The 144,179-nt window shown below is 46.7% G+C and overlaps 1 protein-coding gene across 1 annotated transcript; it reads right to left on the bottom strand.

The window, feature by feature from the left end:
* Nucleotides 1-58,862: 58,862 nt before the first annotated feature.
* RBM43 (RNA binding motif protein 43) lies at nt 58,863-129,663 on the bottom strand. Its single transcript, XM_085636405.1, has 4 exons — nt 129,472-129,663; nt 69,337-69,547; nt 60,359-60,453; nt 58,863-60,269 (listed from the first exon to the last, which is right to left on the bottom strand). The coding sequence occupies exons 1-4, from the start codon at nt 129,472-129,474 to the stop codon at nt 59,484-59,486; spliced, it is 1,095 nt and encodes a 364-aa protein (XP_085492531.1). The 5' UTR covers nt 129,475-129,663; the 3' UTR covers nt 58,863-59,483.
* Between the last annotated feature and the right edge of the window lie 14,516 nt (nt 129,664-144,179).

The following is a 144,179-nucleotide window of genomic DNA, read 5'->3' as shown; positions in this document are numbered from 1 at the left end:
ACCAGCATTGTTTTACCAGCTAATCTTGGTGTGGATTAATTGAAAACAAACACAAGGAGATGATGGACGGAGCGCTGAAACTTTTCAGACACTCACCCCCAGTCACAGATCTAGGCTGAATCCATCATCGTTCTTTAGCTCACTCCAGTTTAGACCCAGCTATATGCAAATCAGTCTTGACCCTGTGCCTCATGGGAACAGTTCAGCCTGAATTGCCAAGCCAGCTCTTCCCTGGACCGGAATCAAGCATCCTGGGACCGGTTTCAGGGTAACACCCCTCATCATCCAGGCTAGCTTGAATCCAGTGGTAAGCGAGCAAGGTTCCCATGTCTGGGTATACCCTGCCAACTTAGGGCGAACAAAACAAACACAAGGAGATGATGGACGGAACGCTGAAACTTTTTATACACTCACCCCCAGTCAAAAGTTTCAGCACTCCGTCCATCATCTCCTTGTGTTTGATTAATTGAAAAACCATCACTAACATTAGGCACATATAATACAGGTTAGAATAAGTTAGTTCTATTGAATTTAGGATTGGGTAGTTAAGGGTCTAGCACAACCCTTTCTCCAATCGTGGAGAGTTTAGTTTACACTAGATAGGTAGGTACAACACCACGTTATACCTAGTATCCATGTCTTTAGTTTGGGATGCTAGTGCACCCCAGTCTTCTAGATACAGTGGTCTTAAGTTCCAGGAACTAAAGACCCTGTGTACTTCTAGGAAGTTAAAGACAGGTAGTACCCAAACAACTAAGCACCTCCATTAGAGTTGCTCATTCTTCATGATCTCCAGCACCCTGACAGGTTAGGGGACCAGGACAAAGTGGGTAGGGATGCTCCAAAGGATGGGACAGGGGGGTAACCCACACTGGCCCTAATTCTGAGCATGAGCAAGAGGAGTCTGAAGACTCTACCTTGATTATCTCTGAACTAGGGAATAGTGCAGATGGTACAGAACGTGTCTCTATAAGTAGGTCCCCCTTTATTTCTCCTGAGAGGGTTCAGAGCAGACAGAGGAGGTCTAGATCTCCCTCTGCTGAGTCCAATGCTTCAGGACAGTCCATAGTGACCTCAATCTCTAGAAAGAGAGAGGACGCCCTAGAAAGGGAATACCAACTGATCAAGTTTGAGAAGTTTAGACTCCAACTCAAGGGAGACCAGTTGGCCATTGAGAGGGAGGCCCTGGAAGTTCAAAAAGCTAGAAAGTCCAATGGTGGCAGCCCTAGTGTCCCTAGAGTCAGGGAAAACTCTTTTGATACTAGGAACTTGATCAGGATAGTCCCTCCTAATCAGGAGGGTGATGACATTCAGAAATGGATCACTGCATTAATGAGGGCCTGTAAAGCTCAGAGGGTCCCTCAAGGGCAGTGGGCAGCTATCCTGTGGCTCTCCTTTGCTAAAAAGGTTAGAGATAAGGTCCTCATTGATAATGAAGAGGATGCTGACAATTACTCAGTTCTGAAGAGTGCACTCAATGATGGGTTTGGCTTAACCACTGAACAGTATAGGGTTAAGTTCAGAGGCACCCAGAAGGCAGACGCCCAGGACTGGGTAGACTTAATTGATAGTGCCATTTAGGATCTGGAAGGCTGGCTTCATGGAATAATGGTACAGAACAATGAAGGATTGTACAATTTGATAAATAGGGAGCAAATCCTTAATAACGGTCAGAATCAACTTTTGCACCTGTACCTGGTGGACTCTGATCTGACCTCTCCACAAGAATTGGGAAAGATATGCATACAAATGGGTCCGTGCCAGGGTTAAGCAGAAAAACCATGGTAATAGAGGTGACCAGAAGAAGCAAGAGTCTTCTAAATTCCAGGATAAGGGTGGGCACGAAAATAAAGATAAGAAAGAGTCTTCACAAGGGCCCAAAAAACCTCCATCTGGGGGTGAGTCCCAAAATTCCAAGAAAGGCAAAAAAAACCCTTGGTGCTATTTATGTAAGGTAAAAACCAATAGGACAAGGGATGCTGATTGTCCAAAGGCCAAGGAAACTTCTACTACCACTGCCCTAAGGCACGTGCTCCCCCTAGCACAAGTACAAGTGGTAGTACAGCATCCAAGGGATTAGTGTGGTTAACCTTGGGTACTGAGATGTGTTCTGGCATAGTCAGAACTCGAGCTCAGGTTGTTTTGGTCTGTGAAGGTGGCATTGACCCTGCCACCTTACTTGTAAGTCCCACTAACTTGGACAAGCACAGACAATAACCTTTGATCAATGGAAAGGAAGCAATAGCTTTCAGGGACACAGAGGCCAGTGTCGTAATGGTGACAGAGAAGCTTGAGTCCCCTGAACAAATCATACTTGGACAACAGTACCAAGTTACCAATGCCAGCAATGTCAGGAATGATCATTCCTTTCTCAGTTGTTAATCTCAGCTGGGGAGGGATAACTGGTCCTAAAAGAGTTGTAGTACCTCCAGACCTACCTGTAGATTGTTTGTTGGGCAATGATTTGGAAACTTCAGCCTGAGCTGAAGTAGAGTTTAGGACCCATGCAGAAATGATGGGAATTTCTGCCAGTGTCTTTGCTGTCACCAGGGCTCAGGCCAAACAGCTCAGCACTGAAGGGGCACTGGATCCTGGAAAAATGGACCAGGTGCCTCCTAAGAGAAAGAGCAGGACGGGTAAGGAATTGCCCTCCTCTCAAACTCCCACTGAAGACCATTCTCCTGAGGTAGATGATCTCAGACCCTGTGAAGGAACTGTCCCAGAGGAACTTGGGCCTGACCAGGCAGAGTTCTTGGGGGCAGGGAGCCCTTCCAGGGCAGACTTGAGTTTGGAGCTGCAGACCTGCCACTCTCTTGAAACCCTCAGACAGCAAACCGCTGATGAGGAAGGAGGAAATATAAGTGGGTCCCATAGGATATATTGGGAAGAAGGACTCCTGTATTCTGAAGGTAGACACTCAAAGCCTGGTGCCACCAGTAAGTTGGTGATACCACAGAAGTTCAGGGGGTTTCTCCTCTCCCTAGTACATGATATTCCTCTTGCAAAATACTTAGGGCAAAGCAAGACTTGGGACAGGCTTGTCCCTCATTTTCACTGGCCCCATATGTCTGAAGACACCAAGGAGTTTTGTCACTCATGTGTTGTAGGAAGCTGGCTCTGTATATACTATACCAAAGTGAGGTATAGTGTGCACAGAGTCCAGTGGAACCCCAAAGGTAGGCAGAGGCAAAATTAGATAGCACCTCACTCTCTGTGGTAGTGTGGTCGAGCAGTAAGGCAGTATCAGAGGACAGTGTTAAGCACTCAGTCAGCAAATTAATTCACACACTCAAAGACTGAACTTCAGACCAATTGTTTTTGTATGAAAATATTCTTTTCGTTATTTTATTTTCTAGAACCAAGCAAGCCTGGTACAGGTAAGCAATAAATACTTCACAGTATAAATGCAGTTTGTAAACAGTTTGAATTGTAATTGTATATGCACTTTGTTTTGATGTACAGTATGGTTGCAGAGAAATGCAATACTTTGTAAATACAGTACATAGACTTGAATGGGCTTTTCAGTAAAATACCAGGCAAGTTACTTTTTAGATTACTTTTCTTACTCAGAGTAGTATACCTGGATACTACTCTGGGACATTTCCTGAAAACAGGTAAGAAAAATCGTTTTGGTTAAATAGTACAATTTTAAATAATTTCTTTAGGTTTTAAAACTCCACACTTAAAACCTTTTCCAAGAAAAACAGTCAATGTTATCCTATGGAGGAAAAATAGTGTTATCGGTTTTGAGGTAAGTATTTAGTAGTGGGAGTTGAGGTTCTGGGGGTAGACTCAGAGGTCCCCCAGGGTCACGGATGCACTCTAGTTACACCCTCAGAGGCACTTGGGCGGCCGGGTGCAGAGTGCTGAGGCCCAATGTTATCTAATGGGAGATAGGGGGCCTCCGGTTGGTGGCTGCTGGTGAGCAGGCCACTTGGTTGTGGTAGCAAAGCTCCTAGACTTTAGCTCAGGGCAAATGGGGAAACAAAGTAGCTCTAAAGGTGCACCCTCAGTGGCACTAGGGTGGTCGGGTGCAGGGTGCTGTTTCGACATCGGGAGCCCTGTTGTTTGCAATAGGGAACCTCTAGTTTGCAAAGGCACTGCAGGCTTGGGGAGCAAGGTCGTCTCGGTGCAACCACCACTTCGAGAGGTAAGTTGGGTTTGGTTAGGCACCGTCGGTTTGGCCACCCAAGGGCGTGGGGCATCGGGTGCAGGGGTGCCTTTTGGGGTCGAATCTTCTTACCAGCTCCTGGTCGCGGTTGGAGGGACCTTACAGATTTAGGCTGCAGGTGTCGGCTGGAGGCTTGAGGCAGGTCAGGGGTCGCCGGATCTTGGGTCAGAATCGCCGGGGGAATCTCTTTGTGATGTTTGCCCACTCGAGCTCGGGCCGTGGATGGTGGTTGCAGAGTGGTGCGGATTCACGGTGTCTGGCCGGAGCCAGAGGTTGCAGATAAACAAATCCATGTTCACGGAAGACAGAGTCTTTGTGGTGGAAGGCAGGCAGGTCCTCCAGGGTTTTCGAGGTTGCTGGCTGCAGGACACACCAGGATTTTGCAGGAGCAAGGTGGAGAAAGGCCGGTAGGGCTGGGGCCAAGTCAGTGGGCCTCTTCCTCTTGTTGGCTTCTGCGCGGCTGTTCGGTCTTTCTTCTTCTCTTGTAGTTTCTTCTTGTCTGAGGAAGCAAGGTTCAGGGGTGCCGTTAAATACTAGATTTAGGGGCGTTACAGGTAGGTAAAAGGTAGGGACCAATGGGTCCCTTCCTTGGGGTGGGTACACCCCCTATTATGCCACCCTCCAGTGTGAGGGGGGCATGATCCTGCCCCTGGTTGGCTGAGTCCCCTATCTGCAAGATGGCAGGGACTGAGACTTGTGCTTCACCTCGACTCCACCACCAGGGGTGGAGTTGGCAGAGGTGGGCACACCTCTCTTCCTCACTTGCTTTTCCCACCAGTTCTCCTGCCCAAAGTGGGGGTCAGAACCAGTAGGGACCAGTTGCTGAAACATCAAGTGGCCTGGGAAAGCTCACAAAGGCGGCAAGCCTTTGAAGCTTCCCCTTCGTGAACCCTGCCCATCCTGGGGGAGGAGGCTTGGCACCCAGTCCCAGGATGTGCATTGTTTCAGGCACCCGGGGAGCAGCAGGCTCTCGACCCAGGGGTCCAGAAACATGTCTGGTGGTGGCAGCTGAAAGCAGCCACTCAGCCTGGACACTAGTAGCGGGTTAGTTTTCAGGGGGCATCTCTAAGATGCCCTCTGTGTGCATTTTTCATTAAATCCCACACTGGCATCAGTGTGGGTTTAATGTGCTGAGAAGTTTGATATCAAACTTCTCAGTTTTCAGTGTAGCCATTATGGGGCTGTGGAGTCCGTAATGACAAACTCCCAGCACCATATACTCTTCATGGCAGTACTGCACTTACAATGTCTAAGAATGCATTTAGACACTGTAGGGGTACACGGCTCATGCACCGGTACCCTCACCACTGGTATAGTGCAACCAGCATTAGGGGTGACTGATCTAGGCCAGGGCAGTTAGTTGTAGGCATGGCACACAGAGATGTGTGCCATGTTGACTCTTAACTTTGTTCTGCACTGAGGGACTTGGCCCTTTTTGGCTAAAGTTCCCTTAACGTTTTGCTTTTCCCCTAGAACTTTTTTCTGACATGTGTTGCCAACTTAGATGCTTTGGACACTTTGCCACTGCTAAACAGTGTCATAGTGCAAGTGCTCCCTGTGTACAGTGTAATGGTAATTGGTTGCCCATGATTGGTATGTTGTATTACTAGTGAAGTCCCTAGTAAAATGCACTATGCGTGCCGGGGATAGTAATGCAAATGCTACTTGTGGGCCTGCAGCACTTATTGTGCCACCCACTCAAGTAGCTTTCTCAAGTAGCCTTGAAAAGGGAACTCAGGCCTGCCATTGCAGGGCTTACGCGCAGTTTCCTAAACTGCCATGTTGTTCTGGTAATTGCATGCACTTACCAGACCCTGCCCTTCCCTTTCCATACACATCAGGCATCCCTATGGTAGGTCTAGGATACCCCCTGGACAGGGTGCAGTGCATGTGAAAGGTGGAACATGTACCAAGGTGTGTACTATGTCCTGGCAGTGAAATAATCTCCATTTCGTTTTCACTGCTGAAAGACCATCTTGCCCATTAGAATAGAATGGGAAGGCTGTGTAATATGGTTTCCAGCCTATCTTTCCAAAGGCATAAGATGGAATAGTGAAGTTTAGTATGCCTGAACTCACCCTGCAATAACACATCTTTTTATGAAGATGGTTTTTGCATTATGTGTTTGTAAGCCACTTTCAGAAGTGACTGGGTTTATATGCTTTAAACATTTCTGTGTCTCTCTGCCTGGTTGTGGATTGACTGGCAGGATTTGAAAGCGATAGGATCTGGGGAATGTCTTGACCCAGGGGAGGAGGTAAGACAGCACAGGCTGACCTGCATCTGGAGTTTAGGGGGAGGAGTAGCTCTAGAGGTGAAGAGGCCTGGGCTGGTGCTATAAAACATTGTCCCATGTCCTGCCGAGTGATTGAGAATCCAGACCCCCACTAATCAAAGGAAGAAGGTGTCACTGGTAGGGAGGCACCTAGAACTGGTTTGAGCAGGGATCAGTGCCTCCAGACCTACCTGTAGACTTCAAAGCCATTGAGGGGTATAACTATGCGAGCTGAAGCCCCTGAACTTTGGATAATGGCTTGATCAAGATTGAACAAGACTGGAGCTACTTCGTGGTTCAAGAGGAACCTTTGCCAAGGAAGAAACAACTGAATAGACTGAAGGGAAGGGCGGTCCCTTGCTGTGTGTCTGGGGGCTGGTCTGCAGTTTGCTTTTTTAACCAAGGAAAGGGTGTAGGGACTTTGCTGTGTGCTGTGTCCCCCTGCTTGAAAGGACTTTGCTGTGCCGTGTCCTGAAGTGACTGATCCCCAAGGGCCCGAGGTGAGCTGGCTCCCCGTTTGAAAACACAGGAACACAAAAGTTTCCAAAGAAGACTCTCAGCGATGCTGTGTGAATGTGCTCTGTCTAGCCTGAGACCTTTGTAAGTTGTGCTCTGTGATCTTGGGCACCTGGAGTTCCAAACAAGACTTAGCGACGCAGTGTGTGTGTGCTTGGTGCAGCCTGAGACTTTCGCATGGATTAGCCCATGATCGTGCACACCAGAAGGGCAAGTGTGTCTCAGCGACGCTGTGTGCGTGTGGTGTTTTAACAGAGTATCTGAAGGGGACTGTACGCATTGCATTACGGGGGAATAACAGTTTACAACGTTGTTTCATTACGCACTGCATTACAGTGACAGCGCAAATCGCCAGATAGCCGTATTACGATCTACATTATTCTTATGTTGTGAATTACCTAATTGATGCATAACAAGCTGCATTTTACGACATTAGGATTACATAGGATTGTTTAGTTTAGCTCAAGAATAATAGGCCAGGGAGAGCATTACCCCGACGCATATGTTGGTTTAATATCGTGTGGTTGCATCGTATATCTTTTTATAAACATATACTTGTTTTTCTATGAAACTTGTGTGGAGTGTATTTGTGGTGTCAGCATTGGGATGCTGTGAGCGTAATTGCAAATACTTTACACATTGACCTTGAAGATAAGCCTGGCTGCTCGTGCCAAGCTACCAAGGGGGTGGAGTGGGGGCTATCTCTAGAGGCAACCTTTCTTTCCCTAACGGTTGTGGCCGTGGTGTGGGATTCTAACACCGGGTCCAACATGCACCAAAACACGCAGCCTGCATAGGCAGTGTGTGAGTGTAATGGTACAGGACCTCTAAGGGTGGCACAAAAAGTGCTGCAGCCCTTAGAGGCCTTCTCTTGTCACAGTGCCCTGGATACCTGTGGTACCATTTACCAGGGGCTGACCAATGGCCAGAGATGCCAACTGGGTTTAGGCTTCAATGCAGTTTTAGGGAAAGAACATAGGCCCAGAGCATAACCAGTCAAAGCACATCAGCAATTCAGCAAAAAGTGGGGGCAACCATGCAGAAAGAGGGCACTTTCTTAAATGTGTCACATGACAAGCCAGTGGTAAATCAGGTGGCACAACAAAGGCCCCCTTAATTCCACTTCCAGTGGTTGAAGTCCCCTTTGGAAGGGTGGGGGATTGACATTGTTGGTCCCCTGAACCCAACTGCATCCGGACACGGTTACATACTAGTGGTGGTGGGCCATTCCACTAGGTACCCAGAGGCCATTCTCCTTAGAATCACTACAGCTCCTGTAGGGGCCAGGGCCCTCCTGGGAATCTTTTCCAGAGTGGACTTCCCTAAGGAGGTCTTAACAGACGTCATGTCTAGTTATATCACTGCCATGTGGAAAGAGTGTGGAGAAAACTACAAGTTTACCACACCTTACCATCCACAATGCAATGGGCTTGTTGAAAGGTTTAACAAGCCCCTGAAGGTATAATCATGGGACTCCCAGAGAAGCTTAGGTGAAAATTGCATGTATTACTACCCTGCCTTCTCTGTGCCTACAGAGAGATTCCTCAGAACGGGGATGGTTACAGCCCATTTAAACTTCTGTTTGGACATCCAGTTAGGGGTCTATTGTGTCTAGGTAAGGAAGACTGGGAGCAACCTCTAAAACCTCCTAAACAGGACATTGTGGGCTATGTTCTTGGCCTGCATCCACGCATGGCTGAGTACATGAAGAAGGGCAGTAAAAACCTGGAGGCCAGCCAAGAACTCCTGCTTGGCATGATCAAAAGGATGTCTTGACTGTTTTTTTTTTTTTACAAACTTTTATTCAATTTTTGCATAGGAAGGAGCATTGAGTTACAGACTGTATTAGTCACGTGAATTATACATAGGTCTAAGGATACAATACAGGCTTCTTGTGTAACCCTAAAAATGGTGTCACATAGTTGTCGATGCATACTGAATATGACATACAAGAGCTTGGAATTACATCAGACAAGCATATTACTATGTATCCGGCCATGGCTATCCGCTTCATTCCCAAACCTCAAGGTTCTATATCTATGGGGGCACTGCCTCCCTAATAACCCTCCAACTCCCCAACCCACCCTAGCCCACCCAGTTAACCCAAAACGTGCCACGAAATTCAGTCCGACGGGCGCAGATCATCTCACTCGGGAGGAAGAAAGGAGGGGATGCAAACCTCACCTCAAGCGTTCAGTAGGGGCAGGACAGAGGTCGAGCAGAGCGGACAGAGGGGGGCCTTGCTGATGGAAGGACAAGTGTAACAGGGGGGGGAAGGCGTGTCTCACCACACACCAGGCAGTGGCTTCAGACATTCGGGAAATTTCAACACTCAGCACCAGTGGACTGGTTCCAGCCATTACCAGACACATCCGTCGGCATGTATCCTATCTCACGCTGGGGGGTGCCAGGGACTATGCCCCGTAGCCTCCTCACTCCCCTCCACCTCACTCTTAAACAGCTCAGTCAGGTGTGCCCATTCTAGGGATATCGGACGTTTCCACAGCCCTCGACTCTCTTCCCGTTGTAGCGCTTCTCGCTCCGCCACCGACCACCTCAACACCTCCTCCCCCCAGACCTCTACACGCAGCGGGGCTCGAGATTTCCACCGCTGGGTTATCAGGCGCTTTGCCAGCATTAATGCCAGATTGACAAAACGTTGCAACAGTTTTGCTTTAAGGGGGAGCGGCAGGAGACCCAATAGGCAAGCCTCTGCTGTGTCCCAGGAGGGGCATTCATTAATGATATTTAAGACATGCGTTATCCTACCCCAGTATCCTCGCAGCGCCGGACAGAGCCACATCATATGCATCAAATCAGCATCCTGCGCCGGACACCGCGGACAGGCCGCAACTGTTGTGGTGTACATCTTGCTTAGTGTATGAGGTGTAAGGTAAGCCCTATGGAGGACAAACATCTGAATAGTTTTCAATCTACAATTGCGGGACACTTTCTTAGGGTATTCCAATATATAGGTCCACTCTTTATCACTTAATGTTCGGGACAAATCTGTTTCCCACTGCAACCGGAGAGGAGCCAAGGATATCCGGGTGTGTTCCGCAAGGCCCCGGTACAGCCAACGGACCAGGTAGCGGCCATGTCCCATTATGTGGAGGGAGCGCAGGAGGTGAAATGTCGAAGGTTCCAGTGGCGTTTCCCGCCATTGTGCCCGTATATACCGGGAGATCGCCGCATGTAGTAGAAACTGGGTATCAGGTACCATATTTCCCCTCACAAAGTCCTCGTGGGACATCAGATCTCCTTCCTGAAAGAAGGCACTTATTGTTTCCACTCCTTGTTGCGACCAAGGCCGCACTTGTCTGGCACTCAGAATTCCCCGCCTCGTGAGGAGGCCACACAGTGGTATATTGGAAGCATATGGATTTTGGATTTTAGCATATTTACATGCCCATCTCCAATAATGAAGCGCTATTTTCAGGAGGGCCGGGGGGTCTAACAGTCTAGGAGCGCCAGGACACAACAACGATTGCAATGTACCACGTGCTAGGTGGGCCGGGGTGTACCCGATTTCAAACAGGTTGTTCCCAGCCAGCCAATAGGCCAACCACTGCATTTGACCAGCAATACAGTAAGCCCTAAAGTCGGGTGCTCCCATACCGCCGGCACCACTCGGTAACCGTAACTTGGCTAACGACACCCTATGCCTCCCCAGGCCACAGACCAGCGAGATCAGCAGCGCATCCAACTCTCAAAAAATCCAAGCGGGGTACACCACTGGAATGTTGACAAAATGGTAGAGTAAGCGAGGCAGCATCACCATTTTAGATATCGTCAGCCGCCCCGCGACGGTAAGAGGCAATGTATTCCAAAATGCAATTTGGAAACGTATGAAGATATTGTACATACCAGATTGCCTGCTATGATATCTGGCACGGATCTATAGATATTAATCCCCAAGTATCTAAACGTGACTGGTGCCACCCTTAAGGACAGGGCAAAAACCAAAGGAAATGATGGATGGAGTGTTGAACATTGCAAGCACTCACCCCCAGTCAACTGATCTGGGTTTAATCCATCACCGTTCTTTAGCCCACTCTGCCACCCCAGTTCAGACATGGCCATATGCAAATCAGTCTGACCCTGTGCCTCATGGGAACAGTCCAGCTCGAACTGCCAAGCCATGTCTTCCCTGGACCGGAAACAAGCTTCCTAGGACCGGTTTCTGGCATTTCAGCCGTCTTCAGCCAGGCTTGCTTGAATCCAGTGGCAAAGTGAGCGAGGGACTCACGTCTGAGCATACCCTGCCAACTTATGGCAAACAAAGCAAAAACCAAAGGAAATGATGGACGGAGTGTTGAACATTGCAAGCACTCACCCCCAGTCAACTGATCTGGGTTTAATCCATCACCGTTCTTTAGCCCACTCTGCCACCCCAGTTCAGACATGGCCATATGCAAATCAGTCCGACCCTGTGCCTCATGGGAACAGTCCAGCCCGAACTGCCAAGCCATGTCTTCCCTGGACCGGAAACAAGCTTCCTAGGACCGGTTTCTGGCATTTCAGCCGTCTTCAGCCAGGCTTGCTTGAATCCAGTGGCAAAGTGAGCAAGGGACTCACGTCTGAGCATACCCTGCCAACTTATGGCGAACAAAGCAAAAACCAAAGGAAATGATGGACAGGGACCCGAAGCGGAGCTCCGGGGCCGCTAGCGCTCCACTGAAGGAGTAGGCTATGGATTTAGAAGCATTGAGGTGCAAACCGGATATCTCCCCGAATCGAAAAAAGAGATATGCCACCTCCCTCATGTCGGCCTGGAGATCCCGAAAGTACAGCAGCATATTGTCTGCATAAAGCGAGACTGAGTGCAGGACCCCTTCCATCTGAATGCCATGGGGGGCCATGGCCCTCCTAAGGTTTTGGGCTAACGGTTCGAGCGCCAGAGCAAACAAAATAGGCGATAATGGACAACCCTGGCGTGTGCCCCGAAAGATGGGGTAGGCAGAAGAAATAATCGAGCCTGTCTTCGCCCGGGCCGTAGGGGCGGTGTAGAGTAACCGAACCCAGGCACATAGTTCCGGGGGGATGCCCATCTTTCCCTACACTTCCAACATGTAAGACCAACTGAGAGTATCAAAGGCCTGCGATATATCTAAGGATAAACATCCGGCACCCGCCGGACGGAGCCCGGACACATGCAAGATGGCATGAAAACGCCGAAGATTCAGCGATGTACTCCGCCGTGGGACCAACCCGCATTGGTCTATGTGGATCATCCGCGACAGGAGTGGGAGAAGACGGTTAGCAAGGAGCTAACTGAGAATTTGATATTCTGTGTTAAGAATCGATAACGGCCGGTAGGATGACATATCTAGGGGATCTTTATCTGGTTTAAAGAGGGATGTGACGATCGCCTCCCGAGTGGTAGGGGGCAGCCTCCCTTCCGCGAGTGATGTCGTATAGAGTTGCAGTAGTTTGGGGATCAATTGAGGTGAAAAGGTAGAGTAAAATTCGATCCGTCAGTCCGTCCGTCAGAGCCCAGGGTCTTTCCATGGGCTAAGGACTTAATAGCTACTCTCATCTCGGCCGAAGTAATCGGGGCTTTTAAATCGTGGATTTCAGCTGCAGTGAGCACTGAGAGGTTTGCCTGTGACAGAAATTCTGCCACATCATCTGCGCCTGGCGTTGGCTGCGCTCCATAAAGTGCCTCGTAATGGGTCCGAAACGCCGAGTTTATCTCCATTTGGGTCTGGACCTGACCGTGTTGCGCGGTATTAATAACCAGGATAGGAGTAGGGCAGGCTGGGAATGCGATCAGCTGTGCCAGGAAGGGGCCCGCCCTATCAGCCTCCAAGTGCGTGCGCTGGATGTATGCTCTGTAGTCCAATAAGCGAAGACGCTCCAGGGCTTCCGCATACCTTATTCTGGACTCCTGCAAGGATTCCTCAGCCTGTTCGTCCATTTGGGCCTCTACTTCTTGTTTCTGTAGTACATCCTCCAACTCCGTTAGGTCCCGGACCACTTCCCTATGGGCCCCCACCAAGGAGCTTAGGGACACCCCCCTCACAGCCACCTTGAAGGCTTCCCACTCTATGGAGCGTGACGAGGCAGTGCCTTCGTTGATAGTAAAATAGGCATTGATAGCCCTCTGTAAGGTATCACGGAAGACCTGGTCCTCTAACTGGAGGGGTTGCATCCTCCAAGTCGGTATCGGTGCTGGGGAACGGCCCCATTGAAGGCACAATTCGATAGTGTTGTGGTCGGATAGGGTTTTGCCCAGGTAAGTGCAATGGGAGATCGCAAAGGACAATGTCGGCCCACCCAGGAAGTAATCCAGACGTGTATGCAGTTGGTGGGGATAAGAATAAAAGGAATATTCTCTATCAGTCGGGTGTTGCGTTCTCCAAAGATCTAGCAAATTCCAACCCCGCGTCCACTGACCCAAGGCCGCAGCTCTAGTCTGAACAGCAGTACCCGCCAGGGGGTGTGGGTGAGATCGATCTAACTCAACATCAAACACAGCATTCAAGTCTCCACCTAGCAACCATGGACAATCACTCCAGTCAGACAAGGCCACGGACACCCGAGAGGGGAATTGAGCGTGATTTACGTTAGGGGCGTACAAAGAACCCAGCACTACAGGTGAACCATCCAATAGGCCCCGTAATAACACGTACCTACCCAAATCATCAATCCGGCTCTCTTGCAAGGAAAAGGGGACTCCCGCTCGGAGCCAGATTGCAGCCCCTCTAGAGAAGGCGGAGTATGAAGTGGCATAGAATTGACCCCTCCAACATTTTTGCAACTTCAAGGATTCTGCATGCATTAGGTAGGTTTCTTGAAAACATACAATTTGAGCCTTACGGCGGTGTAACTGGGACACTATTCGATGGCATTTCTGTATGGATCCCATGCCCCGCACATTCCAGGATATGAAGACATATGACCGTGGAACTGTCATCGTGCCAGGGTAAAATCACCCTCCCACCCCAGCCCCCCACCCCCTCCCACCTCACTCCCCCCACCAACACACCCCCCCTCCCCTGTCCCCCAGACCACGTGGCAATTCTGTAAATAACAACCCCCTTATCGCCCAATACTGGGTCCAACGCCCCAACTGCGTCCGACCAAACTGTAAACGAATCATAACTTCAGATCCCGAACCAGTGCTATCGCCTAATGGGGGAGAAGGTTAACAGCACCGTGAATTAACAGTAGCGTATGCAAATCGTGGAAGCGCCCAATACAGGGCAGGCCGGGAGACTACACATATATGAACAAAGGACACAATCCGGACCATTGGCCCGGTGAATCGAGCACACTACGCAGGAGATCTCACTGTTGAAGCCGTGAGGGGGCGCTCTCTCACAACCTCGCCCACTAAGGATCAGTCTCACAATAAGAAGAGGAAGTCTGAAGGTCAGTCTGGGAGGGTCTCCAGGGGATCCCTGCACAAGTGCGTGGAGTCTGACGGGAACAGCGCCACACTGCCATCCGTGTCCGAGTCTATGGAATTTCCTATGGATGGGCTGGTGCTGATCGGAGGCCGGGCAGAGCGAAAGGAAGAGGCCGAGCACAGTGCCTCCCTCTGACCCTCCCGGATTTGCTGCTGCGGCGGTACGCTGGAGGATGTGCTCTGCGTTAGCATAGTCTTTTTTCGCCGTCGTGGGAGTCGCTGCGACTGTGGCCTTGAAGAATCCATCCTTCTAGCCGGGAGGACTTCCGGGAAGTTTCTATCTAGCAAATCCCAAGCACTGTCCGGGGTGTCAAAAAAGATAGCTCTCTGCTGATGCATCACCTTCAATTTGGCCGGGAAAAGCAGCACAAAGGGCAGGCCTGCGGCTCGGACCCGTGCCTTGACTTCCATAAAGGAGAAGCGTTTTCGCTGGACTGTCTATGTGTAGTCAGGAAAGATGAGGACGGTGGCGTTGTCTACACGGAGTGGACCTCTGTCTCGAGCCGCTTGTAGTAGGTGGTCGCGATCTCTATAATTGAGGATACGTGAAAGCATGGGACGGGGGTTGGCTCCCGGTGGTGGTCTTCTCGCAGGAACGCGATGCGCCCTTTCTACAGTAAACTGGGGGGATAGACCAGTAGGGGCTACCACCATTCTCAGCCAGTTTTCAATGTGGGTCGTGGGGTTCAGGCCTTCCACGCCCTCCGGGTATCTCACTATCCCGAGATTGTTGCGGCGCGCGCGCCCTTCCGCATCGTCCGCCCGCGTTTGTAGGGCCTCGAGCTGCTGACGCATGATGGACAATTGTTCGGTATGGGTCGCCACCTGAGATACCAAAGGCTCCACCGTCTGGTTCGTGTGTCGTACCTTATCTGCCAGCTTCTTGTGGTCATCCTTCAGGAGGTTCAGATCTACGGATATCACTCCCAGTTGGCCTTCCAACGCTGCCCGTGTGTCTCTGATCTCCTTGAGGATCATGTCCAATTTATCCGGGGGCGGGGCAGGAGGTCCCATGCTTGTTGATGGACCCGGGCGCTCCTCCGTGCGGTCCTGGGAGTAAGATCTAGTGTTGTCACCAGACGGCTGTGCCGGCCCCCTGGGTTTAATCCTACCCATTTTGTCGCCTAGGCAAATGATAGGTTACCAGCTGGAAAGGCAAGGCGTCTACTCAGGGATTACCCCCACTGCAGCTATGCCCCCCGATAGACAGTGGGAGGAGCGATACCACAGGCTCCGCTGCCTGGCTCCGCTGCCGCTCCTCGGATCGAGCATCAGACCCCACCAGGCAAGCGGGCTAACCAGCAGGCACGATGCTCCAGTGCATAGGAGAACAGAAGGAAATAGGTGCCCAGCAGAAGATTAGGCCATCTAGGACCCCAAAGTCGTACTGGTGTGAGGGGTTGATTATGGTTCCAAAGGCACTGCGCCTCCCCAGGCAGGGGTCCGGGCACCCACCACAGTTGACCACCCCAGCAATCAACACTTCAATTCAGGTCCGAAGGAAGCTGACCACTCGAGGCTGACCATCACTGGCGCTGCCACCATGTGACTCCCTCCACCGCAGCTCAACACAGGCACTCGGGACCGCTTATTACCCCAAGTGGGTGGCTACCCACGGGCCACAGGTCTGCACCGGCCGCCTCCTTCCCAGCCAGTCGCCACCCGGCAGCTGGCTCACATCGTCAGGAACACCAGGGGGCACACAGCAAACTCACCCACCTGTGGGTGGTCAGAGAAGCCCGGGGGGGGTCCCCCCCGGTGGTTCCCCCGACACAGCTGCACAGTAAAGGCAATCCCGGGACACCCCTGGCTCACTCAGTGTTTCCGCTCCTTCGCCACCGAACTGTGGCGCGAAAAGGCCCCAGGGTCAGTACTTCGCCCGGGTCGCCGCTGCCCAGCAATCAGTCTGGATCGTCAGCCCACTCGTGGGTCCGTCGTTGTAGGTGGACCGGGCGGGCCGTGCGCTGCGTCCCGGCCAGCCGAGGCCCTTTGGCGATCACGGGCAATGCCAATTACCAGGCCGGTCTCCAGGAAGTTTTCCTCTGGAATCCAATCTGTGGGCGCTTCTACGGACCTCCGCCGGGGGGGCCCGGAACCCTCGTCACTTGTTTTTGGGCTCCGTTTGCCAGGCCGCAGCCCGGGGGGGTCGAGTGCAACCCGCTGCCGCACGTCGACGCACGTCAGCGGCGTCTATTGCACCACAGCGCCGCGGCCGCAGCTTCCCTTCGCTGCCTCTAGGCCTGCATAGGTGCGAAGTCGGGGACAGCTCCCCAGCCGGCCGCGGCGTCTCACGCTCTCGCCGCACGCATTCTCAATCAGGTCTCCCGACTCTGGAGGCAGCGCCCGGGCTCTGGACACCGTCTCAGTCCCGCAGGATCTCGTGGCTCTCAGGATTTTAGAGACCCCGGCCCGGAGCTCACCTTTCAGGCGTCCGCCATCTCCGGACGCTAGCCACGCCCCCCATGTCTTGACTGTTTACTAGCCAGGCCAGAAAGTGTGGATGTTGGAGCCTGTGGCCCCAGCAGCTGTTCAAGACAAATGGAGTGGCCCCCACAATATCCTTGAGCAGAAGGGTGAGGTCACCTACTTGCTGGATCTAGGCACTCCAAGAAGTCACCATAGGGGACTTCATGTGAACCGCCTGAAACATTTTGTGGACAAGGCTTACATGAGCTTGCTCATGGCAGCTGATGAGGGACAGAAGAAAGAGAGTGACCCTCTCCCTGATCTCCTCTCTCAAAACCCTGATGATGGGTCAGAAGATGGAGTAGCCTCGACAGGCAGCCTCACTAACCAACAGCCAGCTGATTACAGGCAAGTCCTCAATCAGTACAGACACGTTCTCCCTGACACCCAGTCAGACCACCTGGTATACCCATGAAGTAGACACAGGTGACACCCTCCCTGTTAAGAGTAAAATGTACAGAAAGCCAGACCATGTCAGGGATTGCATCAGGACAAAGGTCCAAAAGATGCTGGAATTGGGGTCATTGAGCTTTCAGATAGCCCCTGGGCTAGTCCAGTAGTCCTTGTGCCAAAACCTCACACCAAGGGTGGAAAAAGAGATGAGGTTTTGTGTGGACTACGGAGGCCTCAATGCAGTCACTAGGACTGATGCCCATCCTATTCCAAGGGCAGATGAATTTATAGATATGTTGGCCTCAGCCAAGTTTCTGAGTACATTTGACCTGACTGCTGGCTACTGGCAAATCAGACTAGCTGAAGATGCCAAGCCAAAAACAGCATTTTCAACCCCTAATGGGCATTATCAATTCACTGTAATGCCCTTTGGTCTGAAAAATGCACCTGCCACATTTCAGTGGTTGGTGAACAAAGTCCTAATGGGTCTGGAAGCCTTGAGTGAAGCATATCTAGATGATATTGCTATCTTTAGCTTCACTTGGGAGGATCACCTAATCCAACTTAGGAATGTTCAGGAGGCCCTGCAGAAAGCAGGCCACACTATCAAGGCCACTAAGTGCCAGATAGGGCAGAGTAAGATTGTGTACCTGGGCCACCTTGTGGGTGGAGGCCAGGTTCAACCATTGCAGAAGAAAATCCAGACCATCATGGACCAGGTTGCTCCAACTACCCAGACTCAGGTCAAAGCTTTCTAGGGCCTGACTGGGTACTACAGGAGGTTTGTGAAGGGATATGGATCCATATTGACCCCCTTGAATGAGCTGACCTCTAAAAGAATGCCTAAGAAAGTTCAGTGGACAGTTAGCTGTCAAAAGACATTTGATGACCTGAAGCAGGCCATGTGCACTGCTCCCATTTTGCAAAGTCCTGACTATTCCAAACAATTCATCTTTCAAACGGATGCATCTGAGTTGGGGGATGGGGGCTGTGTTATCACAACTGAATGATGAGAGTCAGGATCAGCCAGTAGCTTTTATAAACAGAAGGCTGACCTCCAGAGAGAAACGTTGGTCAGCTATTGAGAGGGAAGCCTTTGCTGTGGTTTGGACTCTGAAGAAGTTGAGGCCATACTTGTTTGGCACTCACTTCATTGTTCAGACAGACTTAAGCCCCTCTTATGGCTAAAACAGATGAAGGGTGAAATCCCCAAACTTTTGAGGTGGTCCATTTCGCTACAGTGGAACATAGACCTGGGAGTAACCATGCCAATGCAGATGGACTCTCCAGCTATTTCTACTTAGAAAATGACGACTCACCTGGGCAAGGTTAGTCTCATCTCCTTACGTTTGGGGGGGTTGTGTAGGAAAGTAGGATTTGATTTCATGGCTACCCCCGCTTTCTGCCAGGTGTTATGCTGTTTCTGACTAGTCTGACTGGGATCCTGCTAATCAGGACTCCAGTCTCTGCTTTCTCCCCTAAATTGATTATGGTGGGTACTTAGGTACACCCCCGCTACTGGTGTACCCTTATAAGTCCCAAATATATAGTACTGAGGTACCCAGGGCATAGGTACACAAGGGGTACTGAGGAAATATGAATTTTATGGTCAATTGTGTCCCCTATCTTAGACCCCAACGGCTCCATGTACATACTACAAGTACATGTATGTTCCCTCCACTTCAAGCTATGAAGACGCAAATACATATGCGTCCAACGTTAACATGTCCTCTTTCAGATCTGCCATGAATGGGTCAGATATTCCGTTCCTAAGTATGCCTTGCCACCGTCTTTATATGGTATACTTTTCACGTTTTCCAGCTCTGGCAAGGTAGGCCCTGAATTCTGCCATCGAGCCTTTTCCTGCTTTCTGCCTCTGAAAGCTCCAGCTTGGACCTGTATCTGTTTCCATGAACTTTGTCTTACTTCCTGCGCGGCTAACGGTGCCTAGCCCGGCCTGTTGCCTGCCAAAAACTGTATTCAGCCTTCAAGTTATCTGCTCCGCTCCTCGAGAAATGCATTCCTGTCTAGTAGTTTAGGTAAACATTCTTCCAGCTACAGAGCAAAGGGCCCGGCCTTACTGTCTCCGAGCAAGTAATTCATGACTTTCGTTACCATGGTAGGCCCATGCCCCCTCGCATCACATGTAGACACTTAGACGCTTGTACACGCACTAGCAGTCAGTATAGAATAGCCTCTGCTTGAGAGACCTTTCCTTCCAGATAATATAGTTCCTTAAACACAAGATATTAGATACGATTTGGGATTAGGTTGTCCTGACATCCCAGACTTCTGTCTCCTCATGTAGGGCTAAATGTCAAGTCCCCTTCACCATCTAGTTACACGTCAATCACACGTCATGCGGCTGTGCGCGTATCTCTGCCATATATTTCTGCTGACATTGCAGGATTCTCTTATGGATCCACCCACTTGTGTCATCATCATAATGACGTTTCTAGTACATGCCCTCATGCACGCCTATTGTAACGCCTTTTTCATTACGTATGTGTATTCTTATCTCTCTTCTCAGCTGTAACGCCTTCTGCATATGTCTTTACTGTAATGCATTTTACTATAAATATGATAACCTGTCAATAATGTATTGCCTATCCCTTCCTGAACCTTCGTGGTGACGGAACCCGATTGCCTGGTTCGAACCATAATTCCTTTGTAAGGAATAAATTCCCTTTTATAACCTCAAATACCACGGATTCTGCCTCTTATTTTTACTGAGTTATTCTTATTGAATTTTACCGCATAAATTAAGTCTAGGTAATTTAAATTTACCACATAATTGGCGCCCGAATAGGGACACCTCTCACACCCCACGCGCCGGAGGTGCGATGCAGACCCGGTCTCCTGCCACAGCCGGACGGACAATTACGCGTACCCGCAGGAATTCCTGTATCTCCCTCAGGCCAACGGGGGGCGACTGAGGCTGCGATCAACACCCAGACGAGGCGGTGAGGAGTGCGGAGAATCCCGACCAGAGCCTAGCTGAGAGAGCAAGATCCGAGGTATACAGAGGCCCACCAGATTCCGAAATTCCGAAGTATCTAAGTCACGAGTCGAGTCCAGTCCAGTTTGGTCTAGTCCAGTCCAGTTTCCGAGGCCTTCCGTTCCGTGCTTCCCGGTGAGTACCGTTGCTGGGGACGCATTTAGACGTGCACATTGGTTTGTGCCGGTCAAGACGGGTTTGGGTACACAGACCTGGTCTGCACTGTTTCAGCAGTGTATCTGTACTGTTTAGCAGTGCATCCAGTATATCTAGTATTATGCAGTTGACTAGTTTTATTCTAATTATTATTGTTCGTTCTAAAATGTTTTGATATGTTTTAAATGTCGTGGTATGAGTGATTGTTCGATCTTCATTATTGTGTTTATTGTATTAATTGTGTTCAAGTCCAAGTGTTAAAATTCAAGTAAGAATCAAGTAGCAAGGTTCAAGATGCCGCTATTCTCGAAATTAAGACAGATAAAAACTAGAAAAGGGATTCTCGAGGAAGCCGTTCCCATTCCACCTAGGGACACTCCAGGGTACTTTATGTATCATAAACATGGCCTAGATGCCGTATTATATCTTGATTTATGGGTGGACTATACCAAGGATTTAGCAGAGAGTCAGAGATGGCCCGCTGCTGGAACATGGGATGCAGATTGCATCATGAGAGTAGAAGAAGCATTATGGAAAAAGAAAGCCAGACAGTCACAGAACGATGCCATTGAACTATGGCGTAAAGAATCGCATAGACGCGCAGAGAAAGCGTTCAGAAAGGAAGAGAAAAGTAGAGAGAATTCAGACAAAGCCCGAGAAAACATATTAATTGACGAAGGTATCCGAGTAAAAACAGAACAGGTAGACAGACAACGAAACACTCTTATGAATGGTATGTATCCTCTTCTGGCCGAGGGTTTGCCTAAGGCCACCCAGGAGGTACCAAAAGATCTGCCACCTCCATTACTCCCGATTAAAGTACATCCCAAGACCGCAAAGGACATTTTCCTTTCTTCCTATTTAGATGATGCAGCCCCCGAATATGCTAATGGTGCACAGCCACGCACACCACTTGTTGACGACGCTCAACCCCAAGATCATCTGCCCCCACCTCCGCAGCAACAAACTCCTCCTCACGTTCTAAACGTTCCACCAGTTTCTACAGTCCTTCCTGCATCTACACTCTCTACCTTACATCCAACAAATCCTTTTGGACTTGGCACCTCAGGAGGTGCGACAGGAGGTGCGACAGGAGGTTTTTCCACGCCACCGCCAGCCCTTAGATTGACTTATAGGGATTTAGCACACCAACGTACACCCCAAACAGCTAATGACAAAATATTTAATGAGCCTCTTACAGATTGTAGATATGATCCAGTGCCAGGTAAACACGACAGAATGTTGCTATCATCAGTACGTTTACGACGAGTTTCGACCTATCTAATGACGCTACCAGGAATGATTGGTCATCTAGACAAAATATATCACTTTATTCAAACAGGGCAAGGTCCTGAAAGTATTGGCGAGGCCATGGAATATCAGAAAGTGGACATGCAAAAATTATTGTTACGCTTCTTCATAAACTGCTTGATCAGAAACAGAGATAGGCCTGAGGTAGATCCGGAGGAAATGCAAGTACTTACCAGATGGGGTCAGAATATAGCAGACGGAAAACATGATAAACAGAAGAGTATAGAAGTTATGCACCGAAAGATCAGAAAAGAAGTAGAACGAATACATGAAAGAAGATTAGAGGCAGATAAAACTGAATCAGAGGGAGAGGAGGAGGAACAGTCAGAAATGAACACAGGACAATTAGAATTACCAGCTAGAGAAACGATAGCTTATGTAGGAAAGGGAAGATCCTTCAATAATCCAATACGTCCGATACGTCCAGAATGTAACAGAATTTTTCAAACAGCTATCTCAAATCCAAGGACCCCTGAACACTTATTCCAGGCTACTGATAAATTACTTCGAGAACGAAGAGGGTACCATATGCTCGATTCTATGGATGAGCAAGAATTAGCCAGGTCAGCAGTACAATGGGCTGACAGTTCTAAAAAATACAGTGATGATGCGCTAGCACACACGTTTCTGAATCTCACACCAGACGAACAGCGTTTAGCTGGTACATACATGATACAACACCTCCTTATATTGTATAAAAATGAACACTCCGATCCTGGTCCCCTACCTGATATACTGATAGATTTACTCACGAATAAATGGAGAGGTATGGGTACCGATCTAATTAAAGAAATTCTAGAATACCGACACAGATATAGTGCCTTTTTGTGTCCAGAACATGATCCAGCTCCCTCCATGGAAAGAAAAACGTATTACATAGACAGACAGAATCCCTTACGTGAAGTACACCCAGTTAGGAATGATGATAATACTTTTAGACGCGTGTTCGTGTACACGCCTATAACTAAAATAGAACTATTGGAAATGAAAAAATTAGTGCCCAGCCATGACAAAGATCCAGCAGGTTTTCACGGTGAAATAAAAGACATGTTACTCATGGGCGATTATACCTATCCTGACATTATGAAAATATTGAAAGTATTATTGCCTGCCGGTATTTACGAGAAACTCAAAGAAAAAGAGTGGGAAGTGGGAGACCAAAAGATTGATTGGACAGCATTAGAAAACGAAGAAAATGCCCGAACTGCAGGCGTAGGGCTTGGAGACAAAACTAAAGCATTACCAGGATTATTAGTACAAGTACTGCCACGTTTATTAACTACGAAAAAGGAAGACTGGAGAGCAATCTCAGCTTGCAAACAGAAACCCGATGAAGACACTAGTGATTTTTATTCCCGATTTGAAAAATGTTTTGGTATTAATAGCGGCCTGAAAGCAAGTAGCGATTCATATCCACATCTTTTTGTAACAAAACTAGTCGAGAATTCCCTGCCCCAGGTTAAAAACAGAGTATTGAAAGTTGAGAGCACTTGGCAAGCTAACACTCCTTCACAAATGTTACAAATGTTACAGTATCACCAGAATAGAATTAGAGAAGAACAAGACCACGAACAAAGACGTATGAAAGACACGAAAATGAAAATGCTCGTCGCCCAGTCAGTTCCAGCTGACGGTCATAAAAAGGGTGCGACACAGTCCAGTAATTCAGCGGTTCCCGTTAAAGGGACATGCAACTATTGTAAACAGCCAGGTCATTGTATAAACGATTGTGCAGTTCTGAAACATAATATCTCTACGGGTAAAACCAAGGAGAGACCACGTCCGCCTAGACAGGATCAGATCCAACAACCAGCACCTCAGCATGTACAACCTATGCCGGTTCCACAACAGACCATAACGGTACCACAGTCACAGCCTATTGCCGCAACACAAAACACGACACAACAGATGTACCAGTATGCACAAAATGACTATCCAGATTATCAGCGATACACATGAAATAGCCTAGAGAGGGAAGTTGGCTTACCCCTTATTGAGGTTCCTGTAGATCAGGAGGGTCCTTATGTACAGAGTCAAGTATTAGGGAAAGACAGAAAGTTTCTACTTGATACAGGGGCAAGCAGAACAACTATAAGTCACGACGAGGTTCCAGGGGCACCCCTCTCAGGCTCACAAAATATTTCCCTTGGTTTTTCAGGAAAGCCTACTATTAACGAAGTATCGCAACCGCTTCCTCTTACAGTTGGTCCATTGACACGGACTACAGATTTATTGCTTACAAAATCATGTCCAGAAAACTTGTTAGGTATAAAAACATTGAAAGCTCTAGGAGCTATAATATGTTGTTCTCCGGACGGAGTACGACTGTTTTTGCGTGACTTTAAAGGTCACTACGTGTCAAGAGACATGGATCACCGGTTACAGAATTTACCTGCACATTTATGGGCACAAGGCCCCACTGATGTAGGTTGTATGCACATTACACCATATCGAGTCACACTCAAAGCAAGAGTGGTATTACCACGAATGCGACAATACAAGTTACCTCCAGATGCTGTAGTGGCTTTACTGCAAATCATTGACGAACTCGTTGCACAAGGAGTGGTTGTGGAAACTGACTCCAATGTATGTAATTCTCCGATCATTCCGATTCTTAAACGAACTGATCCAAAAGCACCCCCAGTATATCGATTAGTTATTGATCTGCGCGAATTGAATAAATGCATTGTACCACAATATCCCGTGGTTCCAGATATCTCTTCATTACTGACAGCTATTGATTCAGAAGCAACGTTCTTTACTGTAATTGACCTCAAGAACGCCTTCTTTAGCGTCCCAATCGATCCGGAAAGCCAATATTTGTTCGGATTTAGTTTAAATGGACGAAGCTTTAAATTTGCACGCGCACCTCAAGGATTCACAGAAAGCCCTAGCATCTATAGCCAAGCACTGAAAAGACAACTTGACAGTATCCACATGCCTGTTAACACTGCACTGCTTCAGTATGTCGATGATCTATTGATCACCGCCCGAAGCGAACCCGAATGTGAAAAAGCATCACTGACGGTTTTACATTTTCTGGCCGACAAGGGGCACAAGGTGTCCCCTTCGAAGCTACAATTCTGTGCCCAGCAAGTTGTGTACCTTGGGCACTTGCTGTCCAAGGGGGGGAGACAGCTCACACCTGATCGTATCCAGTTAATTGTAAACATGCCACCGCCCAAGACACAAAAGGAGGTACGGGCCTTCATAGGCCTCACTTCGTACTGTAGGCAGTGGATTCCCCAATATGCATTTCTAGCAAAACCACTCATTCAGTTGACAACCCAGGAGGCAGCGACATCGACTGTCCTCCCTTGGACTCCAGAACATACACAAGCTTTTGAAGACTTAAAGAAAGCCTTATGCCAAGCACCTGTTTTAGCGACACCATGTTACAGTAAGCCTTTTACACTTTTTGTTACAGAACGTGAAGGTACTGCCTTGTCAGTACTCACTCAGGAACAAGCAGGATCACACAAGCCGTGTGCTTACTTTTCTAGCACATTAGATCCAGTAGCTCAGGCTCTTCCTGCGTGCCTGAAATCAGTCGCAGCGACAGCTTTAGCGATCAGACAAAGCGATTCCATAGTATTAGGACATCAATTGACAGTACAAGTACCACACGCAGTAGAGGTTCTCTTGAACCGGACACAAACACAACACTTGACTATAGCACGACTGACGGGTTATGAACTAACATTGTTTCAGCCACACATAGAAATCAGACGTTGTAGTACATTAAATCCTGCCACACTTTTGCCATTAAGTGGAACAGACCCACTGGCACATGATTGCATCGAAGTCATTACTATTACGACAAAACCCAGACAAGACTTGACAGATGTCCCATTACCAGACCCAGACCTGACACTTTATGTGGATGGGTCATGCATGAGAACAAGTACAGGAGAATTAGTGGCCGCTTATGCAGTCACAACAGACACTGAAGTCATTGAAACAAATTGTATTGACCCATTGTCAGCTCAAGCAGCAGAGCTCATCGCTCTGACACAAGCCTGTATTCAAGCCAGAAATAAAAAAGTCAACATATACACAGATTCACGTTATGCATTCGGAGTTGTCCATGACTTCGGAGTCCTTTGGCAAGAGAGAGGTTATTTGACTTCTCACGGTGCCAACATTCAACACGGTCCCCTCATTCAAGCTCTGTTAGATGCAATACATCTGCCTACTGCGATATCTATCATGAAGTGCAAGGCCCATACAAAAGTCACCGATATCATTTCCCAGGGTAACGACCTAGCAGACCGAACAGCTAAACAAACAGCACAGAATAGAACTCATGCAACTGACTTGACAAAGACAATAGTTCCGACATCGACACACTGCATGACAGTTAGGGATCCCGCCCTTGATGTAATTGATATACAGACACATGCTACACCAGAGGAAATCAAGAAATGGACTGAATTAGGAGGGATCCAAACAGATCAGGGATGGATGACGAAGGGAAAATCTATATGGTTTCTCCCCGACTCAATGGTTCAAGTTATCATTAACACAATACATAGTCCAGCACATCTAGCAGAAAAAGCTATGCTAGATAGTATTCAAAACATTTGGTTTAATAAACACTTACGAGCTGCAGCCAAACAGAAAGTCCGAACTTGCATGATTTGTTGTCAGTTCAACCCAGGTAAAAGCATTCCTGTAGAGCAAGGTGGATTTCAACCTCCCGATCACCCTTTTGAGGTCCTCCAGATGGATTATATCCAGATGGAACGATGTCGAGGATTCAAATATGTCCTCGTAGTTGTATGTGCTCTTTCCCGTTGGACAGAGGCATATCCCGTCTCAGATTACACTGCCCCGACTACTGCCAAACAGTTAGTTCGTGAATTCTTCCCACGGTATGGTTTGCCCCGTATCGTGTACTCAGATAACGGCCAACCGTTCTCATCCGAGCTAATGAAACACATTTCACTCTTGTTAGGCTATCAATGGAAATTCCACTGTGTCCGACATCCCGAGGCAGCAGGTCTCGTGGAACGTCATAACCAGACTCTGAAAATTCGACTTTCAAAAATCTGTAGAGAGAAAGGTGTCGACTGGATAGTAGCTTTACCAGTTGCACTATTTTACATGAGAATGGTAGCACATTCTCGCACAGGGCTATCCCCGTACGAGGTGGTCTTCGGTAGGCCACCAAATATGTGGGGGACGCCTATACCTCGTAAAATCACTGATGTTGATTGTAATATGCTGACAGATTACCTTGCTTCCTTGATGTCTGCACTACAATCTTGCCGTTCACAGGTAGCTGCAGCCTTTCCCGACAACACCGAGGTGAAGCCCCATGAAGTGGTTCCTGGAAACTTTGTTTTCATAAGAAATTTCGACAGGAGGAGCCCGCTGGAGCCTCGCTGGCAAACGCCAAAACTGGTACTTCTAACCACGAGGACAGCAGTGAAGGTCGAGGGTCGCAAGGGTTGGTTACACTCGAGCCATATCAAGAAATTTCATGGACTACCGTCTGATTTGAACTCTCAGCCCTGCCCCCTTCCACAGACTGATTTAAAACTCCCCCTGGTTGAAAAAACCGAATCACAAGAATACAAACTGAAACTAAGGTCTAGCAAGTCAGACAATTCGATTGTTTAAGTCCTCTCCTAGGTGAATCGGTTGAATTAGTCTCTGACATGTATCCTCTAGACCGAAATCGAGAGAGAGATAGACAGAAACAGCTCAAGAAACGTGCATATTGTAAATCACTTCGTAGTCGCTGTATAGTGACATTGTTGATTATGTTTTTTCTAAGTTTTTTGATTATTGCTGCAAGTATACTGTTGCATATGTACTATCCTATATTCAAGCGTGCTCATTCTGCTTACAATGATACTGCCGAACATTCTTTTAGCGAATTACCTTCACATGAGTTGCCCTATAGACTTGCGCTGCGCAACAACACATTCATTAGTATGTTACATCATTCCCATCAGGCCAGCAATGCTACAAATTGTTGGATATGTGGCCGACTCCCTCCCTATCAGAAATACAAAGGAGTTCTGCCTCTCTTTCCGTATCCATTCACACACAATGGCTCCTGTGGAGCATGGTTTAGTTTGATTAATTCTTTAGATTCAAACACTGTAGTTTACCAGAGCAACTGGGTATGGGGAAACCTGAACTTAGTTTTGCTTAAAGCCTGTTACCCTAACAAGGAGGGACTTCCCAAAAGGACAGGAACTGACCTAGAAAATGAAGTATATGGATTAGGTAATTTTACACTTAACCTCATGATTCTGAATGTTGAATCTGAAACTGCACTAGTCTTGCCTGCTATGTCCGTATTACCAGTCAAAGGTGAATTATGTGTAAGAAAGAATGGTTCAGTACACCTGGGTCATAGTAAATGTATTACTGTGATCGAATTCAGTGATAAAGGCAAGTCTACATTTAGAGCTTCCCGTCATTCCTACTTCATATGTGGTCATACTGCATATATACGCTTACCTCTACATTGGGATGGTACCTGTTACATTGCATTCCTTCTGCCACCTGTTTTCCTAGCCCCTCCTGATTATCATAGAAATACCCATCTAGTACACAATAGACCCCAGAGAGATATCCCGATTGTTGACTACACTGAAACAGCATGGGAACAATATACAGACTTCAATAAAGGTCTCTTTCCTTACATAGGTGTTGTCTCAAATAGTAAACTGATACGTAGATTAACCAGAACCCTTGAAGCAGTAGTGAATGAAACTACTTCTGCCCTAGGCAACTTAACAGAGGAGCAGTCTGCGATGCGGATTGTTGTTCTCCAAAATCGTCTTGTCCTTGACGTCATTCTAGCCGATAGGGGCGGAGCCTGTAGGGTCATCGGATCAAGTTGCTGTGTTTTCATTCCAGAAAACGCGCCATCCGTATATAAAGCCATAACTCGTCTTCACAAGATTGCAAGCCAGATACATCAGAATCCAGGCACCTGGACATGGTCCGGTTGGTTCTGGAGCGTGTTGTCAGCCTGGGGATGGAAAGTCCTATCCTTCCTAGGTATTGGCCTTCTCATAGTATTCAGTTGTTGCCTGTGTCTACAATGTGGACCAGCGATTTGCGGCCTGTGTGCCACATCATGTATTCCACGTTCAAGTTCTCATTCAAAATCCCGAAAGAAGAAAGAAGAGCAAATGATGTTACATGAACAGATTGATGGATTCCTGAGGATCGATATTTCATGAAGGGTCCGTAGGGGACAAGGAGGGAATGAGGAAATATGAATTTTATGGTCAATTGTGTCCCCTATCTTAGACCCCAACGGCTCCATGTACATACTACAAGTATATGTATGTTCCCTCCACTTCAAGCTATGAAGACGCAAATACATATGCGTCCAACGTTAACATGTCCTCTTTCAGATCTGCCATGAATGGGTCAGATATTCCGTTCCTAAGTATGCCTTGCCACCGTCTTTATATGGTATACTTTTCACGTTTTCCAACTCTGGCAAGGTAGGCCCTGAATTCTGCCATCGAGCCTTTTCCTGCTTTCTGCCTCTGAAAGCTCCAGCTTGGACCTGTATCTGTATCCATGAACTTTGTCTTACTTCCTGCGCGGCTAACGGTGCCTAGCCCGGCCTGTTGCCTGCCAAAAACTGTATTCAGCCTTCAAGTTATCTGCTCCGCTCCTCGAGAAATGCATTCCTGTCTAGTAGTTTAGGTAAACATTCTTCCAGCTACAGAGCAAAGGGCCCGGCCTTACTGTCTCTGAGCAAGTAATTCATGACTTTCGTTACCATGGTAGGCCCATGCCCCCTCGCATCACATGTGGACACTTAGACGCTTGTACACGCACTAGCAGTCAGTATAGAATAGCCTCTGCTTGAGAGACCTTTCCTTCCAGATAATATAGTTCCTTAAACACAAGATATTAGATACGATTTGGGATTAGGTTGTCCTGACATCCCAGACTTCTGTCTCCTCATGTAGGGCTAAATGTCAAGTCCCCTTCACCATCTAGTTACACGTCAATCACACGTCATGCGGCTGTGCGCGCATCTCTGCCATATATTTCTGCTGACATTGCAGGATTCTCTTATGGATCCACCCACTTGTGTCATCATCATAATGACGTTTCTAGTACATGCCCTCATGCATGCCTATTGTAACGCCTTTTTCATTACGTATGTGTATTCTTATCTCTCTTCTCAGCTGTAACGCCTTCTGCATATGTCTTTACTGTAATGCATTTTACTATAAATATGATAACCTGTCAATAATGTATTGCCTATCCCTTCCTGAACCTTCGTGGTGACGGAACCCGATTGCCTGGTTCGAACCATAATTCCTTTGTGAGGTTCCGTGTGGGACGGAACGACACTTTTGTAACGTTTCTGTTCACGTGTTGTCTTTGTGTACAGTGTGGTCCTGCCTTATGTGGCCTATGTGCTACAACGTGTATGAGACGACCATCTGTTACCAAGGAGACGTTGATGAATAGAATGATGTTCCAGCAGCAACTGAACGATCTGATGAATATTGAAGTAGAATCTGATCTTGACTAGTGCTTGCCTACATGAGGGCAAAAGGAGCGTCTGAGGTTCCGTGTGGGACGGAACGACACTTTTGAGTGGTGACGAATATGGATGAGTTGGGTATCTACGAACCGCAAATAACGAGTATAGTGGGTGTACGCAGTTTCGCTACGCAACCACGTATAGTTCGTCTTATTATTGGGTTTATTCATCTGAACCCTCGGGTTCCATTTTAGATACGGCATCCATTTTGTTTCTAGCCCTCAAGTAGCCAGCGAACGGACTTTTGTCCGCTTCGTGACCCTGGGACTCTCAAGCTTACACGAGGGACACGTGTTCCTTTGAGTATGACTTTTATGATAAGGGAAACGACACGACGAAGGCAGATGGCCCCGCTCAAGGCTCATCTTGCCGTGCCGGTCTATTGTTTCAGCCATGCATACATTAGACACGGTGTCTCTGATCCCGTTATCAAGTTTCCTTTATTACTCCTAACACTCGTCTTTAACCTGTTGTGCATCCTTGTCCTTTCTTTGCATCTGTTTTTGTCCCTTCTCCTAATGTGTTTACGATCAGGATGGAATGTGTTTTATTGCAGAGAAGATATGTTTTTACAGTTGGGAACTGGCAATATTGTGGTAATCATGTTCCGGCCTCCTGAAACATGAACGCGACCCTTTTGAAGTTTATTGTGGGAACTGAGTTGTAATCTTTGTTCACCATATTGTTCTATGGGTAAAACGTGTATAAAAGGAGCGATCCACTTTTGCAAATTGAAGCAGTCTCCGAGAACCTACACGCTGTGTACTTCTCGTGACCTCTGTATCCCTGCAGTAAATAAACGCTGATCTCTGACGTCGCTGGAAGTGTCCCGTGTCTCTGTGTTTGGTACGCCAGAACAGGTAACCCACGAAGGTTTCAGGTGTTGTTCCCTGGCACCGCTGGGTCTTAGAAAATCCCAGTCCTTCAGTTGGCGCCCAACGTGGGGTGACATCAGCGGTACCGGTCCAAAGCCCGACGATCGTGAGGAGCTTCGTGTGAAATCTCCGAGGGAAGGTGCACCCCGCTTCATCGATCCAGTTGTCGAAATAAGTGGCCCGACGTCTTTTCCCGCGAAGATCCCCGCCTCCTGACGGCTGCGACGGACTGATGCCCTGACTGTCGACCGGTTTTGGCGCCTGGCGTAGTCCTTTGTACCGCGAGACGATAGACGGGCCTTCCTGGTGACGCCATTGTTCTTTCAGTTAAGTATTTGTGGGTCGCTCCCTGTGTTCCTTTGTTGTTTACATGGTACCATAGCATTTGTGGTTCTTAGTTGTTGGGTTTTATTTGACGATTGCAATTGCCAAAAACCAGGGGTCTCGCAAACTTTTTGCGAGGATATCATAAATTCGATAGCCCTTGAAGTTTGTAAACTCGGTTAGTGTGCGCGATGCCTAGCCGTAGTACTTTGTTTGGGTTTCTTAAATGTTGCAGAATGGATTCCCGGCTGGAGGATTCATGTCCGATACCTCCGGTTGGAACTCCAATTTACGAGCTCTATAGTCGCCATGGCGTAGGTCCTATCGTGTATAATGAATATTGGGTCCGCTACACTAAAAATGATGGCGTTCTTAGTTGGCCATCTCATGGTAGTTTCGAAACTGCCGTTTTAGATAATTTGGAAGCTAAATTGTTTAAAAAGAAGGCTAGGCCGGCCATGTTTGATTCCTTCCGGTTGTGGCGGAAAGAGGCCAAGCAGAAAGAAATCAAGCAGAGTAAGAAAAATAAAAGAGAAGGCGTTATTGCGGTGATGCAAGATGCTGAACAGTATCAGCGAGACAAAGATGAGAAAGAGCAGGAAGTTAGTGCTCGACTTCATCATATGGCGGTGGATAAGTGTTATCCGGTGCTACCGCCTAACAACGATAAGTCAGGAGAAGAAGCGGTAGAGGATTCGCTATTGTCTTATCTGTTGAAATCACCACCTCCCTATGCTCCCGATACTCTGGGTCCTGTGATTCTACCTCTTCCTCCACCTGCTGTTTTGGCGGCTGCTGGTCAGCCCGCTGTTCCTCCCGCTCTCCCGAATCCCCTTGTGCCACAGATCGTTCCTCCTCTTTTACCGGCTTCTCTTCCTACTGCGCCTTTTCAAGTCCCTCCTCAGTCTGTTGTTCCTGCTACTCCTGGTGCCGCGTCTACTTCTATTGTCTCCACCCCTACTGTCGCCGCGCCTGGATCTTCTTCCTCTTCTCCTTCTGTTCGTAGTCGCCTCTTGACTGCTGTTGCTTCTCTTTATTCTCCGCTTTTTGGGCCAATACTCGGCTCGACTCTTTCAGATGTCGCTCAGAGGCGCAGCCAGCTTCCTGATGATAGAGAACGTGAATCGCTGGTACAAATGGCACGTAAATGGATTCGTAATCCTGTTAAATATCCTTCGTGTGTAGTGTTTGACACATTTTCTCAGTTTAATGCTCCCACTCAACGATTCGTGTTTGAGGAATTGTGTAAATCGTTGAAGGAGGAGTGGGATCATGATGTGGTAGATACTGTACCGTCTGAGGTTTCTGAGCTCCAGCATCGGTTCACAACTGGTGTGATCGTAGGTGACAAGGTTCGAGAAGCTCTAGAACGTCTGTTATCATTTCGATGTACAGTGCAACCTCGAGCATTGTTTAAGGAGGAGACGGCAGCATGGATGGCACAACCTGGTCAATATCCAATGCGGGAAGTTCCCCCAGTATGGATGCCAGGTGATCCTAATGCTAACCCTGCTGTCCCAGGCCGTTTTCAGAGAGTGTGGATACACCTCCCTTGGAAACGATCGGAAGTCTTACAGGTGAAGCAAACTTTGCCTGATCCCCGTAAAAATCCAGCAGGTTATTATAAGGAGCTGTCCCAATTGGTGGATGCTACTGTTATGAACCTAGCTGATATTGATATGTTGTTTGGCAATGTAGTGCCTCAGCCGATTTGGGCGAAAATTCGTCACGAGAATCACGCGGCTGAGTTAGGCGGTGACTGGGCTGCCCTTACAGCGGCAGACGCTCAGCAAGTCGGTGGGGCTAAGCCTGAGCAGCTTATTGTGGCGTTGCCCCAGAGGATTATTACTCTTATGAAAACGCTTATGCCGGCGATGCGCGTTAATTGGGACAAGCTGTCCGCGTGCAAGCAAAAGAGGGATGAAAGCGTTTCCGATTTCTTTACGAGATTTGAGGAAGCATTTGTCGATCATAGTGGCCAGGACATGGGCTCAGAGGGTGGTCAGCGGCTGTTTGTTGATAAGTTTGTGTCGAACTTGTTGCCCGACCTTAGCAATAAGTTGAAAAATTCTGAGAGTTCGTGGGCTGCTTCTACCACTGCTCAAATATTGGCTACGGCCCAATATTACGAAAATAGGGAAAAGGAGGAAAGTGAACGTGCAGATAAGAAAACAAAGGATCTTAAAACTAAGGTCTTATTGCAGCAAGCGTATCCTCCGCGTTCACATTTCAATGATTCACAACAGCCAAATCGATCGCAATCACAGTTCTCTAGATCGCAGACGCGAAATGACTCTCCCACACCTCGTTTTGTGTTGGGATATAATCAATGTGCGTACTGTCGAGGGGAGGGCCATTTGAAGTTTAATTGTCCGGTTCTCCGTGATAGGAATAATGGGGTGTCAGCTCGAGGAGGTCGTGGTGGTCCTCAACAAGCTTCACGTGGTAGAGGTCGTGGAGTTACTCAGAATCAGGCCGAGCGTTTTGCCACTTCCTCAGACTCGCAGAATTGTTTCGATCGACGCGATCTCTCGTCTGGTAGATCTGCACAGTATCATGTGGATGACTGTTACGTTGAGCGTGATGGATATGGAGGGTATCTACTAGGACAGCCATAGACGAAGGAAGGGAGAAGTATCAGTTCCGGTTGATCAGAGAGGGCCTTATGTTGAAGTAGCTACATTGGGCATCGTTGAGCCTTTTCTGTTGGACACTGGTGCAGCAAAAAGTTCCATTATGCATTCGAAACTCCCTGGCGCGCCTTTGTCTGGCTTAACGAATGTTTCCGTTGGATTCTCTGGCGCCCCCGTTAGCAATCCAGTTTCTAGCCCCTTGCCCCTTACGATTGGGTCTCATGAGTTAGAAGCTCCTTTGATTTTGACTACTGGTTGTGGTGAGAATCTTTTGGGTTTGGATTTGTTGAAGAGGTTACATGCGACTTTGTACTGCTCTCCTACGGGTGTGGAGCTCAAGTTGGGTGAGAATGTGATTTCCCCTATGTATCTATCGATCGATAAGCTCCCACCGGAATTGAGTTCTCTTCCGGTTTCTTTGTGGGCAACAGGTCCCAATGACGTGGGCCTGTTGGATATCCCACCTTATGTTGTTCAATTGAAAGTTGATGCGCGCTTACCACGCATACCACAGTATCGTATTTCCCTTGATAGTGAACGGGCGCTATTAGCGATCATTTATGATCTGATCGGTAAAGATGTTATTGAGGAGACACGAGGTAACGTGTGTAATAGTCCCGTGTTGCCTATTCTGAAACGAACTGATCCGTCCAAGCCTCCCGTGTACCGTCTAGTTATTGACTTACGGGAAGTCAATAAAATTGTTGTCCCGCAGTTTCCTGTGGTTCCAGACATTACAGCTTTACTGACTCTGATTCCAGCCTCTGCATCATGGTTCTCGGTAATCGATCTGAAGAATGCGTTCTTTAGCATTCCGATTGCTGAGGAAAGTCGTGATTTGTTCGGATTTTCGCTGGGAGGTCGCAGTTTCCGGTTCAAATGCGCACCTCAAGGCTATTGTGAGAGCCCATCGATATACAGCCAAGCTCTTAAAAGTCAACTAGATGCATTTGTGCTGCTGACTGGTGCGGCTTTGATTCAGTACGTCGACGATCTGTTGTTGGCTGCAGATACTGAACAAATTTGCAAAATTGCTACTGTGTCACTGTTACAGCATCTCTGTGACTTACACCACAAAGTGTCACCTTCCAAATTGCAATATTGTTGTCAAGAAGTTACCTACTTAGGTCACTTATTGTCAAAGGCGGGAAGAAGGTTGACCCCTGAAAGAATCGCAGCAATTGCTCGAATGACTGTGCCAACAACTCAGAGAGATGTGCGTGCCTTTTTGGGTATCACGTCATACTGCAGACAGTGGATTCCGAATTTTTCACTGTTAGCGAAGCCATTGATAGCTCTCACGTGCAAGGATGTTTCGACTTCTTTGCCGTGGACGGAGGAATGTCAGAAAAGTTTTTCTGAACTACGTGATGCGCTGTGTTCGGCTCCCGTGTTAGGTACTCCTGATTACAGCAAGCCATTCACATTATACGTTCACGAGAGGGAAGGTTGTGCGTTGAGTGTTTTAACGCAACAATTTGGCGACAAGCAGCGCCCGTGTGCATATTTTTCCTCGACCTTAGACCCGGTAGCTAGAGCGTTGCCAAGTTGCTTGAGGGCGACAGCGGCAGCAGCGGCGTCTATTCGACAGTCCGCAGGTCTTGTTATGGATAATATGCTCATGGTGATGGTTCCGCATGCAGTTGATACTCTCTTGAATCGGACAAAGACTCAACATCTGACGAGTGCGAAGTTGTCTGGGTACGAGCTGACCCTTTTGGCAAGTCATATACAGATCAAACGTTGTAATGTGCTGAATCCAGCGACATTGTTGCCGATTAATATGGAATCAGATGATGTGCCACCACATGATTGTTATTTACGAACTGAGGAGGAAACAAAAGGTCGTGTGGACCTGAAAAACACTCCCTTGACAGATCCCGATGGTACCTTGTATGTGGATGGGTCGTGCTTTAAATTGCCGAATGGTGATGTGACGACTGCGTATGCTGTAGTAACGTTGAGCACGGTTGTGGAAACTGCGAGATTGAATCAGAATTCAGCACAAGCTGCAGAGTTGATCGCATTGACAAGAGCGTGCGTTTTGTCTAAAGGAAAGCGAGTGAATGTGTTTACCGACAGTCAGTATGCATTCGGTGTTGCGCATAACTTTGGAAGATTGTGGAGAGAAAGAGGATTTATGACATCGCATGGTACGAAGATCCAGCATGGACAGCTCGTGAATGACCTTTTGGATGCACTTACACTGCCTAAACAAGTGGCGATTGTTAAATGTAGTGCACATCGGAAAGTGACGGATGATGTCGGTCGTGGTAATGCATTTGCGGATGAGATTGCTAAGGAAACGGCTAAGGATCTTGCGACCCGAATGTATGTCACGAGTTCAGTAAGGTGGCCGACAGAGACTGGTATGTGTGAAAATACTATTGAGAGTGTGAAAGTAATTCAGAACGAAGCTACTAAAGCCGAGAAGACTAAGTGGAAAGAAAGTACGGGAAAGTTGGATATGCATGGATGTTGGGTTGACCTGACGGAATGTCAGAGGTGGATGTTACCAGATGCGTATGTATTAGCTGTTGTGACAATGGCTCATGGGTTGTCACATATTAGTGCGAAAGGAATATGTAGTTTCTTGTCCCCTGTATGGAGAAATGAGGGTATTGCTAAATGTGCCGAGAGAGTGGTTAAGAATTGTATGGTGTGTTTGATGCACAATCCTGGCAAGGGTACCCCCACTCCACCTGGTCATTTTGCTCCTCCTGTTTGTCCCTTTGAGGTTATCCAGCTGGACTTTATCCATATGGAGAGATGCAATAACCTAAAGTATGTTTTGGTTGTGGTTTGTGCGTTCTCCAGATGGATTGAGGCCTATCCTCTTAAGGATAACACTGCCCTGTCCACAGCAAAAATCCTGCTGAAGGAATACTTTCCTCGGTACGGAATGCCACGGATTGTATGGTCGGATAATGGGAGTGAGTTTGTGGGAAGTGTAATGCAGAGTGTGTGTAAGGGCCTTGGAATTCGTCAGAAATTCCATAGTGCTAATCATCCTCAGGCAGCGGGTTTGGTTGAAGGGTACAATGGTACCCTGAAACTGAAACTCGCCAAGATTCAAGCTACGACTGGTCTATCGTGGCCTGATGCCTTGCCTCTGGCTCTCCTATCGACCAGAGCGACCGTACACTCTCGAGTAGGGCTTAGCCCATATGAGATTGTGTTCGGCCGCCCTGCGAATATTTGGGGGGTCCCGAGACCAAGGGCCTTTGATAGTCTTGAGTATCCAATGTTAATTGATTACTTGCATGATTTGACCACTAAACTACGGTTAATCCATCAACAGGTCTTTGAAGCTCTACCGGCGCAGACAGAGGGTCCTGGACACCAGCTCCGGCCAGGGGACTGGGTTGTTACCCGAAATTTTGGTCGGAAGCGTAACTTGGAGCCAAGATTTGTAGGACCCTTCCAAGTCTTATTGACGACGAGGACTGCGGTTCGGCTGGAGGGCAGGAAAAACTGGGTACACGCCAGCCACACGAAGAAGGTACCGATCCCCTTACCAACGGATGGTTGGGTGAGGACTGGGATTTCGGCAACAGAAACTGAGACTCCTTTGCACTTTGTGCCGTTTAGCGACGCTCAACCTAGGGGGAATGATTTGTCACTGCCAAACCCACATGAAGAGTCATCGGTAGCAGAGAGCCAAAGGTCTGACTCGTTGTCCATTTCATCGAACACTGTTGCGCCAGCTGAACAATTGTTTGTAGAGCAAACTCGACCTGGAAGAAGCCGATATTTTCTTCGTTCAAGGACTAATAAAAATTAGTTGTATATTTGCTTTTTGATGTTATGAACATTATGGACAATTATATCCTTTCTTTTTTTGAGTTTTTATGTGTTGTCCCGCGGCTAAGAGATTTGTGATCTGAGCTTTTCGAGGAAACCTCTCCATCCGGGTCACCGTAGGGCCGTGCGGGTACTCCTTTCTGTTTAGCAGGTTTCTGACGCTAGGTCGGTTACTTTTGTCGATTCCTGGGAACTCCTAGGGATTGATAATCGCTTCTCAGAACGAAGTGCGTCAAGTACGTCACGGACGGTTTGTAGAGGATGGCATTCTCTAAGCTGTTGGAAGTAGAAAGGATGTCGGCGCAGAGATCAGAATTAAGAAGGGTTGTATGTACAAAATGTTTTTTGTTTCAGGTGTTCCTACTGTTCCTGACCGTATCTATGCTATTGGTGGGTGGAGTATATTTTGGAGTACAGTTGTTATTACCTTCTGTTTCACCTACCCTTTCTCCTAAACTAAGCTCCCTCACCACTGTTTCCCCACATTCTTTTCATCCTCTGCCTCAACATGAACAGGTTAGACGTGCGGAGTTCATGAATACCTCCTTTGTTCAACTTCTACATCAGCATCAGTTGGTGATGAACACTACCAATTGTTGGGTGTGTGGGTTAATGCCACATACCATGGATAGGGGTATTCCGTATTTGGTCCTTCCCTACAGTTCCCAGGGTTCGGCTCGAGCATTCCAAACTATGTTCCGTAGTGCACTAGATTCCTACCCCAGTCGAGAGCCACGTTCTGCCAATTTTGGTCCTGGGCCGTATCACAAACCTTTGGCGATAGCGATAGCGGATTTAGATAGAGATGTTTTTGATGCATCGCTTATCCCAAGTGAGGAGGTACAGGCTTATAAGGATCTGAGCGAGGTTGAGTATAGTACGTCAGTGGGTGATAGACAGCTTAAGAGCTCGTCCCCAATATGGATCGTACCACACCTCGGTAATTTCTGCTTGAAAGGTTTGGGTCGAAATCCGAGAGCACAACTTAGGAACTGTGCTTGCACTGACACGTATGTTCTGCCGATGCTCTCTTCCCCTGTTTTTCTGACCGCTAAGGGCACTTATTTTGTATGTTATGAACGCGCATATACATGGTTACCCCGTGATTTTTCGGGTACCTGTTATATTGCGAATCTTTTACCACCGACTTTCACTGTCGCCTCAGATTATCACAAAACTAGAGTTGTGAGAGGTGTTATTAGCAAAGAGGATACTGCCGGTCAAGAAGCAGGAGACTTCTTTAAGGGTTTCTTGCCGTTTTGGGACCTATGGTTAATAGTAGGAACCTAAGACAACTGACACGTGTAGTAGAATCGACTGCTAATATTACTGCAAGTGCCCTTGGTAATCTCACAGCTGAACTTCAGGCGGATAGACTCATGACGTTGCAGAACCGTATGGTTCTAGATGTTGTTCTCGCAGATAGAGGTGGTGTGTGTAAAGTTATCCATTCGAGTTGTTGCATTTTTATTCCTGACAATGCTCCAACTGTCTACCAAGCCATCTCGAAGTTGCACAAGATTTCCGAGTCCATACACGTGGACGAAGGTAATTGGACGCTTCTAGGATGGTTTTGGGGCCTGATGTCAACTTGGGGTTGGAAGATTCTGATGATCGTAGGGATTGTTGTAACGTTTCTGTTCACGTGTTGTCTTTGTGTACAGTGTGGTCCTGCCTTATGTGGCCTATGTGCTACAACGTGTATGAGACGACCATCTGTTACCAAGGAGACGTTGATGAATAGAATGATGTTCCAGCAGCAACTGAACGATCTGATGAATATTGAAGTAGAATCTGATCTTGACTAGTGCTTGCCTACATGAGGGCAAAAGGAGCGTCTGAGGTTCCGTGTGGGACGGAACGACACTTTTGAGTGGTGACGAATATGGATGAGTTGGGTATCTACGAACCGCAAATAACGAGTATAGTGGGTGTACGCAGTTTCGCTACGCAACCACGTATAGTTCGTCTTATTATTGGGTTTATTCATCTGAACCCTCGGGTTCCATTTTAGATACGGCATCCATTTTGTTTCTAGCCCTCAAGTAGCCAGCGAACGGACTTTTGTCCGCTTCGTGACCCTGGGACTCTCAAGCTTACACGAGGGACACGTGTTCCTTTGAGTATGACTTTTATGATAAGGGAAACGACACGACGAAGGCAGATGGCCCCGCTCAAGGCTCATCTTGCCGTGCCGGTCTATTGTTTCAGCCATGCATACATTAGACACGGTGTCTCTGATCCCGTTATCAAGTTTCCTTTATTACTCCTAACACTCGTCTTTAACCTGTTGTGCATCCTTGTCCTTTCTTTGCATCTGTTTTTGTCCCTTCTCCTAATGTGTTTACGATCAGGATGGAATGTGTTTTATTGCAGAGAAGATATGTTTTTACAGTTGGGAACTGGCAATATTGTGGTAATCATGTTCCGGCCTCCTGAAACATGAACGCGACCCTTTTGAAGTTTATTGTGGGAACTGAGTTGTAATCTTTGTTCACCATATTGTTCTATGGGTAAAACGTGTATAAAAGGAGCGATCCACTTTTGCAAATTGAAGCAGTCTCCGAGAACCTACACGCTGTGTACTTCTCGTGACCTCTGTATCCCTGCAGTAAATAAACGCTGATCTCTGACGTCGCTGGAAGTGTCCCGTGTCTCTGTGTTTGGTACGCCAGAACAGGTAACCCACGAAGGTTTCAGGTGTTGTTCCCTGGCACCGCTGGGTCTTAGAAAAACCCAGTCCTTCAGTTGTAAGGAATAAATTCCCTTTTATAACCTCAAATACCACGGATTCTGCCTCTTATTTTTACTGAGTTATTCTTATTGAATTTTACCGCATAAATTAAGTCTAGGTAATTTAAATTTACCACAGTACCCCATGAGATGAAGCATGTATTATGCCACCCATGGGAGACCACTCAAACTGTGACTACAGGCCTGCCATTGCAGCATTCGTAAGCTGGTGCTAGCACCACTTATGACAAATATAGGTTTCCCTATATCCGAGGTCACTGCACTTAAAACCTATAAGTCACCCCTAAGGTAGGCCTTTCAATCCTGAAGGCAGGGTGCTCGGTTCTAAGTGTGAGGGTGCCCCTGCAGGCGCGGGACACCCCTACAACCTACAGAGTCTATTCTCCCGGGTTGTAAGTGCATCAGCCATATAACATATAGAGTGGCCATGCTTAATTTCCCGATGACCATCTCTAAACTGGCTGTAACGAACCCTGTCATGTTTCATATCAAACATGTTGGAATCGTATCTCCACACCGGGACGTATGATTCCATGCACTGTACATCTCCTCCAGGAGGCTCTCAGTGCTCCTGGTACCAGTCTTCCAGAACCGGAAAGCAAGCTAAGGCTGCTACTGACCAGAGACATGTTTCTGCCCTCCTATTGCTATGCCAAGCTTGAGCAGGGGAAGGCAGGACAATAGATATCCTGTCATAGGAAGGTGTGACCACCTCCCAGAGGGGGTTTAGTGTATTGGGGCAGGGTGGGGGCGCTTGCCAGTGCCACTGAGACTGCTGGAAGGGCAGACTTGGTGCCCTCCTTGCATACTCCAGTTCAATCCAGTTCAGGGAGCCGTTGGCTCCCACTCTGGCGCGAAACTGGACAAAGGACATGGGAGTATCCTCCCCACTGTCCAGCCCCTCCTCTGGGAGGGACCAATGAATTGTCCCAACCCTCTCCTTAGGGTATTTAAGGGCTTACCTGCTGCTGGGTCCCTAGATTCATCGTGGGACAAGATTCATATTAAGACACCACTTCATCATTGACGGTCTGGGCACTCTGGAATTCGCTGGACTTTGCTCTGAGCAATGAGACTGCAACTGGGAAGACTCCTGCGTCTCCTGGTCTCGTCGTCCTGCTCGTCCGCTGCAACGTCTGTGCCTGTGTTCCATACAGTATCCTTCCAAGGCCTGTGGGCATCCAAGACATCTGAAGGAATCGCCCTAGAAGTGAAGTAGTCACTTCCCTACATCTGCAGGCACCGCAACCAAGCTGACTGGTCTGCTGCTCTTGGGCTCCCATGGACTTCGAAAGGCTCAGCAACACATGTGGTGGTTCTACAACTCCCTTGAGGCCTGCACTGTCTTCTCACCGAGTTTGAGGCCAGTATCCATCGTCGGAATCGCAGGAACCAAACCCCTGTGCACAGGGTTGACATGCTGTGTCAAAGGCTCGTTGGCTCTCTTCCTCAAAGATCTTTGGGCTCCAAGTAGCCCCATCCTCAAGCATCTCCTGTGAGCAAGATCTTCGTCCTCATCGCATCACGTGCATCGTGGGCCTGCATCTTTGGTGAGCTGCTCGAAGTACTCTTGCGACTCCAGTGCCTCTGGCCTGTGGGTCCACTCAAAGGTCTCCCCTGATTGCTTGGGGCCTACTCTGACTCCCCTGCTTGTAATGAGTCCCTTAGACCCTGCTGGTCCAGACACTGCACCTTGTTTACTTGCCACGTTGTTTGCAGTTGCCAAGGCTTGTTGGTGCTCCCGACGGACACCCACCCCTCAACTCTCGACATCGGACACGGGACAGCTCATGAACGGCTGCTGGTCATCCACAGCCTTACCTGGTTGCCACAGCTGCAGCTGCAAGGTCAGCGTCACCTCTCCTGCAACACCCGACATCGATGGGCATTTGTCTTCCGTGCCTCCTGGCCATTCTTGAGTGGCATAGACTCTGTCCCCTCTGCTTGCAGGTACTTCTCATCATGAATCCACCAGTTCAACCGGACACTTTCACCTTCCAGCCCAGCGGCATCTTCCTGATGTCCTCCATTGAGTTTGACAGAAGTTTCCGACGCCACTTCGCATCTAGGGACTCAGCTTCCCTGGTGTAGGTATCCTGGTTCCTGGGGTATGCACAGGTGAAGTGGCTCTCCAACCTTCAATCATCCACTGGGTTTCTGCAGGGTCCACTGGGAAGGGTCCTTCTTTAAAATTGCAACCGTGACTTACCCATTGACTTGAATTGAACATGTGGTTGTGTTCCCACTCTGCACACGGCCTCCGTGGAGTTCCTGGGTACTTACTCCGGGAGGTTCCTTGGGTCCCCAGCACTTCTACATCTTCTGGGTATAGTCTTGACTTGGGTCGTGGTTCGCATACCACTATTTTAATATTTGGTTTGGTCTCCACACTGTGTATATTGTGCTAATTAGCTGTTTTCTTTGAAAAGTATTGTGTGCATTATGTATATCTCCAGGTAGGAGATATCTGTATGTGTTAGTGAGTGTCTTATAATAAATACCTATTTTTATAAATCACCATAAGTGTTGTTTGGATTAGTGCATGGTGCTACACTTACAAAAGTGAGCACCATATACTAAGCCAGCCTCCTACAGATAGGAACCTGTAGATCACATGAAGACCAATTGATATTCAGCTTACAATAAAATAGCCTAGTGGGTGTAGAGGCACGCCAAGCATCTCTACCAATAATGTCCTATCAATAAGGCCATCTAGGATGATGTTCACTTGGAGCTTTGTGAAAAGTCTGGATCTGGATGCACCTTGCCTTCATCCTGCCATTTATGTACAACACTTGTTTTACAATGATATTCTTCAAAATACACATACTGTTTATTCTTTCAAGGTGTACAAAAACAATTCCACTTCTTCATTACTGTATTTCTTTACACTTTAATCCCATACCTACAATTTTTCTTCAAACAGGCACCTCACACAGCAATCACGAAACCATTTAAAACATATAAATAAATATAATTTAAAATGAGTAGCAAACTAACCATTGTTTATCAGTAACAGTATATTGACCCAATATCAAATATAAGAACCTATACAAATGTGGTCTAGCATTCCTTACTGTAATTGAATGAAAAAGCTCTGCAGTGCCCCTACTTAGAAAGAGAAAAGTAACTCCTAAGAAGACATGATAATGCGTATGACTTTACGCTGAAGTTGAGGCCTACTCTAGGTCTGCTTTGTCAAGCTCTATTGCTCATGTTATACTGATGTGAAGACGCTGCTGAAGTTTGAGTGAGTGGACACCTAAATGACCATATCTGATAGTAGGCGATTTTTCCTATACTGGATTTCCACAGACTCTGATTTTGAGCTGGAACTTTTTTATCATATACCCTTATCCTCGGGTGACTATCCTGGTGAAGACACAACGGGTCTAATCAAAAATTTGTGAACATGATGGAGCAAGGACTCGTAGAAAAGAGACTTGCTTAGAAGCAATTCGCTAGTTTAACTCACAAACAAGTTATTAATAAACATTTTGTGAAAAACTAATACACACTACATGAACACGCGGGTTAGTGAAGCTTGCGTATACATGTACTAACGTGGATAACATTGAAGAAGGACTAATACCGCTTTAAATGGGAAATCTGTTTTGCGCAATGTGTCAACTACATCTACCTAGGATGACAAACTAATGCTTGAGGGAAATTCTGGTGAATAAGCAGAAGCTTTAAAAATGGAGTCTTGAAGGCTCACATTCATGGCACCTGCTTAGCTGAAACGAAAACAAGCTATTTCACTAATGCTAATGTGGGGAAAAGTATTGATAAATAAAATGGGATAGAGTAGAGGTGGGTGGTATACAGTGTAACCACTTTATTTGAGAAATTAATATTTGTCTTCTATCATTAGTGCATATTTGGGCCTCTCTCGCATAACTGAATTGAGCTGAGTGACGTGAAGTCTGCGCATGTCCACTGAAAGGGAACCATGAACAATGACAGAGCATTTCAATCGGAGCTAAAGATCAAGTGAAACATCATAGGAACAGGATGGTGCAGAGTACAACAATAAAGAGACGCATTCACAATAAAGTTAAATGTTTCAATGTTGATACAATTAGTACATGGGAATAAAATTTATGAATAAAAAAGTAAGGCGATGGGTTGGCGAACAATGACTGAACTGATTTTTTTGTGACATGTAAGCATGGTGTGATGAAGATCCCTCTTGCATGACCAATCAAATTTTGTATTTTCCCGATATTGAAACTTTAGTGGGTGGAACATGGAGAGACAAAACATATAATTAAGATAGCATTAGATAGTTAGATAGTGCTGGATATTCTGAGATCTGAGCCAGTCGCACACAGATTGAGAGCCCTCCATTGGTAACCAATGGAAAAAAGGATCATGTTGGGGGCGGAGCTTGGCTCGCAACGAAGATGGCTGCTTGAGCTCGGAGCTCCGGCGAGCCACGACATATATCCGCCAATAATCCTGATCCCAACCTCTCCCAGATCAACGGTTGGCCCCAGCGGAACATCCTGAGGTGCTGGGCAGTCGGCTGGCGTAATTTCCAGCCCGCTCTAGCGAAGGGGCGACCTCCGGAGCCGGCGACTCGGGAAGCGTCCTAGGCCGCAGATCCCCAGCCTCGAGTGAGAAGGACGGCCGACGACGTGGGGCAACGTGCGGCCGGCGGCGGCCGCGAGGGGCGGACCCGAGGCGCATAGTGGCGGACAGAGATCGGATGTGATGACCCGCGGCGTGCGCAGAGGCAGCAGATAGCGCCCTGAGTGAGGCGCCGAGAAGGAGCGAGCGAGATCGGCGGAGAACACGCTGGGAAGCCCTGGGTGAGCCCCGCGGCGCTCGGAGCGCGGAAGGTCAGCAGCACCCCCTTCAAACCCCGAGGCGAGCAGGATAAGTGGAAGAGCGGCTTGGAGTGAGGAACGTTGGGGGCATTTCCGGGCCTCGTTGAAGTGGCGACCTGGGCTGGGGGCCCCGGTGTACCCGGCGGCGGCAGTACGGAGGAGTCAACAGGATAGGAGAAACCACGGCCGAGGTGCCTCCGGGGGAGGGCTGGGCGCGAACGCCACGAACAGGGAGTGAGAGAAGCTGAGGCAGAGCGGGCGGCCTAACAGCAGCACGGTGAAGACTACAGACGTCTGGTGCGCCAGGTGGTGCCAACGGGTGCTGAGTAAGCCACCGGGACGCCCGCGGAGGGCTACCTGCGATTGCGCCACAGCCACGAGGCGGCGGGAGCGTGCCCAGGCCGAACGGCATTGTGCTGAAAGGTGTGTGGGTACAAGATGGGTACATCCGACAAAACCCAGTCAAAACTGAAGTTCGAGCAGCGGCGCCCCCAGCCGCAAACACCGCAGGAGGATGCTGCGGGAGGCGGATCTGAGCCCGCGGAGGACGACCGAGACTTGAGGGGCCTCTTGTTGTCAATGGAGAAGGGGTTGCAGAGCGGCATCACCGCCCTGGGCGCTAAGATTGACGCGCTCTTCTACCGAATGGACCGCATGGGGGAGCGCCTGGACAAACACTCGGAGCGCCTGGACCAAGCTGACAGTCGCATATCGGAGGTGGAGGGCGCGCAGACGACACTGGATCGCGACCACAAGAAGCTCGAGCGCTAAATGCAGATGCTGCAGGACAAAACGGAGGACTTAGAGGCCCGTTCTCGGCGGTGCAACTTGCGAATCACTGGCCTGCCGGAGTCCACTGCCACGGGCCGAATGGAGACCTTCGTGGAAACACTGCTGACGGCGCTGCTAGGGAAGGATGTGTTCTCCGGGATGTTCGTGGTAGAAAGAGCGCACAGGTCCCTGGGCCCAAGGCCCCCGCCGGGTGCACCGCCCCGACCGGTTATAGCTAAACTATTGAACTACAGGGACAGGGATGCAGCGCTGAGAGTTGCCCGGGAAAAGAAGACATTGACCTACGAAGGGTCGCCCATCTCGCTCTACCCGGACTTCACGGCCCGGGTGCAGGAGGCTAGGCGACAGTTTGCCCCTGCCAAGAAGCAGCTCCGGGAGCTAGGAGTGGACTATGCAATGCTGTACCCGGCTAAGCTGCGAGTTAACCGGCAGGGCAAGTCGCACATCTTCCAAGACCCTAAAGCACTCCAAAAGGCGCTGAAGGACTGGGCGAAGGAGCAGCGCCGGAGCCCAGCGACGTCACCGCGGGGGGACGAGAGAGACGGCGACCTGGACGCACAGGACTGACCATGAGGACAGGACTCACCTAGTTGGTATTTTTGGCGGAAAATGCTTGGCTGAAGGGATGCAGACTTTGGGGGGCGCGGGTGGGGGGCGTTTGGACGATATCGTTATGGGGTACAGTACATGGTGAGATGCACCCCCCCCCTGACTAGGCGCAAAAGGGAGGCACAGGGGCAGTGACTCTTCCCACAATTGCCTCAATCCTTTATATGGTTATTGAGGACGCTGCTGGGGCCTACCATCTGAGAGTGCCGCTGAGTTGTGTTAACGGTGCGCTGGGAGGGAACGGGAGACATAATAGTGGCTCGCTGGACCGGGCGGCGGCAGTTAGGTACTAGGCGCTTCCACACTAGTGTGTGAGCGCTGAGCGACCTCCGCCCGCGTGTGCGTCCCACACCTTTGAGGGTTCAAGAGTTATGGGTGGGGTGGCGGGAGGTATGGGGTGCCCAAGTTTGGGAATCTGTAAGGCCGAGTTGGGGTGGGTCTTCTGTGGGTGGGGGGGAGGGAGGGGTTTGGGTTACGGGGGTTTGAGGTCACTAGGTCAGGGTGCGCGTTTTGATCTGCTAGTATGCTCCTGCGCTTGGAGACGCGCTCAGTTGAGGGATTTGCACCCTAGAGCAAGCTATGGCGAACACCGAAGCGGCCATGCATGAGAGGCACGACACACTCAGAATCCTCACTTGGAATGTAAGGGGACTTAATGATTATCGCAAAGCCCGTAAAGTAATGCACTATCTTAAGAGGCATAAGATAGATATTGCTTTCCTACAGGAGACGCATCTTCCTAATAACAGCCCTATCCTACGCACTAGGGACCTGCGGGAGGCACATGCGGCGGGGTTCACTACACACTCTAGAGGGGTGCTGACATGGGTAAGCGCGCGGGTGGAGCACAGATTGCAGTGCATTGCCACAGACAACGCGGGCAGGTTTGCGCTCACGCGCTTCCAGGGTAAGGGCATGGATTTACTCCTGGTTAATTGTTATGGGCCGAACTATGACTGCCCTGAGTTTTTCACAGCGCTGACAGGAGCGGTGGGGGATGCAGGCGCGCGGCACGTGCTTTGGGGCGGCGACTTTAATGTAGTGTTAGACCCGGAGCTGGATAGATCAGGTGGCCCGAAACGAGCGCAACCAGCGGCAGCGAAGGCGATTGCTCGAGGTATGCTTTGTTTGGATCTAGTGGATTTGTGGAGAACTCGTAACCCGGCAATAGGGGGCTACACACATTACTCAGCATACCATAACCTGCATACGCGGATAGATTACTGGCTACTATCTGCGCCCCTCTTACCGCAGATACGCGAGTGCGCGGTACTCCCGCGCACGCTTTCCGACCATTCGCCGATACTGGTCTCCCTGGCGGCGCCCAGAAAGGTCCCCCCGCCGTTTCTTTGGCGATTTCCCCCTTACTCGCTGCTGGATCCCCTATTTAAGGAGGAGCTGACGGCTGCTATCGAGCTATTCTTTGCCACCAATCTGGGCTCCGTGGAGGATTTCCAGACCGTCTGGGAGTCCTTTAAGGTCTACATTCGCGGAGTGGCGATGGCCAAACACTCGGGGGTACTCCGGGATATCCGGCGGCGCCTTGCATAGCAGGAGCGCAATCTGGCTGCACTGGAGACCAGACTGCTAGAGACGGGCGGGGAGGACGCTACTGAGGAGATAAAAACTCTCCTGGCAGAGTACCACGAAACTGCTGATGCAGAGGTGCTACATCTAGGGAAGTACGCTACGGCCAGGGTTTATGGTGAGGGTGACAGACCGGGGTCGGTGTTAGCTAATCTGCTCAAGGCTCGCAGACGCAGAACCGCCGTCACGCAGATTAAGTCGGGGGATGGCTCGCTGCTCACGGCGGAGGAGGAGGTGGTGGAGCGATTTAGGTCGTATTACGCCAGGCTCTACGCTTCTCAGCAAGCCGGGTTGGAAGACAGCATAGGGGACTATCTGGACTATATAAAGTTGCCGTTCCTAGCGAACGAACACAGGGAGTTTCTATCCCTGCCTATCGAGAGGGATGAAATTCTAGAGGCCCTTGCGAGCATGAAGGCGCAGAGCGCCCCTGGAGCTGATGGCCTCACTGTCGCGTTCTACCGCGCTTTTATAGAACAGCTTTTGCCGCACGTGTCGACGCTGTTCGACGATATGTGCATCAAGGGACATATGCCGCCATCCATGCGCGAGGCGCTCTTGGTCGCTATACCGAAGCCGGGCAAACCACCCGATGAGTGCAGCTCCTATCGACCATTATCGCTGCTCAACGTAGATGCGAAATTATATGCCAAGGTCCTGGCCACGCGGTTGGCCCTTCTCGCTCCCGAACTGGTCGCCCCAGAGCAGGCGGGGTTCATGCCGGCCAGGAACCTCACATACAATTTGCGGACAGTGTTTGGCGTCATGCAACATGTTCGCCCTGACGTGCGCGCGCTCGCTGTCTTCCTCGACATGGAAAAGGCCTTTGACTCTGTCGAGTGGCCCTTCATGCGACAGGTCCTGACGAGAATGGGGCTAGGCCCGATCTTCCTTCAAATGATAGGGGTGCTGTATAGTGGCCCTACGGCGAGAATACGATTGGGCGATCGAGTCACGGAACCGATAACAATCTCGAGGGGCACGAGGCAGGGCTGCCCCCTATCGCCTCTGCTGTACGCCCTGGTGGCGGAACCGCTGGCGAGTGCTATGCGTGAATACCACAGCCTACGAGGTATTAATTTTCCGACTTACAGGATAACGGTATCCACGTACGCAGATGACACCCTGCTGTATGTCAGGGACCCAGAAAATAACCTGGCCCCAGTGTTGAGGGAGGTTGTTCAATTTGGAGCGCTCTCCGGGCTGAAGGTTAACTGGGACAAGTCTATCGCGTTCCCGCTGACACCGGTAACGACCCCATTTGATATGGAATACCCGTTGCAATGGTCGGAGGAACCGGTCCGATACCTGGGGATCCAGCTCCATAGGGACTCAGAGGTGGTGCTGTCTGAGAATTACGGAAGGGCCATCAGCAAACTGGAGGACGATGTGGAGACCTGGATCAAGCTGCCCCTTTCGTTATTGGGGCGCATATCCATCATGAAGATGGTGGTACTCCCTCGGTTTCTGTTTCTGTTTGCGAACATCCCCATGGTGCTGTCACGTGCTTTCTTCGCGCGGCTACAGGCGTCAATGCTAAGGCTGGCGTGGGCTGGCAAGCAGGCGCGGACCAGCTGGAGAGTACTGACGCTACCTTACCAGATGGGTGGCCTGGGGGCACCCGACATGGAGCTGTACTATCGGGTGGCGCAGGGGGCTCAGGCGCATAGCTGGATACACGGGGGTGAGACTGTCCCGTATCTCAAGTTAGAGACATTTTTTGCGGCGCCGCTGACGCTCCCCGCGGTCATTTTTGAGCAACCGGACCGTCGCACGGGATTTCTTGATTCCTTGAACTCCACTAGGCATGCCTGGAACTGTATACTACAGCGCAAATCGGGGGCGCAGCTATATTCACCGGCAATGTCAATTGCTTGGGCGGTGTGGCTGGCCCCTTGTACTGAGGAGGCAGTGCGGCGCTCGCTTAACGAGATAGGTGTACACACCATGGGTGACATGTTTGCTGACGGCCAAGTCAAGACGTGGGAGGCGGTGGCAACCTCGGGCATGGAGGGCACGCAGTTGCAGCGTTTTCAGTATCACAGAGTTAGGCATGCCTGGAAACAGCTGTTGGGGTGTGACATGGAGGAGCCGGTGGAGGTTCAGGAACTGACATACATAATTAAGAATGACAACCCCCGCGGGCTGATCTCTAAGCTGTATCGAATGGCGCAATCTCACAGGGTACACGAGTTTGCAAAATGCAGATTGGACTGGCAAAGAGACTTAGGGATCACCATTGATGATGCTATGTGGGCGTACTGCTGCACGGGGATCAAACGCATCTCTCTGCATGGCAGACATCGACTCGTTCATTTCAAGTTCCTCAACAGGTACTACTACACACCAGAGCGCTTGCATAGATACGGGCTGCGTGAAGACCCTGTATGTGAACGATGCAAACACCCGGCGGCGGACTTCCTTCACCTAGCGTGGCAATGCCCGGGCATATACAACTACTGGGAAGCGGTATACCACCAGATAGTAGGGGTGACGGGGGTAGTGATGGCTCCGGACCCGGCAGTGGCGTTATTGGGGCATTCCAGAGTGGTGCCGAAGGCGGCCCGACGCCTGGTGGATATGGGGATGCTCGTTGCGAAACGACGAGTTGCGATGAGCTGGATGCGTGGCCCCTTGCCCACGGTGGAGCAGTGGAAGCGAGATGTACTATACTGCTGCACCCAAGCGGAGAGGTTCAGCGAGTTGCTGCCACCGCGTAGCCGGCCTAAAAACTTCTGGGAATTGTACGTAGACTACCTGAGCGGGCGGGAGACTGCAACGGGGAGCCCCGATGGGGGTCCTGATACGGAGATTGCAGTAGAGGAGGATCCCGGGAGAGGTGTTTGTGTGGGGGACGCATGATGAAGATGAGTGGCGGCTGAGTGCGGGAAGCGAGTGGGGCTGCGACTGACTTAGGACCTCAATTGTTTAGTTGGGGTGGGTGGGTTAGGGGAGTTGGGGAGAATCGTGGGGGGAGGAAGGGGGTTTGGAGTTTATGGCCATAAAATGTGTGACTGTGCCCTAAGTTCTGGGGGAAGGAATGCGCTAGAGCCTGGCCGCCGACAGGGGGTCTGCCCCGCACGTGAGCGTCGTGAAGGAGGGACACTCGAGAAGCAGTGGGTATTAAATCAGTCATGCACGGCGATGCCCGACCTCCGGGATGTGGGATAGCCGATACAGTTGGTTGCGATATGAGAAAAGGTGGCGGGCCTCCGGTTGGTGGCGCACGGATATGTACATTACTGTGCCTTGTTTGCAGTCAATAAAAACATTTAAACAATAAAAAAAAAAAAAAAAAAGGATCATGTTCAAATCACTATGTTTAGCCTATAAGGTTCTTCATGGTACAGAACTGCAGTTTTTTGAGAACACACCTGAAATGGTATGTGCTGGCAAGAAGCTTGTGATCAGCTTACACAAGTTCCTAAGTTTAAGCAGGTTAGGTGGGGGGGGGAAGAAGCTTTCTGTTGGGGAAAGCCAAAACCTGGAACCTTCTCCCTATCACGATAAAAAGCAGCACTTCGCTTCTGTTGTTTAGAAAAGCCTTAAAAACCTGTCTCTTCAACGGTCAAATCAGCATACCATCATGTCCTCTGCCCATCTGACTCTAGCGCCAAGACGCGGGCATTCACATGCTTTATAAATATATAAATCAAATCAAATAGCACGCACGCAGAGAGGAAAGCACGCACAAATGGGGATGCAGACGCTGACGAAGACGCGGACTGGGTGCAGAGGTGATGCTTTGAGATGCTGGTGTTGCTGATGGAGAGCTGAAGAAGCACAGAGCTAGGTGGAGGGAGCTGACTGCAGAACCTGAAGCAGAACTTTCTATCCTAATTAATTCTGGGTTAGATCTGAAGATTGCGGAAGAATCTCGAGGAGGAAGAGAGTGTGTAGATCTGCTGCTCTACATGCCAAGAACAGATGCATACTGGTAAGTAGCATTTGCCGTTCGAGGCATATTAGCTGCAGATTACACACTGTGCATAGATTTTATAGCAGTACCCATCCTTAGCGGCGACCACCAGTATCTGTTGCAGTGGTTTGAAACAATGTTTTGAGTACAGCCTGGCCCACACTAGCTTGTTGCTTAGTTTGCACATCTACACAATAGTGTTTAGTGAAAGTGTGCGGTGTTGACCATGTAGCTGCTTTGCAGATATCATCTAAGGGGATGTTCCCTAAGAATGCCATGGAAGCCCCTATCTTACGTGTAGAGTGGGCTTTAGGGGGAACAGATAGCGTTCGTTTTGCTTTGTGGTAGCAAATCTGAATGCATTTGACAATCCACCTAGCTATCCCAGATTTGGAGATGGGGTTGCCTGTATGTGGTGGTAAGAAGGAAACGAAAAGTTGTTTGGTCTTACGAAAGGGCTGTGTTCTCTCGATGTAGTAGAGTAAGGCTCGTTTGACATCTAATGTGTGGAGAGCTCTTTCTGCAACAGTCTGTGGTTGCGAGAAGAATACGGGTAGTTCCACAGATTGGTTTAGGTGAAAGGGAGAAATGACTTTAGGGAGGAATTTTGGATTAGTACAGAGAACAACCTTGCTTTGGTGCATTTGCAGAAAAGGTTCTTGAATGGTGAGTGCTTGTATCTCACTGACCCTTCTGAGGGAAGTGATGGCTACAAGAAAAGCAGTTTTCCATGTTAGGAATTGAAGTTCACATTTGTGTAGAGGTTCAAAGGGAGCCCCCATTAGTCTGGTGAGAACGATGTTTAGGTTACACACAGGTGAGGGTGGCACTCTGGGGGGAATTATTCTTTTGAGGCCTTCCATGAAGGCTTTTATGGCAGGTACTCTAAAGAGTGATAGATGTTGCCTGTTTTGTAGATAAGCTGCTATGGCTGCAAGGTGCAGTCTTATAGACGTGTAGGTTAGATTGCATCTTTGTAGGTGTAGTAAATAGCCTATGATGTGTTGAATGGACACATCCAGGGGATTTAAGTTATTGTTGTGACAATAGACCACAAAACGTTTCCACTTGGATGCGTAGCAAGCTCTAGTGGTAGGTCACCTAGCTTCTCTAATGACGTTCATACAGTCAGGAGGAAGATTTAGATAACCAAATTCTAGGATTTCAGGAGCCAGATCGCAAGGTTGAGCTGAGCTGGGTCCGGGTGCCTGATCTCTCCATGGTTCTGGGTTAAGAGGCATGGAGAGAGGTGTAACTTTTGGTGCAGTACTACAGAAAGTTCCAGTAGTGTGGTGTACCACGGTTGTCTGGCCCAAGTTGGAGCTACTAGGATGAGAGTGAGGGAGTGTTGTTGTAGTTTGCGCACCACTCATGGAATGAGTGGGAGAGGCGGAAAAGCGTACGCAAATCTGCCTGACCAGTTCATCCATATCGCATTGCGTTTGGACAATGGGTGTGGATATCTGGCGGCGAAGCTTGGGCATTTGGCATTTTCGTGGGTGGCGAAGAGGTCTATCTGTGGATGCCCCCACATTTGAAAGCTTTGAAAACCCACCTGTTCGCAAAAACGTGCTAGTCTCACCCTGCGGCCCGCCACAGTGATCAATTAAAGCGCTGCGAGGCCTCCGGGTAGTCTATGCGCTATATAAATATAATTTTTCATTTCATTTCAAAGTACGGGTGAAGAACTTGTGGACGGAGTTCCCACTCGTGGATTTGTTGTGCTTGTCTGCTCAGCAGATCTGCCATAGTGTTTTGGACTCCTGGGAAATGTTGGGCTAGGAGAAAGATTTTTTGGGGTATGGCCCATCTCCATATGCTCTGTGCTAGCTGAGAGAGCTGCGGAGAGTGTGTGCCGCCTTGTTTTTGTATATAGTACATGGCTGTCATGTTGTCGGTGCGGACTAAGACGGCCTTGCCTGAGACATGCGTTTGGAAAGCCTTTAGGGCTAAGAATATGGCTAGTAACTCCACATGGTTGATGTGGAGCAACTTTTGTTGAGATGTCCACCTGCCCTGCATGGTGTGATGTTGTAGGTGAGCTCCCCAGCCGGAGAGCAATGAGTCCGCTGTCAGTACTATCTGAGGAACCGGTTCCAGGAACGGTCGCCCTTTGGAAAGGTTTGTGGTGGTCCACCACTGCAGAGAGCGATGGGCACGACCGTCTACCAACACCAGATCTGTCAATTGACCCTGGGCCTGGTTCCATTGGTGCGCTAAGCACTCTTGGAGAGGACGCATCTGGAGTCTTGCGTGAGGTACTCTGAATATGCAAGAAGCCATCATTCCTATAAGTTGCATGAACACTTGAGCTGGAAGAGAGTGTTCTGGCTGAAATTTGGCACGGAGAGCCTGAATGCTTGCTATCCTGGCAGGACTGGGGTAGGCTACCGCTTTTGCTGTGTCTATGGTGGCACCGAGGTATTGCTTTACGTGGGATGGTTGCAGATGGGACTTAATGTGATTTACTGTGAAGCCCAGGTCGTGAAGTAGTTGGATAGTGGCGTGAGTGTGTTGTACACACTGGTTGTATGAGTTGGCTTTTATGAGCCAGTCGTCTAGGTATGGGAAGACATGAATGTGTTGCCTTCGCACGTGTGCTGCCACTACCGCTAGGCACTTGGTAAACACCCATGGTGCTGTGGTGACTCCGAAGGGGAGCACCTTGAATTGATAGTGTTCACCGTCCACAACAAATCTGAGAAACTGCCTGTGAGCATTGTGAACAGGAATGTGGAAATAGGCATCCTTGAGGTCTAAGGTGGCCAGGAAGTCGTTTTGGGAGAGCAGTGGAAGTACCTGCTGGAGTGTAACCATGTGGAATTGGTCCGAGTGTATATAGTGATTTAGGGGTCTGAGGTCTAGGATGGGCCTTAGAGTGTCGTCCCTTTTTGGTAGGAGAAAATATAGGGAGTAAACTCCCATATTTTGTTGGTTGGTAGGAACTAGTTCTATCGCACTCTTTTGTAGGAGGGAGATTACCTCCTGCTGTAGTAGTGCTAAATGTTCCTGTGACATTGGGTGGAATGTTTGGGGGGTAGTTTAAGGCAGTAGCCTGACCGAATTATTTGCGTTACCCATTTGTCTGAGGTGTTGGTAGTCCAGACAGGAAGGAAATTGTGTAGTCTGCCCCTGACCGGAGTGGGATGGTCTGGGGGGAGTGGAGGGAAGTCATTGGGTAGGGGTGGAGGCAGAGCCCCTGTTGCCCCTGTAACCGCCTCTTTGGTAACCCCTTGTAAAGGTGGATTGGGTAGGGGCTTTATAGGAAGTAGAAGCGGTGTCACAGGAGTAGCCTCTGGAGGTGCTTCGAAAGGAAGAGCAGCGAAAGGAGCGCCTGGGAGGGTGCAATTGTAAGGCTCCCATAGACTTCGCCGTATCTGTGTCTTTCTTCATTTTTTCTAGGGCCTCATCAACTTTTGGGCCAAACAGATGTTCCTGGTCAAAGGGGTGGTTCAGGATGGAAGCTTGCACCTCTGGTTTGAAACCGAAAACCGTAGCCAGGCATGCCGACGGAGGAGGACACTGGTGTTAATTGCCCTAGAGGCGGTGTCATCTGCATCTAGGGCACAGCGAATGGAGGTGTTGGTGATGGTTTTACCCTCCTGGATTAGCTCATTGGCTCTATTTTTATATTTGTCAGGGAGGTTTTGCATTATGGCTTCTAGTTCATCATAATGTGCCCTGTCATATCTTGCCAAAAGCGCTTGTGTGTTCGCGATGCGCCATATGTTGGCAGCCTGGGATGCAGTGCGCTTGCCCGATGCGTCCAAGAGTTTGGACTCCTTATCAGGTGGTGGTGCCTCGCCTGATGTCTGGGAGTTTTCCCGCTTTCTTGCAGTGGACACTACTAGGGAATCTAGTGGTGCTGGCCCTCTGATGTAGGTGGGGTCTGTAGGGGCGGCCTTATATTTTTTGTCGATGCGAGGGTTGATGACCCTGGCTCAGACCGGGTCTTTAAAGACCTCCGGCGCGTGCTTGATAACGCCTTTGAGCATGGGCAGGATGGAAGTGGCCTTGTGTGTTGTGTCGAAGGTATCTAGGAGGAAGTACTCCTCCACGGGGTCAGTATGGAGATCCACACCGTGGTAGTGTGCAGCCCTCTGGAGTAGTTGGTTGAACCCCATTGAGTCTTCCGGTGGGGATGGTCTCGAAGGATAGAGATCATCCTGCGGGACATTAGGGATGTCTGAAATCTTATAGTCGTCCCATGGGTCTGGGGAGCCTGTAGGAGTGGGGTCCCCTGTAGGTTGGTCATGGGGCTCGTCCCCTGTGTCATCATAGACATCATCATCATCATCATCCGGAGAGGGTGTGGGGGAATGATGAGGTGGGGGAGGAGAAGGAGGAGGAGGTGGAGGAGGGGGTGAAGGTATTCTCAAAGGGGAGGTAGCAGAGTCTTTCCTCTTTGGAGGTGGAGCTGGGGCAGGCTTGTCCAGCGGTCTCTTTTTGATGCTGAGCATCAAATGTCCAGTCTTAGGGTCCTTGACTAGTGTTTTTTGTAATGGATCAGGCCTAAATAGTTCTTCAGCGAGTGTCTGCTCCGTCGGCGCCGAAGGTTTTTTTTGTCTTGGAGTCGGCATCAGTTTGTTGTTTTGAACTGTGCGGCTTCGCAATGGCTGGTTGTTTACTCCGAGATGACTTTCGGCTTCGAGCTGTGTGTGTCGATGGCTTTGTGTTTTTTGGCCGGCTCCGGGGACGGTGTCGGTACCGAGGAGCTGGTGCTTGTTTTCGGCGCCGAGTGCTTCGGTGTGGAGCTCGGTGCCGAGGAGGAGGCCATTTTCTTTTTCGGCGTCGGTGCGGAGGAGTGTTTCTCGGCACCGACGGTAGGCTGGCTCGAGGCCGAGCCGCCGGAAGGCTTGATAGGCTTCTTTACCGGGCCCGAAGGCGCGGTGTGGGAAGCAGTGTCCTTGGTCGTGACTAGGCCCGAGGGCAAAGGCGTGATCAAAGCCTTTTTGGATGCCGTCGAGGGTGTGGGGTGGGGGTGGATGTTGGTACTCACGACCCTCTGTGCCGGAGTGATGTCCTCGACATCTGAATCGTCAACCTCGGAGGCGCTGACGAGGCCCTCTTCGGTGTGCTGTCCTTCTGGAGCGTCAACGCCTTCTCCGAAGATGTCGTCTGGGATCGCTGTCGACGAGTGTGCCATGGTTCTTCTCGCCCTTCGGTCTCGAATGGTTTTCTTGGACCGGAAGGATTTGCATGCCGGACAATCTCGAGCCTCGTGTTCAGGGGAGAGGCAGAGGTTGCATACCTCATGGAGATCGGTGTGGGAAAATTTGGACCCACATCGAGGGCACTTTTTGAATGGGGTCCTTTCCATCACCCAGGACCGGAGTTTGGGTAGGCCCGAGGCCCTTGCCGACGACCGGAATCGAAGACTTGGATCGATGAGAGCCGTGTCGAGTGTGGAGCTCGCGATCGAAAACAATACCGCGAAAGGGGGAAGGATGGCGCGTCGATAGAAGAACTGGAAACTGTTCGGAACCGGAGCGCGAAGATCACATCCGAGCCCGATGGCGGAACAAAACAATCCGAGGATGGAGTCGAAGCCCATGCGCAATACGATCCAAAGGAGGAGTCACATACCTCGTGACTCCCAAAGACTTTCCAAGAAGAAAAACAACTACAAACATCCTGGCCCAACACCAGATGGCGATCTATGCACAGTGTGTAATCTGCAGCTCATATGTCTCGAACCTATAATTTCTGGTTATTTGCTAAATGTCCTTTTCTCTCTGTCCTCTCCCTCTCTGAGCATTGATTATTGTATGAGCCCAAGGCAAATGCACGGTGTTTATTCGTTGAATTTTTCTCTCCCATGAATGTTGGTGACTGCACTGTGTATTTGAGATGGTTCACATGCACTTGAAATTTAGACAAAGATTTAAATTACAACGGAGTCTGTGGTTATTTTATTATATTTTAAAGTATAAGTAAGTTAGTTTATGCTATTCTCACCATCAACTAGTTCAACTAATGGTCCATCGACCAGAGGAAAGAATTTTTTTGATCTGTGAAGGGTTGGTTAGAGATGAAGAGGCATAAAATAACTGATATACTGAGAAAATTACAAACTTGACACCAGCGGTTTACGCACTGTGAGTTTATGGGCCCAGGTGAGTATATGGTAGTGAGTATCTGTTGTTGTTGAACCGCTGGATCAAACACACTATATAATATATGAAGCCCTAATGAAGTTCCTTTGTGATAGGAAGGAAACGCGTTGGCTGATGGCTGATTTTAACGAAATTTCACTTAAAAAGAAGATGATGGACTTAAACTTGCTAAATCGATTTCATTTCTGGTGCACCTTCATTTTTTGAAGCATATCATTTTCTCTGGTTTCCAGTGGCACTGCACAGTGGCAAGTGCCGGAAGAGGATGCACAGGACAATATATTCAATTAAAGGGATTGAGGTGCAGAACCCATGGTCCACCGCTGGTAGATTTGTGGTTAGTGACCTAAATGACCATAGGTGACACAGGTCGAGTTGAAGTGGTTATGAGAAACTTTATGTAACAAGAATAACTGGCCACTTTATAGACCCTGGACAAATAATTGCTCAATCCTGTTTGGTGCAAAATGTTAAGAGTAGGTTGGAGCCCGAGGTATGCATTTCTGCCAGTGGGAAGATCTCAACAAAGGTTTGCAAGCAGTAAGAAATCCTAATCCCTTTCAGAATTGCTGGGCCCGCAAGCATCATCTTATAGTCCCTGGAGTCAATGTCTGCGGTAATACTGGATTCTAATGATCTCTATGCAACAGAAATTTGACTACCAATGGGCACTATTTTACATTACACATGATAATCACCAGACTTCTTTGTGCATCAATTTGATTAGCAGGGAGAATAGGGAATAGCAGGATGGATGCCATGTGCCTTGTAACAGGGCAATATTATTCAATATTATAATCTAGCTCTGAAAAGCGTCTAAGAAACATTATTTCTTAGATATTCAGGTCTACTTAGCATGCTGCTCTTTTGAGAGATTATCTTTAGTTAACTTCTGTTCATATCTTAATACACATAACAGTAAACACATATATCAACTACGCAAAAAGCATTCAGAAATCTAACTCCAACATCATAATATCACTGCTCTAACTATGTTCACCTGCAGGTCCTGTTCAGTGGCATGTCCTGGCCTTTGTATAAACTCCTTTCGGTCAAAGCTTGCATAAAAAGAGAAATATCAGAGGCACGCCCTATTAAGTCAATATACATACCACATGGAATAACAAGAACTTCAGCAAACTGATGTTTTAACTTATTACATTCATCAATGATATGGCTCTCATTTTGTTTGTCATCAAGATAAATTCTCTCTTTACGCAGTAGAGGTTGTAGACTTTGATATAAAATCTGTATGTCCATTTTGGCATATTCAACTTGCCTAGGATTAGTGTCTGCACCAACAGGTTTTAAACGTAGTATGGTAATATCAGCATCTTTTGTCATATCACATACAACACTATACATGTTTAAACATGTATCATAGTCTTTCCTACAAATATCTGTCATGAAAAGGCATACATCCGTATCAAGAAAGAGACTTGAGTTCTCAATATTATTCTCTTCTCTGAATGATAAGGAAGAATCCAAACGAAGTTTCAACTCTTGCGTTGTGCTAGCCGTCGGTATCTCTTCTGAGCTTTCCCCAACTCTTGAAGGCAGATGAGCCCGGCCTTTTTCTGCAACAGATTTTTTGTGCACAAGAAATTCTCTAAGTTGTCTGATAGCTGGGAAGGATCCTTCTACTGTGACTTTTCCACCTAATGTCAATGAACTAAAGTATAGGTCAGGGACATTTTTCTTCAGTTCTTCTACAAGATCTTCTAGAAGCCAGTGTTCACAAAAAAGGGACAAATCAAGGATAGCAGAGGCAAATGTAAAGACCTAAAAATAAAGAAGAGCAAAAGGTCAGTGAACTACAAAAATGTTAATGAAACAGTCATGAACATTGCATATGCGGTGTAAAAACTCACATGTTCACCATAGCGGACCACTTTCAGAGGGATGGATTTAGGAAGACGCCGATCAGTTAGAATATGCCCATCTTTCTGAAGAACTTTTTCAGCCACTGAAATTATACAGTTAAGTCAATGAGATCTTTAATCCATACAAGAAGTGCATTTCTTACAGGTACAAAATGGATTTCCATACGTTCTAGAGATGAAGATCATGTACTTGAATCACAAGGAAAATGACACATTGCGGTACATACATTTTGAACTGGCATAGAGCAGACTGTAACCTTTCAGACTCCATAAATCTTTTGGTAGGAATATTAAATTATTCCTGGGTGGAGGACACATATTGGAATAGAACATTAGCACCAACATCACGGAAGTGGCACCTTCATGTTGAAAATCAGGAACTTTCTATAATGTCAGAAATGAGGACAAAATGCTTACAACAAAATAGGAGTGGTTGAGGAAGAGTAAAATTTGTGAGGCAGAGAAGAAACTTTGGAAGAGCACTGCACTGTAGTAAACCAGACAATAGTTGAAAGTAAATCAAAGTGGGGGGATTTACGATATTACTTGCCAATGAACACCTTGATATTCTTTCCGTGAAGGTAAACTATCCAACAAGGCGTACATTCATAAGGGAGAAAGTCTACTAGCATACACATGCGAAAAAAAATATATATATTCCATGGTACTATAACGGCAGTTTATGCACCGAAAATGAGACTACAAATAAATCATTGCAACAATGTTAGTGTTTATTGCATAGTCTAAGAAACCGACCCGGGCTGTATCAACCAGAGTTGTTTACAGGTGTCCAGGATTTACCCTACTTTTGGGCGCAAAACTGATCACCAAGTGCCTTCTTTAGCACTTGACTCTCAAGGCAGTTGAGACTAGCAGTCCAAAGCTCACTCAGGGAGGTGGTGTGGGAATTTCTGGACTCATCAAGCCACCAATACAAGCCAGTAACAGAATGTCCAATCAGCGTGTGTACAGAAGTACTCTACTGTAAAATCACTCACACACAATACTATGCACAAGACTTCGTAAGTATCATATTAGTATGGGCTTTACCATAACCCTGAAAGGAAACAGTTCATGGTGAGAGTGGTATGTACCATCTTCGTGGGAAACAACTTCCCCAGGTGCTCTTGTGCTTCCGTCTCTGCGATTCCCCTGGGTAATGCAAGAGAGCACAAGAAATCGTAATGGTATGGATGGTTCTCAGTTATCAAGAGGGTCGGGTCTCACACTGTTCCCCCTTAGCTCCCGTACCCCTAACTGTTGTATCCCCTGTATTTCACTGTACCTTCGATGAAGTTCATAATTACAGCACAGACATTGCCATGCTTTGTGGTCGGCGGTACTTGCAAGGAGTGGCTAAGATTGACTGATTCATTGATTAACACATTTATAGAGTGCAATCAGCTACTTTGGGAAGGGAGTGTCCTGGCACTGAAAAGGAAGAGACAGTTATCAACCACAGCACAGGTGATCCCCCAGATGTTATGTACAATTAGTGAAGAAGACGGTCTGCAGGTGTTGTCTAAAAACAGATAGATTTGAACTGGCAAGAATGGGGACTGAGAATTCCAGGCTGTATCATCACTGTGAGGGAGCAGCCACACATTATAGTTATTTTAAATTTCGAGACCTTTACCTGACAGGCAGACTGAGATGTGATAAGACAAGGGGGATACCACCAGGAAAATAGCGAGGCCCTATAAGACATCTGTCCACCATTTTAGGTGGTTCTGTGGAACAAGCACAAAGCTTTGTACTGACATCTTTTGTGGTCCAGCAGCCAATGTAGCTTCTTGAGCTCACTGGAAATTGATGAAGATTTCTGCAGACCCAAAATCAGTCAGCTGCTGCATCCAGAAGCATCTACACTCTGTTTAAAAGAGTTGGCCCATTGCTGCACTGCTGCATTGCACAGGAGGGGGCAGGAGACCCACAGGCGCCAGAGTCCGCTGCGGCAAAGCCGCCGCCCACGTTGCTGCTCTTTGCCTGGAGGCGCGCATATCTGCCGGTCGGGGCTCCCGCTGCGTGGGGCACATGCCTGGGTGAAGAGGGTGTGAGGACCTGGTGAAGACTGGGCCCATCTGTGCCCATCAGCGGCCAACAGAGGCCAGGCTGGGCCACACCTATTGGTTCACACAAAGGACAAAGGTACTTTTTTGTCTTTTTTTCAAATCCCATGCCACTTTGAAGATGGCTGCGTGTAGGCTGTACGAGTTCTTTGCCCTCCCTTGTCTTTTTTAAGAGCACTGCATAACATGATGTCGGGCGGGTCAGCCAGCCGTTTTAAGACAGTAAGGCCCACTGTGTGGTGCAATACACGCTTTCTCCCTGTGACACCCTATTCTGTACCGTAAGTGCACAAGGTTTGAAACAATGGGCAAAAAGAAAATGACCGCTGGGGCAACAGGGGGGGATATGGTAACCACCATAGACTCTTTTCTAATCAGGGCAGCTAATGTCCTCTCTAAAGAGATAGCCCAGACCGAGAGGAGGTGTGCTGTGTGTTCATGTTTTCTTTGCTAGTACCCCTTTACTATATGTTGTTCATAGAACCTTCTTTTGTACCTGTGCTCATATTCCATGTATTACCTTCCATGTATTACCTGCATCAGAATGTTAGGGCAATGGCATAGAACACGCCAGTGTCAGTTGGATCGATCATCCTGAGCCCTCAATACACTTGTACTTGTTCCTCTGGCTAATTCAATAAAGCTACAGAAATCATTGAAGACTACTGGCTTATGCTTTCCAGCGATCGTCTTCTACAACAGCAAGCCACCCATGAACCCACTTCAGGAGGCTTTTCCTGGAAACTGAGAAAATTACTCAGAATTCTATACCGTTGGATAATCATGAGGCAGCAGGGGAAGTATCGTTTTTTTTACCACAGCAATATTATCTACTATGATCATGAATGACAAGACTGGGGAGGTAACAGCAGAAGATGACATTGTCCCAGCTGAACCCCGAGTCAAAAGGAAGAAGGCCAGGGGAAAAAGAGCAACCCAGACCTTATCACAGAATAAGGCTTCCCAGTCAGCCAATATTGACTTGGAGCAATTTTCAGACAATCTATATCATAAGTTGGAATTCTTGTTTAAAGCGCTGGTTGCTCCAATTTTGTTAAGGCTTGAAGGTATAGAGGCCAAGCTCAGGTCTTTTTCCTTGCTTGCCCTTGGGGTTCAAACCCACGGTACGAAGCCTGTGGCTGGAGGAACCAGTTGTGCGGCTGGGCTCAAACCCACGGGATTGCTGAGTAAAGGGAGGCCATCACATGAGCCCAGTCATTCAAACAAGGAGAGTCAAATCAGTATGTCATCCACTCGGGGGGGGGCAAGGGACAGGGACTGGCACAATCTTCAAACGGGAGCATAACTCACACATCCAACATGAATAGACCCTTAACGGCCAGAGTGGGAATTCTGACTTCCTTAGAGCTACCCCTAGAATCTGAATCTCTAGTGGCCATCTTATTGGGAGTTCCACCAATTACGTATGGATCGAAAGAATCCACGTTGGATCCTATGCACAAGGTCACTCATTAGTGCAACAGTAATATAGTAAATGGGCAATATTTGTCCCTCCATGTTATAATGGTCAGAAGAGTGGGTTGGGATGGCCATAGGGTGAGGAAAAATGCTGAGGGGGACTGTGTCGTAGTTAAAGTAAGACACCCTGTACATGCCAAAGCGCTGGTTGAGAGTCACCTCATGCAAGCCTCTAAAACAACTATCAAGGCTGTTCCCCTTCAAAACACTTTTATCCCACTAACTCTTTTCTTCTTGATTGCCCTAGATAGTCCGTTTTCAGGAATAGGACATTTTACAACGCAAACATTTACAACGCATGCCTTTACAATGCGTTTTTTACATCGTAACATCCATTACAACGCATGATTTTAAAACGCATGCAATCACAACGCATTTTTGGAAAATACATTTACAATACATTCCATTACAACACATACCATTACAATGCATACCATTACAACGCATAATAATTTTAGGGCAACAGTAGGGTAAGTGTTGGATAGTGTAGGGTACTTACCTTATAATGCGTTGTAATGGCATGCGTTGTAGTGACATGCGTTGTAATGGCTGCGTTGTAATGGCATGCGATGTAAAGGCAGGTGCGTTGTAATGACTGCATTGTTAATGTAGTGAGTTGTAATGGTTGTTTCCCGTTTTCAGGCCAGCGAGCACCACCCAGGGCAATAGTGGTTGGATCGCACTTCCACTAGCCAACAGATTCGAAACCTTACTAGGTCTAGATGGGCTAGATGTCAACGATTGACTACTGCCTGCCCGGGCAGAGTTGTTGGGCCCAAGTGGTAATGCATTTATTTTATCCCTCAAGCCAGACTCTATTACTCCTGTTCCCTCTCGTATGAAGATTATGTCCTGGAATATAGCGGGACTGAGCTCCAAAAGAGATGATGTATCATGGTGGAGGTCCCTTGCATGTTGCCACATAATTGCTTTACAGAAAACATGGGATATTAAGGAGACTTTTTTCAAATGTGCATCCCCATCTCCAGTGGGCAGACCTAAGGGTGGTCTTCTTCTTCTGGTCTCACTCAAATTAACTTGTACTACCAGAGTTGCAGACTGTCACTCACCCCACTTGTTAGCAGTAGAGCTGTTGTTTATTAACCATCCCCGCTGTTGGTAGTACATTTTTACAATTCCTTTTGTAGAAATGTTGATATTGAACATATTGCAGTACTAGAGGGGTGCTTGAGCAATATGGAGAGAGGAAACTTTCTTACTATGAGGCAATCTTAAGTGATTTTTACACACATCAATGTCAGCTTGATTGTTCTCTGTAAAGGGTTTTACTCTTACTTGTTTGTATAAATAGTCTTAAATATTTTATTCGTGTTAATCGGATCTGCTATATATTTATGGTCTCTTTTTAAGTCTTTGTATTCATGAGTGTCTTTGGTACAACTGTTTTCATCTATGTGCTTTTATGGCATTTACAGGCCGAATAAAGAAACTTTGACTGACTGATATTTTGGTAGTCCTACAAGTAGAAAGCTGCAATAGTCAAACCTAGATAAAATAAATGCTTGAATTAGGTCTTTTCTAGCTGACGAGGGGAGGAAGAGAAGGATTTTTTTTATCCTGCTTAGAAAAATTAGGGGACAATATACTGCCCCTATGCAGAAGAAGCAGCGATCTTTCCACAGCCAAATTGAATGCAGAAGCAGCATTGCTGTGCAGAGCAAGGTTGAGAGACAATTTAATCACCAATCGGAGAAGTGATGTGGAGATCACAATGCTTGCAAAAAATATCAGGCTCTTGTAAGATCTTCCTCAGGCCCACACACAAATACACCACCCAAAAAGCTAAGTGCCCACCCCAGATCAGTTCTTGTTTGTTGCTGCCAACCTCTGCATCACAGTAAGATGGCTTCTTGGTGATGTTTACCCTGGACAGCTATCAAACTAGTAGAAGGGCATCACAACCTTAGGTGCATTCTTATCGCATCTCAGGACCCAAGATGTTGTGGATGATGCACAGACATAAGTTTCCGGAAAACATCCAACCATGGGGGTCTACAGTTCAGTTGCATGGTCATGGCTGTTCAGGGACTTCTGGATCGCTGAGTGCCACAAATCTCGCCCTGCCACATTGTTCTTTGACTTGTTCCACCTCAGCTTCATCATGGGTTCACTTTCTTTGAGTAGCTTCTCCCTTGTTCAAGCATGCCTCTTGTGTCCCTTCCAAGCAGTTGGTCAGCTATCTTTCAGAAAACAGACATATCTTGGCAGATGAAAGTAGATTTGCCTCCAGGTTTCTGATCCTGAAGGGAGCGGACAGTGGTTGCCCAACCCAGGAGCCAAAAGAGTTTCTTGATCCCACTCATGTAACGTGCCTAGTGGTAGAAAAGAAGTCTAGACAAACTTACTGGAACTTCCTGCCTCATTTATATACTGATGATGCATGCAGACTTTGCATATTCCAGTTATTCAGTTCAGTTAACAGATTTGGGCAATTTAGCAATTATGTTATTCCCCTACATCCTGGTCCATCCATGGTCCTTGTACAGATTCTGAGCAGGAAAGTGAGGTGGTGCTGTGAATCTCCCATCAGGAGAAACTGAAACAAGGGCAGAAGAGATATGAAGACTGACCCACTTAGTTACCTGTGAACCTGTGAGTGTTAGCTCTTCTAGAGAACCAAGGGCCAGTAAATGGCGGGGTGTTTCAATTAAATAGGTTCAAGGGAACCCATGGTCTCCACTCCTAAATACTCTCTAGTCTAACCAACACCAATGATTCTTGGAATGTCTAAAAGATTCCTCCAATTCACGCTGACGGTCAGGGCTCTCCCTCTGACCCTCCATATTAAGTACCACTTGGATTCTGTCAATACAAAATGGAAACCAGCTTGGCCATGGCTACATATACCACACACAGAGCATGCATTTCTTCCACCCACATAACACTGCTGTTCCGTGCCTGGGAGAGTGTAGGCAGTGAATACAAGTTGAATTCCCTGCCCGTAGCAACACTTATTTGCTACCGCCTAGTAATCGCAGAAAAATAAGCAGCTCCTGCCTGGGCGGATGCAGAGAAATAGAGCCGTCTCCCACTGGTACCCACAATGGGCGCTGGCTGGGGAGCGTGCAAAGCCCGATGGTACCTTAGGGCTCCCACTCTCTGCAGTCCCCAACGATTTCCATGTTGTGGGTTCCCCAGGTGGGGACCGTGGCGGCATCCACGCAAAAATAATGTCCGACTTCCACTGGCACCCACTGTGGTTTGGGAGCCAGAAGATGCGGCGGAGATCTTGGGGCTCCTCCCATAGTTCCAAAGTTATTATAATCTCTAGGTGTCTCAGGTAGGACCGGGACACCCGCCAAAAAAAATTGTAACAATTAATACAAAGAATAATAAATGACCAGCAGGAGCCGCTCATTTCACATTCACTGCTCCAGGTGTGGAGTGCTCGATAATACCCTGATAGGGGGTTTATTTAAAACAAAAGATATTTTTGTATGATGTCGATGCACCTAGAAAGAGCTGCGGCACCACAAACCTTTGTGGGAAATGTAAGAAGCACTGTAAACCCCTAACAACATGAAAATAAATTGCATTAAGTCAACAGGGTCACTGAGGGTCCCCCGACCCCATCCCCCATGGCTGAATTAGTTTTTGTTGGACAGGGGGGCGTGCCCCCCTCCTTTACTCATGACAGCAGTGTCCCAGTACCCTATCCTCCAAAACACTACAGTACCCTGCCCGCAACAGCACAGGCACAAAGAACTACAATTCCCTGCCAGCAAAGAAAGGCTGCTCTAAGCAGGCGGGAACAAACAAATGTTGCCAGCTTTGGCTGCACACAGAACTGGTGCGGCTAGGGGTCACCAGGGGCCTTTGGGTTACCCTTGCAGCCTAAGGCCTGTAGCTGCTGTGGGTATCCCTGGTAGAAGTGGGACTCCAGCAGCATTTGTCACCACAGGCCCGGAGTAATGGAGTCCCTGAGACCATTCTATGGCTCGGGGAGTAGGGCCACACGTTCCTCCACCCCATAAATAACTATACCGGCCCGCAGGATGGGGTGCCTGGAGCCTAAGAATGACTCCGGAGCGGGCCAAAAGCCCCCCTCCCTTCCAGAAAAATTGTTGTGTCAATCTCCCGGGCCCGGGCCCACCAGAGGGGCCTATTTTTAAAAAGTGCGGGAGCCTGTTCTTTTTGTTACTTTGTTTAAACAGGACTGCAGATCGTGCGCTGTCCCCGATACCGCTAAAAAAATATATTTGCTTTTTAGAACCGGGGAAGGGCCCACCAGGCCTAGAGGCCTACATTTAAAAAAAAAACATTTTACAGGACGGGGACCTTTTTGATAATGTGGTGGCAGTCAATCAGATCATATCCATCGATCGGTGGGTTCCACAGATCTTCCACGGCATCATAAATACACACAATTTGAGCGTTAATTTCTCAAAACCTACTGAATGGATTTACACCACATCACAAAAAGCATGTTTTCCATTCCAAGATCTGGCTTCCCGCCCAAATTTGGTGTAATTCCATTCAGTCGTTTTGGCTGTAGCTGTGTCTAATTTTCCTACGAATATATTGCATGGGGAAAACACATTTTGCCCCCCCCTTTTCACAGCCCCTGCTTGTTGGATTACCCTGAAATCTTCTAGTAAGAAGCTGAGGTAGATGAGAATTGTTTGGAAAGTTTTGTGAAAATTCATCAAACGAAGACAAAGTTATTAGAAAACCAAAAAGTTAATTTTATATGGAAACGTGGTCCTAACTATAACTACCAAGTGGCGACTGCCACTAGGTAATATAGATTTAATTTTATTTAACTTTAGTTCCTATGAGGTGTTATTTAATTCCCTTCGTTCATTAATTCCTGTAGGAGTGTTTGGGCCATTTGTGATGCTTACTTTCTTCAAAGCCGGTCTGGAGTACATTTACACCTGTTTTGATGCCTTTAAGGACTGTAGTAACTTTAGATTGATAGTTTTTGAATAGTAACCCTCTTACTCTTTCATAGGTTTGTGTTTGCATTAGAATATTCCTCCCTAAATCCCTCACATTTAGTAATAGATATTCACCATTTTTACACAATGCCCAAGTACATTCCACATTTGTTACTATAGCGTACACCTATGTGTGCAGAAATGTCTGCACAGAAAAGAGAGGAAGGGGGCGAAGGCAAAACGTTTGTGAAATGCATTTTGTAGTACGTGATTAGAACTACTGTAGTTCTACTTTATGTGCTACGAAATGCAGTTTGTTAATTGGGACTATTTAGTTTACAGAAGCTTTCGAACTACTGGTTATCTGCTGATATGTTAATAATATATCTATATTATATAGCACACCTACAGGCAAATCAATAAACGTTTTTCCAGTAACAACAAACAGCCGCAATACATTTTAGAAAACAATACGTTTTTTCTTAACAATTGTAATGATTGCAATATAAACAAATACCTTTAACATCTTCAAATGTTACAAATGCAACTCCTTCTGCTGTTGTTGGGTAGGTAACCTTTTCCACATCTCCACCAGCATTTCTCGCCTTTTGAAAATGGATCGTCAGTAGGTCTTGAATGACTTCATCTTCAAGTACTCCACTCGGGATTCCATGAACACTTACGGTTCGTGTTGCCGCTACAACATTTTTTGCACTAGATCCAGCAGCCTAGGGGGAAAGACATAATATTAAATATAAATGGCTGACAAGAACCAACAACTGGTATTTACACACAGCAGCCTTATCAAAACGGAAACTGCAAACTGAATTCAAGTTTGTGACAGGCCTGAGCCAGCAGGGCGTGTATGTGCCTCTCAGTCTGCCTCGCCTAGGGTATTTCCTGTTACAACCGGATGGGGCACAAATGTGCTGGATAGATATTGATTGTGTAAAAAATGGTTGCAGTATACCGGTTGGTACAGAAGATTAGAAAAAATATTACAAGTATATAATCATGCTTGTTTGGGCTATTTTAATTCACTATATTTGGCAAGACTTGTGAGTAAATCAGGAGGTGACCAATCTCTGTTCATGATAGATTAGTGTCGGAGAGTGAAAAAGGCAATCTTTGATGTTGCATACAAAGACACAGGATGACTCTTTGGAACATCTGAGTCCCTGGAATGACAATCAGCTAGAAGCCACAGTCCAGAGGGCCAAAGTTTCACATGTGGAGTAAGGAGAGTAAGTCCTAGGATTTCAGGTTCTGAGACTATCAGCTATGTCCTTCATCGCTGTATGGAAGAGAGATTAGAAAGTCCACAGATTTTCCCAAGCTTCAAACAAGTAACATTATCACATCCCCAACCTGCTGAAGAGAGGCGCACATGCAGGCATATAGATTATCACCAGCGCTATGCTATCATTCATGCCAATTATGGATTCATGGAATTCAACATGTTCTTGAGATGAAGGAACACCTCACCCTCTTCTTCTGACAATGAGATATGTAAAGTGTATTTTGGACTTCTTGGTTTCTCCTGCATTTCTAACAGTTAATAGATCTGGAACTTAAAAAATTAACTTGTTAGTATTCTTAACGAACTAAAACATTTGATTTTTCTCCAGCAAACTTTACCTTCAGACACCTGTGATCCATTCACTTTGTTTTGGAACAAATAGAGCAATATTACTTGCTCTTTAAGCTATAGCCCAACCAGAAAAACTCAAAACATATGAAAAGAACTCATTCTTCTTGTACGTAGGCTAAAAAATGTAAATCGCACCAAACAGTCTCTGCAGGCGCATAAACTTTAAGATATAAGCAGCATAAACATTTTGCTATCTTATCACGCCAGCTTAAATCAAAATGAAGCACTTATCAAATTGGAAACCTTGATGACTTAAACCCAAGAAAATATAATTTCTATGTCCAAAATGGATAGAAAACAACTACACACCTGAAGAGTGAACACTACTTTTATACCGTTTATGTGAACAGCTCGGCTAATAATGTCATTTAGGCAACATATGCTATCTAAGTAGATTGAATTTAGGTATAAAGACTCTTCCCTTTCAAATAAAGAAGTGTCTAGGAAAGTTCTAGAAGGACTTTATGGAACTCTCAATTCATAATGCTTTAGAATGTTTGAGTGTTACTTTGTGTGATAGCATCAAATTTCTACAAAGTTATTTTAACTGAACACATATGCAGGAGCCAAATGTTTTCCCCAGTATAAAGGTGGGATCAATCCACACTTTACAATTTGCGATATCACGCAATCCAGAACGTTACACAAAAACCCCAAAGGGCTATTAGCTGCTACTTATATATCTATGGGGCATATTATCAAGGTAGGTGTTAAAATTATCGCCGCTTTAGCGGCAGGAAACTGCCGCTAAAAGCGGCGATAATGGGCTTGATAATATGCTGCTGAGAATTCCAAAAGAAGCCCATGTTCTGGTGTGAACATGGGCTTCTATTGGAATTCTCTGCGGCATATTATCAGGCCCATTATTGCCGCTAAAGCGGCGAAAATTTTAATGCCGTCCTTGATAATATGCCCCCATGTTTCTTGCTGTGAGAGCTCGCAAAGAAGGACTATCGAATGATGATAAATGTCAGCTGTGAGTGCATACACTCACCTGAATGAAGAAGAAATTCTGTGAGGGAGATTTATCTCTCTACTTGACTCAAGCAGCCCTCCGCATTCCTCTGAACTTACCTCTTTTAACTCTTCTTACTGAGACACCCATCCTGTCTCGTTGCGTCTACTGATCTCATCTTCCACTATGTTAAGTCAGTCCTACCCTCATTCATGCTTTTGCTTCTTTAATATCAAGCAGCCTCCTCTTGTCACCACCTATAGTCTCCAACGGGTTCAGTCTTTCACCAAGTAATAAAGCTGTGTATGCAAGTAATATTATATATATATATATATGTGTGTGTGTGTGTGTGTCACCACTCCTGCTCCATCTTTCTAAACAGGCAAAGACACGACTGGGATTGGTTATTCAAGTTATATTACAGCAGGTTCAAACGCGTTTCGGTAGTTTGTACCACCTTGCTCACATAACAGACGCCATTTAGAGCTGTTATATATACTGTCATGGAAACCATGTGTATCGGCATGAACACAATAGAAACACTCTGGTTGGTTTTTTCACATTTCATTATGACAAAATGTTCAATGCTTAATACTTGCATATGTTTATCAGCTTAAATTGCATTGAGAATTTCATTTGGTTCATTGCATTTTCCCTCCTTTTACTTGACTTCTTAATCTCAACTGTCATAAAAATAAAATAGTTAATCCTTTGTTCAATTCTAAAATGTGCATAAACAACATTTATGCAATCTCAGCATCTACATACAATCACAATGATTTTCAACATTATTGCCTCCTTAACATGATGTGTTCTCTATTCCATACAGTATCAATTCCTGTTGTTACCACTTTCCGCGTACAAAATGATATGAGCTGGGGTGCCCTAATTCTCGTAACTTTGTACTGAGAAGAATAGAGAGGTTCCTTTGTGAGAAAAGTATTGTTCCTTAGTGGGTATTTTCACATTTCTTTTAATAATCTCCAAATGTTATTAATTTCCAGACAGATACCATATCCCCAGTGGGCTTAGACTCCCAGATTCGGTATCTGCTTCTCCTATCCTCCCCCACTGCACCCCATATATTGTTGCCTTAACCGAACAACAGAAGAGAACCACCTTCATTATTATGCACACTTTTAAATAAAGATTCAATATAAACCAAAATAATTTTCTGCAGAGTGTTCTCACATAACATGGTTTCAATTTTCATATTCAAACAATCTACTCTTGGCTGCTGTCAAAGAATGAGAAGTATCAGTAATGGTTAATCATAAATGAACATACAATTATTCTGTCAAATTCAGACCATTAGGTATTCTGCTGTTCAAGATGATTATATAGCGCTATTCTAATCGCCTTAATTGAAGTTCCCTGTTGCCCCCTCTAGCATTTTTGGGGAACGCATCTATAACATAGACGAAATTGGTTGCATTACCCACATGTGTCTCATGGATGTGGCGGGCAACTGGGTAGCTCTTATCTTCCCTGGTAATGGCCCTTAGGTGTTGCAGTATCCCGACATGAACCGTGTGTATTGTGCTTCCTACGTATGTTTTGGGATATATATATGTTTATCCATCCATCCAAGTAGTGTGTGGAAGGAGGCAGAGAGAAAGCCTTCACCATAGGTTTCTGAATATGATACAAACTATTACGAAGCCATGCAGGTGTGTCGACCTCGCTCTGGAGTTGTCTTTCTCAATAGATGAGAATGTAAGTTTTTATGATCAAATGAGAATGACACCACCTATCCACAGCATCAGTTATTCTGTGCGTCTTTTTCTACGCATTTGGAGATTCGCTCAGGAAAAAAGCCTCAAATCTGGCTAAAACTTAAACCTGGCTGTTAATCGAGTAAATAAGATTTTAAAAGTGCACAATCCTTGCAAATTCAGTCAACCACTTGTCTGTGGTTGATTCAGTGTGTTGTCTACAATGAGGTAGAATGCAGATCTGAGTCATAGCTAATGATGTCACCCTCGCACGGTGGACCCCTGTTAATACGACTGTCACTTCCTGGTTGATTTTCGTGCACCCGTTATCTTGACCGGGTTGGCTCTCCGATTTCGGATACGGGACTTCTTCCACGTATTCCGTCCTTGATCCATTACTATGTCGATCCTTGGAGCCCTTACTCACAGGTCGCAAGATACCCTTGTTTCTATCCTGCATGCGATTTCCTTACACTATACACCGACCTACTCGGGCACCATGTATTACATGTTATTCCTCCTGTGTGTTCACAGCGCACTACGTCTTCACTGCGGGGCCGTGTGCGTTGAATCGGTTGTTCTAGGGATTAAGATCGCCTACTACCTTAAGTCATTACACCGATCGACGGTGGGCACTTTCACCCACTCGATCTTCTGCGGGCACTTTCACCTTAGCATTCTACTTATGAATATGTTCTCACTGGTAGCCACCGCCATTTTACAATCTGCATGTTGACATAGTACGTTCCACATCCACGTTCCCATACGTGCGCAGTTTCACTCTATCTAGAGCATGTCATTACCATAGGAAGTATCACCTTTTGCAATTTTGCATTTGTTCTACTTTCCCCTTTCTCTCACTACCTCATTTTAGTGGGACCGTTCCATTGGTCCGGTCGCTACTCCTTCATCTATGAAGCCTCTACCCCTCCATTCTGAGGTAAGCACTTATGTATCACCTTAGGTGGTGATATGCATACTCATATGGTCTCATTTGATTTATATGTTTGTATTTTTATTCCAATAAGAGTTCCCTGGTCTGGTTTTCTTTGTATTAGTTCTTTATTTTAACCTATCTCTCTGTACATACTAACTGTCCATTGAGATTAGGGACCACTTTGGCCCTGTTAGGGGCCGTCCTGACCCCTATATTGTATTTTACTCGTGGATATTGATTCCTTTAATGAGCTGTTAATGGTACGTTTGGTGTTTGTCCTCTTTTTTTGTCTCCATCTATTTAGGCGGTGTTGATATTCAAAGACCCTGAATTAGGGATACTTTACTAGTTGTGATAGATCTTTTTACCCGTTTATCATATCCAGGGTATTCAATTGTAGTTCTATCCAGGGTCCTGACGAAGTGTCGCTCGACTTAGAGCATAGAAGACACGAAACATGTTGACCTTTGTCAACTAAAGGCTACCCTGATACCTAGAAACTCCATAGTAGCCTCCCTGGTTTTATATAGTCCCGGCCCCACACAAAACCAATTAAAACTACTCAGGGGCCAGGGCCTATTTTAGTCTTTCAAGTCCCCACACCAATCAGAAATCACTGACTTCCACATTTGCACTCACATTCATCACAATACGGCGTTCTCAGATCAGAAGATCTCCGCCAAAGATGCCACCAGGCCCGTCGGACATTGCAGCGCCGGACCGACGAGGAGCGCCAGATGATGAAGCATGACACCCTACCAGGTGTGTGAGGGCAACAAGATCTGAAATTTAGATTTCCCTCCTGTGACCAAATAACAGCAGGCAGTTAGCGACTCTAACTACCCTAGCCTTGAGGAGGAACTGTTCTTTTCTGTTTGTTTATGTCACCCTCCTATTGTCATGGTTAGTCAATCTGTTAATGTCCTAAATGTCGTACCATAAGGCCAGGACCTAGTCAGAACTGTATCAAATATATTGAAATTGGCCAATCTAGTTCATATCGTTCTGCAGTCAGACTGAATGGGAGAGCAGTCCTATAGAATATGGAATAAGGCACATCTCTCTTGGGCACATCTCCAACATCTGGAATGATCAAGAAACCACACCCTTGGCAAACACTGTAGTGACCTAATGGAGCGGGGATTCGAAAAAAGAAACCCGCTCAAATTGAACACCCCTGTAATACGTACTAATGTTAAGTAGATGGAATACTAATGTGCACCAATACATTACATGAGGGTAAAACTCTTCACAAATTGCATGAAATTAATCTTAACAAAACGTAAATAACCGAAGATGTAATAATACGTTGACTAGAATGTGTTGTGAATGTATGGCAATGCAAATTGTACGCAAAATGTAGTAAAGGGCATGTCGTTTGATACTTAAGTAATGCTAATTAATGACACTTTTTACTTACGCTACGCAAGGATAACTGCAAACTTGGGCAAGAGTAAAGGAGGGTGGGAACAGTGAATATTTCATTACCACAATCAGTTCTTTTAGTAAAAGGACGAGTCGCCATGTTCTTAAATTGACCAAACTATGATGAGTGAAACTTGCAGCATGCAAATACCACGTGATGCCGTGGATAAACTTGCTGAGCCAGCTGAAAGAGCGTGACACGGTGAAGGACATGACACTTGATGAGCGGCCAATTTCTGTGCCTCGGTGTGAAAGTCTGAAAATGTGTAAAATGTATAAATTCTGTCCTTAACCGGATACATTTTCCTCATGAGAGAGTAGGGATGTATACTGACTAGGTGGGAAAGAAGATGAACAATGGCGTAGTCAAAGAAAGAATGATCTAATGTAGCATGACCATCCGCCCCTTGTTTTTAACCTATCCCATAGCTAGAATAAGTGATATTAGCAACTTTGGTGGGATGGACATGTACGAATAGGGTATAAAGAATAGGTGATTAGGGGAAGGGTACTCTTGTGTGGGCGAAGAGGGAGCGAGCTTGCGGAGGCAGCGCAAGATATCTTTAGAGAGACGGAGATAGTGAGGGTGCGCTGCTGATTGTCAGGTTGCAGAGAAGCCTAGTTGATCCAGTCCTATCCTGTCCTGGTCTTTGATCCCTGACACTGTTTGGGGTTCCCCTGCCGCTACCTAGGCCTGGGTGGTGGTTTTCATCTTTCTTATTCCTTGGGTAGGTATCTTTAATAACTCGAGATTTTATTCTTGTGCTTTTGTCTCTTCATCTATCTTTCTGAAATGAGGAATTGATTGATGCATTATCTGATGTCTCTTCATCTATCCCCTCTATGCGACAAATGTATTTTGAGATTGATTATGTGCTAGCTGATTATTGGATTGTATTCTCTCTCAGGAGGTGGTTTTCCGAATTAATGCATTAAGTTAGATAAAATCTAAAAACTTAGAAGGAAGAGTCTGTGGTTATTTGCGTCTGTCAATGATTTGTAATGACTATTTACCTTCAATTATTCAACTAATTGGTCCATCGACCAAGTGGATGAAGAATTGATCCTAGGAGTTTATTTGTGAATCTGTGAATTGTTTAACTATTGAATTAGGGATATATGGTCTGGTGAGGAAATCGCAAACTTGACACTGGCGCAACAGGGACATTGGGTGTATGTGTATGGGCCGCAGTAAAATGAGATAAATGAAAGTTCGCCCCTGTCCAAATTACTGGGACTGCGCTGGATCAGACCTTTACCAATTAGTTAAGATTTTAAAGTATAATAAATTTACCATAGTTTCTCGGAAAAATGTATCATGTGGCACTAGGAGCTGTAACCAGTCTTGAGGATAGGAGGCCCTTTGGTGGTGGAGCTGCCACTAAAGCTTTCATGCATTTCAGTGAGTTTAGAGAATTATTCAGTCACAAGGACATTATGTAGCCCAAACAGTATGGCTCGGGAGAATGACGTCTAGGGGATTCCTGTAAGATGATCAGTGTGGGTCCCATGCAATGAGTCAAGCAGTTTATTAATTGGTTATATTTCTAAATACATTGATAGCTCAAACAAAAATCAGCCTTAAGTGTTGGAAAGGGACATAGCCTCCCCTCAGAAAAAGATGATCTATCCATTACATCCCCACATTTGACCATGAGGTCCAGTGAACTGGAGCGCCACCTATTCAGAGTGCTGTGATGTGCCAAAGCCTGGATGCAATTTAAGATTTAAGTGACGAGATTGCCAGGTCAGAAGCACATTGTCCATAATCAGCAGTACAAGGAAGAGGGGGAATGTCTACAAATAGACTGGTATACTACCAGCCGTACACTGGAGTAGTTCACATTCGATATCCCTATAGGGAGGACAATGAACTTGTTCATATGAAAAGTAAATTATTTGGATAGATGTGGAGTCTGATAATATGAGGTCATATGGGGAGGTCTGAGGCCTCTAGCTAAGTTGTGCTTAACCTGGGGTCTATGGACGCCTGGTCAACCAACCATAACACCAATTAAGGGGGCCCTCCACTGCTTTTATTTGAAGTATTAGAAGATTAATAAATTATATCTACATAAAAAAGAAAAATTGAAAACAGATTTTTTTAACATTCTGTAAATGTTAAGGAATTTGAATTTAGAAGCTAACGATCAAGTTGATAGCTTTAGCTTGATTCATGGGAGCAGTTCATGTACACCAAACAGGAGTATGGACGAATGGTGACCTCAATTAAAGCACAAATATGCACTGACAAAAAGCAAACATTAGGAGCAAAAAAGGCAAAGCAGTGTGCTAAAGCCTATCATATCACTTTGTCATTTTAGAAACAAATCCATATTTTCAAACACTCCAACCTTCCCATTACAATTACATTTTAGAAAAATATTTAACAATTAATGTATTTGTTATTGTAAAATTATTTCTGTAGTTTTGTGTATTGTTTCGAGGTTCAAATCACAGAAATAGGTTAGGTGGCGGTCCACAGTGTCCAGTAGTCTTTCACTGAGGGCCCAAGTCAAAGAGTTAAGAACCACTGTCATAGATGATGTGTGCATCCAGAGGTTAGATTGTTACAGCCTGGGATGTTCACTCTCCCATTTATACGATTCTCTATCAGTATAGATCTAGAACAGCGGTTATCTGCGTATCAGGATAAGGAGCATACCAAAACAATACCCCAGTATGTATCCTGCCACAAATGCAGAGAATAAGATGTGGCCAACGCACAAAATCGTTCTTGGTACGAATTATGGGGCATATTATCAAGCACGGCGATAATGGGCTTGATAATATGCCGCAGAGAATTCCAATAGAAGCCCATGTTGACACCAGAACATGGGCTTCTACTGGAATTCTCCAGGGCATATTATCAAGCCCATTATCGCAGCTTTAGCAGCAGTTTTCTGCCGCTAAAGCGGCGATAATTGTAACGCCGTTTCTTGATCATATGCCCCTATGAGAGGTAATGTATTGTGCTTTCCCATCTTCCGAAATCATCTGTTGATATAAATACCTAAATATTTAGGGGCATATCAGCAAGGGCCGGCGATAATTATCGCTCAGCGCTCTTAGCCTGAGGATAATTATCGCCGGCCAACTCTGAATTTTATCGCGGAGATAGCATGCTATCAGCAACGCTTATCTCCAAAGCGATAAAATTCAGAGCGCAAGCTGCCAATTGTGAGATTATCGCTGGAAATACAGCGATAATCCCACAAGGTTTGGCGATAGCTTGCTGATAGGGATAGACATACTTAGCCATGATATCTACCTTACATAGGATATCATGGCTAAGTCAGAAAAATACCAGACGTAAAAAAGCAGCGTTAACCGCGGTTAGCGCTGCTTTTTTTATCGCTAACAGGGTTAACGATATCCTTGATAATAGGAGAAATGTCGCTTAGCGACATTTCTCCTATTATTTTACTCTGGAACGCCCCCTCATTAGAGATGCAAGGGGAAGCGTAGAGTAAAAGGGTGCTAACATGCAAATTTGCATGTTAGCACCCTGTTGCTGATCGGGCGCTAGTTTTATCTCTGCTTTTTTGGCTTTTAAAGCCAAAAAAGCAGAGATAAAGCCCTTGTTGATATGCCCCTTAATACCTTTAGGAAGCCACTGCATCACTTTAGCCGCATAGGTTGGCCTTTGTGAGGACACTTGACACAGGGAGAAATTCGCATTTCCCCTAATTCATTTTATAACACAGTAACTGTGAAAAACATTGAATCAACACTATCAAATCTGGCCGTATTATGAAAAGGATATCATCAGCTTATGAAAAGGCCTTGATGGGATCAGATGATGGGGTTGGAATAGCCTTCACAGATTCTGCCTGTCTATTTATGGCAGAGAGTGGTATACATTAATTAGATTCCATATGCACTCCTACGGCGGACTACAAACCACAAAAACTGCACAATTTACAAAACACAGAAATCTTCCCACTGGCAAATCCATTAAGGGAAACAAAACTCTTTAAATGCGTTTCACCGTAAAACTCTGAAAGTAGTTATATTTCAGATAAACATCTTTTGTTGATGGAGGAAATAAAACAAGCTTGAAAGTCTGAATAGATTTTGGAGTCTTTTGACTCACAAAAATCATTTTCAGTAACAAAAATCAATCAGCCTTTGAGGGACATGCAGGTAAACAACACATATCCTAACTCCTGCACCCCAAATCCTTATAACAGGCCGGTTTGAGCCTGATGACTTAAACTTTGCTAGTTTCACATGCAGGGTCTTAACGGAAAAGTTATGTTAGGTGTTAAAAAAATGTACACAGTTTACTGTCAATTGAACTCAGAAAATGTACTTGCTTTCGTTTTACGGAAGCAGCATCTTCAGAAGCGCAGGTTCAGATCACGCGAGGTGCATTCCTATATATGGGCATTCATATTACATGGAAACAACAGGCCACTTGGGATGTACACATTGCGCCAATCTTGAGGCGCACATGCCCTGATTTTGACTTGTGGGCTTCAGTTCCGGCTGAAACTTATGGTCTAGGGGTCCTTTATAAAATGATGGTCCTTCCCCAATTTCCTTTGCGTGTTGCAAAAACTACCCCTACATATATTACCTACAATTTCAAGACCTACAATCTGTGTTTTAGAAGTCCTTAAAGGCAGACAAACTCCCTAGGATCTCATGTCAAATGTACTGCCCAAGTGTACGGGGGTGGAGTAGGGGCCCCTGATCTTCAACTTTAATACTGGGCAGCACAGATGATACCACGGGGGGGATTGGGGGGCATATCTACAAGGCGGCGATAGAAAATTATCGCCGCTTTTGCGACCGTTTTCGGCCGAAAAGTGGCGATAATTTTATCTCTATATCAGCAAGGTCACGCTATCGCGTGAAACCTTGCCTTAGCGCCTGAATTCCTAACGCCCATCTCCGCATCACTAATGAGATGCAAAGTGGGCGTTCCTCCCCAGGATAACGGGAGAAATGTCGCTAAGCGACATTTCTCCTATTATCAAGCCTCATGCACAGCAGCATAGCGACAAGAAAAGTAGCGATAACCTCTGTTATCGCTGCTTTCCTTACGCCTGCTTTGAAACTGACTTAGCCATGATATCCTATGGAAGGTGGATATCATGACTAAGTATGAGAGCCCTTCCCAGCAAGCTATCGCCAAACTTCGTGGGATTATCGCTAGGTTTCCAGTGATAATCACACGTTTGGCAGTTATATCGCTTTTGAGATAAGCGTTGCTAATAGCACGCTATCTCAGCGATAAAAATCCACGCTAGCCGGCAATAATTATCCTAGCGCTAAGTGCGCTTAGCGATAATTATCGCCGGTTGTTGCTGATATGCCCCAGAATTTTTAGGGATAGACAACTCCTTGTGGAGACTGGAGGTGGCAGCCCTTGAGAAGTTGGTTACGAATATAGCATGTTACAACGCAAGCTATTACATTGCGTTCCTTTACAACGAGGTCGTTACAACAACTGCGTTGTTAGAACCTGATAACTTTACAACGCAAGTCATTAGATCGACTTGCTGTATGGGGCACGCTGGACTAAGGAATAGTATAATTCACTATTCCAACTCCAGCCTGCCCAATAGTAGGGAAGGTGTTGAAATAGTAAATTAAACTATTCCTCAGGTTAGAGCGCCATCTAGAGCAAGTCGATCTAATGACTTGCGATATAAAGGCATCGCGTTGTGGTCGTTGTAATGACTGTGTTGTAATAGGGAACGCGATGTAATGAGCACGTTGTAAAGGCTGTTTCCCGTTGGGGACATCTCACGTAATATATGGGAGGATGCCCCACTACCTCACTCCCGCAGGTTTCAAAAGAGCCTATCTTGTGCTGGCGTGCTGTTCTACCTTATATTAAGTGGCTTTATAAACCAAATGTACAGACCCAGGTCGCCAGCACATGGTTGAAACAGGTGTCTTGCCTAGCAGGCTTTCGCTAGCTGGGTCTATTTGGGATCTTGAAACTAGGAGATCTATGGGATTACTGTCACATTATGGGATTCAACGACTTAGTAGCAGAATACGGTCTCCACAACTCTCAATTCTTTAAATATCTTCAGATCAGCCATGCTCTAGACACATTGCGAAGACCTAGAGGAAGTGCCAGATTATAATGATGGGCCTCTTGGGATGAAAGGGCATATTGCAGCTTTAGAGGTCTCGCCTCCTCAACACCCCGATCCATCCATAAGTTGAGATCTCACTAGAAGACAGGCTTGCCATTCCATCAAACCTTAGATTAATACAATCCAATTACTTTCACCGAACACACTTCAGTCCAGACAAGCTGTGGGAAATGAGGAGATTTTCCAACATAGAGTGCACACGCTGTGGTAACACACAGGGGTCATGGCCAGTTATTTCTGCATTCTGGCAGTGGGTGCACAACATAAAACATCTACTACTCATGACAAGTGGGCTGGACCCTCGGGTGGCACTTCTGTGGGGTCATGGAGGGTTGTGTAGACTCCAGATATCAGAGACAATTGGCAGGAACTGGCTAAGTAGTGGCCAAGAGACATTGCTAGACAGTGGAAGTCTTATGCTGCTCCTCTGCGGTCTCTTTGGTTCTAAGGCATAGACTCCTTCTGCAAAGCAGAGAAAAACATATATAGGTGAAGAGGCTGTGCCAAGAAACACCAGGAGATATGGGGCCCGTGCTCCTCCAGTTCTATTCACACCGATATTTGATGCTCTTTGATTGTATTTATGCTAGTGTCCCTTTATGTAATTCGAGCGTATTGACGTGCTTGTACTTTATGCCTTTTTGTTACATTTATGATTTTTGGTTATGCTTACAAAAACAATAAAACAGTTGTAAAAAAAAGCTAGCAGCACCTACCACATGTTGTAGTATTTTAACAGAAGCAAGAGGGGATTTTTAATCTTGAACAAAGCTGAATTGCTTAAATACACCTTGGTACAGTTTTTTGGCAAGGTACACAATTGTAAAACTTTAGTACACACAGGTCTAGATATCTAAAGCATGTACAGCGACTTTCAGAGGACTCTAGCATACACGCTTGTTAGTCCTGCTTCCAGAAATGTTGTTTGGGGGGATAGAGACTCAAAAGATAGGTTTTATTATTCATTTTCTCAGTACTGTACAGGTAGTTCACGTTGTCATGTCATATACACTTTACTCTTACGGTGAATGATTGAGTCTTTGAAGCCCAACTCTATGGCGGTGGCCTTACTCTGTAATTGTTTTATGTGGAGCAGCTTTGAATTACTCCAAGTTATTTTTACCCCAAGCAGAGAGGCATGGTCAAGTTGGCAATTTCCCAGGGCCCCCCACCTTCCATGGAGTCCGCCTAGGAAAGGGATTTTTCTCTCTATTTGATCTCTGTCGATTGTATTTCTCTATCTAAACATCTCTCTCTCTCTGTCTACATCTGGCTATGGCTCACGACCCAGTGTCATCGTAAGGATATTTGGAGTGCAAGGCAGTACACATTTAACTGTTTTTGTGACCCTCGTGAAGTTTAACATATAACTTAATATTGTTTGGCATCACACAAGCTTGTATTTTCAGGAAAGGGTTATAGAGGACCCAACAATATGTACTGCACAGGACCCCCAAACTCCTTGAGATGACACTGACCCGAAGCAGTTTTTTTAATTCTATCTAGCTTAATAGAGCCAACTGACCATGTGTACTGTAATATTTTATTGTGTTACATCCATTTTCAAAAAACAGTTACTGGAGTAGACAATTAGTACACATAATCCCCAGTGAGGCCAATGGAGGATTCATTACAAATTATTCTCTCATCAGGATAAAGTACTCTATAAATCTTTATGGCCAACTAAAATTGGCAGAAACATGTTCCCCTCATTGAGTGAGCATAGAAAGCTGTGAAGATATAGTGAGGGAAGGGGGCAACATATAACCGTACAAAAGCCATTTTTAGGTCTCGCCTAGCGTTGCTGCGCGAATGGGCTACCATCGCTTTGCGAGGCATGCAGTATACACTATAGTGTGGAACCTTTGTGGAAGCTCCGCCCACTCTCCGGCCCATCTTCTTCATTGGCTTAGGTTCTAAATGCTGCCTTCCGATTGCTTTTAAGCTTGTTAGTCCCTCCCCATAACAGCCATGTCAGTCATTTGTGTCCTTTCACGGCTACTGCTCCTTCTCAGCACAGACTACTTTCTTCCTGTGACCCCCCCGCAGTTCGATGCCTTCTCGCCGCTGCCCCCCTCGTGCCTCGACGCCCGCACGCATTGCTATTTGTAATGCAACAGGTCTCGCGTAAATGCGAGTCCTATTGCATTGCCAATGCTTGTTGGTATTACTCCAATCTGTTTCACGCAGTACTTTAGGGTCACGACATTATATAACTTACCCTGTAGATGAGACAATATCCGCGGTTAGGCAATTAGACGAAAGAAAATGAATGCTTTCCGGCTTTCCCTTATTTGCCGCGCCAATGTCAGTGCCAACAGAGCCCACAAGAGGGCAGCAGAGCTCCAAACAAAATGACTTTGCAGCAATTTATTTTCAAGACAATCAAACTGTCCATCTCAGAACCATCATTTCAATGTACGCTGCAGAATATGAAAATTCTCTATTTCCATACATGTGGGCTAAGTAAAAATTCAGCAATCCAACACATTTAAGAACTGATTTCAGACATTTTCAATTGTGCGCCCCAGGCAGTATTGTCCTCTTGTTCCGATCACGATATTGCTTCAAGAGGAAAGGTTTATCCATTCGTTAAAAAGAGCGGGTTAAGTGTTTTTTACACTGGAAAATAAACATCTGGGATTTAATTTAAAAAATATCTGAGATTTAAGTACTCCAAACATTCCTTGCTGAGTACAAACGTGTCCCCTACCTCTCCTGGCCCGACCAGTCTCCTGTATGTGACAATCTCTTGGGGCTCCCAGACAGTTCGGGCTGGACTGTTCCCATGAGGCACAGGGTCAGACTGATTTGCATATGGCCATGTCTGAACTGGGGTGATGGAGTGAGCTAAAGAATGATGATGGATTAAACCCAGATCAGTTGACTGGGGGTGAGTGTTTGATTTGCTCAAACGCTCCGTCCATCATCCCCTTTGGTATCGCTCCCAGACATTTCCCAGGTCACATCACGGGCAAGAAAATGTGCTCTGCAGGAGGAAGAGAGGCTCTACTGCAGGGTGAACTGTGCTCAGCTTGTTCTAAAACCCACGGCATAGCAAATATGCAGTAAGTATGTTTCTAAAAATGACTTAAAAGGTTTCTCTTTGCTACAGAGTACATGCAGTTCGCCAGACCCCTGGACTGCTCACTTCACTGGTGTTACATTTTGAAATAATACAGCCTGCTGTGACCGCTGTGTGTATCTCCCAGCCCCTCCTGAGGCTTGCCCTGCACCATGCTGTCATGACACTGCTAACTGCGCCAGCCGGAGTTTGTGATTCAGCGGACTCTAATTAATGTACACTATAGGTCCATAGGCAGCTGGGCTCTGTGTTAGGGCCTCTCACACCCTGTTAGGTGGTTCTGCAGTATAAACGCAAGTCCTTGCTCCTTTTAGTGTTAATTCTTAGCTGAGCAACGTGACCTGCTTTCTAGCTGTCCGCTTTTCTTTTTTTTTCCTAGTGGTGACATCTGAGGCTAATATTAGTAGTTACTTCACAAGTCTTACTTTCCTGCTTACAGCATTCGCTTATGAATAAAGTGGCCCCTGCAGTGACAGCTTTGCCGACTTAGTTCACCCCACTCCAAGTTAAAAACCTTTTCCCATCACATTAATTATTTGCATGGCCTCGTCTTGGACAACAAACACCACCTGGTAAAAGTGACTTGTTTTATTCTCCTTGTTTTACCATGCTCCTTTTCTTTTCTTTTTGTCTAATTGGCATTGCTTCTGCCTTTTTATTCTTATTAGTCAATACATTAAGCCAACCAAAATTCACAAATGTATTATATGATCAGCATTGTACAAGAGAAGCAATAAAATATCAATAGAATAAAACACATACTTCCTATCACTTTTATGAAATATTTAAGTAAACAAGACTCGTTGTTAAGAACAGAAGTATGGCCATGGTCTTCAATGCTATGTCATGTGAAGTGACGCTCGCCCTCTTTCATATCTGCCAAGGTTTCAGATTGCTATGTATGATATTTTGATAATTTTGTTGTAATCATGACTCAGCCACCTCATGAATTTGCAGCAGTTTTAAGATCTTAGAGTTTCTCGTTGCTCAAATGGGTCAGATTTCTGTTATTTACGTTTCCCTCATCTTTTATTGGTTGATTTTGGTGGCGAGAAAAGTGTCACTCATAGTGGTTCCAATGGCACTCATAATTACACAGAAATTATGAAAATGTCACACATAGCAATCTAAAACCTTGGCAGCTATGCTCTCGGGTAATTTCCACGTTTTCTGCCTCGTGCTTCAACTGCTCGGTGTTTCTCCCACCGGGACACCGGAGCAGTAAACCCAGAGCCCTGCAGCGCACAAGGAACTTCACTTGCATTACAGTCCATTAAAGGAGCAAGTTGGTCAGAGCACGTGCCCGAAGCAATTCCACACGCGGGGTGCGGGAGCCTGTGAGTGGAATGTGAATAGCAAAGCACTGCGCCACAGTGGGATGAGTGCTGTGTGCATCGTCGAAGGAAAAGTATTTTTCAGATGCGTCAGTGCTTAATTTGTCAAATAATGAGTACCGATGCCCAAAGTTCTGCTCGGAAACCCTATTAAATAAATGTCGGCGGGCCGAATACCAGGGCTCTCTAGAACTGAAACCACCCCAGGCCTCTTTAATCCAGTACCTGATACCCTTGGCTCATTTAGTCCTCTTGCTGGTTTCTGCTGTCTCCCTTTGTGACGGTACTTAAGTCTTTCTCACCCTCCTTCTTTCCCCTTTGTGTGTTTAGGTCGAGCATTCAAGACCTCTTGTATATACTTTGGTATATACTTATTATATACTTATATGTGTATGTACTATATGGGCTCTGGAGATCAGCCCTAGGACTTGTCTGCTTCCGTTCAACTGCCTCTATTTGTCTTGATAGAAAACGATCAGCAGAGGTCAGTAAAATACCAGAATCACTTTAGCATGCTCTAGATTCCAGTCCATCCAAATTGTTTTCCAGAGAGCACCCGTAGAATTTTTTTCAAATCTTGTATTTTCAGTGATATGACCACCGAAGGCCTTGATTTTATATTAAAAACAGAGCTTTGGACTATACCATCTCCCGCTGAAAGGCAATATTTCTCTCCATGTGTTCCCGTACATGGCGTGTCACGCAGTTCGGTGCTTACTCTCCCTCCATTTCAAAGAACAGTAGATGTTCATCACCCAAGCTAATGTGCTGCATAGGTAAATACATATAGGTTCCCAAAGGCGAGACCGATTGCATTGCAAATGCTTGTTTGTTTTGTTACTGAACGCTCAAACCCCTATCGACACCTTTTATTATTCTGCATCACGTATCAGTGTGAAGGGTTATAAGTAACTTCAGTAAGCATTCTGGAATGTCAAGTGAGCCCAGCGTACACCATAATAAACCTCAGTCCACCTTATCGAGGAGGTGGAGAAACCTATATATGGCACATAGTTTGCTTAACATTTTATTATATCATATTTTCCAACAATCAAGTTTAGTACCATGATGTTATTTAAACAAAATTTTCTTTTTTCAAACCTAGCTTGGTCTTTGGGTATGATTTGACAGTTGCATGTCCATTTTTTAAAGATGCTCCAGTCAGCATTTATTGAATAGTTTTCCCACAGTGTCAAGGAGGGAGATTTGGCAATAAAAGTATATCTCGCTTTCGTTTCTTATCAATAGAGAGGAGTATACTGCCTCTCCAAGAAGATGGTATCAGGCCAGAGGTAAAACATTCCCTGAACAGCGGAATTCAATTGTGCCTCTTTTTGCTTGGATCCCTCCTCACAAAAAAAGATTAATCTGTTCCTTGTCCTGTTAAAAAGCGCAAAAGTTTAATATATGAAACTATGTCAGACTCTAGTGGAATGATGTTGCAAGAGGGCATGCCTGAAGTAGCCTTGAGTCCAGTTAATTCACCTAGGTTATGTGCAAACGTCAGTGTGACGTATTGTCGCCACATTTTCATAGGTATGGGGATTTCCTGTCTAGTGTTGATTTTTTAGATACTTTGCCAGTGCCTTCAAAGACGTTTGCTGAGTGACCTTTTTTATTTTGCGGCAAAGCTTATTTACTTAACTCATGTGTTAACTATTTCTACACCTTCTTGGTAACCTTTTCATCAACATAAAGGTGGTTTTCATGTATATGGATGGTTGTGTGTTGTGCAGATAAATAAGCCTATTCAGTTGGGGGTTTAGTACCCTTGGGACACCTGTTTTGAAGGACTTGAGAACAGCTTTCGGTGGAAGAATTTTATTTTGACGTACACAGGCTAATTTAAACTGGAAGGGATCAACCAATTTAAGGATAACAGTCAATGGAATGTAATTTTCTTTCTCTGCGAAGACTTGCATTAGATGATCAAAGACACACGGGGCCGGACTGGCCGTAGCGGGCACCGGACAATCCCCCGGTGCGCCGCAAGGGTGGGGGCCGGTTTTGGGCCCCTGGGGTCCGCTTTTGTTACAGGGCCGTTTTTGCAGCATAGCTGCAAAATCGGCCCTGTAACAAAATCGGCCTGAAACCGGCCCTGGCAAAGAGCTCGGCAGCACCCCCAACCCCAGTCCGGCCCTGCACAGCTTCATTTAAGAGGCCAATGTATCAACGCCCTCCTATGGTCGACTATTGTGCTGTGGACCCCAAGGATTAATTTAGCAATAGGATTAATAGAAAAGGATAACTGGATCATTGTGTCATCGCTTAACCAAGTTGACATCAGCAACATGCTTTCTACCTTAGAGATTAATTCAAAGGATATAATCATATAATTACTGAAGTGTTTAATTTGCAATGGGGGTACCAGACAGGACGCCTCATTTAATTTGCTTGCTTAATATAATAAGTCTTTGTCCAGCAGAGCACTCAATTTGTTTTCCTAGGATGTTTAGCCTTTTGCTGGAAATCAGTAGCTCAAACCCTTTCCTGCTCTTTATCAAACCAAATTGTTACTGTTTTCTCGGATATCTTTTCATTCAGATCACTAACAATGCATGTCGGTATGGCTTCCCCCAGGGAGACATACCCAATTTTTTGCATTGCAGGTATGAAGAAACTATTACAGCAAGGTCCAGGAGATCATACAAATTACACAACATGAGGCCAGGTAAATCGTGTCCATCCTTGGACATATTATACAAGACTATACCATATAAAAATTGATTGTCCAAAGTTATCGGTATGATATGGCCAGGAGCTATCCGTTCTAAGAAGTATGGCTGGTGGTAGCATTCATGATGAAAAGGTAACCTACGAAAGCTATATTTTCATACAGCCGGGATTTTTGAAGACAGACCAAAGGCGTATTTATACTTTTTATTTTGCTGAGGAGGTTACCATACCTCGCCATGGCCACGTTGTCACTAAAAAGCAGTAGTACAGTGTGAGTTTATTTTGTCGGGTGACCCATTTAGTACACAAAGCAACCATGGCAAAGTATCCAAGGAGCTCCCTTGACCTTTAACAGTGGCCACTATATTTTTCAATTCCCTTCTGCTACCGTCAGTTCTTCAGACAATTGTTAAGCATCAATTATTAGTGATTCAGGCATGGAGTTCCGAAAACTAGGGTGACGTATCCCAGCAGATGGTGAATTTATAGTGTAAACCAAAATGAGTTAATCCATCTTTCAAGACTACCTTTTCACTTCCGATCTTGAGAAGAAAACAGACAGTTTTGTTTAAATAACCTTCACCTGCCAGGGTTTCTCCTTGGTGGCATGCTTCAGCATTGGGTTCTTCCTGTTCCGTTGCGGAACGGGACGTGCTACAACCTACAGGTTACGTGGGAGCACTTTTTGATGTATTCGATGTAGGATGAAGAGAAGAGTAGGAGTGTTTTTTGTTGTTGTTATAAGTCATGTAGTATATAGGGAATAGTGTGCAGAAGACATTGTGACGCGAAAGTGTTAACTAGCTTAGGCAGTGTTGATGAGTGAAAATGCATGCAGAAAACCCTTGTGCCAAGCAGCGCTAGCAGAGAATCTTGTAACGCTTGTTTGCTATTTCTACTAGACAAAATTAAATGAGAAAACAAAGTTGTAAATACTGATAACAGTGCAGAACATGCGAGAAGGAAACCGAATGTGGAGTAAGCCAAATTTGAGTATACAAGCGTAGGGCTGCCTTGCTTCAGTGGAAGCTCACAGGTAGCATCATGCAGAATTGCCGTCATCCCAAAGCGACTGCTCCCCCAGTTGTGCAGTTCCCAGACAGGGTGTTGAAAAGGTTAGAGCTGGCTTCCCCGCACTGTGGAAAGTTAAGTTCCAGGGGGAGAGGGATGGCCTAACTCTCTTGCTTTATTCTATTTGTTAGTTTCCTATTAGTGCGCCTTTAATTAGCTGCATTGCAATTGATTTAAGACTGTGTTTTCCATTGTCACTGTGCTAACATAGCACTGTACATGAAGATACATGTACTAGATGTGACCATTTTGCTATTGTTAGCTGAAAGGTTGTGTATGTTTCACCATCACTGCGCCAGCATTGTACTGCCTACTATTGTTAGTTGATAGGTTATATTCTCTTGGCTACAGAATTACTCTTGGGCTCGTGGTTTACTAAATTGTTACCTGTCCCTTATTTGCACCATTACATTATAAATGCACATGCAACTACTTTGCCGAGGTATGTCACAATTAGTGTGATAGCATTATGCAGTATGCTCATATAAAGCTCTGTGATTGTTTTGCCATTGTTAAGCTATTAAGTTAAGCACCAGAGGTGAAAGGTTTGACTTTATTGTGCGGCACACAGTTACAAAATTACCGTTGTGCTTTCACCCACTGCATTGTGAGAGATCTCACCTTGTTTCTTTCTTGCTCTATCATTGTACCAATGTTGCATTATAAATACATATACCCATTCTGCCAAAGTGCAACTATTACTGTTTTTACATATACCCACATTAAGGCTTTATTAAAGAGAAACGGTATCCACTATTTGTGTGTGTTGCTCCTTACTGAGTGTCCTTATTGATTTGTACTTGATTGACCCCTTGGGAGTTACAATTTGCAAAATGGCTTAGTTCCCAGGTGGTGATGTTGTTGAATGTGATTAGTTTAGTGGTTTTTGTGAGGTGACAGACCCAGCAATTGCTACATGACTGATGTCCTCGTATGGGGGGTGATAAAACCCTGGTTCTCTCCAAAGTTATTAATTTTCTATGTTGACCAGCAGATCCCTAAGACTGTGTCCCTGTTTGTGAGAGAACATGGGTTTTGAAAACTGCAGTGACCCACTGTTCACTATGCACCAGTATTTATGATTTTGTTCACTAGGTTGGATGCTACACTGTAGACAGGAAAGCAGATTGGTCTTTTCTCCTTTGTTTTCAGAGGTGGTGTCTCAAGTAATGCCTCTCAGTGGTTATTCCTGGCTATCTTCATAGTGTGTGACATGATCTTATGTAGATAGTCTCTAGCTTGTAGTTTGAAAGCCAAACCCTCTGCCTGACTCTTATAGTCACTCAGTCTGGAGCAACTGAGTCTCAATCTTAGAAATTGGCCAAATGGCAGATTCTCCCTGAGGTGTCTAGGGTGGAAGCTGTCAAAAAGGAGCAGGCAGTTCTTCGCTGTGGGTTTAATATGGGTGGTTGTTATGAGAAAACCCTGACATGGGATGATGTTTAAATTTAAGAAGACAAGTTCTGCTTTAGATATGGTATGTGTGCTCGTTCTGTCTGATAAGCCACTGTAGGAAATTCAAAGCAGTGGTTTCATTGCGCTGCCAGATGATTAGAATATCATCAATTTATCGCTTCCACATGTTGATGTGTGTGAGGTACGGGTTATGGGGGTCCAGAATGTGGTGTTTCTCTAGATGGTGAACATAGACACCTGCTATGCTCTGTGCAAAAGTTCTTCCCATACTGGTCCCATGTTTCTGTAGATAGAGGGTTTCTTCAAATTGGAAGAAATTCTCCATTAGTGCCCATTTGCAGCACCCATGACTACGTTCCTAGGGGTTTGGTATTCCCAATCCACTTCAAACAATACGTCTTTAACCCCTTCGGCGCTCATGACGGAACGGTTCCGTCATGAGCGTCGGTTGAGCTGTGCTCATGACGGAACCGTTCCGTCATGACCACGCCCGCGCAAGCAGCGCTCAGCACAGCGGGGGAATCCGCCCCGCATGGAAGGGGTTAATGTTGTTGAGTGTCTCAGTGTGAGGTAGACTGGTGTACAGGCTTTCAATGTCTAAACCCATTAGTAGTTGTTTGTCAGGGATGAAGGGCCTGCCCTGTAATAGTCTCAGTATATCCTTGGTATCTTTGAGGTAAGTGTCTGTGTTCAGTATGATTGGTCTCAGGAAGAAGTCTGCAAATTTGGAGAAAGGTTCCAGTATAGAGCCAATCCCTGATACTATGTGTCGCCCAAGTTGGTTGGTTAGATTCTTGTATATCTTAGGGATGGTATAAAAATACGGAGTGATTGGAGATTTGTTGATTAGAAAATTGCTTTCTTTCCGGGATATCTAGTCATGTGTAAGTGCTTCCTCTGTCATACTTGCTATTGATACTCTTCATGATTCATTGGGCCTCTAGTGAGTGGTTCATAGTTTCTGGTGTCGTTGTGTAAACGTAAGCCTTCCGTCTGGTATGCCTCTGTTGTCGATATGACCACTGCCCCTCCCTTGTCAGCAGGTTTTATCACTAGATTACTGTCTTCTGCGAGTTCTTTCATAGCAGATTTTTGTTCTTTCGTGGTGTTATGAAACACTGACATTGTCAGGGTTGATATGACCTATCTCTTTCAGGACAGCTTTCTCAAAAGCCAATAGTTTGACTGGAATGGATGTGATAGGTGGGGTAGAGGAGGATTTTACCCTAAGGCCAGTATCACCTTGTAAGCCCATTACCGTAGGTTTGTCTGAGAAATATGCCTTTATTTTAAGTTTTCTAAGGAATTAATTGACTTTGCAGCACAATTTGAATTTGCCCAATTTTTCTGTGAAGACAAAGCCTTTCTCAAGTACCCGTGTCTGTGATGAGGTAAGAATACACTCGGTTAAGTTTACCACTAGACTGGACGACTGCTCAGGCTTGGCTGGTGGTTATTCGAGCTCATCATGCTTCTGGTTCATACCCTGATTTGTTCCAGATCTGGAGCTCCTTTGTGGACCCTGGCGTTTCCCTAAAAAATGACTGTATTGGTTATGTCAGTAGGTGGTAGCAGGGGCAGCTAAAGTGCCCCAAGTGTTAAAAGGGGGTGGTTACATGTGAGGCGGAGGTGGGCCATAATAGTATGGTACTGGATATAACGGGGAACCGTGGTGTGGTCCGCAGCCCCTTCTATGTCATGTCCAAATCCCTCAATACAAATGAGGGAGAAGGGACGCATATAGGTCCAGCATACAGGCCCCAATAAATACAATGTAGCACCGAAGTAGTATATAGTTCCTGTAGGGTGGCGAAAGAAGAGAAGGAAGCTAGGTTGGTCAACGCCCTTACTCAGTAGTGGAGTGTGGGTGTCTCCCAATTCGGGAAGTGGGGCCCTCACACACCGATTTGGGTGTCATGCTTCATTATAGGGCTTGCTCCTCGTCAGGCCGGCGCTGCAATGCCTGACGGTCACCCTATGAGAGGCTCTTTGTCGGAGATCTTTTTCCCAAGCCATATAGGTGAGGTGCGTGTGAGGGGTCTAGTGGTGTAGATGTGAGGTGATGTGAGGAGAAATACAATGAGGCGAGGTGGAGCTCCAAAATGAATTTTAATCTGCGAGTCTACTCGTCTCAATTAAAACCAGAATAGGTATACCACCGATTATAATGCTTGGAGGTGTCTTTATGTGTGTAGTCATGGTCAACATGTTTCTTGCCTTATGTGTATAAATCACTCTGCAATTCTTCAGGACCTAGATCCACTATCTACACGGGTGGTTGGTTATGGAAAATGAACCAATCACTCTGATGACCTTTCAATGAGTTACCTTAATAGTACAAGTGATGGGACCAACCCAATTGGGGTTCAAGTCACGCCTCATCAATACTTAGGCAGAGCAACGATCGTTACAAAAGTTAACGTCATGAGTTTTCCTGGAGAACAGGTGCCGGGAACCTACCCCTCGCCCAGTAATTTCTTTTTCCTCTGATGGTGCCACTGTTACCCGTACTGGAGCAGTTTGAACCTGCGTCAGATAGGTCGCTATCGGTACTGCACCAGAGTTCCTTCCTGATGGGATATAGTCTTTCCAAATGTATGGGTACACTCGTTCATGGCTGAATTTACTTGTCTTTTTTTTTATGTCTGAAACTTGCTCTGTTTCAGTGATGTCTCAAATTCATTTAGAGTTTGAGTTAACTTTCCAGCCTTTTCTGAAGGGAACTGACTGATTGATAAGATTTTAAGCGAACATCAATTGTTTTGACCTCAGTTTTCAGTTACTGGGATAAGTGTGTTAATGTTTGTATAATCATAATTAACCAGTCCCTTGTGCAATGCCAAGAGATCAAGGACCGAACTTTAAAAAAAAATCTTATCGTGTTGCGACTTGAGCTTAAATATCTGGAACAATGTCATCTTTTCCATTTAATTAATTGGTGAATTGTAATCTTCTGGATTGATTTTTGATGCATGGTACAGACTTAATCCATTTGATATTCATTTAACTTCAGGTTCAAGCAGAATGTTATAACATACTTCTGGCTACATGGAAGGATAAGTGCTCCCAAAAGGAGATTTTTAGATAGTGTTTGGGGTTCCACTTGCATATTGGATTCCAATTGCTCCAGCTGCTGTGGTTCTCTACTAGACCAGATAGCAAAATTGGGATACTATTATGAGAGCACAAAATTAACTTCCAAAGGGCGCGGCTGAGGTGCTTTTTGCAGACAGAACAGGAAAATACAATGTTAAAGCTTGGGTAATGCAGCCAACACACCTTATACGGAGCAGCCTATGACCTGCATCCTTCTACTGATATGAGCAGCTTTCTGTGTTCAGTATGTGACTTTCACATAAGTCAGTGGTGGGAGCAGTGCATACTGGGGCCATGCCATGTCCCATCAATGGCAGATGCTGCTAGTCAATAGGCTGTCAAGAAAGCCACCACCAGTTCTAGGAGTGTACGCCCAACTCCTGTACCATCTAAATGGACACTGGGTTCTGTAACAGAACACACACAGCTCAGTATTTTCAGAGACTTTTACACAGCAGAAGCAGCAAATAGAGTACACAACCACAGAAGACACAAACACACCCAGCCGCATCCTTGGTAGTCTTGCAACACCTTGTCAACTCACAGGAAACTCCAGCTTCACCCAAATCATTGGCAGGCAGAGAAAGGTGCCAGAGGCAGTAGGAATAGTAAGAGGGACAAAGGCAGTCTTCTTCTGTAGAGTGTATTTGAGGCTGTATCGCTCTACATAAATGGTTCACCAGAACTTTGATATCAACATTGTTTAATGAAAGGAGGTATTAACACTCACATTCTAATAGGTCTTTGCCATATTTACATAATTAAATGATTGTGGCCTTATTGAATATTCGGTCCAAGGAGTCTGAAGATTCAGCTTCTTTGAATTCTGAATATAATAGAAGCCTCAGGAGAAGTTTACCAGTCTTATAAAATTCCTGGATACATCAATCTTCGCTGGTGGGTTAACAAGTTGAAGAATTTGAAACAGTCTTCATTTTTTCTTTTCTTTTTATTACTCCTCTTAACAAGGCACTGCAGTCCTGTGACAAAGAGGAGACACGGGGACCTCATAAAGCAGCTCCCTATCTCTGCTGTGTCTTGGCTATTGGAGTGGTATAGATCCTTATAGAAAGTAATTCCAATTGAAGCTCAGGTTAGATGTCCTTCACATCTAACATGGGTTTCAATTGGAATTCCATAGAGCATATTATCAAGCCCATTATCGCTGTTTTAGCGGCAGTTTTCTGCCGCTAAAGCGGCGATAATTTTATTGCCTGTCTTGATAATATGCCCCATAGTGACTCCAGCATAATTTAACAAGGGGCAGTTCTGCTTTATGAGTTAAAAGCACATGTAAAGACATTTTAGAAAGTTCAAGTTTATGTTTATTTTCAGAGGACATATTCAGTGTGAACTGAGAAGTTCAATCCTGGATCTTGTGCTACAGGGTCAATTATACAGTTGTAGATTGTCATTTAGCAATGGCAGAATTGCGTATCAAAAGGCTGTGCCAGGTAACCTTACCCACTAAGAAAAAGCATTTGTGACCATGTGACAGAGTCACTATCTTCCTACAACTGGCAGCATAGGGGAGCCTTTTCTTCCCGTGTCTTATAGCTAGCAGCCACATGCGTAGATGGTACATTTACGTGACCAAGGTCTTTTTTCAATTGCACTGATGTATGAACAGTAATGCCACCCTCCAGAATGTCACACTGGGTATGTTTGGTAGTGCAGTACCTTATTTTCAGAATTAGTCTACCTGAGAGAACTTCCTCTGTGGCCAGGACAGAAAGGCACATTCCCCATGTTAAGGGTGCAACAGTCACCATTTGGCCATCAGGCATAATCATTAAGCAAATTATGGTGCAGGACTCAGTCAGTACCATTATGTGTTCAACGGTCCAGCCCTGCCCAAGACAGGGTCAAAAGCTAGGTTACCATCACCCCCAATGAGTACCCAAGTAAGCCCAATTCAATGAACAATCTGGAGGAGGTGATAAGAAAGTGTTGTTGGTTACCATTGGGTGCATATACTGAGCCAATAATTAGTGCTGTGTTTAATGTGTGCATCTAATTGAACACAAATCTTCTTGTTGCATCTAGCCATGTCACTTTATAAGATAATGATTTTAATTAGAATGGCTCACCCTACATTTCCTAGCGTAGTTGGTGCAATATGCACCTATATTTTGGTCTGTGCCCATTAAGCTACTGGTAATAACTGTTCCCACCCAATCCAATCTGAGTGTACTCCATTCCAAAATAGGTGGGTTGCTTTGATATGTACAACACCAGTGTATTTGATGTCGAAGTAGTGAAATGCTTTTTTCCCTCCGATATAAAGTGGTAGGTCCTTTCAAATGAAGAGTTATGATTTGTAATTGCTTGCATGATTTAGCAGTTGTTTTGTTTTTAAATCAATGGCCAGCGGTTTCAACAGGGAGAGATGAATGATATTAGTGTACTTCTCGTTTAGCAGACAAAACCATGGAGGGTAAAACTGCTATTTGGATTTCATGCAAGAGGCCCGTAATGTAGACCCCACCTAGTGCCTATCTGGAAAAAGTGAACTAGAAATGTGGGTAAAGCACCTTTTAACTACATATGGAGAAGCAATGGAAAGGAGCAAACAGGGACCGCCAAGTCCAACGCATAAGAGTATATAATCAAATGGAATAAAGGAGGGAGATAAAAGAGAACTTTGGTCCCAAAGCTGAGCTCTAGCAACAGTTCTATGCTTCTAGTCTGCATGGGTGGATGAAATGAAATATTTATTAAATGCAAAGTGGCCATGTGAATATCATAAAGGTGGGGGTAGAGGGGGTAGCAATTGTTTTTGTCAGTAGTTCTGCTAGAGGTAGGTAGTGGAGTGATGTTGTGCCTTGAACACCTATATAGCATGGGGAATATCCATCCAGCATGGCATTTCAGAAATCATCACTGAGACCTACGGGGAGTATAGAGCAACACCTAGTATAACCTAAATCTATAGCATTCAATATGTATATACCAAAAAGTCAGTACCTTCACACTGCAAGAACAAGCAGTCACTAGTGGAGAGAGCGGGTGCAAAGTAGAAGTAGAACTCACGACTGAGAACTGTGATGCATACTAGAGGAAAGCAGCAATGTCACCTAGTAGTAGATGGATCGTCATGGCAACATGTATTCTAAGTGAACAAGATGAATCAATCCTATCATCAATTATGCCTTGGCTTTACCCTATAAAGGCGCTCTGGACTTGTCTCTATTATCTAAGTGCTTACAACTTGATGAAGTCCTTTTCTGTCTGACTGTTGTCAAGCCGCCTTCTGTATTCTATTTTGATCTCTAGGAGATCATACAGAGAATGTGCATTTGTCCTGGCATCAGTCTTGTCTGGGTTCATTCACAATTGCTGTTGTTGCCACTGGGGGAGAATCAAATGAATTAAGGTACAGTTACAGTTCTTCAGACTCAGTAAATTTCATGGTCTTGCCATCCACTGTTATAAGCATTGATGTGGATTCCAGACAGCCATACTACCAACGTCAAGTTGAAATCAGAATTTCTGTCAAGTAAGAACAGACCTGTTTTTTGCCAAACTGTAAAATTGTCCGTTCCTGCTGGAGTCTCAGCAAGCAATGGTAGGTCTAGGTTTGCCTTTTTTAGATGGTCTATGTAGTTGACTCAATATTCTCTTTGAACCTTCAAAGGTTTGAAGCATTGGACCCTTTGGAGATGAGAAAACAAGTCAGCGTGGCATCTAGGTATGTTTTCTTTCTCCAGTTTCTCAGGTATTCCATTAAACCATTCAATGTTGTGGCATGAACATTCGAAAAATGTGTTATTTTACAACTGAATTAGGAACCACCTTTCTTGACCACAGTCCAGGTACTTTGAATAGCCCATCTTTAATGTTTGTGATGTTTCCTTCCACATAACTATAACATTTGTTGCATCAGTCAATGTATGTTTGGATTGATTTCTATTCTAAGAATGCGTTGGCCATACTTGTGCCTATCAAATACAGTTCTCTAGAGTTTCTTCCACAATGTTTTGGGATTTGGTTTTAGCTGATTGTGTTTTCCAGAAACATGTACAAAAATAACAGTGGATAATCCATGTGTGTTGCAGACCGAGTTCGGTGTTGGCATACTGACAAACGTTTATAAGTACACAATGAGGGGAGGTCAAATTTGCACTGAAGTATGTAGGGGTGATGTGATCACACACCACTCAGCTTCCAGGTCCTCAGTTTAGTCTCTAAGTGTGGTTATGAGATAGATAGTCCTTTTCATTATTTACATGAACTTATTCCCGGGATAAACATGTTTATCTGGTCTAGCTTAGAGCAGCTGGGTTCATAGAATGGTTAGTTGAATTATGCGCCTAAGGAAAAGCTTTAACTGTAGAATGTATTTCTACCCATTCAAAGATCACATAAAAAAAGAAAGCATTCATCTCGCACTCAATTTTGTAAACTGTCCCCAGGCCCTGAGAGCCAATAAGGAAGCAGATGCTGCACAGATGTTCTCATAAGATTAGTTATAAATACTACAAACTCAGTTGTCATCATCAAGGGCTTCTGCACCATTCTCAAGTTAGAGCGTGGCAAGACCTATTGAAGGGGAAACACCGACCACGAGTGCGAAGGAGACTTTTTAGCCCACGGCCAGACTTCCAACCATCCATCCGAAGAAAGAGAAATAACAAAAGGAAGTGAGTCAGGAGGGGACAAAAAAATAATTGCAGAATCAAGGACTCTACGGAATCTCAAGAAAACCTAGTAATGAACATCTCAACAGAATGGCTGGTTTCCGTGTTGGGACACCTTGATGATGGTATCGCGTGTACGTCGAGTACGGAAGTTTGGCGGGTAAGTTGCCAGACAGGGAGAGAGGAGCATATGAGCCTGTGTCTATGAATATTAGAGATTATTGGGGACTTTTGTTTCTATTTAGATAAACACAATAGAGGACTCGTAATCTTCACCCAGAGGGGGAAGTGAATTGGGTAAGCGATGCTGGTTTAAACACAAACTATTGAATGTAGTAAACGCTCTTCATTGACTGCGCGGTAATAGAAGTTTTTTATGTTGGTGCAGACGTACAATGAAGCATAGATTTAAAACAGACACTGAGCTGCATTACAGTTTTGTTTCGTAAGTATTTGTCATACACGCAGTCATATTAATATAGTTCTCATGACAGTTTAATAGCATGAGTATTCACAGTTGCACTTTCTACCTTCAGTTCTTGACACATTTTGAAATGCTTCAGGTGTCATAAGAAGGTATACCTTGTCGTTTGGTGTACTGGTTCAGGACTCTTGAGTGCCTTAGTTCTAATCACTAGGGAGTATAACACACATTGTTGACATGTCTTATACATTTTTTAATTGCATGGACAAGATTTAGTATTCTCTAGCGTTTTAGTGGAATTACGAGGTAGTGAAACACTAGTCATGACATGCTCTGGTACAGGGAGTGGTATAAGAGTTTTTTCATGATTTTGCACTTGTTTTCTACACACTTTCTAGATCACCTAGATAATTCTCCGGCACCTTTCCATTTTCATTCTCGGGTCTTGGTGATGGCACTATGCTTTGGGCTGGCATGGATGTAAGCATGCAATGGTAAATCTTCCATTGTAAAAACTTGTATACAGATTTGATATCGTGGATGCCAGCAATAACAATACGCATTACTTTTCTGTGTTTCGGCAAGTGGCCAATCGTTGTTTCTTAGTTTTCACGAAGCCTGTTCCATTGAAGAAGGATTCTAGGAACCCGAAATGCATTGGGGCCGTCAAAAGAAACACACTTGCGGATACTGTTTCATCTGAACATTAATGTCTTGTAGATGATACAATTGTTTAGTTTGGAGTGAATCTTCAATGACGTGTTGATTTTCATTTATTTCTTGAAACACTGCATTGAAAAATAAATTTGGATGTGAACAAGATATTGTCTTTGAGTTATACATGAAAATGTTTATTTTTGATTAATTGATTGGTTTTTGTTCAACCATTTGGGGTCTTTATGTAGTGCGCTTCAACATCATGCGCAGGTTTCTGCGCACTCAGCTTAGCAAGTATTTTCCCTAGGGATAGTGGCAGATCCCATGTACGAAGCAGCACACACTGATTCATTGCAACAATAGAGCACTAATAGTAGAAATTCATTATCAGGGTGTGCAGGTTGAAGCAATTCATCCAAACTCTATCGACACCATATGCCATGTGGTCTGATACTCCTGAGTGTATTTGTTACTTAAGAGAGGAGGCGGGACGCACTGTTAGATTGAATTCCAGCCATCCTGTGTACTCTCTTTACAGAGATCATTGGTGACTATTATAGCACTACTACCCGTCTTTTGTTTTATGAGGAGTCTATAAAATGTAGTTGCGTGCAGTGCCTAGAGAGGACTTGTATCCCTCTCTTGTATGCTATTATAATGGCGGTGCCGCTCATGCTACAAGCCTTACCGACCTCCACCTTATGGCCTCCTATCTTAATAGTAATTAGCAATTAACTGGTAAGTCTCCTGCCCGACAGCAATGAAAAAAAGCATACAGCAGTGCTATACTATATTTGTAATGCCCCGTCAGACAGTTCAAATCCTTTTTCACCGGTGATTCCTTGCTTCAAAATCCTCCAGCCTTCCACCAGGTTGGGATATCGTCTTAAATACGCCCATTCCAGACTTTTAGGGCCATATCAGCAACGGCCAGCGATAATTATCGCTGGCCGTGCTTAGCGATAATTTTCTTATCGCTGACTATCTCTGCTTTTTATCGCCCTGGTAGCGCGTTATCATCAACGCGCTGCTCCAGGGTGATAAAAATTCGAGAGATAGCGATGTTATCGCCGTTTTGCAGGGAACATCGCTGGTTTTCCAGCGATGTTCGCTGCAAAAGGGCGATAACCTTGCTGATACGACCCTGTGGTCGTATCAGCATAATCCACCCCAAAGGTTAGGGGTGGCTTAGTCAGGATTTTAGCAGACGTTAGTTTTTGGAGAAAACAGCAGTTTTCTCCAAAAACTAACATCTGCTAAAATGCAAGGGCATCCTTGCTGATAGCGCAAAGACGAATTATTGCTCTCCTGACATGTAGTGTATGTCAGGAACGACCACTTTGCATCTCATTAGAGATACAAAGGTAGGCATAGTGTAAAAGGGTGATAACATGCGAATACGCATGTTAGCACCCTCTTGCTGATAGGGCGTTGGTTTTATCTCCGCTTTTCTGGCTTTTAAAGCCAGAAAAGCAGAGATAAAGCCCTTGATGATATGCCCCTTCACTCTTTATAGCCCCGCTATTAAGTTGATGCATCTCACCTGCCTGAACCGTCCAACACTTGGTTCATGGCCACTTCTCTCGTTCTCCATCTCAGTTTGGGCGCCATCTTGGAATGGTTCATGAATGTCTTTCATACATATCATCACCTATTTCTGTTGCATGTCGTTAGTTTGTAGGACTCCCCTAGCAAGATCATAACGTGGAATTGTTACACAGATGCCTATGTGTATATTGGGAAACAGTCGCACTCCTACATAATCTTGTTTTTCCTTTGACAAGGCAATACCTCTCAGCGTTTTTTTGGTACTTTAGACTGGGTGCCGTCTTGAACATCTCAACAAATTTGGATGATCTAAATATTCACTCAGATCTTACGATCTCTAGTAGGCTTAAAAACAAATCTAGATGAACCCGGACTCTATCAAATGGGAACACCATAGATATATTTTATAAACTGATTATTGGGAACCTGGATAAATATAGCCATAAACAGATCACACATAAATCCAGAAATAAAGACACCCTTAACAAAGGAGAATGGCTGGCACTAGGACAGCTAAAAGATAGCGATATTATGATCAGGGAAGCAGACAAGGGGGTAATATTGTGATAATGAATCGCAAGGATTATGAACATAAGATTATGTCACAATTTAACAACCTCACCTGTTACAAAAAACTAAAAGGTAATCCTATGTGGGAACTCAATGGTAAAATCAATTGGGACCTAAAACAATGGCATGGCAAATGTGTGATAAAGAATGAGGAATACATGTACTTAAGGGTGGATCGACCCAGATTACATAAGGACTTGCTTTTCCCACCAAGGAGACCTATTGTGTCAAGCATTGGTGGTCCCACTGAGAGATTATCACATAGGTGGACATTTCCTTCACCCTTAGGACACAACCTCCCATCATTTATTAGAGACACTAAACATATTCTTAGTCTTCTAGCAGATGTGGTGTGGGAACAAGAGATGCTATTGGCGACATTAGATGTCACAGCCCTCTACACAAGTATTAGATCCGACTTAGGGATAAGAGCACTAAGACGGGCTCTGAGCACCAAATCAGCCACCCAATGGGAACACACCAAGATGCTATTGGCAATGAGTGAATTGATTTTGAACAACGTGTTTATCTGTAACAAAGATTGGTACAGACAAATTCAAGGTGTTGCAATGGGCTCCAGATTTTCTCCCTCCTATGCCAACCTCTTCATGGGGTGGCTGGAGGAAGAGTGGATTTGGGGCCCCAGGGGAACAGAGTGGTGTAACTCCATCATATACTGGGGTCACTACATATACGACTGCATTATGATCTGGTCTGGGACAACGGGTAAACTTCAACAATTTTGTGAGTACTTGAACACAAATGATTTGGATATAAGATTCACACATCAATATAGTAGTACGAGTATCATGTTCTTGGATGCAGAATTATTTCTACAGGCTAATCAAATACAGAGCAGGTTATATCGCAAACCATCATCAAGCAATTCGATCTTACATGGCTATAGTGTACACCCCAGACACCTGATCAGGGCTATACCATACAGTGAGATGATAGTTGCAAGATGAAATTGTAGCAGAGATTCAGACTGTATGACAGTCATTAAGGGCATGAATGTATGCTTCTCTGCTAGAGGGTATGACACATATGACTAGCAGAAAATAAGATCTCCAAGTTAAAAAGGAAAAACACTTTGAGGGAAAAAACACAGAAACAGGTTTCATCAAGCAAAGCACCCTTGGTAACAGACTACAATGGATTATCGTGCTGACAAAACCCTAGGAGAGTTCACATCAGGGAGACCAGAGATTACATTCTGCTGGGGCAAAACACAGAGGACACTATTAAGCCCCAATTATTCAATTTACAAGACACAAGAACACCGGATGGGCCAATACACATTGGGGTTCCACAAATGTAGACACTGTGGCATGTGTAGATGGGCACAAAACAAGAACAATAACTTTAATGGAGCAGAAAAAATGATTTTTATATATGTTCTAATATTAACTGTAATACCAAATATGTTTTTTTGCATTATTGAATGTATATGCAAACACATCTATGTGGGAAGCACAATCAGGGCACTAAAAGAGAGAGTGAGTGAGCACTTTAGAGCCCTCAAACAAGGAGATCACAGATACGCCATGACATTACACGCAGCAGAATGTAAAGCACAAGGGCAGCACAAATGTTTCTGCTTCTATGAGATAGACCATATAGGCCTTGATCCTCGAGGAGGTAGCAGAGAACTTAACCTTACGACGCAAAGAAGCCATGTGGATAATGCGTCTGAAGTCAGTTGAACTGGGCCTCAATACTGATCATGAGTTACAATATTTTTTAGGAGACTGAAATAAAAAATTATGTATATGAACAAGGCATTGGAAGACAATAGATAGATGGAATGATAACAATGGAGACTCTGAGGAGCCAAGATGGCGACCGGAGCAGACGCTTGAGCGCCCGGCTCCGTCGGTCCGTGGCCTCGGACTACTATCCTGATGCCCATCCTCGCCGATTCTCGAGGTGCACCGTGTGCGAAGACGCGCTGACCGCGCTGCTGCTTTCCCGGAGTCTCAACCCGCCCGGATGCCCGAGTTCTGGGTGCTTTTGTCCTCGGCACTGAAACCCTGCGCCCTTACGGCCTTTGCCGGCCTCCTGGAAGCTCCGCAGTTACCGGACCAGCTAGCGCTAACCTGAGCCCCGCGGCCCCGATCTCGCCTCGCACCATGGATCGTTGCCGGATGAGCCCGGGGAGAGACGGCCGGACACCTTCTGCACCCTGTGCCTGACGGGCTGGAGCTGTGGGGTGGGCCCCGGTGCGGTGGGTCTCCTGCCCCGCTCTGAGGACCGGGCTGCGGGGGGCTGCTGCCCCCTTTGCCTATTGCCTAGCCAGCGGCGAGGGGGACCGGCGAGAAGATAAGCGACTGTCGGCCTTTCCTGTTGCGGCGTAGACCTGAGGGGAATTGACCCCTTGCCACGACCCCCCCCCCCCTGGCCATTGCACCGTATAGCGGCAAAACATGGCGTTGAGTGCCTGCTCGCGGCTGGGGGGTGATACTCCGGTCTCGCCCGCTGCCCACTTCGCCCTCCCTCTTCCGGACACCAGCTCTACAGTGCCGTCCCGGATTGCTGCCGATGTTGGGGCCCAGCTTCCGCTGACATGCGGCTCCGTTCTGGCTGTCCTGCGGGACTTTCAACTACAGATGTGCGCTGGCCTGCAGGCGCTGAGTGAGAGGTTTGACCCCATACTGTCGGCTGCGGGCCGTGAGCGCACTGTTTGTCATCCACAGGGCGTGGGTCTCCCGGTGCTCTTGTCCTCTTGCGGGGACGCAGCGGCGGTGTATGATTGTGCTACACTGGTGCCTTCATCTAGCGCTCCCGGCGCCCAGGGTCCACCGCTCTCCACCTCAACTGCGGATACTTTGTCCCCCTGGTCATGGCTGCCTGCTTCATTGTTCCCTGCCTCACCGCGTCCGCGAGGCTATCCTGCTGAGCGCTACCTAACACCTTCGAGGGACCGTCCGCGGTGGCCCACTGCTGCCTTTTTGTGGAACTCCTGTACCTTACTTGCCAGGTTTGGATTTTATGTGGTGCAACGAGGGACCTCAATCGGTGGTCGGCGGCCATTTCGTGATCCTACTTCACCATCCTCTCACAAGCGGCCATCTTGTCTTTGTCTGCTCGGGACACGGGGCCTTCACGCAGGAGCTGGTTTAATCCCAAGCCCGCGATCGGGCCAGGGCTAGACTGACTTCTATCGCTATGGTTTATGGACGGGCTGGCCTGGGACTGGGACTGTATGTATGTTTTGCGCGCACTCGTCGCGACTTGTATCCCTTGCTTAAACTGTGGTGCCATGGTATCTTTGCATGCCGTTTTTTGGCGTAGAGGGCTCTCAGTGGGTGGGGGCCATAACTGGCTGATGGTTCGGGGCGCTCTGGTGTCCAGTGGGCTCCTCCCCACCTTCTTTTCTGTTTTCTTCCCTTCTTTACTCTGTTCCTACTTTCTCTCTTCTCTATATTTCGGGTTCATTGGGCGACAGGCACTATGCTGGGGGGGGGTAGGCCGTAGCCTCCGCATTGGTGTAGGGTGGGGGGGTAATATTCTGTTCTCAATTAGTTCTATGGGCCTTTCTTTTTTTATGTCTCTGTGCTCTACTTTCTTCGATTCGGGGTCCGGGTGTGGGGTGGATCTAGTGGGGGCGGCTCTGGAGGGGCGCGTACTTGCTCATGTGACTATCCTGATATATCCCTGCACCGCCTCACTGATTGAGATTTTACTCCCATTGTTGTTCTTACTGATGTTGCTGCTCGCCCGTGTGGTGAAGCTATCTTGCGGACTCGAATCTACTTTGCTCTTATCCTTCATTGACTTTTTTCTCTGATAAAATTATCAAAAAACTTAAAATTAACCTTCACCTCTCCTTCCCCGGGTTTCAAAGATATCTCCAGTATGTAACTCATAACCTGTTGTTAATCCTGACCGTTGATGCACGGGGGCTGTAATGTGGGTATCAGTGCTTTACTGTATCGTGGCCGGCCTGACGGTTGTAGGCCCGTATTTGTTCTTTTAAGATGCACGAATAAAGGTTTTTAAAAAAAAAAAAAAAAAAACAATGGAGACTCTGAACCTCTTTTTGATTGCATGAATTGTTTTATCTGTGATGTGTACCACCCTGCATGTCGAGATATAACAGTAGCTACTTTGAATTAATATTGTTTTACACTGTCATTGGATAAGTGCAAGTGAATAGAATGTTGTTTTTGAATAATGTTCCACACATATATAAGTATAACATATAATTCACATTTACTGGAACAGGTCTGATATAATTAGGATGAACTTGCAAGGTGTGATACCATTTTAAGAAAGCAAGCACAAAGAGATGATGGACGGAGCACTAAAACCTTTCAGACACTCAACCCTAGTTACAGATCTGGGTTGAATCAATCATCATTCTTTAGCTCACTTTGCCACCCCAGTTCAGACACAGCTATATGCAAATCAGTCTTGACCCTGTGCCTCATGGGAACAGTCCAGCCCGAACTGTCAAGCCATATTTACCCTGGAACTGAAACAAGAATCCTGGGACCGGTTCAGGACTAAGAGCCCTCATCAACCAGGCTACTTGAATCCAGTGGCACAGTGAGCAAGGGACTCACTTCTGGGCACACCCTGTCAACTTAGGGTGAACAAAGCAAACACAAGGAGAAGATGGACGGAGTGCTGAAACTTTTCACTCATCCCCAGTCGCAGATCTGGGTCGAATCCATCATCGTTCTTCCGCTCACTTTGCCACTCCAGCTCAGACACAGCTATATGCAAATCAGTCTGGTCCCTGTGCCTCATGGGAACAGTCCAGCCCGAAGTGCCAAGCCATGTCTTCCCTGGACCAGAAACAAGCATCCTGGGACCGGTTTCAGAGTAGCACCTCCCCATCAGCCAAGCTTGCTTTAATTCAATGGCAAAGTGAGCAAGGGACCCACTCTTGGGCATGCCCGGCCAACTTAGGGCGCACAAAGTCTGTCCGCCTCGTGCTGCTGCCCTTTGCGCACCCCCGGAGCTGGAGGGCTGTCCCGTCGGTGCTGCGTGGGCACGGTGCCCTTACCTCGGCCCGTTTTGCGCCGCCCGCTCTGTGCGATGGGCCCCTCCTGCTTCACAGGAAAGAAGCAGAGGCATCCCTTGACAGACGGTGGGGGCCCTGGATAGCCCCATATCTATGCAGACTGCTCCCGCTGACACTTGCTCTGGCACACCGCAGCCCTAGCCCGACACACCTGGCGGGCGACGACCACGAATATTGGGCCTGAAAGTCCCGTTGACTGGGTCTGGTGCACGCGTGTCTGGGGGGCCTGCGTGATGGAGGCACTGAGATGGGCAAACCAGACAAGACGAAGCCAAAAATCAAATCTGAATAGCGGAAATCCAGGCGCTGTGAGGACTCCGCGGAATCCTTGATGTCTGAGCCTGATAACCCCCCGGAGGATCCTGTTGGCGATATCAAACTGATCATAGCGTCCATGCAGCAAGGTCTGACGGCTATTGATGCTAAAATCGATACTTTGGCCTATAGAATGGACAGAATGTTGGAGACGGTCGACAAGCCTTCAGAACGCTTAGATATGGCAGAACGGCGTATCACGGAAACTGAGGAGGCCCAATCTGACTCCAACAGTGCCCAGAAGCGCGTGGAGAAGGCCTTGGTTGCCTTGCAGGACAGAGCTGAAGACTTGGAAGCCAGATCACGGCGCAGTAATCTGCGCATTACGGGCCTGGCTGAATCTACTGCGACGGGCAATATGGAGACCTTTGTTGAAAAATTGCTCACATCACTGCTGGGCGCTGATATTTTCTCCCCTATGTTTGTCGTGGAGAGAGTGCACTGCTCGTTGGGCCCCAGGCCCCAGCCTGGTACCCCTCCATGGCCCATCATTGCCAAACTTTTGAATTACCGCGACAGAGACTCCGCGTTGCAGAGGGCGAGAGAACTGGGCAGCTTGCAGTATCAGGGGTCTTCTCTCTCCTTGTTCCGGGACTTTACTTTTAAAGTTCAAGAGGCCATGAGGCAATCCACACCGCTGAAACGTAAGCTGCGTGATCAGAAAATTGAATACGCTATGCTGTACCCTGCACGGCTCAAGGTGTTATTTGATGGGAAAGCCAAGATATTCTCGGACCCACAGTCCCTTCAGAAAGCTCTCAAAAATTAAGACAAAGCTGGCAAGCGTGGGAAGGGACAGAATGGCAGTTCCCGTGCTGATGTTGCGAATGGCAGCCTTGATGATAATGACTGAGGGGAAGGCGTTGAGGCTGGGCACTTCCAGGTCTCTCCTAGTTCTCAATTCCGAATGTTGTTGTAGAATGATGGGTGCTCCGCTATTTTGTTGTGAGAGTTGATGTTATTCTGAGCTGTTTAATAAGTGTATTTCAGCCGAAAGTTCTTTGATTGGGAATGGTTTGTCTCTGCTGCGGGGGCCCGCTATGTGCGGGGCGACCCGATTGGCGCTCTGATACTGGTAAGTTACCTGTTTCAGGAATTATAGGTGTCTCCTAATTGTCACTCTACTTTTATAACTGAAGCTTTACGATTGACGATTGGGGGCGGAGGGTGGACTAGTTTGATATTGCTGGGTAACATCCGCTTCAATGCGTTACACGCTGTTTCTCTCTACATTTACGGGGGTTTGTTGTATATGTGTGGTATATTTGCAATTTTTGATTGTCTCTTATGCGACAGGGAGGGTTGATGCTCGCCTTTGCTTAGTTGGGGCATGCCAGGCGTGGGTGTGGGGTGGGGTTGGAGGTTTTCTTGTATTTATTTTTTTGCAGATCACGTGTATTATTGGGTTCATGACAAGCAGGGCTACCTATGGGGACTTACAGGGTAACAGCATTAATTACATACTCGCTTCTTGACACAGTCTTTAAATCCGAGCTCACTGATGCTATCTCTGAATTTTTTGCCATTAATGTCGGCTCCGTAGACTCCTTTGCCACGGTTTGGGAGTCGTTTAAGGTCTATATACGAGGTGGTGCTATTAGCAAGCACGCTGGGGTTCTTCGCTCTATTAGGGACAGGCTTGCTCTCTTAGAATTCCAAATGGCTAGACTTGGGGCTCAGATGGCCGCCGGGAATGATCCTCAGATACGGGAGCATCTACAGGCCATGATTGAAGAGTACCATAAAGAGGCAGATAGTGAAGACAAATATATGGGTAAATACGCTACAGCGCGAATCTATGGCGAGGCCGATAGGCCGGGCTCGGTGCTGTTGGCTCTGGCCCGCCACAGATCGGAGACTGGGAGCATTGCTGAGCTGGTCGACGAGGAGGGCTCTATCCTGACAGAGCAGGCGGATATTAATAACTGGTTTTGCAGATATTATCAAGAATTATACAGCTTCAAGGTTTCCCCTAGTGACGCTGATATATTGCAGTATCTTGAATACATAGAGTTCCCTTGGTTGCAAGACTGGCATCGTGAATTCTTTTTTTTTTTTTTAAATTTTTATTGAACAATAATTCGGTTACACGCACGGGCCTACAACCACCAGGGCCGGCCGCTAGGTACAGAATGAAATATACATTTATCATGGCTGCAGTCAAGTCCCGGGGCGCAGCCCCGTAGTGGCTCCGGATAGTTCTAAAGGAACAGGAGACTTAAGTCCAACAGACACAAAAACTAAAAGAAAAACAAAAGGCGAGGCATAAGGGCAAACAGTGCGGGTCAGGCTTCCTCCGGGGAACTCCAGTGCAGACCATTAAGCAGCCGGCAAAAGGAAGGAGTACCGGGAGGCTGGGGACGGGGGGGGGGGGTCAAGGGAGATGAACGTCCATATGTAGTTATTCCAAAAGGTGCCAGGAACCATCAGGGGTCAGGGGGACATGGCGATATCGGTGTCCACCAGGGGGGGCGTACAGATACCCGCGCGATACGCATTCCATTGCCCCCAGATTCTACCCCATGCCCCCGGCTTACCACGGGCCACATACACAGTCTTCTCCCTGAACATACACCAGTCCATATTCTCCTTCCATACTGACACGGTGGGCGGCCGTTGGGCGCCCCAAAGCTGCGCTATATCTCTCTTGGCAATCATGTTCCCTAGGGCCGCCCACCGAGTCTGAGCCGCGCTGTAATCATTGGGCTCCCACACATTCAGGACACAGCGACGCACCTCCGGCAGCAGCACAACCCCAGTGACCTGTCCCATAAACATATGGACCCGGCGCCAGTAGTCCGCCACCTCGCGGCACTCCCACAGGATATGGAGAAAGGTGGCGCTGAGCCCACAACCCCGCTTACAGAGCCCGTCGTCGGAAAATCCCATCGAGACCAAGCGAGGACCCGTCACATACACCCGGTGAAGAATCTTGAGCTGTACCAACCGGAGACGGGCCGGAATGGCGACCTCCTTGGGGGACGACAGTGCAGACTGCCAGTCCTCGTCGTCCAATTCCACCCCGTCCCCCGTCCAAGCCTCCCGGAGGCGCACAAAGAGGTCAGCCCGATGATTAATCAGTTTTTTATAAGTTAAAGAAATAGTACTGTCAGGGACATGTCCGTCAAGTATGCGGTCCTCGAGGGGCGAGGAAACCGGGATCTTGGTCCCCTCCCCAAAGACCGAGAGCAGGGCGTGTCGAACCTGGGCATAGCGGAAGAACTCCCTGTCCGTAAGCTCGTATTCGGCCTGGAGCACCGCGAAAGTCTTAACCGTGCCCTTATGCCACAGGTCTCCCACTTTGCTGATACCAATCGTATCCCACTGGTCAAACCCCTTCGTAGTCCAGAGGCTGCCCAGGCGGTCGGAGGCAAACAAAGGAGTAGCACATGTTAGTCGCTCACTCCAGCCCGTGGCCGCAGTGGCAGCCCTCCAGGTCCGCACCGCAATCTTAGTAGGACCCGTAAGGGTCCGGCCAGCCGAGCGGGAGTAAAGTGCCCTGTTATAGTTCCCGCCGGGAAGCAGGAACTTGTCCATCTCATACGCCGGATTCAAGCCAGGCGCATACGTGGCATGGTTAATGGCCGCTAGCTGCGAGGCCCAATAGTACCTGCGAATGTCAGGAAGCGCGATGCCCCCGTCGTACCAGGGGAGAGTAAGCTTAGCAAGAGCAATACGCGCCCGCCCGTCCCACACCAGTCTCCTCTGCAGGCTCTCCACCTCCCGAAAGTAGGCCACTGGGATAACGTCGAAGGAGTTCTGGAGTGCATAGAGGAACCTGGGAAGGGACATCATTTTGAACAGCGCGGCCCGACCCAGCGGGGACAGGGGCAGCCTGCACCACCGGGCCGTGTCCTCTCGCAATCGCCTGAGTGGACGCAGGAGATTCTGCTCATAGCGAGCCCCCGGGTCCAGCGAAACGTATATCCCCAGGTACTTAAAGCCGCTCAGAGATATTTGGATCGGAAGCCGAGGCGGCAGGAGAGGAGGACCACCAGAGATAGGATAGACGCAGGATTTAGACCAATTGATCGTGAGACCCGAATTGTTCCCAAAGGAAGTCAGAACGTCAAAGAGGACGTTGAGCGACTGCCGCGGTGAGGTGAGATACAGGAGAATATCGTCCGCATACAGCGAGACCCGATCTTCGAAGCCCGGGGCCCACCGGATCCCTCTAAGCGAGGGCTCCCAGCGGAGCCAAGCAGCGAGTGGCTCCAGGGCGAGAGCAAAGAGCAAAGGGGACAACGGGCACCCCTGCCTCGTGCCCCTGCCGAGGGCAAAGGGCCGAGAGACCCGCCCATTCACCACCACCTGAGCCATGGGTCCCGTGTAAAGAAGCTTCACCCAGCCAATAAATCCTTCCCCAAAGCCGAATTTAGCCAAGACAGCCCTGAGGAATGGCCACTCGATGGTGTCAAAAGCCATCGTGGCATCCAAAGAAACCAGCACGGCCGGTTCGGAGAGGAGCTCCGCCCTGGCCAGGGCGCCGTGAAGACGCCGCAAGTTAAGAGCGGTGTTGCGATGCGGGATGAAGCCGCATTGGTCCGGATGAATAAGATCGCACACGACGCTCAACAAACGATTGGCAAGGACTTTCGCCAGAATTTTAGGCTCTGCATTTAGCAGTGAAATAGGCCGGTAAGAAGTACAGCGGTCTCGCGGCTTGCCCTCCTTGGGGATCACGACTATCGTAGCCAAACGCTGGTCAGCCGGAAGGGAACCCGCCGCAAGAGACTCACGGAACATGCGACTGAGGAAGGGCGCAAGCTTATCAGGGCGCAATTTATATAGCTCAATGGGCAGACCGTTGGGACCCATAGCCTTGCCCGAGCGAAGGGAGCGGATCGCGGTCGCTATTTCATCCGCCGACAAGGGGGCGTCCAGCCGCTCACGGTCCTCAACGGACAGGCCGGGCAAGGCAATATCCCTCAGTAGAAGGCGAGAGTCGTCCTCATCTCTGTCAGTCACTGGGGAGTACACAGCCCGGAGGTGGTCGGCGAAACAGTCCACAATCTCATCCGGCTCAGTCACACACACACCATCCGCAGCACGCAACTCCGGGACCACACGATTCACTCTCTCCTTTTTGTCCAGCCACGCAATCAACTTTCCCGCCTTGTCCCCGGCATCGTACAGTCGACCCTGCTGCTCCCTATACATAGTTTTGGCCGCGTCAGTGACCAGGGACCTATATTCAAACTGTTTCAGGCTAAGGGCATGGAGCCCGTCCGGAGTGACATTCGCCTCCAAGGCCGACTCCAGCCCCGAGATGTCAGTCTCCAGCCTCACCACTGCCTCACTCTTGACCTTCTTAGCCACCACTATCTGGGAGAGGGCGTGTCCGCGGATCACGGTTTTAAAGGCTTCCCACAGGGACATTGCAGACGACACCGACCCCTCGTTATCAAGGAAGTATTGGTCCATAGCCTTAACCAGGCTGTCGCGAGTCGTAGGGTCTCGCAGGTACCATGGGTTAATGGGAGCGATCCGCCCTGCAGACCGCGACCCGGTGTCAAAAAGAAGCCACAGCGGAGAATGGTCGGAGATACCCCGCGCCAGGTGCCTGACCTCTCTAATCCGACCAGTCTGCGCCGCGGGCATAAGGAAGTAGTCTAGCCTAGAGAGACTCCCATGCGCCCCCGAGTGAAAGGTGAACTGACATTGGGTCGGATGCATTAATCTCCAGGTATCCACCAGGCCGAAGGTCTCCAACATCCCACCCAGCCATGCCTGGGCAGCGGGGAGGGTCCTTGGTGGGTGACGATCTAGTTCACCCGAAACCACAGAATTAAAGTCCCCGCCCATGAGCAGGAGGCCGTCCGGAAGGTCAAGCGAATTCTTTTTTTTTCATTTGTTTTTATTGGCATTTGCAAAAAACATAAATCACAATCCAGCAAAACAATCATCAGGCATCGCTTGGCGCCAACAGGACGGTGGTGGTATATTCTCTAAATTCTTATACAACATACAGCAGATATATTCCACAGCAGTACATTACAGTATTGTAACAGTGGCTATCATAAGCTTTCATTTGTCCGATCTGTACAGTGATTGGGGGCAGTTAGACCTTCGCCATAGGTGGCAGTAAGCTATTGTTACCCTTTAGGCACGTTAAAGGTCGTCTATGTTGACTGTGTTTAGCCAGTTTACAAATGGGCACCAGATATCTCGGGGGCGGGACCGCGCAGGCATCAGTTCCCAATATGTCTCCAGTTGCGTCTTGCAGTGTGTTACACTGATGATCCAATTCTTAGTGGTCAGCGGTAGAACCGCCCTCCAATGAAGGGAGACCTGACACTTGGCCATAATTAACAGCATAGCAGTTAATTTCTTTCTGTTGGGTGGAACAGCAGTGTTGTCGCCCAGCAACGCCGCCAGCGGCGTGCAGGGCAGTTCGAGTCTAGTTATGTCATGTATGTGTTGCAGTGTATGTACCCAAAAGTTAGCAACCGGGTGGCATTGCCACATCACATGTAAGAAAGTAGCCTGTGTGTCCCCACATCTCCAACACTCATTGTCAGGGCGCAATCCCATTTGGTGCAGTTGCACCCGGGTCCGATAAAGGCGGTGTATGTACTTAAAATGGATTAATCTCAGACTGTAGTTTGAGGACAACAGCTGCAGCTGACCACAGATTAGCTTCCATTTGTCGTCAGAGATGTCCACCCCCATGTCTGCCGCCCATATCTCTCTAGCCCCAGGGGTGAGAATTGGCAATTCCCGCTGTGTAGTGTTATATATACGTGCGATCTGTTTGCGACCGTGGTCAATCGAGAGCACATTTTCTAATGCTGGTAGTGCAGGATGGGGGCGAATTTGGGAATGTGTTAAATCGGCTTCTGCAGGAGGAACGCAGCTGATAATAAAGTAGCATGTCCGCAGCCGAGGCGGACGCCTGACCGCACATTTGTTGTGATGTTAGGAAAGTGTCTGCAGGGAATAGGTCCTTGTCCATCCGTATATTAAGCTGTGCCGCCCTCTCCCTTGCCCTGTGGTCTCCCAGTGGGGGTATCTATGGGTGGTTCACCAGTTGCATAGAGGGGGCGTAGAGCATGTCCAGTTTTGCTCTCTTGCACAGCCCCGTCCATGCCCATCGCAGCGCCTCAACTGTGTTCACTTCATCGCGTGGCCTCCTGTATGCTTGAAATATGGCAGTGGCAAGTGGAGTCGGTGCCGCACGATCTGTTTCAATGGCCACATGCGGCTGGAAGGGTGTAGGGTGCACCCAGTAGAGTAGGAAATGTTCCTGTGCGCTGTAGGCATATAGCGCAAAGTCGGGTGCGGCCAGGCCCCCCTGGGATTGGGGTAGGGTGAGTACCTTCCATGCTATTCTGGGCCCATACCAGTTCGATCATAAGGGAGCACAGTGCTTTAAAGAAGTGTGTGGTTAGAGGGATGGGGTCTGCCGTAATTTTCGGATCATAGTTTGCTAAGGTCGTTGCTTATCCATATCCCCCCGTCACCCATGTGATCGGGTACTCAGTTTCGAAAGGCCGAGTGCCGGATGTCAGTGGGATGATAACAGATTTACCCCAGTTTATTCGTACCCCTGAGAGTTCCCCGTATCGAATCAGTTCTCGCGTCATGGGTGCTAGGTTGTCTTTAGGGTCAGTCATGTATAGCGGGATGTCGTCCGCGTACAGTGATACTGTCAGACCTCGTGTCCTGAACCCAATACTGCGGTGTGTGTGATGTTTTCTGATTCGGGCAGCCAGTGGTTCAGTTGCGATGGCGAAAAGTAGGGGTGACAAGAGGCACCCCTGCCGTGTTCCCCTGGTGATTGCAATGGGTTCACAGACCAGACCATTCACCCTTAAGCGCGCTGTGGGCATAGCGTAAAGTAGTTTTATCTGTTGGATAAAGATGGGGCTGAGTCCTATCCGTTGGAGCAGCGAGAAAAGGAATCTCCACTCCAAGGACTCGAATGCCTTGGTAGTATCCAGCAAGGCCGCGATCGCCGGGACATGTGGTGCGAGATAATGCATTAGGGCGCACAACGTCTTAAGATTGTAGAACATGGACCTGCCCGATATAAAACCAGATTGGTCCGGTAGTATTATCCGAGGGAGCAGTGGTTGCATTCTGGTAGCTAGAAGTTTGGCGAAGATGTTCGCGTCACTATTTATTAGTGAAAGTGGGTGATAAGAATCACAATTAGTGGGGTCTTTGTTTGGTTTTAAAACTGTTATGATAATGGCTTCTCGCATTGAGGCGGGCAAATGGCCTTCCTCCATGGCCTCTTGATATACTGCCAGGAGGCGGGGCGCCAGGATATCTGCGTACTCCTTATAAAATTTAGCCGTCAGGCCATCCGGTCCAGGGGCCTTATCTGCTGGGAGACCCCCTATGGTCTGCTTGACATCCTCCACCGTGAAGGGTATCTCCATGTATTCCCGGTGGGCTCTGTTGAACCATACCAGTGCAATGGAGTCAAAGTAGTCGCGCAATAAGTCTTCTGCTGGTTTGGAAGTGGACTTGTATAGTTGAGTGTAGAAGCTGCGCATAGTGGATAAGATGTCGGGCGGGGAACGCACTATTCCACCATCTGTGGTGGTCAGTTCTTTAATGAAGGGAGAGCCGCTGGGCTTACGCAGGAGATTGCCCAGCGTTTTACCCGGCCTGTCCCCCTCTCCGTATCTACGCGCCACGGCCTGTTTGTGCATACATTTGGTTTCTCGCTCAGCTTCTTCCTGATATGACATGAGCGTGGTGCGTATATTCGCCAAGATGGAGGGTGATGGTGTTGTGCAGTATTGTGCCTCTTTTTCTATTCTACTCAGATTGTTCCGTATATCACGTAGGACTCCGGACTGACCTGCTAATGAATGCCCACAGATTACCACTTTAAACGTCTTCCACAGAGCGCCCTCAGTTAACACCGAACCAGTGTTGTGCGCAAAGTACTCCTGGATAAGTGTCCAAACGCTTTCACAAAAAGCTGTGTCTAGTAAGGCGTTTGGGGGAGGCGCCATGAGAATGGCTGTCGATAAGGTTGTGGGATCAGTAGGGTCAGGGCCACCGGGGCGTGGTCCGATAGTGCCCTCGCCTGTTGTGTGGCTTCCTGTACCCAGACCTGTAGGTCTTTGGTCAAGAGCCAGAAGTCTATTCTGGAACAGGCTTGGCGGTGGTGTGTGATGCATGTTCCCTCACGTGCTGCGGGGTGGAGCGCGCACCAGGGGTCAGCTAGGCTGTAGTCTTGTATTATACTATGTAATGTCGCTGTCACTTGCGGGTGGTGAGCCCGGGACACTCCCTTCCTGTCCATGTGCGGCATCAGCGCAATGTTAAAATCTCCGTCCCAAAGTATTGCAGAGTCTCCCATCGATTGGATCTTGTGCCAGATGTGGCGAAAAAAAGTAGGATCGTCTATGTTGGGACCATATACATTGGCTACAATTAGTGGCCTTTGATATAGCGTTCTCTTTCGGAGGAGATACCGATCCTCTGGATCTTTTATTGACTGTTGTGTTTGCCAGGGCACATCCTTGCGAATGAGAGTTGCTACCCCATGGGAGTAGCTTGCAGTGTGAACCTCGCTGCATTGAGCGGCCGACAACCTTGCACCGGCTGCCCCCAGGAGGTGAGTCTCTTGTAGGAGGCAGATATCTACCCCATGTCTGGACAGGTAAGATTGTACAAGCCGGTACTTACGGTGGTTGTTCAGACCTCATACCTTCCAAGTGAGGCAGGTAAGTTTAGACAGTCGACTGCAGCATTATCTTACGATTTGTCTGTGTTGTGTCACTATTCGCCCATCCCTCCTGAATCAACCCGTACTTCTGGTATAGCCACCGTCGCGTTTTACGTATGTGCCTGCTCTGTGTGTTAGCTGGGTGTGACTGTCTGCGATTAAGATAACATAATCCAGTGGCTGAGCTGCCCTGCAACCAACAACGACAAACATTAACATTCCCCCCACCCCCCTCCCACACCAAACCCCCAATCTGTTTGTGGATACCTTGTTGAACAACACCCCTTGTGAGGGAACCCATTGAACATAGTATAACAGGGAACCATCCCAGAGGGACGCGGAGTTGCCTGCTTACTGCCCTGTCACATTTGGACAGAGTGGCAGAGCCTGTATAAGCGGCTCTGGCGCAAGGGCGTAGCAGCAGTCGACATCCCTGAAAACACAGTGTTTGGCCCCCATCATTCACACAATCAGTCATTGTCACTCCTCTGGTTACTGGAGGCAGGTGAAGTCTTCTCTCTCTTGATTGCGGTGTTTCCTGGCGATCTGTTTGGCATACTTCAGGGCAGCACTGGCGTCGGTGAAAAATAGAGGTTTCCCCCCGGTGTGGACTCGTAGCTTGGCCGGATACATCATTGGGTACTTTGCACCAGCTTGTTGAAGTAGTTTTTTGGCCGGTATGAATTCTCTTCTTGCCGATCGACTGTATGGCTTGAGTAAAGTCCAGATACAGTGCTATTTTGTTCCCTTCATATTGGGTATCCCCTTTTTCCCTTGCAACTCTCAACACAGTATCTCTGTCTCTATAGTTGAGTAGGCGAGCTAGGATCAGTCTTGGGGGAGCCCCTGGTGATGGCCTAGGGCCCAGGGTGCGAGGCGCACGTTCCAACAGGAATATCGGGGTAAGTTCCTCCGCTCACAGATCTCGGAGCATTTCTTCCACCTATCGTTCCATGTTTTGAATGTTGGTAGATTCCGGTACCCCCGTGATACGGACGTTGTTCCTTCTGGACCTCGCTTCCAGGTCTTCGTTGCGAGCCCTTATTACCTCTAGCACCTTCTCCATACGTAGCATGTTGCCCTGCGATGTTTCCTGTCGGTCCTCCGAGTCTGATACCCGCTGTTCCAGTGTTTCTATCCGGCTGTCGTGCTTGTCTATATTGTCTAATTTCGTATCGATTGCTCTAAGGCTGCCCCGTACCTCCCGCATCATTGCTGTGATGTCATCGTCTTGGTCAGAGTCCATTTATGTCTCAGGGACTACAGTGATCGGTGCAGTGGTGGGGTCTTGGAGACGTGTTGATCTTTTTTCGTTTGCTTGTTGTCAGTCTTCCCCATGTCGGCTGTTTAGTCTCCTACCCCCGTGGTACTTCTGCACAGTGTGCACAGCTACCTGTTCCTGCTGCTGTGGTGCGTTTGGTCAGCGAGCCTGAATGGATTGTACTGTTTCTGTACACTGTTCTGATCCCACGATGTCCACGCGTGCCCCACTCCCTTTGTGTCGTGTTTCGCACTTGCGGTGTTGACCGACCCGCCTATATTCGTGTGGTTTTCTTCGGCCTGTCGATGGGTGGTACTGCTGGTGTGTTGGTTACCGGATCCCGGGCAGGTATCACTTTTTGCATACAGTCACAGGAAGGCCCGGTAGAAGTCGCACGGCCCAGCGCAACCACGGCTGGTTCTCTTTTGTCCTCCCAGGGGGTCAGCTATGTGTTCCCCACAAACGCCTCTAAAGTGGCAGCCCGTGAAGCCCGCTTAGTCGTTCCCACTCTGCAGTGCTTCACTCACAGGTTCCATCGCTTCCACTGGTCTCCGGTCGCGTCTGTGTGTTCCCACGTGTGCTCAAGAAACCTTAATAAGAATGCGGTGAAGTGTTCAGGCCGGCCCACGGCCAGTCGCCACCTTTGCTATCAGCTCCAGGGTGAGTTCGTGATGTCCAGCACTCCTCGTGCTGTCCCCTTCGCTGTGTTGTCACCAGACGGCGTCTCCTACAGCACTTCACTCTTGGGCCTGCTTCCGCTGGGCAGTCGCTCCCTGCTGTAGGGTCCCGGGAAGGCCGCTTGCCCCCCGTGCACCGCCCTGGTGTTAATCACTGACCCTTGGTGCGTCCGCAACAGGCAGGTACACCAGCTGTGTCTGTGCCCGTTTTTGGACGGTCGTCACTATTTTAGCAGTCGTTACCGTTAATAGGCCGCAGTCTGTCGCTCTTTCATACGCGGGTCCCGGGGGAGTCTAATCGATATTTTGTGTGTGGTATCTTGTTGTGAGCCTCCTTACTTCCCAGCGCCAAGGTCCTCGCTTCCCGGGTGGCGGCGTGCCCGCACCGGTCCCGTGGCCACTCGTCGCAGCGCCCGCCTGTACACAGCCAGCTCTACCCCTCCGGTCAGATCGTTTCAGCACACTGCGACTTGCACTTTCTCGCCACAGGCCCTGAGCTCCGTCTGGAGGGGAGGAGACGCCATCTAGCGAGACCCACCGTTGGTGGTGCTTGCACTCTGCCTCACTTTATAGCTGTGGTCTCCGGCGGATTCCAGGCGCTAGTAGGCCGCCATTTTGGTTTGCGGTTGTCCGCAGTTTCGTGCTTACTGTCCCCAGGTGATTTCCTTACGCCATGCACATGTCGTCCGCCCGGCTCCGCAGTTGCGGGCGGCCGGGTCAGTGGCTTCTCTGGGGCTCCTGGGAACTCGTAGCTATTCACAGCCTGCGAACCCTGCTCGAGTCTCCGCTGCTGTTTCTCGGCCCGTTACAGGCCACGCCTCGTATTCACTGGATCTAGAGTCCGCAGCGGGTTTTCATCGGGTTTTCATCGCCAGGAGCTTCGTAAATTACAGCATGGGGGTAAGTCGTTCTGTTTCACTGCCTGCCGCCCCATATCGTTCGCCAGGCCTCGCATCTTAGTCGGATTGTGTGCTCTGCCGGCATAGCCACCTCACTGTGCAGCCATCTTGCTGCTAGGCTCGGCCACGCCCTCCGGCATCGTGAATTCTTAATGCGGCCTATAGAGGTTGCGGAGATACGACTGGCCTTAAACTCTATGCGGGAGGGTAGCGTCCCAGGGCAGGATGGGCTGACAGTATCTTTTTACAAAGCGAGGCCCTGATCATAACATTTTTTAAACCCGATAAAGACCCCTAAAAATGCTCCTCTTATCAGCAACTTTCCTTACTTAATGGGGACACAAACATATTCGCCAAAAGATTGGCTAACCATCTGTCTCTGTTACTATCCCAACTGGTTGGTCCGGAACAGGCCGGATTTATACCGGGCCGTACACTGTCATACAATCTACTGACTGTGTTTGGTGTCCTTCAGCATGTCCGACAAGAGGTTAGGGCGGCGGCAGTCTTAGACGCAGAGAAGGCCTTCGATTCAATTAAATGGACGTCTATGCTCACTGTTTTGCGACGCATGGGAGTTGGAGAGGTCTTTCTACAATTGGTGTCAGTGCTTTATAACTCGCCTGTGGCACGAGTGCGTACTGGAGACACAGTCTCCACCCCAGTCCAAATATCGCGGGGCACTGGACAGGGTTGTCCCCTATCTCCTATAGTATGCGGTGGCCGCTGAGCCTCTGCTGAGGGCGCTATGGGAACACACAGACACAGGGGGCTTCACTTCCCCAAATACAACTTAATTGTCTCGGCCTACGCAGACGACATGCTCCTGTATGTTCGTGACCCAGAGGTTCATCTAGCTCCTGTAATTCGAGATGTGTTGCGCTTTGGTGGTCTCTCGGGCCTAAAGATTAACTGGGACAAATCCATAATTTTTCCGTTAACTCCCGCCACAGTGCCGACCTCTCTTGACTTCCCACTCCAGTGGACAACCGACCCGGTTTGCTATCTAGGAATCCAAGTTCATTCGAATATGGACCAAGTGATTAAGGCGAAATATGGCAGGGCTATCGCCAAATTGGGTGAAGACAGACAGATGGATTCGGCTCCCGCTTTCACTGGTGGGGAGGGTCTCCCTAATAACAATGGTGGAGCTCCCTCGCTTTCTCTAGCATATGTTTAGAGAGCTGCGCACTCTGATGAATAGGCTGGCCAGGGCGGGCAAAACTCCGCGAGTAGCACTAGACATCCTCACTTTGCCATATCCTGCAGGGGGCCTGGGCGCGCCAGATTTAGAACTTTATCACAGGATAGCGCAGGCATTGCACGCCCATTGTTGGGTTCATGGCCCGCATGACTTACCTCACCTCCAGATTGAAAAGGTGGCTGCTAGGCAGAACCCCTTATCACGCTTTTTAATTAAATCGCCTATCAGACGCTGTGGTGTACGATTCGGTGAACTCCACAATTCATGCCTGGCATGTACTCCTTAAGATGCATGCTGGTGCTCACTTATATTCGCCCCATTTGCGAGTGGAGTGGTGTCAGTGGTCCACTCTCAGCTCAGAGCGAGGGACTCTTCATTCGCTGAACAGTTTACGTATACATAAAATGGATGATCTATTTAAAAACGGGCGTGTAGGTACATGGGAGGAGGTGATCGCTGGAACAGCTGTTCCTTCTGTGCTAACGCAATTTCATTTCTTTAGACTCGCCACACTATGCGCGCTATACAAGCTATATGCAAATCAGTCTTCACCCGGTGCATCATGGGAACAGTCCAGCCCAAACTGCCATGCCAGGTCTTCCCTGTACCGGAAACAAGCATGCTGGGACCGGAATCCAGGTAACAGCTCCTACCAGCCAGGCTAGCTTTCATTTAGTGGGAAAGTGAGCAAAGGACCTACGTCTGGGCAAACCCTACCAACTTAGGGCGAACAAAGCAAACACAAGAAGATGATGGACGGAGAACTGAAACTTTTCAGACAATCACCCCCAGTGACAGATATGGGTTGAATCAATCATCATTCTTTAGCATACTTAGCCACCTCAGTTCAGACCCAGCTATATGCAAATCAGTCTCCACCCGGTGCATCATGGGAACAGTCCAGCCCGAACTGCCAGGTCAGGTCCTCCCTGAACCAGAAACAAGCATTCCGGGACCGGTTTCGGGGTAACACGTCCTAACATCAAGACTAGCTTTAATCCAGTGGCAAAGGGAGCAAGGGACCCACATCTGGGCGTACCCTGCCAACTTAGGGCGAATAAAGCAAACAAAAGAAGATGATGGACGGAGAGCTGAAACTTTTCAGACACTCACCCCCAGTCAAAGATCTGGGTTGAATCCATCATCATTCTTTAGCTCACTTTGCCACCTCACTTCAGACCCAGCTATATACAAGTCAGTCTTCACCCTGTGCCTCGTGGGAACAATCCAGCCCAAACTGCCAAGCCAGTACTTCCCTGAACTGGAAACAAGCATCCTGGGACCGGTTTCAGGTAACACCCATCATCAGCCAAGCTAGCATTAATCTAGTAGGAAAGTGAGCAAAGGATCCACGTCTGGGTGTACCCTGCCAAATTAGGGCGAACAAAGAAAACACAAGGAGATGATGGACAGAGCGCTGAAACTTTTCACTCGCCCCCAGTGACGGATCCGGGTTGAATCCATCATCATTCTTTAGCATACTTTGCCACCTCAGTTCAGACAAAGCTATATGCAAATCAGTATTGACCCTGTGCCTCATGTGAACAATCCAGCTCAAACTGCTAAGCCAGGTCTTCCCTGAACCAGAAGCAAGCATCCTGGGACCGGTTGTGGGGTGTAACACATCACATCAGCCAGGCTAGATTTAATCCAGTGGCAAAGTGAGCAAGGGACACATGTCTGGGCGTACCCTGCCAAATTAGGGTGAACAAAGCAAACACAAGGAGATGATGGACGGAGCGCTGAAACATTTCAGACACTCACCCCGTCACAGATCTGGGTTAAATCCATCATCATTCTTTAGCTCACATTGCCACCTCAGTTCAGAACCAGCTATATGCGAATCAGTCTTGAACCTGTGATAAGTCCAGCCCGAAATGCCATGCCAGATCTTCCCTGAACTGGAAAAAAGCATCCTGGGAGCGGTTTCGGAGTAACACCCCCCCATCAGCCAGGCTAGCTTTGATCCAGTGGCAAAGTGAGCAAGGGACTAACTTCTGGGCATAACCTGCCAACTTAGGGCAAACAAACCAAGCACAAGGAATATGATGGATGGAGTGCTCACACTTTTCAAACACTCACCGGCAGTCACAGATCTGTGTTGAATCCATCATCATTCTTTAGCATACTTTGCAACCTCACTTGTTCAAACCCAGCAATATGCAAATCAGTCTTGACCCTGTGCATCATGGGAACAGTCCAGCCTGAAGTGCCAAGCCGGGTCTTCATTGAACCGGAAACAAGCATCCTGAGACTGGTTTCGGGGTTAACATCCCCAACCAGCCAGGTTAGATTTAATCCAGTGGCAAAGTGAGCAAGGGACCCACGTCTGGGCATACCCTGCCAACTTAGGGCGAACAAAGCAAACACAAGGAGATGATGGATGGAGCTTGCTTGCTTGTTTCCGGTCCAGGGAAGACCTGGCTTGGCAATTCGGGCTGGACTGTTCCCATGAGGCACAGGGTCAAGACTGATTTGCATATAGCTGGGTCTGAACTGGGGTGGCGAAGTGAGCTAGAGAACGATGATGGATTCAACCCAGATCTATGACTGGGAGTGAGTGTCTGAAAAGATTCAGCGCTCCTCCTGTGGAGGAAATTAGTGTTATTGGTTTAAAGGTAAGTATTCGGCAGTGGGAGTTGAGATTCAGGGGGAAGACTCAGGGTCAAGGATGCACTCGTTACACCCTCAGCGGCATTAGGGCGTCCGGGTGCAGAGTGCTGAGGCCCAATGTTATCCAATGAGGGATAGGGGGCCTACGGTTGGTGGCTGCTGGCGAGCAGGCCACAAGGTTGTGGGAGTCAAGCACCTAGTGTTAGGCTCAGGGCAAAAAGGGATCCTGTTTAGCACAAAAAGTGCATCCGTAGGGTCGGCTGGGTGCAGGGTGCCGGTTTGGCATGGGGTACCCTGTTGTTTTCAATAGGGATTTACGGTTTTGGTTTTCAGCTGCAGGCTCGGTCCAGTAAGACTTCCAGGAGGAACCACCAGCTGGGTAGGTAAGTCGGAGGGCTCGGGGACATAGGAGCACCTCAGGTTCTCTTCTCCAGGGCGCATGGTGGCTGGATGCAGGGGTGTCTTTTGAGGTTGGATTTCACTTTACCGGGCCACTCGAGGTTGGGGGGGGTCTCCGTGCAGAGGCCGCAGGCGACGTCGGGGAGTCCTGGGAGGGTCAACCGACAGTGGACTCAGACTCAGGAGCGCTGGAGGACCTCGCTGGGACCGGTGGGTCCCTCAAACTGGGCCGCAGGCGACGGGTGCAGTGATAGTTCCAGGCATCGGGTTTCTTTATCCTCAGCAGGCTCGGAGTCTTTCTTTGGTGTTTCTTCTAACCAGAGCTGCTGTTCACAGGAGATCCGGTCTTTGTTGAAGGCAGTCAGTCCTCCCAGGGGTTCTGGAGGTCGCTGGCTGCAGGACAAGACGATTTTTGGTGCAGTATCTCTGGAAACTGCAGACGGGCCGGTAGGGCTGGGGCCAAGTCACTTGTTCTCTGCAGTCTCCTCTGCTGGGCGTCTACTGTATTCAGGGGGCTTTTTATGGGTTTCAAGGTCAGTAGCCAATGGGCTACTGACTTTAGGGTGACTATACCCTTGGTGTGCTCACCCCACGTGGGGTAGTGAGCACAATCCCTAATCCTGATTGGGGAGTGCCTGCCATCTGCAAGATGGCGGGCACTGAAGAGTGGGCTTCACCTCGCCTCCCCCACCTGAGGGGTGGAGTTGGCAGAGGTGGGCACACCTTCTGGGCTGGCTAGTTTTTTCCTGTCTGTCTTCCCGCCGAAAAGGAGGGGAGACAGGAAGGGTGCCTGCTCCTGATAGCAGGAGAGGCTGGGGTCGCATTACAAAGGCTGCCAGGCCTTTGAAGCTCCCCTGCCACAGATGGCTCTTCCTGGCCTGCTGGAGGTGGGAACACCTCAGCCCAGGAAAGGCTTTGTTTCTGGGCTCAGGGAGCGAAGGCTCCCAACCTAGGGGTCCAGAAACATGTCTCATGGTGGCAGGCTGGTGTGTATCAGTCAGGAAACCCACCAGAGGCTGGTTGTTTTTCAGGGGGCATCTCTACCCTCTGTGTGCATTTTTTATTAAATCCCACACTGGCATCAGTGTGGATTTAATGTGCTGAGAAGTTTGATACCAAACTTCTCAGTTTTCAGTGTAGCCATTATGGTGCTGTGGAGTTCGTAATGACAAGCTCCGAGCATCATATACTCTTAATGGCAGCACTGCACTTACAATGTCTAAGAATGGACTTAAGACACTGTAGGGGTACAGGGCTCATGCACCTGTACCCTCACCACTGGCATAGGGCACCCAGTTAGAGGGATGACTGATCTATGCCAGGGCAGTGCCATGTCAACTCTTCACTTTGCTCTGCACTAAAACACACAGCCTGCAAAGGCAGTGTGTGTTTGTAAAGGTACATGGCCTCTAAGGGTGGCACAATAAGTGCTGCAGCCCTTAGAGGTCTTCCCTGCTCACAGTGCCCTGGGTACCTGTGGTACCATTTACCAGCGGCTGACCTGTGGCCAGATATGCCAACTGGGTTAGTTTTGGGGAAAGAACACAGCCCTGGGAACCTGATTGGCAGGGACCCGGTGCACAAAAAGTGAAAATGCATCAGTAATCTGGCAAAAAGTGGGGGGTTACTGCAACAGCAACCCACTTTCCTACAATGAGCGCCAAGGAAACCCCATTTTTATTCACCCTCATACGAAAATAGTTGTCACAGTAGTTCTGCCACCCATGCAGGTGCTTCTTAAGACAGCATCTCCACCAGGTCGGTAAGAGACACAAACGTTGGTGCTCTCTGTACTTTTCTTTTATAAAAAGAAATGGCTGCACAATCAGCTAAACTTACGTGTTTTATTGTACTCTAACTATCTACCCTACATCACATGCTTCAGTAAGGCTGGGTCTGTTCTTGTACATTAATCTGAGAGAGCCAGGTGCTAAAATGGTAGTACTTTGTTATCCAGTTTGGGGTCCAATAGTATTGTGGCTCCCAGATTAAAAGTGGTAAATAACTACAATTGTCATAATTGGAAACCGAAATCTCAGTCTGCTATGTGACCCAAGAGCTCAAGTCTTGCAGGGGTCACACAAACAAAAGTGAATGGGTCTCAATTTTGGGGACATTTCAATCCTTGAGTAAGATATTAGGCACCCCTCCCTAGCGGTGGAAAAGTCAGAGGGTTCAGTGACAGTCATTACATTCTTGGGAACAGAGACTAGTTCAGTAGTCAGTGTGTGTCGACTTCCATAGGATAAAGTAACTACTCTAAAAGAAGTGATATGTGAAATTGTGGGAAGCGATAAAGACAGCCTGAAAAAAACATACAGATGCTTAAGGGGAAGATCAATTTCTCAGCAGCAAAAATTATTCCATTAGTCAGCCTTGTGTTTAAACTATGCTGTCACAATACAGTAATTACAGTAATTCAAATCAAATAGTATCTTTCCTTTCTGTCAATAAGAATATTTTCCTGTGATGTGCATTAAAATTTTAAAAAGGTTTTCATTATACAATCTATTATCTATCAGGAGGGGGCAGATCATCAAGAAGTGCAAACTCCTTCCTCTTGAAACCACAGACTTGCTGCAAAAAGAGAATGAAGCACAGAGCTTTTTCAGGTTCCGCCCCAAGATTTGGAACTCTCTCCCACCGGAAGTCCGCAGAATCTCATCAACAGCTTCTTTCAAAAAGGAAGTGAAAACAATCCTTATGACCAAGTTCTTGCCTTAAATGACCGTGGCTCATCCCTCTCATTCACCGCCCTTGGATTAACTACGTTAGGAGTCTATCACTTGGGAAGCCCAGAGTTGTTTGGTTATACTATCAGAAGTTATGTTTGTTCTTCTCCAAGCATGCTTTTATATTATCTAAATGTGTTGTTATTTTGATACCCCCTCTTCATTGATCCTTGCATTCATTTTCAAATGGCCTTTCTTTTTCCTTGTTTTTTCCCCCCCCCTTTCGTACCACCGAAAATCCAAAATGAAGCGCTCTCATACCCATCTAGGTCTTGTGCGCACTATACAAAACTTTATAAATAAATACAAATAAATCACACCTGCCTGCTTGGAAGCACCTGTACTATTCAAAATTGCATGCAATGGTTTAATTACAATTGTTATTGCCACGTTTAGGTGATGGTAAAAAAAGAATTCATTTTATTTTTCTCATAAGCTTTGACTGATTTTTTTGGGAGGGAGTGGGGGGTTCTATATCTAAAGTGACCATTGAACCCAGCTGTCAATGCCAGACCTACTGACTTTGACTGCAATTCAAGCAACCTCAGACCACCATTAGCAGAGAACTCTTCCGGAAAAATAACAAAATGAAAACAAAGAGATGGGAATCCAAGTGCTACAAGTCATATGTCTGGAAAATTGCGTGGTAAGCTGAACAGTCCACAATAACTTATGTTTTTTAATTTTCGCTTGTTAGGGTATCAAACAGGCATAGAAACGCAGGTGATCAGCCACCTGTCTAATATCAGGGTAAAACAGAGAGCTTTTACTATTGCGTGAAAGTGGAGATTCATATTACCACTTGGGAGGCCCAGAATTAGATGGCTATTGTATATGCAGTATATTATAGCGCAAACTCGACCAGAAGGTACTGGAGCGCTTTATAGAAGCACCAATTACATTACATAATGTCACACTCTGATGTTTTTATTTTTTTAAAGGCAGGTAGAGATTACATGATTTGCCAGAATCGCAAGATGTTGAGTCGATGCCAAGACTCACACCTGGTTCCCCAGTTCCAAAGTCAGCAGCTCTAGCCGTAATGCCATATCCTCTTGAACGTGCAAGAATCCGTGACACACTGGGCAAGGTTGTTGGGGTCCACAGAGCTTACTTGGGGGCATATCAGCAACAACCGGCGATAATTATCGCTAAGCGCACTTAGCGCTAGGATAATTATCGCCGGCTAGCGTGGATTTTTATCGCTGTGATAGCGTGCCATTAGCAACACTTATCTCAAAAGCGATAAAAATCCTCACGCTAACTGCCTAACGTGAGATTATCGCTGGAAACCCAGCGATAATCTCACAAAATGTGGCGTTAGCTTGATGATAGGGACTCACAAACTTAGCCATGATATCCACCTTCCATAGGCTATCATGGCTAAGTCAGTCCTGAAGCAGGCATAAGGAAAGTAGCGATAACAGGGGTTATCGCTACTTTTCTTGCCGCTATGCTTTATAGCGTGGGGCTTAATGATGGGAGAAATGTCGCTTAGCGACATTTCTCCTATCATGTCAGGAACGCCCACTTTGCATCTCATTAGAGATGCAAAGCTGGACGTTAAGAATTCCTATGCTAACGCAAGTTTTCACGCGTTAGCTTGCTAATTAGGCGATAAAATTATCGCTGCTTTTCGGCCGAAAAAGCGGCGATAATTCTATCGCCTCGCCTTGCTGATCTGCCCCCACGTTGGTCAACAGTTAGACTGGGTTGGCAGAGTGTCATTTTGCATACAACCGTAGTATGTAATATACATTTGTCCAACTCTGATCGCTGAACTTTTCTTAAAAGGTAACCTTGAGTGAATTTGCAACTTGTATAAATGTAACTCTAATCACTAGTATCTGTAGTAGACTTATGTGCTTACTACCACTCTTGTGACTTTATACATTATCTGTTTGTATATTTTACGTAATTCGTGTACTCCGAAGTCCTTATGTAATGTAGCTGGTTCTATTGTAAAGCGCGCTGACTCCTTCCGGTAAAGTTCGCGCTATATAAAAACGCATAAATAAATAAGTTAACCAGGGTTTCACATTGGCTACGAGAACACTTGTGAGTTGTAGTCCTTCAAGCCTGTGGTCCACACGAGAGCCTTACCCCTCAAACTATAGTCTGTAACTAAGTACACAGGCCATAACAACTCTATCGACACATTCAGTGGACACGATGCTAATAATGAGAGCGATGGGAGTCATTTACAGAGCAAGTGCGAGAAGCAATCAATGTTGGATGAGTAGCATACTCTGGGGCAGATTTACAAGCCCCTTGCGCCACTTTTAACATGGGAAAAGTGACGCATATGTGGCACAAGGGGCTTGTAAATCTGCTCCTCTGAGACTCCTGGCAGTGCACGAACTGGTTACCAGCATTTTTATTTGCTGCCAAGAATGTCCTGTAACTCGGTCAAGTCCCCAACATGCGCCGGCTTGCAGAAACAGCAGAGCCTATCCACAGGCCTATGTCCTAACTGGCACCGGGGAAACCCGAGGGAAGCAGCGTCTTACCATGCCGGTCGGCCGGTTCCCGAGCCCCGCTGCACAGTAGAGGACGCTGGCAGTGCTGCAGTGAGGAGCAAGCGTGCGTAAACTTCCAGAAGCTGAGCCTCACAAACCAAGGCATGAACAGATTCAGACATCTACTCTCTCTGTAAGTGAAGGTTAATGCTTCTTACGTACAACTTGGAAACCGCCCACTGTACGTAAAGCGCATGGTAAGAGTATGATTATTCTAAAACGTTTACTCTCTTTTCGCGCATGCGCGAAAGTTGCGTCACTACTCACTTAGACCAATTAGTGCCTACGACAATGAAAACAAGCATTGGCATAGCCAATCAGTCTCTCCTTTGGGACTATAATTGGTTAATCATGCTGTCACTTAGAAGAACGAAAGTGGGATATAGAACAGGGAAACCGGAGATTTACCAAGAGGTCACAGCAATTGTAAGGCTGCGAGAGTTGGAACAGTAATAACGAGCACCCGGGCTCTCCCCCAGACTGAAGTCAACGTGACCTCTTGGAAAATCTCCTGGTTTCCCTGTGCGATATCCTTATATGTTATCGACTTATCGTATATGTTTCCTTAGTTTTCAGGTTGATTCTTTTTAGGTTTTATTTATTACAATATGTTGTGAAGTGGGGTTTTGTATTTTCTTTGTAAAGTTTATTTGGGTATTTATTTTATTAAAGAAGAGAAATGTGTTCTACTATTCGGTGTGGAATGCCATGCGCAATGTGAATAGCACACGTTACTACACACGCGTTTACAATGCTTGCCATTAACCCGCATTTTTAACTCCGCAAAATCTTTTACAACGCAATCCATTACAACGCATTCCCCATTAAAACGCAATTTACTATTCTAACTTCTCTGGAGGAGGCTACCCTTGTCACACCGCGGTATCTACGGGATCCACACCACTTTTAAATCACACGCACGAGTCGATTGAGCTCTCACAAACAAAGATGCACGCTTTTAACCGAAATATGAACTGTTTAGTATACTCACGCCCACAACAATTTCCTTCAGTCACCTTAATAACCACACGAATAACGAGCACAAGAATCATCACCCGCTCAGCAGAACTAACCATGACAGTCACGTAACACCGCATGTTTTTTATATCTTTGACACAACCAGATGTATTGGCGTTACTAAGCTTAGCATACACATTGTTTTTGTCCTTAGACATTCCCCTGACGAAGGCTACACAGCCGAAATGCATCGGGATATGTAAGATCGTGGAACTTGTTAAATCAATGCATCACCGAAATGACGATGAAATTTCGTGATGAAATAAACAAACTATAAACAATTGAAATTCAATGCAACTTTATTGAAATCAGCAAAAAAAAGGAACAAACATCGAGACACCAGTGCCCAGGGGACACACCCTATTCTTTAAGGGTTTGCAACCAAAAGATATTAATATATGCACTCCTTGTTCAGAGAAGTGACACCCAGGAGCACGGAACAACATTGGATACACTTAGAAAAAATCTAACACAAACATTCCAGCAGTGCACGTACTACATTTATCGTACAAATCTACACAAGCACATTTGCTCATGCTAAAATACAGTTCACAAATATTTTCTAGGAGTACTATTTCTTGTGAATTCACGGGGACTGTATATATGCGTGTAACGCATGGATATATACCATGGATGCACTTTTGAGTCTGTGCCTCTGTCTGTCTCTCTCTCTCAACTGCTGTGGCAATGTGTGATTTTTGAGACGACAAACAGTTTTTTTTTGCTTTTGCCAATGCTTGTTAGAATGGCGAGGGCCCTGTATCTCCCACACAGATAAGGTTTTACAAAAAACATGCCTAAACAAGTCACGCATTGACAAAACCAAAAGCCTGACCACCGATTTCAGACCTACTGGCTTTGCCAATGCTTGTTTATTTTTGTTTCCCACAATCGTATTTTAACTGGTTACACTGATTTTCCATTATGAATATTTTGGGGAAATACAAGCTTACATCAACATGTTACTAAATGATTCTGCAAAGATATGGTACCTAAAATCTTACAGTAGTTTAGCAAAATATTTTTTTCCTACTTGCATTTTTTTGTGAACATTTTATTTTGAAAGCAAAGAACCATCACTGTTGCTTTCAAGCTTCTGCAAATATTTGCATATAATCAGAGAGCATTCTGGGAGCATTATACATAGCCTCATATTACTAAACTTTCATATTACCTTAACTGTAGACAATGCCCTTCCTTGATGTGGTATTGTAAACTGGCAGCTAAAGGGTTTGTGCTGTAGGGGGTTGGGCCTACTTGTCCCAAGGACAAAATAGACATTACAACTTGTTGCCCTTGACCCTAAACAATATGTCCCGGGCGTCAGGCTATAGGAATTCCACATACCTGAACCTGAATGTGCACATTGAGCAAAGTGATACAGTAATAGAAACAAGTGAAGTAACAGCACAGTAAAAGCATGTATGAAAGAGTTAGAAAAGGAGAAAATACATTGCTAACTAGTCAAAACACTTCATAGATTTTCATAACAAGATTACTCACAAAATTATTTTTTATTATTCATATACTGATGAAAACTAATGACTCTAATGAATGAGGCCTAACTGTTCTATTGCATTTCATTGCAGATGCATTATAAATAGATTGTGGTGCAATTATGCGATAAAATTAGTTAGGAAGTTGAAACCTGCTGATGGGATAGTAGAGACCCTAATGATTATAAAAATGTAAAAATTATTTTAGTGAAATGGTTTAAAAAAAAATAGCTTATATGTGTGGATAGTGAATATTTGTGGCACTAGGCCATAGCGAACGCTAATCAATTTGTGTAATAATACATTGGTATAAAAGTATAAAAAAGCTTATAAAGCGCTCGAATGCCAGAACGGCGTCTTGGCGCTAGAGTTGGCATAGTCGGTAACAAAGGAGCGGTTACTGATAGATCTGAAACAGAAGAGACTTCAGGGCCTTCCTGAAAAGTACATAATTCGGTTGGAGTCGCATGCCCACTGGTAGCTTGTTCCATAGTTTAGTTGCACAGGTGGCAAAATAACGACCTCCCCATCTTGCTAGTCTAAATCTGGAAGTGCAGATGAGGCCAAGACTAGCCGAACGCAGGTCGCGAGAGGGAATGTACTGCCTAAACCTATCCCTTCCATCATTGGCACCCCCACCGAAACGTGCCCGGTGTACCAGACAGAGCGCCTTAAACTCAATTCTCTGCTGAACCGGGTGCCAATGTAATGATCTTCTACCCATAGAAGTGGGATGACCCCTAGGTAAGTTCAGAATGACACGGACCGCTGCATTTTGTAAAGACTGGATCTTACCAACCTGGTATTTATCAATACCCAGGAACATAGCATTACAATAGTCCAATCTGGACATAAATAGAGCGGCCATCACCGTCTTCTGCAACGCCTGAGGGATGTAAGGGAAGATTTTACGCAGGGTTTTTAGCAGGAAAAAGCATGAGGAGGTTAAACTGTTAACCTGAGCTGACATATTCAGCTTGTCATCAAAAATCACCCCCAGGTTCCTCACCTTAGTAACCGGTAAGGGACATTGCCCGGCCTCAGGTGGCCACCATAGAGTATTCCACAATGAAGGGCCTCTGCCAAACTCCATAACTTCTGTTTTCTCGGTGTTAATTTTTAGAAAACTCAAGCGCATCCATTCCATCACATCCGTAAGACAAGCATGAAATTTGGCCGCTATTAGATCGGGATTGTCCGTAACTGATATCACCAATTGTGAATCATCAGCACAAGACACTAACGTAAAGCCATGTTTCCTAACTAATCTGGTCAGTGGCCTAACATACGTTAAAAAGGGTCGGGGAAAGAGCAGAACCTTGTGGTACGCCACATGGCAAGGCAAAATTGCCCGAGTGTAGGCCGGCCCAATTTAAGCTTTGCATTCTGTTATCCAGGAATGAAGATAATAAGGCCAAGGCCCGTTCCGCAATCCCTACCGCCCTTAATCGCTGTAGCAATACCGCATGATTTACGGTATCGAAAGCGGCAGATAGGTCAAGGAGGACAAGAATTGCCCTCCCGCCTCCGTCAACTGCTGCCCGAATACCCTCTGCTGCCGTTATAAGGGCAGATTCAGTGGAGTGTTTGGGCCGGAAGTCATGCTGAGACCCATCAAGCAGGCCGTTTTTGTCTAAGTAATCAGTCAAACTTAAATTTATAGCTTTTTCTGCAACCTTAGCCATCAGAGGTAGGCCCGAAATAGGTCAATAATGTTTACACTCTGATGGCTCCAGAGAAGCTTTTTTAAGAAAAGGCTTAATACTGGCCGTCTTCCAGGTGGCTGGATAGGTCCCTGCGGCCAATACCTGATTAATCAGGGACGTGAGGATGGGAGTTATCCTATCAGCCACCAGGTGCATAATGTACGGAGGACAAGGGTCTGTAGCTGCACATGATTTTATAGAGCTTAACAGCTCCCGTACCTCCTCTTTAGATAGAGGGCCAAAGGAGGTGAGGCTGCACGTCTGATTCTCCTCCGTACAAAGTATCGACTGCTTACAATGTGCAGAACTTGAGCTTAATGACTTGGCCAGCTCGTCGTAGATTGTCAACACCTTGTATTGGAAAAAAACAGCCAACCGATCACAAAAAGCCTGGTCAGGAATAAACAGATTGGCCTGCTGAAACATTTATTATTATACTTTTATTATGAAGTGATGATTTGATGCATTATATTTGATTCTGATTAAGTTTAATTCATTTAGAGCTGATATATGCATTGTAAGCTTTAGACAAGTTCTTTCTGGAGCTGCAATTTTTCCTTAGCAAGCATAAAAATTAATTGACATTTTTGCAAATGTTGTTTTATTTTTCTCTGCATGTTTCATTATACATATAAAGGACATTCTTTCAAAGTTCATTGTGAAATGGCTTGGTGGAAAAATCAACTCCAACCCAGTGCCATAGACTGTTACATTTTATATTTCTTACACTTGAAACACCTGTGAGGCCCGGTAAGCTAAGTTGTTCACATGAAGTGCTTAGGAAAGAATGCATGAGTAACTAAATTGTATCGGTGACTACATATGTAAACTAATCATGCGATGGACTGACTAGTGGAGTGACACCACGTTGTTTTTTTTTTTTTTTTTTGAAAACCTTTATTGACAGTTCAAGAAGAACAAGTATGGGCCTACAACCCCCCAGGGCCGGCCGCTAAGCAATCAGAGCCATAACAACAAGTATAAACACAGGCAGCACTTCGGGGAGCAAAATCGTACTGCTAATACTGTGAACAGCGTAAGTAGGGCACCAGGAGAAAGAGGTTTTCATTTTATGATGAAACAAGGCAGAAGGATCAGGTGACAAGCAATTTTAAAAACAACGATCCCGGATATGCGGAGTAGTGAACGTTAGCGATTTACAGCAATCTATTCGGTCAATGGCGCAAACACAAGAACATCAGGATGGGGAAACACATAGTATACAGTTGCGCCCGCAGTCACCCGCCAGAACTCCCCAAGAACACCCCGGAAGTTGTGAACACATGGAACGGCAACGAGGCATAGCAAAAGGAGGTGTATCACGCTGATCCCAGAAAAGAAAACAAAAAGAATCAGAGAAGAAAAAGGAGGCCATGGAAAAAAAGATGAAAGAATACAGAATCCCCTCCCCCAACCCCCCACCCTGCACCTCTGCAGATGAGTACGGCCCCCCCCCCCAGCAGTGTGCCTGTCGCCCTGGAACCAGACCCGAAATGTAGGAGAATAGGGAAAAAGAAGTAGGAAAGGACCCCCACCAGACAGGGGGGTAGAGAAAGTATTTGTAAACTGGAGGAGGGCCTTCATAACAGACCCCCGGCTTCTCCCTCCCGCACGGTAAGGTTCCCCTAAAGTAAACAAGGAACAGCACAAAAACAATCTTCTCAAACCTCGATGGGGAGCATTATGCACCTATTGTGCCAGTAGCCATGTCAGGAGAGCACACCACCCCAAGCCCGCCCGTCCACTAGGCGACCACCCCCGAGGGGCCAGCCTCATCCCTGACCACTCTTTGGAATTCTGCCCATGCCAACCCCTCGACCCAGCACCATACCCAATGTTCCTAGGCAGAGGAATGTCCAACAACAACAGAGAAGCGACGCACACAGGTGGGGTGGAAGTCTCTGAGCATCAACACAGTCCGCCGCTTGAGGAAACAGGCTTCCCAGTGCTGCCCTAGGATCTGCTCTGCACGCAAGGTTCAGGAAGGCAGAAGCAGCCAAAGCAGACATTAGTTGCTGGAGTTGTCTCTGGGTCGCAGGAGGGCATGCACGGGATGAGGCCACCACATCCCACTCAGGTCCGACGCCTCCGGGACAGATCAGGCCCTCAGAAGGTCGAACACACTGTAGCATACTGGCCGGGGCGTCCAGTCGTACACTAACCTCAGGGGTGGCCGCCACAGCGTCCTCCTGCGCGCAGTGTGGGTAAACTCTGTGTTCGTGCGGACAGGCGGGCCGCCACTGCCCCAACTCCGACGCCACACCATCGAGCTTACTCCCCAAGATCACGAAACCATGAACCAAGGAGGAGTGAAGAGTACCAATAGCCTCGAGGAGGTCGCCGTACCCCAGCTCAGCTCTTTGTGATCTCGCCGCCACACTCTCAAAAATCGTACGCTCACAGGCCCGCTGCGGCCCAGCGGACAGGATGGTAGGCTTCATCGACCCAAGATGGCCGCCAAGTATGCCCGACCCTCACCGGGGCCGGGACCCCGGGACAAGCGTCGCGATGTCCACGTCGCGGGTGACCGGGTTCCGGGGGCAGGCAAAAAACCATCCGTGGTCACGGGCAACAGTCGTCCCCACCACGGACCAGCTCCCGTAGAAATCCGGGGGCGGCCCGCAATGATCGGGGCAGGATACGGACGGCGGCCGGGCAGCTCACCAGCAAGGCAGGGGCAGCCACCGGAGGATCTAAGATTTGCGCCCCCGGTCATGCACTCGGCCAGCCACCCTGGGCAGTAGAAGTGACCACGCCGAGATGCAGGCCGAGTTTGGCACCGCTCCGGTGGGCCGACTCCACCCAGTCACCACCAGCCGCTGTTGTCGCACTGCCACCCGGCCACGGCGTCCACTCGATGTCCCGGCTCCAGGGTCGCACAGGCCGCAAGGTTCAGATGCAGTTTTCTCCGGCGATAGCACTGCTAGAAACCTCGGAGTCACACAGTCGGGAGCCCCTCTCCTTCAGAAACACGACCACGTAGCACAGGTTGAGGATCTCAGGCAGGATATTCGTGCGGGATGCGGAGGTTCACGGAGCCGGGAGTCTACGCTGCCGTCCCGGTCGCCATCTTGGCTCCTCCCTGACACCACGTTGTTAAGGTGTCATAAGGACTATATAGGAAGAAACCCCAAAGAAGGGGTGACACCATTACTTTTCTTTTTACTCTCAATGGAAATTTCTATCTTGGATTTCCTTTTGCTGATGCTGCTGCATTTATGCAGTTGACTTGGAACCCTTCTTTGCCAAACAATTTGATTTCTGTTCTTTGCCTATGCACATGGACTCGCTCTTAGAGGACTTTAAAATGATTCCTTTTTACCCCTTTGCCATCAATCTTTAGATGCTGTTAAAAAGACACCGAACTATCATTCTGCATTTAAAGGTGTTAAAAGTTTGTAAAATTGTATCTGATGTGTGTTTTAAACCATCCTCCTTGGATTTGAACTTCTGACTAAATGTGTGGTCTAGTACATCATGTTTTAATATTCTTGACTGAGAGGTTCCCAGCCTGGGAACTACAGGCCGATTAGCCTTACAAATGGTTTAAACAACTAGGCTCCTACCTACTATTACCCATTCTTGAAGCCCTTTCTCCACCCACCCCCTTCTCGCTCCACCGGACTGCAGCTAATACAGAAGCCCCTCCACCCACTCATGGACTGGCTCATCGAGCGCACACCAGCGAGGCTTGGGGTGCTTCCCCACCATCCTCCCCCACCTGGCTCTCCCATCATGACATAAATTATGGGAACTTCCTCAGACAGTTGAGACCTAACTAGCTGACCGATGCCCTGTGGAGCTACCTGTTTAGCTAAAGAGGAGATTGGTTGTGGACTTCCCCCTCGGCCGTCACCTACTCAGCCGGACTTTGGACAGTCCTTCTTTCGTCTCGCCGTCGTATCTCCCCCTTACCCTTTTACCCTACCCATCTACGCTCCATTTATCACGTCTTCCTATGTTCTTTAAATGTTTTTAACCGAGACCTTGCCATTTGGCTGATGCCCGGTGGAGCTACCTGATAGCTAAAGAGGAGATGGGCCGTGGACATCCCCCTAGGCCCTCACCTATCCAGCCGGACTTGGGGCAGACTTTCCTTTGTCTCGCCGTCGTACCTCCCTCCTACCCCTTCACCCTACCCACTAACCCCTCTACGCTCCAGCTAGCTCATCTCCTACGCTCTTTGAATGTTTTACTAGTAACTTATGCAATGTTGTAATTGATGTAACTGATATAATTTTTTAACTTTGTGGAACCTCATGTAAAGCGTTCTGATACCTCCGGGTCTAGCCAGCGCTATATAAAACTCATTAAATAAAATAAATAGCCTTATAGACCATATACAAAAAGTCTTTAGTCAATCTGTATTAGCTAAGATCCAAGAATGGGTAGACAAAAACAACATTTTAAGCCCCTTTCAGGCTGGATTCCGGGAAAAGGTATCCACCATTGATCAAGTGTTCTACTTCTTATTAATTTACTGGAAATGGTTGTAATCAGCAAGGACAACCTTTATATTGCTATTGCCATTTTGAAATCAGCTTTTGATTTGGTCCCTCGCCCCAAACTATGGCACGTACTCAGGGACATGGGTTTGCCCCCGGACATCTTGTCTATCATAATCCGTTTCATACATGATAACAACTATGCTAGAATTCGTTGGGGAATGCAGAGTGAGATGACTGAGAAAATTCCAGTATCCATAGGTGTACCGCAGGGCTGTGTGCTGACCCCTACCCTATTTTCCTTGTTCTAAAATGATATAGGCCACTGTTTAACCTTGCTGTCTAAGGATGCTCTTTCCCTGGCCAACACATAAACCCCAATCCTATTGTTTGCGGATGATACCTTGTTGATTTACAAAGCCCTGAGTAGACATTAAAAGCTTTTAAACCACTTTGGTGAGTTCTGTCGCTCGGGAGGATTGGAAATCAACACCACCAAGACAAAACTGATGTTTTTTAACCCACACCAATCATTCAAAGGGAGGTTGGTATTTAATGGTGTGCCATTGGAAAGGGTGGACTCCTTTGCATACTTGGAAGTCACTCTGGCTGACATTTTGCCTTGGAAGCCTCAAGTCAGCAAGGCATATATATTGCACAAGCAAATAGTGGGGGCCATTTACAAAGAGCATCGGGCCTCTTCTAGCAAACCAATAGCCCCGGCTCACCAGATATGAGGCAAAAACACTCTGGTCTGCCCTCTATAGGGCTGAATTGTGGGGCATTGCAAACATTGATGAGCTCATTAGATGAGAGAACAAATTCCTGAGAAATATTGCCCAATTATCAGCTAGTACCCCCTCATACTCCCTAACACTGGACGAAGGCAAAAAAAGTGGAGGGAAAAGGTAGATTGCGCCCATTACTGTTTTTGAGGCCCCTATGGTCCCCTCCTGAGTTAGCCGATTACACTGCTGCTCTCCAACGGTCATTCAGCTGTATTGTGTGAAAATTTCTCTGGATTTCCCATCCCTCCAAAGGAATCCTTGAACAAGGTCTATTGGGCAAAAACAGTATATAACGAACTACACAATGTGGCAAATGCCCCCGACAAACGATTTTCTCGATTTCAAACTGTTATGTGTGTACCAACAGATTTGGGACTCTATCACAGTACCACTGGAGAGAATATTATACTTCCAGTTTCGAGCATACACTTTAGCGATGAAAGCTTTTACTTGTAAATGGGCACCATCTGACTCCCTGGCTTGTGTTGCATGTAATCATCTGAAGGAAACTGCAGCCCTCATCTTTTATGATTGTCCTGCCCTTGCCTGCTCCTTCTGGCTCTCACTGCTATGTAAAGATCTAGGCACAAGTTGCCACAGCCCTGGTCTCCATATACTTAGATCATACTGCCGGCCTTTATATGCTTGTGCTGTAGTAACATTTCCGGTTGCTATGTGGTTGGCTCGCAGGCTGGCCCTTTCTCTTTCACTTTTTAATGTATCATATATTTTATTCTTCATTAGTATTTATATGTATCAACCACTGTTATCATAGTCTTATGATTTGATCATTCTGAACTTTAATATGTGTCTACTTTTATGACGCTGTGCTTTGTATGTACTTTTAGGAATTTGGCACCCGAAATAAAGTTTTGATGATAATGAAATGCTTAAGAAATTGCTTATCTGTATCGATTTTGGAACATGACTAAGTAGATAACTGTCTAAATTGCCTGAGTCTATTATTGTGTCCTGATGTTCTTTATTTGAAACTGTATTGAATTACTCTTTTAATCTAAAAGCGTTGTAGGAAGAATCAGCTAATCTTTTTAGAACATCAAGTTCTGCTTCTTCTATTCTGTGTTGCAGTAGCATAGCTTCTAGTATGTATCATTCTAGTTAGACTTAATTTCTTTAGGAGATTGGGTCTCCCCATTGTGATACTTTATTTTTACAGTATGGTCCTGAGATTAGTGTATTTGAACCTTATTTCAAATTTGTGAGTTGGTCACCAATTAATGGTCTTTATTAGGTGGCTAATGCTGTGGTTTGGGACATCTTAATTCCCACCCCTATCGGCAGAGAAAAATCCATCAGAGTACCATTCGCCCCTGTGGTGAAGGTAACGTTGTAATCCGTAAAGCTGTAGGGGGCCCCAGTACAGTTAGAGGGTAAATAGTGAACTGAAAGTTAAATTTGAAATATTTATACCGCTTACGCTGGATCACTAGTCACTGAAAAGTACAGCAAACATGTTGAGAAATCTGGGCTCTATTATGGAGGTAATGTGGCGTTCTAGAGCACACAAACTTGGCAGCCTCATAACCACTTCATAGCAAGAAGTCTGACAAATAGCTGTATCTCTAGTGATGAGAAATAATCCCCCTGAAAGTAAATATTTAGAATTTCTACTACACATGGCAGAACCCCATGAGTTTTATAATAATCACTCAGGAATGTACTTGGTGTCTAAATAATGCTAGTCACCGAGAGGGTGCCACCATGTGGATTTATTAGAAAGAGTCTGCTGCAAGTGAAAGAGAGGAGAGTGTCTCTACTTACAAACAGCTGAGCCTTTGTAACAGCTAAATGCAAGCATCATCAAAGAGAGAGGCCATCACATTGCAGGGTCCTAGATGCAATTGTGAAATCATCATTCACTAGCAGAACCTTACTGGCAGGATTGCGAACTGGCAACTTTAGCTTCATGGCGGAAGGGGAATAGTGTCCCCAGCTTGGCTACAACCCACAAAAACCAATCTTTGGCTCTACAAGCACCTAATGCCTATCATGTTTTGTGACCCTCTGAGGAAGGTCTGCCTCAGCACAACCTGCCTATAACTTGGAGGGGCATATGCTGATGCCAGTGCCGGTTTTTAGTCTGTGTACATTTGACTGATGCGGTGATCAAATGCAATCTAGCTATCAAGCAGGTTTGAGGCCTAAACTATTGGGACAATTATATGATTTTTCATGAGAACATGTAATTGTATATTAATTGACAATGTTTGTGTTAACAGTTTAGGTGTCTGAAGGGCATTAGGGATGAGACCTGCATTATGTGAATCTGTGGGATAGTGTTGAGAATGTGAACTCGGAGACTGAATCATTCTCACTCTATGTGATTGGTTCAAACAGTGTGACTCTTGTACAACTATATTAAATGTATGTCTTCTTTTGTATAATACACTATAAAAAAATCCCCATCTTGGAGGTGGTGGGCTCATTTGTCCCCTTGACTTTAGGAGGCAGCGCCATGTTGTTCCGGACTCTGATTTAGGACTTTGATTTATTCTCTCCAACTGAACTCGATTCTGTATAATAATTATTTATTGCATTCTATTCTGAGCTTCATGCTATTTCTTGATAAATGACTAATGGATTTACTTTTAACTATTCAATTTGCCTTCTGTAATGATTTTAATCTGAAGTAAATCTTTATGGTATTTTACTATTTATCCCATTTTCATTGTAAAGCTAAATGTGCTTTACAGCTTGCGTTATAATTGTGTTGACTTGATCCAGTTGAGAAGCAACAACATCTTTAGGGGATTAACACTGCTCTGGGTCCATCAGAAGCGCTTTAATATGACATAATTACAAAAAGCACTGTTACCAGCTTGAATCCTCCCCCAGTATTAGATTAGAAAAATGCTCTGTAGAAACACATCAGAGTAGGAAGTTTCAATTCCCCTCTAGGCAGTTCTCTTCATAAACTTGAACCACCGCATGTCTTTCTCAGTCTATGAATCTAAAACGATTATGGCCTCTAGCCTCACATCGTTGGGCCTCACAGGCATCTGGGGAGCACCCGCCTACATTATAGAAGCATCAAACATGCAAACAAGTTGCCAATGCATGTTGTCTCTGTAGACTTTACATTGCAGTCATAAAAGGCATGTAAAATTGAAAATAGGAGTGTGACAGGCAAGGCCCGAACCAGCCTAACTTCCTGCCCTGTTATCCCCTTCTCCAGACTTTCCTTGATGTATTATTGTACAAGACTATTTTTTGTTTATTAAGTTATATACTTTGCCATCAAGTATGGTCTTCTCATCTGTGGTAGTGATGAGGCTAATGGGGTGGAATATTTTAGATCCTTTACGGCATAAATACAGCAAATGTATAATATTCCTCCTGCAAATTCATGTCAGTAGAGCCCAGACCCTTCTTCGAATTCAACAATTAATTTGTCACTCACACAGAGAACAACTCCAAATATCCTTATGGAAACTCCATAGAATCAAACAACTCTATATTCAACTGTAACTCACCTTTACAAAGGCACTTTCTGCTTCAGCCTTTCATGCTGAAAACAACCTTTTTAAAAATAGATGAATTCTTAAAAATAAAAATTGACGGTTAACATCACAATAGAACAACGTACACTTTTAAAATGAATGAGTTTGTAAAAGAAGCCGGCTCAGAGACGTTACCTAGAAGAGTGGGAACCAAGTGGTATGCAGTAAGGATATTTATGTATCAGTTATGAAGCACGAGACTAAACAAACATGGCATTTTGAGCGAAATGGGGGCTGCGGAAAGGTCATGGATGTCAAAAAGGGAGCTGGGAGCACATACCAGAAACAACTTAAGCTCTGAAATGTCTGGGTGGCGAAGGGAAAAATAAAAATCTCTTTTTTTCATCGGCTGGGCCCAGGTTCAGGGTGGCAAATATACCTCATGAGAGGAGGCAGTTAGAGCAGAATAAACTTTTTAGAACCACGATCCAATTTTGAGAACAAACAACATTTGAAACCCACATACCTTTAATGGACATGAAGCGGGTGATTCTTTAATGTAACTAACGCATTATGTGGTAGCGCACTGTTACAGACAGCACTTCTTACATTGAAATGAAAATTTGCCCAGACATACAGTTTTACTGATAAAACTATATTCCACACAATGTATAAAGTGTGGAAATCAGGTTTCAGTGAGTATTTATCATTTGTGCACTAAGTGCCTTGATTTGGTTTGATTCTATTAGAATCTTTCTTTTTATCACACTTCAGAATTACAAAGAAATGTGCTTCACGTTTGCTTTTCTGAATGTGTACAGTTCATTTACAGGTACTTACATTTTGTGTTACAAAATATGACATTGTGCAGCCTTTCCTTTCACACTCCCTGTACCCCAGCAAGACTGTCAAATAATTTACTTTTTCTGACTGCAATGTGAAAGGCGTTTGTAAATACCAATTTCATGTTAAGAAAATAAGCAGCAATTTGTCAGAAGTCATAGGCTGACATTTGACCTTCGTCTTTGAAGCGCAGCCAATGTGACAAGATAAATACAGAATTAAAAGGCCTCTTTATTTATTCCTTTGACATTTGCTACCCACCAAAAATCGGCTTGTGACCCACAGTTTGGGAAACACTGAGTTAGAGGGTTATTTCATGATATATGTGAGCTAAAGGAACTGTGGCTCATTGAGGGGAGAATAAGCCAGGAGTGACTCACAAAGGTCAGCTCCCCGGTGTTAGAGCACGAGTTGGTTTTGATAGTGCAGGAAGATAAGGATAGTATTAGCACTGCGCAAACTAGACACAAACTCCGGTCCACATTCAACTTGCTCGGATGGATCTTGTTCTCAAACTGAGGCTTACAGTCATCAAATGCAGAATTTGCAGCACAGTAACAGATAGGATTACATTTATGAACCATAAAGGTTTATTAGCATATTAGAAGATTACAATCTAAAATCAGTAAACTCAATCATAAATCAATATCACCTAGTTACAGCACAGTCTTAAATCAGCCAGGCAAGTCAAATAGGTAATACAAAGTTTCAGGAATTTAAAGGCTAAAGTTAATTGCATGAAGATTTCAGTTACCCTTAGAGGAAAATACCCTAATTTAATCTAAAGTGGCAGTTAGAGATGGAAAATTCAAAAGCTTCAAATGTCAGCAGGCACAGAATCTTACATAGAACTAAATGAAGGCTCCACTTAAAAAAAAAAGAGTAGTGTACTTGCTCTTGAAAGTAAGTCTATTAGCATAAATATAGGGAGCATTTGGTTCTC

This window comes from Triturus cristatus, chromosome 2_1 (assembly GCF_964204655.1).
Source record: "Triturus cristatus chromosome 2_1, aTriCri1.1, whole genome shotgun sequence".
NCBI classification, from domain to species: domain Eukaryota; kingdom Metazoa; phylum Chordata; class Amphibia; order Caudata; family Salamandridae; genus Triturus; species Triturus cristatus.
The sequence above is the reverse complement of the archived record's forward strand: the minus strand, read 5'-3'. Positions and strand labels throughout refer to the sequence as shown.

What these genes read in the sequence shown, in the direction of transcription:
- RBM43 (XM_085636405.1), bottom strand. An exon ending in AACATTTGAAGATGTTAAAG is followed by an intron (nt 60,454 to 69,336) that starts GTATTTGTTTAT and finishes GTATAATTTCAG; the next exon opens with TGGCTGAAAAAGTTCTTCAG. An exon ending in TGGTCCGCTATGGTGAACAT is followed by an intron (nt 60,270 to 60,358) that starts GTGAGTTTTTAC and finishes CTTTATTTTTAG; the next exon opens with GTCTTTACATTTGCCTCTGC.